At 39.6% G+C, this 125,743-nt stretch overlaps 1 protein-coding gene and 1 long non-coding RNA gene across 6 annotated transcripts; both read right to left on the bottom strand.

Moving 5' to 3' along the window:
- Positions 1–9,072: 9,072 nt before the first annotated feature.
- On the bottom strand, positions 9,073–47,107 carry LOC128509877 (uncharacterized). 2 transcript variants are annotated; one of them, XR_008356081.1, is made up of 4 exons: positions 46,859–47,107; positions 33,584–33,679; positions 14,411–14,473; positions 9,073–9,423 (listed from the first exon to the last, which is right to left on the bottom strand). It is a non-coding gene; the product is annotated as an uncharacterized LOC128509877 (long non-coding RNA). The 2 variants fall into 2 exon arrangements; XR_008356082.1 differs by lacking the exon at positions 14,411–14,473.
- A 12,036-nt stretch (positions 47,108–59,143) lies between these two features.
- Positions 59,144–124,687, bottom strand: mef2cb (myocyte enhancer factor 2cb). Of its 4 annotated transcripts, none has more exons than XM_053480583.1 (11): positions 124,505–124,687; positions 114,632–114,746; positions 94,186–94,395; positions 84,929–85,132; positions 73,620–73,763; positions 71,430–71,598; positions 69,985–70,059; positions 64,452–64,624; positions 63,395–63,524; positions 62,755–62,890; positions 59,144–62,309 (listed from the first exon to the last, which is right to left on the bottom strand). In XM_053480583.1, exons 3-11 carry the CDS (start codon positions 94,237–94,239, stop codon positions 61,955–61,957), a joined length of 1,440 nt encoding a protein of 479 aa, XP_053336558.1. In that variant the 5' UTR covers positions 94,240–94,395; positions 114,632–114,746; positions 124,505–124,687; the 3' UTR covers positions 59,144–61,954. The 4 variants fall into 4 exon arrangements, with proteins under 4 accessions (XP_053336558.1, XP_053336560.1, XP_053336559.1 ...); XM_053480585.1 differs by lacking the exons at positions 114,632–114,746; positions 124,505–124,687 and adding exons at positions 73,383–73,520; positions 112,271–112,706 and having other exon boundaries at positions 70,012–70,059; positions 73,704–73,763; XM_053480584.1 differs by lacking the exons at positions 114,632–114,746; positions 124,505–124,687 and adding an exon at positions 112,271–112,703 and having other exon boundaries at positions 70,012–70,059.
- Between the last annotated feature and the right edge of the window lie 1,056 nt (positions 124,688–125,743).

Genomic DNA, 125,743 nt, shown 5'->3' with positions numbered 1-125,743 from the left:
TGCATTTTCTTTCCTTATGCACCGATGACAATATGTGAAATAACAGGTTTTTTTTTTTTAGCAAAACAAATCAGCAGTGCTGCAAAAATAGGTTTTAACCCTAGATTGATTTTACTTCCTAGTAATGTATACAATCGAATGACCTTGACAGATTTTAGCTCATTTGAGTAGCAGCCACTTTATCATACACAGTGATGGTTTGTGTAATGCCATCAGTGGGGTGTGTTTAGATACGTCAAGGTTGTACTAGTTACTCCTAATCATCTCTTAAATAAGATGTCCAAGTATAGCTCAGACCTTCAAAATATGACTCAATCTCTGTTTAATTAATTCTTTTATATTTATATATTTGTTCATTGTGTGTGTGTGTGTGTGTGTGTGTGTGTGTGTGTGTGTGTGTGTGTGTGCGTGCATGCATTTGTGCGCCTGTACGGAGTTGTACAGCGGAGGGCACTACAGAGGGGCTTTGTGCAAGTGGAGACCTCTAGGGTTCATTCTTCTGAGATGCATAATCTGCAAATCATGGTGTTTTGTAAATACCATCTAAATCCATATAAATAAATATGTAATATTAAAAATGAATAAACGTACAGAACAGCAATATGCTCACATACAATTTTTTTAACAATCTGATGCATATATGCATCCATCCATCCATCCATCCATCCCTCCCTCCATCCATCCATCCATCCATCCATCCATCCATCCATCCGTCCATCCATCATCTATACCACTTGTAGGGTCACTTATAGGGAGGGGTGTAGCCCATCCCGGGGAATTCCTGGCACAAGATACACATGGTACACCCTGGATGGGATGCTAATCCATCTCAGGGCACAAGCTTACACACTCTCACACCTGTCCAATACATATGCCCAATGAATAATTACATTTTGTTCCCTTATGCTAGAAGAAGAAGAAACAGCAAACAGCATACTGGTAATGGACGTCAAAGAGCAGATGTTGTATACTGTTAATAAAACTGTAAAATAATTGACCACAAATAAAAAATATTTCAATCACTAAAAGAACCAATGCTTTTTTTTTTTTTTACCTTAAGTTACAATAAACAATACATTAATAATAAATGTAAATGTATTGACTGCTCTGTTTCACATGTGTTTCAGGTGTACTTGAGTTCTTTAACCTTTGTTAGTAAGAATATAAAAAAAATAATGTATTATTATTATTATTATTATATATTATTAATAATAATATTAAGAGAAATATAAACTATCTGTAACCACTTTTTCATTGGTTATGATACACTGGGCATAAAGTAAGAGACTCCACTACAGATGACACGCCTGTTCGTCCCAGGCCATCACTCATGCTTGCTTACACACTCATTCGAACAGTAACACAAGCTCAAGAGTGAACTGAGGACCCTGGAGCTGTAAGCTGGCAGCAATACAAAAGCAATGGATGGATGGATGGATGGATGGATGGATGGATGGATGGATAGATAGATAGATAGATAGATAGATAGATAGATAGATAGATAGATAGATAGATAGATAGCACATCTGCAAATAAAATATTAGTTTTATATGGAAAACAAAGACGCAGAATGGACATGTACATTAATTTAATTTGATGCATGCATGCACACACACACATACACGCGCATGCACACACTCCAAATATTCTCACACTCCTAGGGTTAATTTGCATCAAAGTTAGCCAGCAGTGCAAAAGACCACTCCCTTGTGGATCATAGAATAAAATGGTCTCATCTGTAATTCCACGGTCTCTTAGCATAGTTTTGTCCCCTGTTCATTCATCCAGGATATTTCATGCTACACAAATGAGAATCATCACTACAGTAAGTTTTTAATAGCAAAGTGGTCCAAATCTGGATACAGAAAGCTGGACATAAAAAAATAAAATAAAATGTAAGTACTTGTGCTTGAAACGTAGCAGTTTCTGTACAGACATATTTTAATGTATCAAACTTAAACTAGTTGGCTAGGCATGTGTTTTCTTGTCTGAAGTTCAAGTTGAAGACCATGACGGGTTCAGGAGGTGATCATCAGAGCCAGACAAGTCAAGCAGGGATAAAGCTGGAGAACAAATGACTGATGGCTCTCTGGGGACCACTGTTCATGTCTGATCCCAGGGTGCTGAGACTCTGGCTAGACTGAACCACTTTTGTCTCTACTCAGTGATCCCCACGACTAGGCTGAATAGCACAACTTGACCCCTTGTCGCCTATAGGGATCGACTGTGTGGGGTGGGCGGGTGTTGGGATTTGTATTAGTGTATGAATCTAGATGGAGATGTTGGTCTCATTTGGTCAACAATTTAAGAACCATAAAAATTTATAAGGACTATGCAATATAAGCAAATGATGTAAATAATTAACTGTAAAACGATAAAGGAAATGAGTCACTCAGTGTCTCGGTGATGATTTGTGCTATTAATTTCAGCTCTTTAGTTGCTGGACCAGCTGAGATTCACCGGTGGCGAGACAGAAGTAGTCTGCCGTCTGGCTTTCTGGACAATGCACCCAGACTAGTCATATACCAGACTCAATAAGCACATTTGAATTCAAGAGGGATTCAAAAAGAATTTGAAAATTAGCCTACATATGTTAGTAGTGTGTGGTTTTATTAGAGCCGGGAAATTGTAAAAGACTTTTACGTGTCCTGCTGTGATAATGGTGCTCTATTTGGAGAAAAAAAATCCAACCAGTTGTACCGTTTAAAGTCAAATGACTTTTCTTATGGCATTTAACAAAAGTAGACAAAGATCCTTTTATTTAATCAAAATTGCAAAGATTTTGTATTTTATTATTAGTAGTGTCACTACTTTTTGTTTCATACAGGCTGAGTGAGACTAAAAACACCTCCAAAAAAAAAAGGGGTTATACAAACTGACAGTCTGTTTCTTAGCCTCTCGACAGCTTTGTTCTGTATAAAACAGTAAAATGGTGCTGGGGTTGATTCTAGGCTATGGATTAATTGAAAGGCAGAAAGCGCTTCACTTGTGTAAACCACTTTGCCCTGAGGCCTGATGGGGAAAAGGAGCTCAGCCCGTGAGATATGACAGCATTAATAGAGGGGTGGAGGAGATGCTCAGTGGCTTTTTATCTCTTTGGATGAAGGCCACCATGCCAAACTCAATAACCCCATCTTCCCAAGGGTCAACATTTTGCCAACTTCTCCACTTTCTTCTTTCGGGTAAAAGGAACACTTTGAAACTGTAATAGAATGCTGCGAAGTAGTGCAATGAGATGTAGTGTAGTTTGGAGCCTATTAATGGAAGGCAAGTATACATGGTGCATGTTAACCTCATTTTATGCAGTGTTATTATAATATTTATTTATTTATTTATTTATTTATTTATTTATTTATTTTGAGAACTTGAACACCTGAATGTTAATTTATATCAATGTAAAGTAAATATAAGTGTACACTACACTGTTTATATACTAAAGCGCTATCACATGAGAGGAAGTGCTGTTGGGCTGAATATCAGCACGGCTGTGAAGCGAGATATCCAGCACAACGGGTCGACCTAGGGTGTGATATTGCTTTTATACAACAGCTCATCATACCACATTTATTATCAACTGTTTATGATTTGTTTGTTTAACCAGTTATTTTGCACACAATCCTACCACTACTGGTGGAGTTTGGCGGTTCACAGTTAGTGAATATAACAGGGGTGAACAGGGATGATTAGAGCTCCTATACAATCGAAAGCTGGAGGTGGTGGACAGTTCTGTAAATCTTGTACGTTTCTCCTTATGTTTCCACTTATCCTGTTTTAGAATATCAGCTACATTAAATTTTTAAGGTTCCAAGGTTGAATACCAAATAGCATCAAATGGAAAGCTAGTGTGCTAGGGTGTACAATCACTTGTTCACACACTAAAATAGTGCTCTTGTTTAGGGCTTGGAGAGAAGTTTGGGATTCAGCTTCGTGGCAGAAGCTTGTTAGCGTTATAGTTTAAAATGACAGAATGTTATATGTTTAGATGTGTGTTATTAGAACACCTATCATTTGGAGTGATACGTATAGTTAAACATGCCAGTATTGTTACAATCCACTATCACCAATTGTTTAAGGCATCTCATCCAATCAGATCACTCGCTCAGAACTAACCTTTGTAATAACCTATTAATAGACAACTATTCCCTGTGTGTCAAGCAACAAGATAACTATAATCAGAAAAATAAGTCAAAGTTTAACCATAAAATCCTACTCAACAAACCTGATGTAAAGACATGTTATAACAGATAGATCAAAAAGTACAGACTAGGCAATTCGGTAGAGTTATAACAGAGTTATATCAGGAAGAACGGGGGCAAATATTACAACTGAGGGGATCGAGAAGCTTTTCAGAGGCTGAGAAAGAGGTTAGAAAAAGTTATAAGGCAGAAGGGGAGCTCTGTTGTTTGTGGATTTTTTTTATTATTATCAAGTTTAGAATGAAAGATGGAAACTTTTGAACTGAAGACCTTTTTGAAGTTTTTTTGATTATTATATCTGAACATGTAATAGTTGACCATTTGTTAGACAAGAAGCTGGTTAAATAATTTTGTGTACAGAAGCACACTGAGAAATCCAACATAAATCACTTACCATCCACTCTCCTAGGAACAGCTATAATCCTGTAACACTCTTCTTAGGAACAGCTGTAACAGTGTAACACTCTCCTAGGAACAGCTATAATCCTGTAACACTCTTCTTAGGAACAGCTGTAACAGTGTAACACTCTCCTAGGAACAGCTGTAATCCTGTAACACTCTTCTAGGAACAGCTGTAACAGTGTAACTCTTTCCTAGGAACAGCTGTAATTCTGTAACACTTCCGTAGGAACAGCTGTAACAGTGTAACACTTTTCTAGGAACAGCTGTAAAAGTGTAACACTTTCCTAGGAACAGCTGTAACAGTGTAACACTTTTCTAGGAACAGCTGTAATTCTGTAACATTTCCGTAGGAACAGCTGTAACAGTGTAACACTTTTCTAGGAACAGCTGTAACAGTGTAACACTTTCCTAGGAACAGCTGTAACAGTGTAACACTTTCCTAGGAACAGCTGTAATCCTGTAGCACTCTTCTTAGGAACAGCTGTAACAGTGTAACACTTTTCTAGGAACAGCTGTAACAGTGTAACACTTTCCTAGGAACAGCTGTAACAGTGTAACACTTTCTTAGGAACAGCTGTAACAGTGTAACACTTTCCTAGGAACAGCTGTAATCCTGTAGCACTCTTCTTAGGAACAGCTGTAACACGTTCCTGCAGTTATCTATTCGGCCAATAATGTAGGCACAGTCCATGACATCATACAGATACTGGTTGATCTCAAAGACTTTGTGAACTGTCTGAAACTGGACAGCTTAGGACTAAAAGGAGACCAAATATTGTCTTTTTTTTTTTGTTCTGATTTTTAACAGCTGGATGAATCTTTGGCCATGACAGCATCAGATCCTGGTTCTTGGTTGAGAAGAATGGAACCTGATGCGGTCTTCTGCTGTTGTAGGCCATCCACCCCAACAATTCAGTGTTTTGTGCTTTTCCTATTATGGTTGTAAATAGTGATTAATTGATGTTATGGCTATTGTCCTTTTACATCTCTAATCATGAAGGCAATACCCCCTAAAATACTGTCATTGCTCATAATCTTTGCTTTGAGATACTGTTGTGTGTAAAAATCCCAGGTGATCAGCAGTTCATGAAATGCACAAACCAGCTTATTTGTCTCCAAGAACTACACCACAGTTTAAATAACTAACTAACTGATCACACTTTTTTCCTGTTCTGATGTTTGGTGTGCAGATTAACTAATGCATGATTTTGTGCATAGTGCTGCTGCCACATGAAAGGTTGGTTTGATATCTGCATGATGTTTTAGGTGTACAGTTAGTACATTAGTGTTAGGAATTAGTGTTCCTAATAAAGTGGCCACTGAAAGTTAAAATGGCCACTGGTACAATGCGCTTAATGGGGCAGAATACTATAGTGAAGAACAGTGTTGGGTGTAAGGTGTTACAAAGTAAGAGTACTTAAATTACGTTTTTGATGTAGCGAGTAATCTAATGCCATTTAAGTACTCATTTATTATTATATTTTTAAAAATATAATCTGTTATTCAGACAATGATGTAATTGTCAGCGCCAAAATTACAGCGCCAAAACTCTCCATGAACCGTACTTACGGCCACCGCAAATTGTGTGATATCATCCTAATATATCCTTTGAAATAAAAAATGATAATAATAAGTCAACCACTGATTGAATGTTGTTACAAGTTTTTGTATATGTTTGTTGGATGATGTTGGCTCTTAAAGTGCAGAGAGCTCAGTGAACCAGAAGCCAATTCTATGAGGCTGTAAAAACTGGCATGTCACAGGCCAGTATAAACACACAAATACATCAAGAGCGTGGTGTGTTTTTTTGCAGCAATAAACACCAATGTTACATATGAGTAAAAACATGAAGGGGTGGGGGGGGCGAACGAGATGACTGGCCTTGTGCTACAGCTTGATGGTTTTCTGCCTCTCTGGAGACTCCCACACTGTGCTGTATCTACACTTCTGAATCAATCACTATCTAGCAAGCTTCAAAGCACAAAAAGACACAGAGGCATGAGATGCACACCAACCCATATATAGGTGTGCAAATGCTCACATGCATCAAATGAAATCTAAAAATCGTCGGATTGCTCCCATGGCAAGAATAAAAAAAAAAACAAGTGGCGAGCAGAAAAACAGATGGAACCATACCCGGCTCCTGTTCACGCTCAGGCACGAGTATGAGGAGCGCGTGTCATATCCACCTCTGCCATGATTCTTCGAGCTGTGCCATGAAACACATCACTGTCAGTCTGAAGGAGAGAACAACCTCAGAGGCCACTGCCACCCATCTGTGGAAAATCACTGTGCTGTGTATATGTATGTGTGTGTATATATACTGTCACTGGGGCCCATCATATTGGCAGATCTGCACTTTGGAGGACATCACCTGGCATGTCTGTGAATCCTGACGAGCAGACAGACACACTGGGAATATGTTACACAGTTCTTTCTCTAAAAGCTCCCTTTATTGTAGGCTGCCTGCCTCTCCACGCACACACACACACACACACACACACACACACACACACACAAATGGTCCCTTCTTCAATGGCATATTCTCGGCTGCTCTAACGCATCCTACTGTTTGTCTGTAGCTGAAGTGAAGAAGCAGATTCTCTTACAGTACAACACGGCTTCATTTCTCTCACATGAAAGTTGGAAAAGTTTGGAATGGAGGTGTTTGGTATCTCAGCGTCCACAGGGAGTGCAGCATACCTTAAAGTCTTTTTTCTCTCTCTCCCTCTTTCACTTTTCTGCCCTCTTTCCCAATAAGAATAAGATAACACAAAGACCTGCTATCTGGAGATAAAAGTGAAATACTGCACTGTGCGTTCCTTTTTTTTTCTGAAAATAAAAAAAGGGAAAGAAAAAAAGAACTACCTCTAGCAGTAGGTAATGCAGTTTAAAAGTTAAATACCTCTCCCAAGCCTTCCAAGGTCACTTACTTTGGCCTTAAAAGCTTTCTCGGTTTCTTTCTTTCTTTCTTTCTTTTTTTTTTCCTTTTTGTGCAAATTCAAGTGTCACCCAAGAACAAAAAAATGATTGGGTCTCTTTGTTTCTTGTTTATTTCAGATCAAGCCTAAGTGAGTCTGTTACTGGGCTTCTCTGGCATCTTGTGGTTTCGCATGCTTTTGGCTCAATTCAATTGTGCTGGGGCTAACCAGCACCGGTTCTGGGAAGATCTGCTCCAGACTTGTGATTCATAACTGAACATGGCACATCAATCATCAGAGATTGACGATAGACATCCCTCGATCCGGCCGCTTAATGTGATTAAGGTACTGCCAGTCATTTCGAAGTTGTCCTTATTTTCATTTACAGGATTGCAGAAAGATTTATCTGTCTAAAGCAACTGGAATCTGAGGTTATTATTTTCATTAAAAGCCAAGTACATTTAGTGTTGGCCAAGCTGTTCTTTTCGAGTATTAAATCAAAGAAAGAAAGGCACAGAGAAGCACACCAACACACACACACACACACACACACACTTGTTCCAGTCACTCACGGTTCATTATCATGCCGCTTACATCTCTTTGTCCCTTTCGGTCATGAGAATGAAGCTGTTCAGTGTTCCAGATTCAGGCAACACCTGGCCGGAGCCTGGTCACATGACTCTGAGGTCAGGCCCAGAGTTCCACACACACAATGGCTGGCTTTGTGCTCAGGTGTACAGCAAGGCTCCCATGTGATACACACTGTGTGACACAGAAGGAGAGGGTAGAATGTCTGATCTGGTCTCGTCCTACCTCAAGACACATGGCTTCGAGTGTCTGAACCTCTCCCTGATGCAATTCTGTGCAAATGGCACACTTACATTACTCCTGAATTGTGAATTTGGACTTTCTCCTTGGCTTAACTTATTCTCATTATGATTTGTCAAAAGTGTCATTTTTGGGAGGGAACAAAAAGTACAGCTAGACAATAAAATTCCATCATGGACTGAAATCCTATTGCTATGTGATATGTCCATGTCAGTCAACTCGTGGCAGCACAATGTGGGTGTCAGAATAAGCCTGGGACATGTTTTATTTCTTTATGTAAATTCTATTTATAAAATCATTATTTTGTGTGATTTATTTGCCTATTGCATAGGCTAGAAGGTAGAGTAAATGTCATATTGCATATATCCACTGTATGCATGGTAATTATCATAACACCACTAACAGGTCGGTCAATCACAAACGACTGCGATGTTATGGAATGAGGTGACCAACAGAGGCGACATTAAGCAAAATGGCAGTGTATAAACATGATATGGACCCTTTTAGCCATGAATGTTACCTCACCAAACCGACAGGAATCCCAGGAGCTAGTAAATTACAGGAATGTAACAATAACTCTAAGTGCAGCGCTCTCTTGGAAAATAATGATTGAGCCATGTCTACCATTTCACTCGACCCAAGAGTGATCTTTTTAATATCCACCGTATTAGAAATTCCATCATCTACAATACAGAAAAACAAATCACACACTGCAGATGTCCTTCTAGAAAAATAAACTATTTATTGTATAAATAAACTTTATAGTGCAAACATATTCAAGCAATTTTGAGAGAAAATATTGGTACAAGGAGAAGGCAGTAAAATCATACACTGCATAGTGAATTCACTTATGAACCACGTTCGAGTCATGTATCTTGTTTCGATCCAGATGCCACTGTGTATTTATTCCAGTTCCAGTATATGGTTTGCACTCCACAAACACATACATGTAATCCAGGAAAACTTTCAAAGAAGACAATCCATCCATCCATCCATCCATCCACACAATGCTGATGATGTGGCCCACAGATTCAGGACATATCTCTTAATCCTCATCATCCTTTGATGCTCTGCACCTAAAGATGAGAAGAGGAAATATTAGTCACAAATAAGCCGTATGTACATCATTAAGCCCTTTGTTCAAAGCTTCCTGCATAGCCAAGTGTCCCCAATTAACTAAAAATGCCCTATAAGGAAAACTGGTGACCATTTAAGTGACAAATATTACAACTTTTAGGGTATTAGAGGGAACACTTGGGGTTACCCTTAAAATACAAGCTTATACATGCTTGTCTAAGCTCAAAATAACATAAATGGTTTTTTAGAGTACTTCCTGAAGTATAACCATAGACGTCCTTCTAGAATTCTTTTTTAGGATGCTAGGTATAACCTTTTTAAGGATATTTGCAACCAATCATATCAAGTCATGCATCATGTCACACACACATTAGTTTAGTGCCAATAAATTAGTATGACCAATAAAAAAACATTAGTATGGCCAATAAATTACAAATATCAAATTTTCAATTTCAGCAAAAACCGATTAATAAATACTGTATTTTCCTTATCCTTCCCAAAGCTGGCTGTTAAGTTTTTTTTTTTAAACCCTGGTGTCAAAATGAGGCTGAGCTTTTCCACTTTCTTACTACACCATGCAATCATCATTTACATATTGCATAACAATATGCATAACTCAAATCACCCAAAATGTTATATAAAGGGACACATTCGAGTTCATGTATGTGTCAAAGTGTAGTTAGTTCTTTCCAATGAGAATGTTACACTGACCCCCTCCAATCCAACACCACCTCAATGTGGCATGTTGAAGAGATGCAAGTATTAAAAGCTGCAGTTGCATGACTTTCTTTTATTTGGAGTCAGAGTGTTAGCCTTCTCCCTCACTAGTTGGCAGGTTGTTTATAAAGGAGGAGAGCTGGCTGGTGGCTGTTCACTGGCAAATGACTGACATACAACAAGGTCTTTCATCTTTTTAAGACAGAATGTGAGCATACTGGAAAAAGGAAAAAAAAATAAACTCTGGTGTTTTAAAAAAAGTTTGTTCATCCCATCATCACTTTAAATGCTTGTACCCATTTACAAATAACCTTAAAGAAGACTGTATTAAACATATTTTAAAAAGAGTGGAAGGACCAAGTACTGCCCTTAAACAAGTCATGGTGTGCACCTTATGAGATTTAAGAACAGAGTAATAATTAGTGTAGTGCATTTATACAAGTCATGGAGTTATTATTTTTTTTTAAACATGCATATAGCTTTCGAACTATATACACTCCAAAGGCTCGAGGCCAATTGCAGTTACAAGTCATCAATGTCAAAGTTGACTTGCAAGTAGAGTCTAAATTATGTGACACTGCTAAATTATGATTGGCTGGAACTCTGGTTGAACTCAGGTAGATAACAACCGCAAGTGACTTTTTTGTTTGTTTGTTTTTTCAAGAATAATTTCAGTAAATCTTATCGGTCAAATAATGCGTAACCTTTCGCAGACTTTGTCTTGTTATTATGACTTTTTCAATAAAAGCTTGCTGATGTCATTTTTTTTCTGCAAATCTCAATTCTACTCCCTTACTTTGTTTAAATGGTTTATTCTCTAAGCCAGGGTCCGGATATATCAAATGTCCCAAAGATCATATTTCTAATGTTTAAAAGCATTCATTTAAAAAAAAAAAAAAAAAGGGAACGATGGAGATTTGTAATATTTACTATTTAAAGTTTTTTTTTACTATTTTTTGTTTTTTTGCTTTACTGTCACTACTAATTTAACACATTGCTTAATGTCTAAAAGAAATAATATAATATAGAAATAATATACTGTACAGTTACTGTAATGTAACAAAAAATTTGCAGGTGCAGTCAAAATGCATAATACCATATCTCATATCATGTTACTTTCACGGCAACCCGATTTTTTATTCATCATTTTGTATATATATGAAACACATACATACATAAATCATGAATCTTAGAACTTAATCATAAGAGATGTATTCAGAAACTTCGCTGCTTTGAGGAATGAAAAAGATCTCAAAGGTCTTAAGATGCCATGTATTCACTGTCAACAAAGAGGGGAACAATAATGGCTGACAGGTGTCCTCCCCATTTCAGGCTGCACTTTTGTTCCACTGCGCCCTGAGTCTTCTCACATGGATTTTCTTACCGTCCCTATAACCTGATAAGACGTTTCCTTTTTTTTTTATGTGCGCAACACTGGTCTGGGAGTGTCTTGCGTTTTAGCTCTGTTAATTCCGATCATCCTGTTTTCACATAAGCGAGAAAGAGAATTGATAGGATTTCACTCCCACCTCCTTCAACAGTCCTCTACAAGAGTATTATTGTATTAGGTTTCCACATAACTACATTGTGCTAAGCAAAATATGCGAGATCAGCAGAGATGTCTGTGGGAACCTACAGAGATGCACATGACATTAGCAAGAAGCTAGCTGTAGTTTTGTTTTCTGAAATAGTTTGGTCTAAACAGACCATTTATCATTTGTGGCCCTGTATTCTGATCTACATAATAACATTCAGAAACATCCACACAAAGCTTAAAATCTGGTTACCAACAATGCTGCTGCCACAGAAGTCACGGAAAGTCCTAAATACTGTAGAGAAGTGAAGTTCTGGCTAAAACTTGTAGAATAAAAAAAAAAAAAAAAACACTAAATAAGATATAAACCTAAGTGCTCTGAGATTATTTGCAAGATATAACTCTTTAAACTTGGCGTCACTTTATAACAGATAAAAGCTTGCATAACGCTTGCTTATCATGAAGTTATATAAAGATGGCTATAGCAATGAATAATTTGGCTACTGCATATACATACTCTATAGTAGTATATATGATATAGTAGTATATGTATGTGTGTGTGTGTTCAAGTCAAACTGGGACATTTGAATGTGCAGAATAAAAAACCTCTAAAGGGGTTAAAGGGGATTATTTCTCTATATAATCCCCTGCTATACTAATGCGCTATACTAATGCACTTATCTCAATACACTTTTCTCTGAGCTTGACGGCTTCTGTCTAATAGGAGGAATTAATGTAAAACTAGTAAATACGCAGAACTGGTCTATTAGTCAGAAATTCTAGACCTTGCAATTATAAGATTCTCATGGACAAATCAGTGTTTTTCAGATACTGAGCCATAAAGTATTTGCTCTCAATAAAATTGCATTAATTTCTTTATTCATTTATTTTTAGGAAGTGCCTCTTCCTGGACAGGGTTATAGTGGATGTGGAACTTGGGAATACACCCTGAATGGTATATTAGTCCACCATTGTGCACCATAAACACACTTAGCCACACTCAGGGGTTGCATGGTATTTAGCGTAACCAATCCAACTACTTGTATGTTTTCAGGAGGTACGAAGGAAACACAGAACCCGGATGAAGCTCACATGAACAGAAGGAGAACCTAAAAAATGTCAGAGCAACCCTTAGAACTGAAAGGGCTTTTGTGGTAAGTCATAACAACACTCCTGATTAGTCATTCACTTAACGTCTTTATCGCTTTATCCTTTATACTGTATCACAAGGGGCCTGGATCCTATCCCAGGATACTTAAGGCATGAGGCAGGGTACACCCTGAATGGGGTGCCAATCCATCGCAGGACACACAGATACACACAATGACATGCTCATTCATACAGGGAATTTGGGAACGCCTGTTAGCCTAATCTTCATATTTTTGGACTGTTGGAGGAAACCGGAGTACCCAGAGGAAACCCACCGAGAACACGCAAACTCCATGCACACGGAACGAGGTGGGAATGGAACCCGGACCCTGGAGGTGCCCCTGATGAAATTCTATGAAGAGTAATGGTCATGTCTTCTCTCATCATTTCATTTCAAATTTTCATTAAAATGTTTAATTTGTTCATATCCATCAAGAGATGTGATTCTCATGAGGTGTTTAATAATAATCCTACACGGAGGAGAAACCGTTTAATCATTTTAGACTTGTTTTTAATAAAACAGACTCGAAGTTTTCTTCTTTTAAACCTGACCTGTTTCCTCCAGTGTAGTGTTCTTTCCACTTCTGCCTCTTGACATGGTTCCAAATCTTAGCCGGTTTAGTGTTTCAACAGATTTTGCAGAAGCAATTTTTCATACACCCAACTACAGCAATGATTACACAATAACAAAAAGTACTCCTGTCTGATGGGATGCTTTAAAATCACCAGCTGCAGTAAAGTTCCTTTGGAGGTAAAGAGAAAAACATCATCTAACAAAGTCTGATTGAACATCAGCATCACTGGGGGGTTCATCATCCTCTCTCTCTGGTGCTGACGCTGCACAAAGCACATAACGAATTCAAGAGTGACCTCTGTCCACATACTGTCCATCACCTTAAAGTGATCCACGCACCCAAACCAAACTGTTGCTAGATGGGATGCCCTCATCCTCAGTAATCAAAGTGCAAACTTCTACTCGGTGCTGAGTGCTTCCATTAAACTAAGTAGTCTTCCACATTTAGCTTACGTGGTAGTTTCTTCACATAGCTGCTAACAAATAGCCAGCATCAGCACAGTGTATGGCCTTCTCTCAACAGGCATATAATGATTTACATTATTCTATAAACTAGGATGTTAATGTGAACCTTATGATGCAAATACTAAAGTGGACCCATTATCAGTTCTCATTCAACCTTTTTAGGTTTTGAAATTGCAACCTAGGGTCAGGAAATAAAAGGTAAGAGTAGGTATAACATACAGTACAAATAGCAGGTTTTATGCAGACATTCAAACAAGGTCACATAATGTTTTTGTAAAACAAAACATTACAGTAATACAGATTGACTAATTGGAAAAAAAAAAGTGGTTCCATCCATCTACAACAGTAGGAAGTCAGTATAGATAAGACAAGAAAGTTGAGCACTGTCATCACACCTCACATTCGAATATGAAATTTGAATATACTTTAAGCACGTCAAGACCACGGAGACTAATTATGTCTCTAACGGCTCTGTGCTAACCCAAAGCGTGACCCTTTCCTTCATTTAACATTACTGTAAAAAGAAAAGGAAAAATCTGATGCTAACCTTGCGACTCAGCACAGTGAGAAACCCTTCTCTTCTCTGACCCCATGTGCCATCTCTTCTCACCTGGAATAAGAATAAACAGGAGCACGTCAGATGAGGGAACCGCAGATGGCTCCATATTGCCGGTTGAATCAGATCAAACCTTCTAATCTTGACCTACTTTTCCTCCCACATATATCCTTTTCGCCAGACTAGATAAACCCATGCTCTCACCACACATTTAACAATATATAAGCAAAGTGCAGTACGGCGTGCATTCTGCATCTCCCCTCACAGCCGAGGTACACTGAAACAGTTTCAGCTATTATAAATCATTTAATGCACAGTCCATTCCGCCTCTAAAGGGGGTACATTAGCCTTTAGACTAAACCCTGCTTAAAAACATGCTCTCCGAGGATCGTTTGTCTGAGTGTGTCATGACCTGTGACCCAATGGCTGATCATCTCCTGAGTTGTGTCACTTTACCTGCTTTCGTATAGATGCAGCTATTAACTGTCGCACATGCCAAACAACAAGAGACCTGGAGCTCCATTTCTATGCAGTGTAATTTTGTATATGATATAACGGCAGGAGTTTTTTTTTTTTTTTTCCTGTTATTACCCAGTTGCTATTTTTGTGGTCAGAAATAAACGTTAAAATGGTTAGAGTAGCGCAACAGGGGCTGTAACGTTCAAAATCTATCATCACTATGATATTTTTAAATCCACTGGGACCCAATTCTAGTGTACATTACTGCCTATGGAGAGCCTGATGCTAAAATGGTATTTTCCTGTCCAATTTTTTTTTATCAACACGCTTTGCTGATGTACACCATTAACGTCACGCCACTTCGATATCAAGAGACGTCTCATCCGAATACAACGGTGCAGAATCATTTTGTTTATGTCAAATGAGAGCAAACAGCTCAGCTGAGGCTACCAAACCTGAATCAGACAGTTGACATGTAATTACACATGGACCATCATTTAATTAATGCAATCTGCTGAATGTCTAACAAACTAATTCAATTCTAATTGCTACCGAGAACAGGCTGATATAGAGCCACTAAACGTGTACACATGTAATAAATGTCTATAAATGCACATTTACTGTACAGGGGGTCTGTCACGTGTACAGTAAACGTGGCTGGTTATTTTAACCCACTACAATATTGCACTGAAATCTACAAGTGGAACCTAATAGTATATTATTATCGAAATGTTACTGAGCTGAGCGTTCGGTTTTTAAAAAAGGCCCGATATGGCATTGTTGACTTGGTTTGGATCACCTAACACATACTGCATGATTTATTCATTCCGGTGACGTGAAAACAACATACATGAATGTATAAAGAATACAGAATTCCAGCATCCTTATGCCTTTGCATTTATGGTATGGTCAGGTACGACTTGCTGCTTTATTTAATAGCCAATTCAGGTCATAAAGACGTTATTTATTCAAAAAAAAATCTAGGGTTTCAGCAACAACCAATGTTTATCATGGCGGAAGACAGGTTATGGTAAATGCGACCACTAACCACAAACCTGTAAAAATAATCTGTATGCTTTTGTTGTTCAGATTAAACACCACAGGTAAAAAAAAAATGTGTGTACAACTCTCCCTGAAAGGAAACAGTCATATAGTCAATGCAGGTTTTCAGTTTGAATGTGATCAGGACATGGGATAATGGAGAGACAGCAGATATGCAACGCGACCCCCGCCCCTGCATTAAATATTTCTCTCTATCTATCTTTCTTTCTTTGCCTGCTCTGCCCTGGGCACCAGAAGTTCGCTATCGCCTTGGCAGGCTGGATCGTTACCATGGAGATCCGGATAAACCTCGACTCCACCACCCTACAAGACGGGTGAGGCCATGCATTTGGGCGCGCGCGCACACACACACACACACACACACACACTCACACACTCACACATACACACAGGAATCCACACAGGTAGTCACACATCCCTGTCTAGTGCCAGAGGCTGCAGTCTTTTATATGTGTGTAAATTAACTCGTGGTTATCTAAAGGAGAAAATTGTCTTTCCTTGTAATAGATTACTCACATAACCAAAGGGGTTAACTAGAAAGCGAAGTGGTCGACTAATATAAAATTTGAAAAACATTTTGGACTCACTTAATTGGCCTGTTTAATTGTTACCATTGTAATTTATTTGTTTGTTTCTCTTTTTTTATGTATTTCCTTTATGTGTGTGTGTGTGTGTGTGTGTGTGTGTGTGTGTGTCTGTGTGTGTTTGCTTGTATCTGGGGACATGTGGAGTTCAGACCACAGTTCATCCAGAAGTGATTCTTTTCATTAGCTATTGTAAATAATTTAACAGTGAGACTCTTCTCGACACAAACAGCACTTGCAGTTACTTACACCATGTAGACCCCCCCCCACACACACACCCCCCGCCTGCCCCACCACACACACACACACACTCACAACCTACAGTATAAGCAATGGCTTCAGCATTAATATTTTCACTTTTACAGAAAAAAAATAATTCATGTCCACGAGATGATTTTATAGTACGACTCAAAAGTGGTCAAATCATTACAATCACATTCATCACCATCACGAACCTCCGGCAGAGAGAAAGAACAAAACACATAGGGTTAATATTCAAGCTTGCGTCTACCCCTCTTTTGTATATCCAAGATGGACGCGTCGTTCTCCGATGCATACGCGAAAAATAATCCTCCATGATTGGAGGGTTGAAGTGTCAATTATTCTTATGCAAATGTGTCCGGTTTCTCACGTTTCCAAAGAAAAAGACCACAGATGGCTACACGGAATTCTCCGCGCGAGCCCACCAGACAAAAAAGAGCTTGCATAATGTGATGCCGCTATTTGCATGTCTGTCGTCCGCCGCAATGAAAAATCAAGCACAGCCGAGAGGGTTAATGTAATCATAAGTGCCTTGGAAACAGACAATATGGATACACTCATTAAAAGGACAGCTAGTTGATAGATATCAATTCTAAAACAGTAAATTAGCAAGCTACAGCCCTTTCTTGACATTTGATTATTTTAAAAAATGTGCCTGAATTTTTTTTTTCTTTTAACAAGCATAAATAATCGTGCATTTGATCTTGAGCAAATCTCCACAACACTTCCACCCTTCAGATAGATCCTACATTAAACATGTGACACAGTTCCTCATGCGTCAGATGACGTGCAGACTACTCAGGCCTAATTACAAATCTGAAGTGCTGGTGTTAATGAAAAAACGAACCTCCCGCACCTGCCAATCAAGCGATTTCATCTTGAGAAAGCAAACACGGGTTTGCCAAAATGAGTGCAAGAAAGCCGAAATTTGAAAGGAAAAGGAAGACAAACGCAGGGAGAGAAAGGCAGGACACGACTGAAAGAACATGAAGCCGCTCTGCCTGTGTGACCCGAACAAGCCGCTAAAATGTGATTCCTGACAGTTCGCTCACACACGCACTAAGAGACAGAAGCCTCTTTGCTTTCACACTAAAAACCATGATTTTGTCTTAGACAAGTCTGCCACCTGACACACCTGCTGTGGAACCTCGAAACTAGGAAGACAAATATGCGGATAAGCTCCAGTAAGTTAGGACGGAAATGGTGGACTGCTAGCTTTCAGTCGCCATAAAGAAAGAGAATGTTAGCATGTCATTAGACTAGCTAAATGTTCGAATGTTTGCTGTTCAAAACAAAATCAATTTAATGCAATTGCAATTCTAACTAGCGAAACATCCAAGATATCATTGGATTTAGAATTGTTTTAGTAAATAAGCTATTGGTTTAACATAAGCTAAACAACTTTGCTTTTTTCTTTTTAGACTTTTTAAAGTAGAAACGTATAACATGGTTAAACACTTCCTAGCATGAAATGCTTGAACACAGGATGGGGATAAATTAGAATGCTGACCTTCCCGGTTAATGTTGTACTGGAAAACCAGGGAAAAGTAAGTGTGTGTGTGTGTGTGTGTGTGTGTTTAGGGTGGTGGGGGGTGCTTTTCTGCTCCAAAAGAGTGGATCAGGAAACCTGCTGTGGCATCCTGTTACATGGCGACAAAAGCGCTCTTTCAAAATGAGTCTCAACATTGCAGCCAGGTCGTCAAGTTCTGTTGATTGTCTCACACAGGGTCAAGAGCGACAGGAGAGAAGGGGATTGTGGAGCTATCTTAGACGATAATGGCAGTCTCCGATTTGAAATGGGTTCACCGTGTTAAGTTTGTTTTGACCCTTCTGGCTCCTAAACTATGGCTGTTTATAGAGTCAGAAGAACTGTCACATCATTTAAACCATATAACCATCTGGATGTAGGATTACATTACCAATTTTGGATTGACTTCCGCACTAATATTATAATTATTACAATAACAGCTGTAACATCCGGTGACGTATTAGAGCAGACTTTAGGATGGTTTCTTGAAAGGAAAGGTTTAAAGTAGATCAGATACAGCAGGATTAAAAAGAAACTGTTGTTACCATTTTACAGCGTATTTGATGACTTTGTGATATAGTGATACATTTAAGCATTCCCCTAAAAAGATCTAACAATCTAACAAACACCACTACTCATCATGGTCCCAATTCGTAATAAATCACACAGCAAGGTTAAGGTTGAGGGCAGGGCTAATATAATTTGTACCTTTTCTTAAGCACTCTGTCTTTGCTCGTTTGAATTAGTACAAATTGCTCATGACATCGGTTTCCTTTACCAGGGGTATTCAACTCAAACTTGTAAAGGTCTGGTTACAAAGGTCTGGATAAGTGACTAGCATGACTGAATGGCTCCAACAGTTACCTTTTAGTACTTAACCATGTCATGAAAGTCTGTGAAATCTTCTCCCTTTCTGAGCTAATGTCTTTAGCCCTGTAACTAGTCTCTGGTCCGATGAGCTGCTTTCAGCTAAAACATTTACATGAATGCGTGTCATTGGATAAACCGTAACAGAGGACCTGCTACAGACGCGGCTGTTTCATGTTTAGAATCGCCGAAATACTTCCAGAACATTTATCGGCTCTGCTATGCATGTAGTATTCACCCAAGGACTCATCTGAAACACTTTGTAAGTGTGGACCACAATCCACAAGTTGGTTCTATTCGCCTATGGATCAATGATTGGGACAGACTCCAAACTGGACTCTTCATCCAAATAAATATAAATGATTAGGTTTGTGACCTATACAAGACTATTCTTTCTTTAAGTTTAGTCCTCACCAGGAATGCTGTATTCAATGTGGCAGATGTACATTATCCAAGCCCTAGAGTTTCCATCGTGGACAAAGCTTACACTCACAGAACTCTGTAACCCAGTGTCTTTTATTTTCACCTACACCCCCAAGCCTGAAAAAAAGTGTGTCTTTATGTTTGTGTGTGTCAAACACATCAAAAACCGTAAGGTGAATCCTTTTGAGCTGGCAGCACGGTTGGCCACAGGATGAATAAACATCCATGTCAGGGGAAACTGATACACTCCCTTTTCATCCAGACGGGCCTCTCGTGGGAAAAACAGCTCGTACACAATGGACAGAGACGGCCTTTTGTTGAGGCTCTCAGAGATGTGGGCTAGCTCTTCTCTCCAGCCTGTGCCATGAACAGACCACTCCCCTAAGCTCACACAGCGACTCAAACACACACACACACACACACACACACACACAGTTTGTTCTTTCAGAACTCATTACAACTTACAAACGTCTGTGTCATTTCTTTGATTATGCTTTGGACATAAAAAAAAAAAAAACAACAGATCAGGAATAGGAAAGTGGAGAAGTGAGAAAGGTTGTGTAGCTTAGCCCATGGTTAAACCACCCTCAGAGGGGGCTTAACACCAGATCTAAATCCTTGAGATAGTGTCCTGCCATGACATCGCTCTAAAAAAAGTCCAGATGCTAGGGCCCACAGCAGGTTAGCCTGGGGGAATTTATGTACTCCTTTGACCAAGATTCAAAGATTTTAGCTTTGGACAGCCAAGGGTTTGGGGGTAAAGGGGGGAGGTGGGGGTAGTTGCTGTTGGGTGGCTTGTTCAGTCTTTCAGTCTTCATTCTGAACTTGAATTTGACATTGATGATTTTCTCGCCTTTATCACAAGAAAATCACACTCGGTCAGCGCCCGAGAGGAAACGCTTTGTCCACAGTTATTTGGGGGAAGATTTGGGCAGTCCAAAAAAAATTCATGTAAATTCCATTTAGAAACAGTCCACATTCAGCTTTTCTGCTACTTTGATTTGTGTCAGCCATTTAAAGCATTCGCACTTAATCAATACACTATTATCTTGTTACTGTTAACATACAGTAGACATCTAAATTGATCTGAACTACTTAAACTTGAAAAAAAGCTTACCGTCTTTTTTTTCTCTTTCTCCCAGGTATTCTCATAGACACTTTCCACTACTTCTCCCTCACCCAATTGTTTGCTTTCAGCTCCAATTTGGGGCACAATAAAGTTGTTATGCATGGCAGGTTTGAAAATGGATGTGGCTCGAGCTGGCTGTGAAGTGAACGTGTTCTCTTGAGCCTGGCTCAGTTACTGAGGTCTGGGTGGAGGGAATCACTCACTGATCTGAGGACAGTCACAGGATGATGTTTAGAACCCTGAACACATCTTTATATGCCAATAGCTCTATGGAAGAGGCGGCTTTTTACATTAATATTACTCATCATAGTGTTTATGCATCCTTGGTTTATATGAATTACAGATGCATTTACAATCATATATATTGCACATCATACCCGACATAAACGTATAAGTAGTTATGGCTTTGTAAGAATACTGCAGGTAGTAATGTTGTATCAGTAACACGTTTTATGAAGGCTATTTGTATGATAAATTCAATAATCACTATCACACTATATATTTATAACATGTTATAATGCATTCATGAGGATTTACACACATTATTGTAATTCTTTATGAAACGCCATTATAGTTTATAGCACTATATATAACATTTATACACTGTTAAAACAGTGTATAACATACTCATAATACACAATGCTTGTAATACGCATATTCATAATACACAATATATGTTTGGTGATACAACATGCATAACTGCTATACAGCGTCATGCATTTTCAGTTCCTACATTGTGCTTCATAACTTATGAATGCATTATAACATGGTATGGCCATATTTATAAATCTTTATAGTTTTAATCTTAGTTATTGTGTTTATATCATATTATACCATATAATTATGCCAGATGATAGAAGTCTTTAAATAACAATAGTGAGGTTTTAAGTGAATAAGTTGAAATGTATTATTACATATATTCTAACAGAGACTGTGGATTAGTGTATATAATATTTTTATGAACATTATTATGCATTATACGGTGATCTGACTTCATGAAATGCTTTACAAATGGTATCTATGTTATTATACATACTCAACATCCAACTAGTTTCGACATTAAATGGTATCATGCATACTATATAATATGCTATAACTGAAAATTTTTGTATGAAATAAACCCACAATAAATAATAAGCAACAGACAACACAAAGTATTTACCCATAAGTAAAGCTTGCATTAACGACTATAGTGCGGTGTTTTTTTTCCCCACAAAGCTTGTTTATTCATGATTGTTGTATATAGTATTTGCTTTGTCAACTGTGCACAACAACAAGCACAGGAGAAAGTGCTTTTGTTGGGTCCTGAAATCGGGTGACCATATGTGCGAGCGTTCTGTATCTTTCTGCTATACAGCCTCACCCAAGGGGGACCACCATAACTTAGTTTGTCTACCATACAAAGTTTCAGCCAAGCTTGGATGGACTCATCAGACGTCTTTTCTTTGAAACCAATGAAGCTCAAAAGACCTCCAACAAAGGAGCTAATCACTGCCTCTTTCCTCTGGCCTAGTCGCGGTTTCTCTTTTCACCAGCTGGGCCTCAGATCATTTCTCACCGCGAGCCGGCCTGTTTAGTGATCTGACATTGCTGTGGTTTTTGTTTTCGTTTCTTTTTTTAAAACTTGACTAGGCTATGGAATGTTTGTAGACATAAAATTGATTTTAATGTTCACCAAGAGCATACAGTACACAGGCTGTTTAGAGATATACTAAAACATGCATGTTAGGTCATGGACATGTCAGGGTAACATCCATCCATCCTCCTACACACATACACAAAGCACTCCAAGATCTGGTGCAGAGAGTGCTGTGCCAAGGTGAGATACCAATTTGCATATGGCAATATATGGGACTGTGTGTTAAGGGCTGGATGTCTGGTGTGTGTGTGTGTGTGTGGTGGGTGTGGGGCTACGGCAGACAATGCAGCCCCAGGCTCCTCTATTCTGGCTTTGACCTTGAACCTCAGCAGCCTCCATTCCCATAGATTCAGACTCTGTGTGTGTTTGAGTGCATGTTCTCTCAGTCTCCGCTTCATTTCTAATCCTACATACAATCATCCAGTGAATAAAAGCACCTAAGAAACAAAGTTGTCCTCTTCTCACAACCACCTACAGAGCCTGATCTCGCTCAGCGCAGACTAAGGTAGCTTAGCTATGACTGCTAATGCTACACAACTGATCTTTGTGCTAAAAATTCTCTACCTGATCAGAAACAGAAAAAGAAAAACAAAATGATTTTTCTGTCTGTACTCAAGTCTCAAAACATGTCTAGACTGGATTTGGTTTGATTTCATATAAATTAAGACACAATAAAAGATACCGGCTGTATGTTTTAATTTTTTAACTGATTTTGCATGAATAAAGTTGCGATTATTTGTTTTTTGTTTTTGATTATTTAATTATTTCAGACTGAAATTTAGCAAAAATTAGCTTCAGCATACAAAGAATAGGCATACATTTTAGGCATACAAATGATTAAACCGAATCGAACTGAGAGCCCGCTTGCGCCTACGTTGTTCATGCGCATAAGTTGCACACACGTCAAGGGGCTGTTCAAAACTTGATTGCGTCAGTGAGTGATATTTGCATCAGTTTTACGCATGTGAGAAAGCAAGGCAAAGAAAATTTACATATTTTTCTTGAGGGATTTTTGCATTTTGTGTAAGATTTAGTGAACACATAGCACCATGGGTCACGAGATTGTTAGCAAGGATGGTAGCAAGAAGAAAAGGGAGCTGCATTCAGTTTCATGCAGCTCCCCGGTGCAAAGAGGAATTCTAAATTAAAGTTACGTAGGCTTAATGAAAGGTTTAATGTCTATTTATTTCAGAATTGAACTTCATGTAAATGTCTATTCTAAATGTTTTGATTGTTTTTATACGCAAAAATGTGATTATAGTATTGAAAACTGGTAATATGGTTAATATTTTTGGGTGGCTGGAACAGATTATCTGCAGTTACTATATATATATATATATCCATATGTATATATACATTATTTCCTATGTAAAAATGCGTTTTGCAATACAAAATTTTGTAGGCCAAGGTACTGTATAATAAAGAAACATAAATCCAACATATATTTCATGATCACATCTTCTTCACATCAACTTATGTAAAACTTAATTTTCAGCACTAGGAGTGGAACAGATCACAAAACTCACAGATCGGTTCAGATTACATTATTTGGTCTCGGGCCAGATTATTTTTTGGATGAGTTAAAATCCAGAGGCAGGAAGGAAACAAATATAGTTTTGCCTTTCATTTATTACTTGCAAAACTTAAAGAACATTTACGCCTTGTTCAGACTGCAGGCAAATCCAATTTGTTTCATAAATCTGATCTTTAGGATTGATTGTTTACACTGTTAATAAAAAATAATCAGATCGGATTTAGCTTCGTTTTGAATTGCAGCCCAAATCTTACACAATGCCACCTATTTGTATTGGTGATTGTGCAGACTGGAACTTCCACGTTGAGTTGCGATTGACGTATGGAGAGTTTAAGCGGGTGGAGCATTTAGACTGAGACACATCTTGAATCTGATTTGAATTTGATTTCGAATAATCTCTGGATGTGGTTCAGATCAGATTTGCAAAAATCTGATTCATTGCGGATTATTTATTCCCGACTAGATAAAAGCAATCTGATTACAATGTAGATATGCCAAAAAATGGGATTGAAGAGTTTTAGTTTCAACAGAGTATAAGGGTATTTTTTGTCCAGCAAGGCTGGTGAGTACAAAAGAGTTTGATCGAACAAAAACACAAATGCCTAAACATACAATTTAAAATGTGGTTCTTTATGTAAAAGCTTTAGCAGCAACCTTATTTCCCCTTTTATCCGTTCCAAACACTCAGCACTCAGCATCACCAGTATACTTTTTTTTTTCTTGAATCATTCTTGAGGGGTTTTTGTGAAAGCCTTGAAATCTATTCAGGAAACCTACATTAAAAATACAAGAAAGTCCGGGTTGTTGGAAGCAAAAAATTATGAAATAAGGTGTGACTTAAGACTTTTGCACAGTTCTATACGTTTTTCCAGTGTTAATGCTATGAATTTTATGTATAAACATTATATTATTTATTAATCACCATAAATGTCAGGTTCAGCATTAAGCCTAACCAAACATCAATTATAATTTTGTAATCTTCTAAGGTTTAACTTTTGAATCCTTTTTTTTATGTCAAGTCTATTAAAGTTTCTATTGAAGGTTAAGGTTAGTGCTAGGTCTGGGATTAAGAATTTTACCAAATCGTGTGTTCTTGTACATTAGGTTTTTATAATATTAACTGCATTTTCATATCTGCTGCAGGGTCTGTGGTATTCCCTCCCTCGTGTGCCGGCTGCACCAGCAAAAAGGCAGCAAGGATTCCTCACAGTGCCCTACATTCAGCTGAGTGATCCAACACACATAGCCTACTGTCACAAATAATCATTAGAGCACCAGACCTCCTCCTCCACTCTCTCCCTCTCTCTTTCTCTATCTTTATCTCTCTCTCACTATATTAAATATTGAATATTCCCAACTTTCAACTGGGTGAGTGTTAAAGCTCCCTGGCATCAAAACGCAGACATACAGAAACATGCATATGTGCTTCTCCTTCTACATTGAACAAGCTGGGCAAGAAAGTGTCTCTATTAGAGTGCCAATTTAGCCTTTCAGCACCTTCTGCCTCATATGATGCCTGGGATCACATCAGAAGCTATTTCTGCTTATTCTTCCCCCATGCCTATACCTGCATCATCTTACATTCTCATTTCCTCTCTTTCCCTCTTTGTCCATCCTTTTGTTCCGCTCCACACAGAGTGCATTCAAGGCACACGCATTTTCTTGCATGTCGGCCAGCTAATGCTTTCTCAGGAGAGTGGAGTGACGCTCGTTCTGCCAGTCACCAATGCAAGTGTCATCAGGTCGACATTAATTACTTGCTTGTGCATAACATTTCGTCACCACAGTGATATGCCATTAAAAGGAAGAGGCCGGCCAAATGAACGGACGCTGACTCTCCGTGCAAATGAGGCACCCATCCAACCCCTGGCACGGATTTGGAAATTGGCTGAGTGCCGTGGCATACACGTCCCTTATTAGAATTTAATAAGGGACCCGATAATGTACCTCTGCATCTCTTTTAAACGCAACAATGGGTTGGAATATGCGCAGAGGTGAACAGGGAGGGGGGGCTGGTACACGAGCGAATCCCATGGCTCGACACAAAACATGAAGACTCAAGAGATTTGCCTGATATATGACAGTGAGGGTGAGCTACCGCTCTTAAAACGAAAGATTTCTTTTTTTTCCTTTTTTTTTACGGAAATAATCGTGCTTCTGTGTAACCCGCGTGCTTGTTGTTTGAAATAAATGTGACTCACACCAGGCTTGTGACGTTTCAGAAGCACACTCGGTGACCAAGTGAAATTATACCTTGGTGTTTGCGAGTCTGTGAGCAGAACGATGAACCAGAGAGGACAAGGTCGTGAGCAAAGCGGAGATAGATACGCGTGAATCTAACAACACCCCAACAAAACCTATAATGAAAACTGAAATGTGAAAACACAATTTCAGTCATGTGTTAAAGAAAAACATTTAAATAAAGAGAAAAAATATATATATTTATATATATTTGTTCTCTTTGTATAGAACACACCATTAGGTTAAATATTGTATTATAACCATGTAATTACTACTTAATTACAATTCAGTCCGTTCCACTGCTATTCCACTTACATAGGACACACACTAGCGTTAACATACGCACACACACATCATGCTGATGGGGCACAATTAGAGGAATTCCAGACAGGAGTCATCAGACGTTGTTTTAGAAGGAGGTGGGGGGGGGGGTGCACTCCTGCCATTTTGGGTACAGACTGTAACCATTATCAAGCCAATTTCCCAAGTGCAGAAAAGCATCCAAAGAACAGAAAAGCCGCCACTAACAGCGTGCAAAAATCTCCAAAGGGGATAGGGGCTAACAATTTCATATGCAATTGTCATTGTCACTCACAGGCTCTATACGTCTGCGGCTTTCATTTCGTCAAAGCAAAGCAAGAGCTATTTCCAGCTGCAATAGTGGGCGGTGGTGATGGTGATGGTGGTGATGGTGGTGGTGATGGTGTGTATATGTGTATGTGTGTGTATGTGTGTGTGTGTGTGGGGGGGGGGGGGGGATTCGGTTGTGTGTGTGTGTGTGTGTGGGGGGGGGATTCGGTTCATCCTCTAAGGCCTCACTTCGGAGTGTTTCCAAGGTTTCCGAGTGCATTCCTGTGCGCTAGCCATTAACAAAATGGCCTCCTGAAATGTCATATATGATTTAACATATCCACGGATAAGGAGCAGACAGTGAGTTTCACAGACGGGGCTGCGGATTTGAAACGAGTTGACAGGCCAGGGAGAGATCTGAGCGCCGCTACAGAAGACTTTCTCTCTACGCAGCCTCATATTTGTTCATGGTGTTTCCCTGCTTTTTTTTTTTTTAGATAAATATACAGACTATAATGCAACCGATGCAATGTTAGGAAATTGTCATTCGAGGCAAGAAATCGAGTATGCATTCATCAATCATTTTGGACACAGCCGAGCACATGGTCATAGAAAGAGAATAACGTGAGCAGAAATAACCTTCTAATCTGTTTTACTGGGATTTCTTACTTCATCCATGATAACGAGCAACAAAGCTTTCTTTCTTTCTTTCGTTTTCTTTCTTTCTCTCTCTCTCTCAACCCCACCCTCTTGTCCTCTTGCAGATAGATTTGATGTGAAGATGCTATGACAGACTTGCACTCTCTCTCCCTCTCTCCCTGCAGCTGGCATGAAGGATGCACTAGAGTTCGTCTATGGTAATGGGATCATGGGAGAGTGGCCTGCCACTGCTTCTCTCTCTCTCTCTCTCTCTTCCTCACTCGCTCCCACACATACACACACACACTCCCACGCATAAATACACCCAAACCCAGGTCCCCCCCTCCACCCCCAGTAACCCCCCACCCCCCACCCCCCCTCAATAAGTGGTGGCAGGACAATGGCACTATTGTCGCCCCCTTGTTTTGGAACCCCAGGCAGAGAACAGTTGCTGTTTACCCAAGCCGTGGCGTCCCTCCGTTCCGGATGTTAATTAATTGGAGGGCTCCTGATTGAGGCTGCTCTGTGCACGCAGCACAAAAACAGGCATTCAGGGCCACGAGGGGAAGGAGCGCTCTCATGGCAAAATGCCGACTTCTCTTTTTACCGCTTCCTCCCTTTTACAAGCCACACGACTCTGCTCTGTCTTCCCTGTCTTCTTGCTCCCGCCATCTCTCTTGTTTTTTGACCCCTTTTAATCTACGTCCTCATCGTGCATGCGAGACTCGCCTGCTCTGATTTGCACACCTGCCAGTCCACACACACACATTGACAGGGCAAACGAAACTGGAAAATGCTTATAGTGTATATTATTATTATTATTATTATTATTATTATTAAAAAATGATAAAATAATAATAATAATAATAATAATAATTATTATTATTATTATTACTATTATTATTATTGTTGTTGTTGTTGTTGTTATTGTTATTATTATTATACACACAACCTGTTCTGGCACAACACCTCAACTACCTTTTTTTTCTTTAATGTGTCACCCGTCCGTATATTAAAAGTCACAAGTCGCCGCTTTATTAGCATCTGCTGCAGATCCAGTTGTGAGTAATTCTAGAATCGCAGCGTTGCTTTCACATACATTTCCACATCACATTAGGGAGAAGTCCGTAGCGGTGCGGATTTGCATGTGCGAATTTCCCACTCCCCACACAGACAGACGCGTCTCTCCCTGGCGCTGCCCACTCGGCTAGTGGCAGTATGCAGAGCAGCTTCATGAATATGCCTAATTAGGTGGGGCTGGTGTAATTTTTTGGGGCTTATGGGATGTGACATTTGTAGGGCAGAGGCATAGATCAGCATAAGCAAGAGTGACAAATACATTATCCCTTTTTCCTCCATAGTATAATGTTCCACAAGAATATGTTTCTGGATACTATCACCTCACACACACACACACACACACACACACACACACACACACACACACACAAACTCACACATTTACTACATATTCACACCCTTTCTGAATGTCCCAAACACACACACACACACACAGACACGCACACACACACACAAGAGCACACTATAATGATAGGGATATAAGAATACAACACCAGAGTTAAACAGAACAAGAAAAAGAAAGCATTTTTTTTTTTACCTTTTTTACATTAAAAAAAAAAAGAAAGAAAAAAAAAACCTTTCGATGTTAAATGGTGTTTTGCAAGCTACATTTATTTTCGTGCTTGGAAATGGTTTGGCATCTCACGGCACTTCAATATGGAAATCAAAATCCCATTTTAGATGGTAAGAGTGTCTCAAAAATGAGTTATTGGAACAAAGAAGAAAAAAAAACAAATAAAAAAGGTCAACACGCATACACACACACACACACACACACACACACACACACACACACACACACCTGGCAAATTGAATAAAAATACCAATCATTCAAAGCATTGAAGGAACCGTGTAGCACTGTTAGGACAAGGAAACCGTATTTATTTGGAGCTGCAGCTGAATAGAAGAACAGCTTTAATGCATTTGTTAATTTAGATATTTCGAAACCAGGTCCAGTCCTTACAATAGACTCTGCATGCATGTGAATAGTAGGAAAAAAGAGAACGTGAGCAGTTATGGGTCAAACTGGAGGAAATGCCAGCACATGGACTTGTACTGTATGTAAACTATAAACTATGCATTGACACACATTTACACACTCACAAGGGTCCAGAAATATATATATATATTTTTTTTAAATTGCACATAATAATAAAGTGATCTGGAGCTTCTGTGGCTGAACCAGTCAAAACACACACACACACACATCAAAAAACCCTTCACACCTTCCCATAGGTCATATGAACACACACTTCCCTGTCACACTCACAGGTATGCACGTACACATATAGTGATATCCATGCATACACACTGGCATGCTCTCCATGCTCCTACCTCCACCTCTATCTACTTCCATTACTTTCCCCTTCCCCCACACTCCACCTCACACACAAGCACCTACACGTATGTACGCTTACACACAAACCTCACACACAAGGCGCATGGCAAGGTGTAGCTCATACCACCCAGGAAATTAACTTGACATTTTATGGAGACCAGAAGAGGGGGAAAATATGGGGCGGTAAAGGGGGGGAAAAAGAAAGAAAGAAAGAAAAATCAGCCGAGGCATAGATAGTATAAAGGATGTAAAGCTACTCCTCAGCTCCGGTGCTACGTTTGCCAGGCTTTGAAGGATCTGCAATGCAGACGAGGCGAGGGTGGCCATGGAAGATGAGCTTTTTTTCAGTTTTTTCGCTGCCCGCCTTCTCCTCGGGAGACGACGTCTGTCGCTCTGTCTGTCTCTTTTTCCCCCTGTCCTTCCCTTTCTCTTTCCCTCTCTCGCCCGGCCTGTCGTCTGCCTTCCCTTGACAAACGTTTCACTTCTATTTTCATATCCAATTCGTCTGGTCCCATTGGCAGGGGGTTCCGCTTGATGTGAGGTTAACAAAATGATAGGAACGGGGAAGGGACAATCTCACCTCGCTCTAAGCTCCCAATTAGAACGATAGAGGCGGCACGCGTGAGGGGAAAGCGCCACTGCTGTCTGGCAGGTGCGATTTATTTCATATATGCATGCGCGTGGCGAAGAGAGATGCGTCTTTGTATTGTCTCCGTCCTCTCCCTCGCCGGGATGGAGACAGTGTGCCGTGAGATCAGGGTCCAAACGCAGCCATGGGTTAGATGCATGAATTAATTTAGCACTTTACCTCTTTACACCCCCCCCCCCCTCATCCTCACTTTTTGTCCTCCCTGTCCCTGTACACACCACACACACACACACACACAGTCTGTGGTTTGATGCTGCTCTATTAGACATGCAGGAATGTTAACATCATTATGCATTATTGTAAGTGTCTGTCTATGCTTTCACACCCCCAGCCCCCTCTCGCACTATATTGTGTCTGAGGTCTGAGAAGAGGCCCAGACATGTGTGTATGTGTGTGTGTGTGTTACAATCATAAATGTACCATTGTCTGCACAAGGACATTATTTTAATCTGATTTTATGTGCTCCTGCGTACGACTCACTGATTTTTGCGAATGCAGAAATATATATTAAAAAAAAAAACGCATAAAAAGCAGAAAACAACAGTTAATCGCTCTCTAAAGGACAACTATTAATATTTCCTCGTGAGTAACGTATTAGCCTATTACTCAAACCGTTATCGTTATCAAATTACAAAATTTTGGATTTTGTAGGTAATGATGAGAAAAGGATTTGTAATATCTATAAATCTTTTTTCTGCACACACTTCCCATCAAACGGACACAGTGACTTCGGAATAGACATACAGAAATAGATTATGGATTTAACAGTTCATTTAAAACGCCCTACATGAATCGAACCCGTGTTTGCATCATACGCAGTTTGAAAAAAAAAAACTTATTCACATTATCTATTCAAAAAATAGCTCACCAAAAACAAAAAAAAAGAGCAAATAGAGACGGCGGTGACCTGTAATGAGGGAAAGCGAGATATTCATTGCTTTGCATTATCTTAGAAGAGACCATTCCAGTTAACAGCGGGGTTGTCCGTATACAGTACAAACGGCTCAGGCAATAATGAATTGAGGGCCTGATGCAAAGCAGGTGAAATTAACATGACCCCTTAAAGCCTTTAAACTTCATCTCCGGTGTAATCGTGGAGAAATATTTAAAAAACACAATCGCCTCGAAATGGCTGCTTTGCGAAGGTAAACACCCCCCTTCTTCTTCTTTTTTATTTTTTTGCTGTGCGTCTTCTCTAGCCAATCTTATCCACTCCTTCCTCTTGCCTCTTGCTGCCAGCGATTTGCATACATTTGCATCCTTTTTTTTTTTTTTTTTTTGCTATGCGCTCCTTAGCCTTTGTTCTCGGCATAAAATAATGATGTGGGTTAAATTCGTGCAGCACGGCACCATTACATCCTGTTCGCTACTTGGATATTTAATGAATGCAATGTTGCTCTATCATCTTTAATTATAGATCTCAACTAGATCACTTTTTTTTTCCGGAAGGAGGAAAATTTGGAAGATGAATAAGGATCAAAAGCTGATTAGCGCAATACGTTTCTTTTTGAAGAAGGTTCTCGAAACAAGAAGGGAGGGGAAATGTGCTATGTGTGAATGTCATGGGGTGTGTAAGACAGCTCTGGGCAGGACTAACGCCGGGCGGAATTATTTACCGAGTATTAGCCGTAAAATCGGGATCGCGTTTTTTTTCGTTTTTTTAACAATCTGACATGACAAATGGATACGTTTTACAAATATAAATTATAGATAATGTTAAAACAATATAATACATTCTGTGTAAAACAAAATGTCAACATTAGATGAACTGAACAGGCGTACTGGAGCTCCAAGTTGTCTGCATGAGCTCATTTTAGCATCTATGCTTAATTACAACCATGCAGTTGAACCTCATTAGCTCATCTGAGCTAATGCTAATCACATCGTAGTGACGGATACCCAGGGAAGACCTTGGTTTATATGGTTTCACAGAATCCTGAATGACGGTAATAGCATGCATGCTAAAACATTAGAGAAACCGAATCAGGAAGCAGCATGCATCAGTTTCCAAACAGGACAGATTTGAACTTATTAGTGTGAACGGCAAATTCAATTAATTAACTAATTCACAGACTGGTGATATATGAAAGAGCAACGACAATTACATAACTATATTTAAAAAAAATAATAAATTCCAGTGATCAATTGCTGCTGATATTCCTAAATAGCTTCTAGTTTAGCACACACTCACAGGGACGGTGCTATGCTTTATATCATGTACTTGAACGAGACCATGACCTTTGATCAAAAATCATTACTGAGCCTCCAGATTACAGGCAGGAGGATGTGTAGTTTTCAAAGCTTGACTGAACTCTACATCCTGTTTTTAATTGGCTTTAAAAGCTCATATCCAACTGGCAGCAACAGTAATTAACATCAAGTATTGCTCGTCTACAGGGCCTGTTTTTTTATTTTTTTATTTTATTATTTAACAGCTTAACTGTAAGCTCCTTAAAAACAAGTGTACGGTTTGACAGATTTTTTTTTTTATAAATAGAATTTAGTCTATTATATTCTATATGAGCAAAGCCTTTTGGACCGTAACAGAATAACACTATAATAGATTTATGCGTAATAATCATTAAAGATATTTTATTTCAAGACAGATAGCATCATGAACATGTTTACAATTTTATTTTAAATTAACATGTACAGTTATTAAAATATCCACAAATAAGAACATTTCTACTAAAACAGTTACTCGGTTTCGAACCAAATGGTCATTTTAAATCTTAAAGATTTTCCATCACTCTGTTTCATTTGTATGTAGTGCATTAATGTAGAGACAGAGTCAAAGCCTTTAGGGATGCTGTTGCTCTCTTCTTATGAAGCACCAGACTGGCTGGGGATAAATAATATTTACTGTGTTAACTGAAGCTTCTGGAGCGATATGCTAATACCGCTGACCATCGAGCAATGATAAAATAGAGCATACTGGTTTTATTTTTAGCTGCAGGCAAGTAGTGCATACACACACATAGACACAAAAACATGCTTGAAAAAAGGAAACGGGGGGAACCCTTCATTTGAGCATGGACAAACAAATCTTATGAGTCCAACTGCCAACGACTACTCATCACTGACCAAATTGTTAGTCTGTTTTTTCCAATTTTGGCTGTCTGTTTTTTTTCTTCTTTTTTTTTCTTTCCCCTAGACTCACCTTATGCTGGATTTTCTTGCAGGATAAAACAGACAGCTCCATTTCGCCTCACTCTCTTCCGCTGGTCAGTTATGGTGGTCATATTCCCACCGGCTCCTGCAGAATATCAAAAAAACAAAACAAAACAAAACAAAAAAACAGATTCATAAATATTTAGTATTTCAACACTACAGGCTAACATTCCTGCTCGTATGTGATGCTTATAGTTTTCACAAGTGATGAAGGGAAAATGAGAAAGGTAAAACATTTCGCGGTTCACCCTGTAGTCTGACACGTATACAGGTCCAAGTTTGAAACTCTGGAACTGAAATAACAATTTCAATTTTAAATGTGCTGTCAGATATAGTCTTGTGGCTACACTACTAAATGTCTCTTTTGTCAGTTGTTTCGTTGGGATCTACTGCTGTGCAGCCAACAACCAAAACGCACGTGCATAAATACACACACACTCTCTGCAGTCCTAACTTCTTATCAACACTTTCCATCATCATTTCTTTGAGATGCACCTGTTGGGTGAGGCGAACCCCGAAACACATACCCACTTCAGTATGATGAGGTTCTGTTCTGAGGAGTTTGAATTAACCACATAAACTTCATCTCAAAATGCACTTCAGCCAAATAGAAACCTTATAATACTAACATCATGAAATGGCAATATAAGAAAATAGTCAATATAAATCAAAGTAGTTCTTCTAGTGCTCTTATAAAGTCAGTGGATATCCAGGCAGATGAGCAAGATTTAGCAGTCAGATTTCTGGAAGTACTTATATTAAAAAAGAAGATAATAAAAAAAAAGGGGAAATAACGAAACGCCATAATATTAATTATCTACCTTTGTTAAAAATGATCAATTTGGACAGCAATTGCTTGATGTGATAGATGAAACTATGTCCATACAGGATAGAGGTGCCAACATTTTTGGCAGCTCGCTATGGCGATACAGGAGACATCTAACAGCAACTGTTTTTTATTTTATTTTTATTTATTTTTACCTAAGGGTATCTTAGGCATTTGGTAGACACCCTTATACGAAGCGATCTTGTTTTTTTGTTTTTTTAATTATTATTATATATCTGAGCAGTTGGGGGTTAAGAGCCGTGCTCAAGGGCCCAACAGGGATAACTTGGTGGTCTTGGGATTTAAACCTGGGACCTTCCGAACCATTGTCCAATGCCTTTGACCTACAGCAATGGTCAGTTTAAAGACATTTCAGTCGGACTTGCATTTGTTTCTGTAAGCAGTTACTTTTGACTTTGATGTATCTTGTTGAACTTTTACCTGTAAATTCATGAGCTTTGATTTTGTGAGAAAACATAACTGTGCTTACTTTAAAAATTCACTCACTCATTCATTATTTATATCGATTATCCTGTACAGGAGGCCTAGAGTCTATATGCCTGGGGACTCATGGCACAAGTTGTGCCTGGACTCACACTCACTCACACATTCTGGGCATTTTGGTTACGCCAATTAGCCCAATCTACATGTCTTTGGACTGTGGGAGGAAACCGAGCCACAATGTTAACCACTACACCATCATATCCTGCAGTGAATACTTTAGTTTCTTAAAATTTATGTTAGGATTTTTTTTTTATAAAAACTTTTGCTTCCCCTCTTCTTGCTACAATTGTCTTGTGAAAAATGACGCCTCTTGCTATAGCAATATTCCATATACATTTATTATGCTCAAGAGATCGTAATGTATTTGTTTATACTGTATATTTTACACCTCTGTGATACCTTTACCTCCCTGAAAGCATGACTGATTTTGCTCTCTTTATGGACGACTGAACAATTTTTGCAAACAATTCTTATTGTAAACACATCCAATTTTACTAATTTCTATCAATTAATATGATTACACACTTGCCAGTTTGTAATAATTTATGCCAGATGAGCAGATAAGATGTATGAAGTATATCTTATCTCATATGAAATACAATGGTTAAAGTTATGTTTAGAGGTACCTTTAAATGATATACCTTTCCTAATGTATAAAATTAAAAAAGTTACTATCTCACCATCTCGCAGTAAGATTTAATACATTACAAGGCAAATTAAAGTCATATTTAAGTTATAAAGTCTAATTAAAGTCTAGGAATTTGATCATCATATGAGATTTTGGTCTTTCTTTCGCAGCTTTGCTTATATTGCTGCAGTTTAAAGCTAGAATACATTGTACATTGCAAATATTTGTCTTGCCAAAACAACACTTAGGGCAACAGTTTATTTTGTACCAAGCTCAAAAGCAGCGCAGGCTTTGTCCAAGTGATGGTGTTCCTCTCCCAAAACATGTCAAAGGAGGAATGACAGCTGTCACGTCTTATTAGGCTACTGCGCTAGGCTATGTGCTGGTTCTCTGGTCAGTGGAGAGTGGCATCATTTCTGAGACAAAGCTGTATGTATGATTCGTAGAGATGTGTTTGAAATTAGATGACATCACAGTTTAAGGCTTAATTACCTGCTAATTACTGCTTAATAGCAACTTAATAAATAAATGAGACAATATATCTCATAGATCCATGAATTTGTTGAGTTGATTGTCAGACTCTGGTGAAACAGCAGACTTTGTGAAATAAATGTTCATATGGTCGAGTTGATGTGAAACAAACAATCCACTTTATTGAACATTATTCATTTATACAAAAAAAAAAACAGTGTGCAATAATGAATTTTTGCCAAAAGACACAAAAAGTAAGATAAAGAGAAGTAGATAAGTTCAATTTAAGTTCAATTGTTCCAAAGTAAATGAATAAATCGTCTCGCCAGCTTCCTACTGTATCCCTAGAAACTGTATTCACGACCACTTCCTCTCTCACCGTATATATTTGCGGTGTCTGTGCCTATAATTACACGATACCAGGCCACAGCCATGACAGATACCTCCAGACTGATAAGGAAGAGCATAGGAAGTGGTAGGAAGTAGCAAAGCAGGTCCATGTGTTTGTCTAGCCTGCAGGATGTGTTTTTCGTCCAAAAGCAGGTTTTTTTTTTCTTCTTCTTCTTTTTTTTTTCACACGGCGTTGGCAGGCTGCGAGTTCACCCTTCCCCCTCTACAGTTCCACAGCCTGGGTGTCTAGAGTTATTGCATTTCTCTGCCAGCACCCCACACTGACAATCAGCAGCTACTGGGCTGTACGAGGGGCGACTGGTCTAGCATGGAACCAGGTATGATTCCCCCACTGACAGCCTGCATCTCTTCTGCTGGGTGAAAAATGACGGTTCTTCCCAGCAAACAAAGCAGAGGAAAAAGCATGCAGTGCATGCGTCATGGGCAAATTCAAGCAAAACAATACGCACGGTGACTATTTTATAGAGACAACCGAATGTGTTGAGGGTTGAGCCGAGTTGATCAGCCACAAATCCATGCAAGAGGAAATGTTTTGCAGAGTGACAATAAAAAAAAATGTTGCACAGGTCATTGATTTTACAATCATATACAGTAAGTAACGACTTTATAAAAAATCTTTACCACAATATCTATCAAGCTCCAACGTGCATGTTGTTCGTGTGGTGAGGAAATAATGCCGCGTTGCAGCCTAAGTGTCTGCCTGGCTCCCCTTTGGCTGCCCTCCATGCCCTGCTGTCTTATTTCAGTGGACTGGAGACTCCCTCATTTCCATTTATTAGCTGCTGACAGGCCTGGCCTAACACATGCAGGAATTTAATTACACTCATCTCATCTCAGCAGTCTTGGGGGGGGGGTGTTCCACACATCAGGTGTGTGTACATGTGTGTGTGTGTGTGTGAGTGAGGGGGAGGGAGTTTCGCAGAACACCCCAGGAGCACATTTTCACACTAATCAACACGATCGAGGCTTCCTGGAGGTGAGACTACGAGATGTAGGTGGAAGGATATTTACATGCACGCCCAGAACTGGAGATTCGAAAAATAATGGGGCATACAGAGGTGTCACAAACACGGAAGATGTTCTTGGGTGATGTATATACACACACACACACAAATGATTGATGGTAGCCAGTGCTATACATAACATCATTACCGATCACCATATGATCAAAAGTCCAGGTTTGTTCAAAGGCAAATTACACCGTATAAGAGCTGTCCAGTCGCTGTAACTACGCCACGCTGCCGCTTCCCCATGGAAGACCTTGTTCTTCCCTGACAATCCCTTCGACGCCAAATTCACAGACCTCCAAAGAAGCCCATTACCATGTGATTGCAGGTGTGAGTGCTGCTAGTAAAAACACAAAAAGAGAAGTAGAAAATGAACCCAATACTTTGTCTGCACTTCCGTGCTTCTATTCACCCATGGCAATTACCTGACCAGGCTACAATAGGGTCCGACCCTGGTCTTTACATCACCGCGCACAGAAGATATGTGCCTACCTTTTTCTTTTTTTTTTTCGTCACCTAACTCGGCATGGAAATGCTCTCAGTGCATGCGCAGCCCTTTTGTTGTATGCCTGCATATATGCCTGCAATTGAATATGAGCCCCTGTGTATGTGTGTGTGTGTGTGCGTGTGCATGTGCCAATTCACGCCTGTGTACGAGTACGATGGGTGTGGGTGCACGGAGGCAAGCATTAGGACTCATTTCCCGCACACTTGCCTCGACAGTGCCATGAGGGCTTACAAAGATGAAAGCGAAATGCAAATGGCGCTGCGGCGATGCCCTGTTTTAAGCAGCCACCTTTGAAATAATTAAGACACTGGAGTGGAGTGGGCCTGCTGAAACAGTGAACAGAAATTTGCAGATTTGGATGAACTACGATGACACTAAGACTTGAATGGATCTGAGAAACCTAGACCGTTAATAAGGATAATTTCAGTCTCTTCCGATCAGTGTTAAAAATGAGCCGAGTATTATCTGACAGTAATTGGCATCTTTCGGAGATATGGTCATGCCTTCAATTATTTATTTTTTTTTATCCAAAGTTAGATTAGTGCTCAGAAGATTTAAATATGAATATAATGGTTTATCAAGGATCTAGCCACAGGCCACGTAGCAAATATATATTCATTTGGAATTTCGGGCGATCATGAGGTGCTATAGATGAATACAGTCTGTGATAACGTGCATTGGGTTCCACCCTGCATTTGTGCAAAGGGCGCGTGTTGTGCATGGATAAGACGCACCGCTGCTTGCCACGAGCCATTCGCATAAAAACTGATAGTAACGGGGGGAGGGGGAGTCGATGCATGCAAATGAGTCGCTCAGCATGCACGGCTTTGGTGATACTGGATAATTTTGTAATTGATGAGCGCACGTTAGCAAGGACGACGCACGAGCCTGTGCCAGCGGACATTTTAGGTCCCTACCCTCTTCCGCGTGCTCGCCACTGCTAAGCCCTTTAAGATGGTGGCACCTTGAAAGAAGGAAGCGCTGTTGCACAGAACCGGCTGCAGACCCAGCACCACCACTTCGTGGGCAAATTCGAAGGGTACAATCTGCCTACCCAACCTCTGCCATCAATTTTTAATCCCCCTCCCACACCCCGCCCGCCCTCCTTCTAATAAGGATATTAAGCATCCAGCTCCAGGGACTGCCGCATATATGCATGAGGTGGTGCTCATCAAATTTGCATAAAGTCGGGATTCTAATGTAAGCGCGGTTCACTGCATGACGTAGCCAGTGTCTGTGACAGATGCGGCATTTAAATTATTTAATTGGAGGGCACGTACGTTTAGGAACAACGGTGACCACTTACAAACGGAGTAAAGTCAATTTATCACGGATTTGATGGCAGATCCAGGGTTTGGATATTCTCTTGTTAATTCTATTCTGTCTCATCTAAATATAGCCCAGATAATTAGGACTGTGGTGAAATCAGGTTCTGAGAAGTGCGAAATAGTATTTGTGTCACCCACATAATTTAATTTCTAGTAGAGGACATTTCTAACAAATTAGAAATTATTTTTAATACTGTTAAACCATTTTTTTAAATAAAGAAATAGATTACATTATCTTCTCTATTTTGCTGTCAGATATATATATATATATATATATATATATATATATATATATATACACACACACACACACTATAAGTGAATAGTTCATTTAATGTATTATTTCAGCTTTTGCATCTGACAGGACTGAGGTTCTCTCAGTGCAATTACAGCTATTTATTTACAGCAGGGAGGCATTTGCATAATTTAAATTCAGCAGAGCATAGCAGAATTGCAATGGACACTCAGCCAGTCACGTCCAGTTTTGCACTTTAAAACCACCTCTAAGAGATGCACACAGCCTTGTTCCTGTACCAAATCGGGGTTTTGTATTACAAAGGAATTCTTAATTGTTTATGATCATACAGCAGAAAATATATACAGTACATACATATATATATATGTTATATATATGTTATATATATATATATATATATATATATATATATATATATATATATATATAGGTAAGTTAGTATAAGGAATGATAGATCTTTGGACTGGTACAATGAAGCACTTAAAATGAGTTAAATCATTCATCAAGGCTTCTACAAGCTTTTCTCACCTGCTCAGTGTTAGAGCTGATTTAAACCTCTTACCAAAGACATCTCTCTCTCTCTTTCTCTCTTTCTTTTAGATCATTTCCATGGTACTTCCAAGGAATGTAATTAATACAAACACTCAGAAGAGCACTGACAAAAGCTCTGCTACCAGATATCAGGTTAGGTTATTGCACAACTGGGCTGCACTGGCTAGACATGGATGTTCTGGTTATTTTTTTTAAGCAATAAAAAGGAATGCAAGAATACAATCCCTGTTTATAAAGAATCTCATAAACCCACAGGACGTCACACGAGTGTACAAGTGTAATGAACAGAGATTTGACTTAATGGAAATTGAGCAACTGGACCACACATCAACACACCTAATTTTGCACATACACGTTTAGAGCGAACACCGCAGATACATATGCAAATGCATACACACATACACACACGGTGATACTCTTTCACATGCACCCTCTGAGCTCACCTCCGGTTGCCAGAGCGACACCAACCAACGTGAAAAGCAAGGTACATGTGACAAGGATTGGCGCATAAAAGGGGCGGGACTACCAACAGCTCCTGGCAGCATTCTGCTCATTTAAATCCTCCACTTACAGCCTCGAACAATCAGCTAGTCAATCTGTCTTCAGTCGCCACCTATATTGAGCTACTATAGACTAATAATAGAAATGTATTATTGCATGAAACCATCTGCTAGAATTATTTGTTATATATTTCTGTCTTATCCTACTAAGTGTGTTCCATTTTTTGTACACTAATCATTGTAAAAAAAATAAAATAAAAAAAATATATATATATATATATAATATATATATAACAAAAAAACATTAGAAATGAATCAAAGCTCATCATTTATCCAGACACTATCATTAAAAGCTAATGATGACATTACAAAATATATAATTATGACTATATCGCCTTATCATATTAATTTTTTTGTTATTAATAAACCTCTTAAAACAAGTCATCTCTAACCTAAACTACACTGCACCTAAATGTACACAAGGTTGTAGGAGAAATAACCCATTTACCATCCAATATTATATAAATGTAAAGTGCAAATTTGCCATTACAGTATATTGGTATTAAAAAGGTCCATGGTGAAGTCATTTTAAAAATATAAATGGATGTGAATATGAGACTTCCTACTATCAAGGGCAGCAGAACAGCCAGACAAGAGGCCTTGGCATTTGAGGGAAGTGGAGTAGTCCAAAATATGAAGATTGCACACCCAATGAATACTTATAAGCTGCCTCGGTCGCCATGGTTATACTATTCAGCCAATCAAAAAGGCAGGATTTTTTTCCTCCGTTCACTGTAAATGTGCGCAACTCTCTCTCTCTCACACACAATCAAGAAAATCTTTCATACAGCGTAGCCTAGCTCATGAACATTTATTACACTTGCAGCTTTGCGCTAAAGTGATCTCGGTAAACCTTATACATTACATGGCCATACATTATGTACACATCAAATGTCCAGCAGAGAATAAAAGGATGTAATCTCTTTTAATTTTGCTCTCTTTTATCCTTTGCGAAAATAATACTGTATGTCAGATATGGGCTGGTAAGGCATAAACCTTAAGAGAAATCCCAGCATGCATTTTTCTAAGAAGCATATCACCGCAGCAGCTATTCTACACCGAGCATATACTGGCTTCCTGGAATACTGATATCCTTGAAAAATGTGACCCATTTCTATCACTCAAAGCATGTGGCACTGCCATAATGAAAGACTCCTTCAAAATATAATTTGCAGAGATTCCAGTCCACTCACCACCTTTTCTGTGGTACATCCCTGCATTAAATCGCAGCGGTGACATTTAGAATAGATTCGAATGACTTTCCAACCCCTGCGCCTACAAGACTCACTTAGAATGGGTGAAATAAAGGGATAGCCAGCAAAGGCTTAAGAAAAAAAAGATATTAAAATAATTTAAACTGATTAACGCAGACAAATATGGGTGCAGAAACAGCAAATGCTGACTGGTACTACCAAAAATTTGTCCTAAATTCTTTTTAATCACTATTAAAACTGAAAAATGTCTGAGCTCGTATACACTGATTTCATCGCAGTAATGAGAGAAACAGGCCACGTTAGCAGCATGAATCTTCATAATTCAAAGTGCAAAAGAGAGTTGTTTGTTGAGCCTCACCTATTCAGCTTGCTTTGAATGCTTGAGACAACATCGATATGTCATGTCTTGACAACAAGGACTCATTCAAAGGGCAAGGCAGCCGTTTCACTCTGCATTGAGTCTAAGTTGGGCTCTGTACCTGAACAGTTCATGGGTTGGATAATAGCAGTCCCACACACACGGTGACACAGGTACTGTGAATGATTTTTTTAAATAAAAGGCTAATTAACAGCACCACCTAAAAAAAATATTAATAATTATTTTATTTATTATTAATATTTTAATTATTATTATTACTACTATTATAAATAATAGTAATAATAAAAATTATAATAAAAAGAAGAAGGTAAGTGTAACACAGTTCAATTGGTGTGTAAGATCAAATTTTGCAAAAATGCTACGTTTGATTTAAAAAATACCCTTTGATCTCTTTATTTGGTTTAGACCCTTTTTGATTTACCCTCGGGGTTTGTCTGGTGCACCAGACTGCATTGAAGCGCCATGTTGTGATGATAATATAAACAATATGGGCGTCATTGCGACTGAAAGGAATTCTGCCAGGTCTCAAGTTCAGCTCCAATGCGAGCACAAAGGACGTGATGTCATCTTTTCAGCGCGCCTGTAGCTTCTTTATTCTGTAGGCTGCGTTGAGGCTTTACTCTGAAGTGCACAATAAAATAGTTTTATAAAGGAGACAGAAGTTTCACTCCAGCGTGCTGCTGATACAGAGGGCCGCACTGTGGCGTGCACCAGCCCAGCGCGCGCTCAGAGCCGTTAGTGCTGCAGCAGCTCGTCTGGTCGGGGGGCCCGCGTGCGCGCGCGCGCGCGCTGCATGGGGACCGCCGCTTTCTAAAGTGATGCAGATGAGTCCGGGTGCACTTGACGTCTTTTCATGACCCTTGTTGCCACCCCTCCCCCCTCCCTCCCCCCTTTTCTTCGAGGCCCCCCCACACACACCCACCCCTAAAGCCCACCAAACGCCGCCGGCTCTGTGTGTCATATTCGTTTCGGCCTGTGGCACCGCCGCTTGCCCCCGAGCGTGGGAATGGGAGCGTCCGCTCGTTCACATCTCCTGTGCACCGTTTTAACGGAATCAATTAAGGAGGAGCGACTCCCCCTCACCACCACCAACACCACCACCACCCAAACTCCTCGCGCTATCCCATGTGCCCACCCCTTTTCATTTTTTCTTTCTTTTTTTTGTCAACTCTGTATATGTCCTAATTATTTCTGTTTGGGATGCCAGCGCCGTTTCCTGGCCAAAAGCGACAGAGCAGAAATACAAATACATGTTTAAAGAAATTAATTTAAAAACAGCGTGACTTTAGCAAAAAAAAAAAAAAGAACATTTTTTTTTCACTTATTGTTACTTACAAAAGTTCATGCAATGTGGGTAAAGAAAGAATTCTTCCCTATTGCATTAATTAAATACAATAAGTAAAAGATCATTAATAATCAAAGTAAATATATAATACAAATATATATTTATATTTCGCCATGTGCGAGTGCATAGAGGGATTTAAAAATATCCTTAACCCCACATAAGTCCCCTACCACTCTCTCTCTCTCTCTCTCTCACTCTCTCTCATTTCACAGTGTATGTAAAACTTTTGAATGTTTGCATCACATCCCACCACATAATTCACACACTTTCTTAAAGCCATCAAGTCTTGCAGCATCCACAGAGGTCGATGAGCATGGAGGCAGTTTTTACTTTCGGTTATCTAGCTTTATGACGGCCAACACACTCATACAGCTAGATAACCAAAGATAACAACTCGCTTCCAGTTGACACTAATCCGTCCTCGTGCTCTTCGCTGGTGCACATCCACTATAGTGAAGTTGTTAAAGCAACTCCTTAATTATCATGTAGTCCCCCGTGGTGTGTCCACAACTACTGGTGCCCGCAAAAGTGCAGCTAAAAATAACGCTTTCCTCAGAAGTACAAAAAGAAAAGAAAAAAAAAAGAAAAGAAAAAAAAGATGCACAAATTATAGCCTGGGCTAGTATGCTGTAATCCCCCGGACTCGTGACATAAACCAATATTAGAGTTGGAGGGCGCGAGCGGTGAGGAAGGTGCAGCCATCCTTGCACAGGCCCTCATTTGCATTGCAATTTTACAAAAGCCTCCTCTGGTCCTATTAGACAGCGCAGGCGGTGATCGCTATCCCGCGGAAGCACTTTACACAAGCAGAAATCCGATTCCTGAGGAAGAGGGAACATATGAATAACACTGCGCTGGTGTCGCCACAAAATATAGAGCTCGTGCTTTTCCTTTTTTTTTTTTTTGCATCATTTTGACGAGGGGTGACGGGCTCCGTGTGCGGAGACGCATTAAACGGAAAAAGAAAAAAAGAAAAGAAAAAAAAAACAAGCTGCCGTAATAAAGCGCGTGGAGGAGAAATTCCGCTGTGTGCCGTCTCACCGCTGCCACCACCGGTCTGAGGAAAGGCAATAGGGCCATCTCAGGGACTAAAGGGGGGGAACGAACTTAAGGGGAGGGGGACAGTCATCCACTAGCATAATCTGGACCAACCACACAAGGTCAAAGGTCTCGGACCAGCGGGAGTGTTAAGGTAATGATGATGTCATTAGAAACGCGGAGTTTGCTATTTGCGTGCGCCGTCGGCACGCGCTATTTTAGCCGCGCTGTGGAAGAGAAGTGACATCGCAGGAGGGGAGAGGAGGGGAGAGAGAGAGAGAGAGAGAGAGAGAGATAGCGACCGAAAACGACGCCTCTCTCCCTGAAGATGGAGATTTCTGAGCACATACTGTAGCTAAAGAAAATGGAGGTACGCAGTGAAGACATGCATGGCCAGTGTTGTAGTTACTGAGTCTGGCCTGGCTGTGTACTGAGACTGTGAGTCGCCTTTATGCAATCTGTGTGACTGTGAGATGCCTTTATTTTCTGTTCCTGTAAGGCAGTCTGTAACCTTTTACTCTGACCATCTCCATTTTCAGAGAGATTCCCAAAGCAGCAGAGACTGCCATTTTCCATGTGTGACAAGCTATTTGGATTCTAACACTACAAATAATCCTCTTCAAAGCATGTTTCATTCTGATATCACAGCTTAGGTGACAGACTTTCATTCCATGCGATGGCAGACAGATAAAAAATGTATTTACTTCGCTTTGCAGGATGCTAAGAATAATGAATAGACTACTAGGCCTATAGATATTTTCCCGACTGTAATTGTGTGTGAGAATGTGGGATTTTTTTTTCCTTTTTTTTTGTAAATATTTTGGGAATCCTTTAGGAAATAAAAAGGAACAAATAATGCAGCATCATAGCTGAAATGTAAAGGGATGGTTTAAATCTAGTCTTTGTGATAATGAGGTTATAAAAAGGTGTGAGAAATAAGGAAGTGGGAAAAAACACTTAAAATATAGCAATAACCAAAAGTGATGGCGTGTGTGTACGTTTGTGCGTATGTTTGTGTGTGTGCAGGTATGATGTGCTGGTGGAGTAAAGATGGGTGGTGTGTATTACGGAGCCACCTAGGAAGTGTGGGAATTCAATAAAGTTTTCACTTGTCTAATTGCATGTGTTTGATTTTTTTTGTCTTCGTTACAGTATACCTCGACAGCTAAACCTTGATTTGAACAATACAGTATCATACAGTAGTACAGTAACTACCTTTTTAGGCTGTTTGTGAAACGGTACCTAGAGACATTAGGATTATTCTTCACTGTGGAACTCAGTGAAGACTCACACACTCACATTGTGTGAATTAATTACACTGTCCAGGAAGTTCATTAAATAAAACAAGACACATAACTCTTCTTGATTTTTTTCCCCACTTTTGATCGTTTGATGACATCAGATAATTTCATTGATGCATGACCGAATTAGCTGACTAAATGACTTGTGGGTTCTAGTTTTTTTTTTTTTTTTCTGAAACAGTAATGCAGGCCTTGCACCTGATATATTCCGTGTGTGGAGTCTCCATCTACTGAAAGGCACTGATATTTTATGAGAAAACTATGAGTTTGCTTTACATGCCTTGATTTGACATCACACATTTGATATATAACTTCTGAGACAAGCACAGCTACTTAAAACACATTTTGGAGTGCCTAATCACTGATGGTACTAATAAAAAAAACATTTGAAATCAAGTAATTTTGTCAGTTATAATTTTGTATATATTTTAAATAAGGAACTGTGTCTGAGCATGAAAAAAATGTTTGACCCACCTGAAAACATAACCCTGAATGCAGCAAGGCAATATATATATATATATATATATATATATATATATATATATATATATATATATATATATGCTGAGTGCAACATCATAATACTGGCCACAAGACTAATTAACTTTGTGTGACCAAAATGGCTAAGCTGATTGTAAAACTGAATACATCGTGTTAGTATGATATTAAAATATGAGATTTTTGGCTTGAACAAATACTCCAAGTCCACTCTTCGGATGGTAAAGCACGACTTTCCATGGACAGTCAAGTTAACTTAAGCTATGATCATATGCATGTCCCTTTAAATACCAAAACTCACATTAATGCTACTTTTTGAGGTAAAACTGCAAAGTTTAACTCAAGTGACGCGACAAAGATGGATTGGAAGTGCGCTTGAGAAACTTTACAAGGAAATGAGTGTAGTCATGTCGGTCTATACGGAAGGACGGTACTCACTTTCGGTCCAAGCGTCTTTCCATGCATGCAGTATCCGTTCCTGGTGCGCAAAACGCCGTCTCACTAACGAGTCCACCCTGTGCGCCTGTGGTTCAAAATTGCCGCTAATACTCTGCTCATTACGCGTGCTTCCCTGCTCCGGTAGTCCACGCGCGCTCGAGACAGCGCGAGAGTGTGTGTGAGAGACTGAGAGACAGCGAGAGATGGGGGAGACAGAGAGGAGGGGTCGAGAAGTTTCCCATAACCTATTTGTCTACAGCACCAAATGGGAAAAAGTGCACTGTTGAGCGGAGAAGGGTTGGCATGGCATGATTTTTTTTTTTTTTTGTGTGTGTGTGTGTGTGTTAGGGTGGGGGAAGATGGGTGGGGGGTGGGTATAGGGGGTGACAGAACCTCTCCGTCTCTGTGAGAGAAAGAAAGGACGTGCTCGGAAATTCAAACAAGTTGGCCAGGTCTTTTGTTGGACTTGAACTGAGGAGCCATTGTTCCCCTTATTGGCGTGGACTGTAGCCCCCCAGTTTCCCAGAGCAGGTTACGCACTGACTGCGCTAATGAATTTGCCTCGAGCTTTTTTTTTTCTGCCCCACACGAGCAGACTGACGGAACGCGCTCACCCTCTCCTCTTTAAACACAGCGAGGACATTATTAGAGCAGGGGAAAAAAGAAAAAAAAAACAGTGCATGGCTTAAAAAAGCTAGAAGTCTAAGTTTAGGCATAAGGCACCAAGAACATACTGTTCACATTTATTCACTAAAAAACACACACACGGGGCCTTGCCACTAATAAGTAAACATTCTTTTCAATAAAAGTGCAGACTGTATTCACTAAACTTCTAATAAGCCAATTTATCAGACCATGCTTTACTACTACAAACACAATTATTATTATTATTATTATTATTATTATTATTATTATTATTAATAATCATCATCATCATTACTATTATTATTTTTATTATTATTATTATTATTATTATCCGATTTGTTTGCATTTTTCCTCATCGCTTGTGCAAGCTTGCAGCACGCCAATTTTAAGTTCAACTATTTTTTTGGTTATTTAAATCAGCCATTTTGTGTTAGAAATTTAGTAATGACGTTACAGCACGTAATTCTGTCCCTCGTTCTAATTCTCCATGATTGCAAGCGGATTCGCGTTTAGATTGAACAACGAGGTCACGTCCAGTGACGTAGACAAGCCGCTCTGCCACGCGCAGCCATATTTAAATACATCAAGGAAATTAGCGCATCAAATATGCAAATCTCCTTTACGTCGCCTTTCTATCTGCGCTCGGAGTAAATTTCTACCCTCGTCGGATCCTAAGACGCTCGGTTTTTTCCATTAGAAGGCGGACAGACGCGAATTGCGTGTTTTTTTGTTTGTTTATTGTTTTAAATATGGCGAGCATCTGCACGGTGGGATCCGGAGCGCGCGCTGAAGGAGCGGAGGAGACTGGCGCCCGCGCGCACTCACACCGCTCGGTGCATCGCTGCAGAAGCTTCCAGCATGCGTGTTATTTTAAATATTGATGCATATGTAAAAGGTATATTTGCATCTCTTTTGCATTCTCGGTTGTTTTATTTATATTTCATTTTATTTTAAACAGCAGCATTTTAAACACGCGCTAGGTCGTATATGTTATTTTTTTCCTTTGTTTTCCTTTATATCCTATTGTCACAGCTAAGAAATGCGATTTCATATAAAGTCTCTGATATGCAACATATAAAATTGCTAATATAGAATTACACTATTCAAATGCATTGTGCACTTAACAATGCATTTGACCGAACAAAAGACCTAAACCCGTTTAGTAAAAATTTGCGTCATTTTGCGTAATCAATTAACACCACATGTTAGTTAAATTATACCATAGAGGCCTGTGTGAGGCAAGACAATATGATGTAAATGTTGAAATTCTAAAAGATCTATGAAAAAAACATATCTATTCAATATATCAAGCAGTTCTATTAGAAGTCAGACTGTCTGCAGACCCAGCATGTAATAGGCTGCTGTAACTGCATAATTATGTCGTATGCAAATGCACTGACTACAGGGTGCACATAGACGACTCAAGTATTTATAGCTCCACCGCACAGGATGGATAATGATTTTGTTTCCTAGCCTCTGATAACAAGAAATCAGTAATCACTCACCAGTCCTTAACTATGGCATTTAACTTCACATGAACAGACACATCATTCTGCATCACACTTACCATTAAAAGCAACGCTTAATCTCCGCTGCCCATTAATAATCTAGGTTTTGCACGCTGGATCTCGAAGCGACACGCATCTCCGGAACTTTGTGGGTTTTTTGGATGTTCAGCTTGTGCACCTTTGCTCCGAGATGTTGCTCAGCTGAGGTGGCACCCAATAGCAGTGGCCAGGCGGGCACACGTAAAGAATTTCATCCCAGGCGGCCCGAGACACGTGCTTGTCCTATATGCACGCGTGTTTGCTAGACTCATGCATATTTTCAGGACAAGCACAGTTGCGTCTCCTTGTTTGTTACGGAGAGAAACTGAACTTGACTTGTAAGCTTAGTTCATGTTCTGACCCTCCGTCCTCCATCTCCGCGCAGTAAGAGGGCCCGAAGTTGTGAAGCGCACGTGAGCGGCGGGGCTACGCCTGCGCGCGACCCTATTATCATGGTGATGCATATTTACAATGCAATTAGAATATAGGAAGGCGCTCGTCCTCCCTAAAAAAAAAAAAAAAAAAAGCGGGAAAAACCTTAGTTAAAACAAAACACGGATGAAAGATATCTTTATTGTTTGTTTTATAATATGCTACGTACAAATTAATATTTTATTCTAACCTTTTGATTCAATTTAATAACTACATTTAGGTAGTTTAGGTTTATGACGTGGACTGTCTCTGCTTTAACACTTGCACACATTCATTTTTAGCCGACAATATTTAAACGACTGATATGAAACTTGAACAATTATCATGAAAAATCTACTGCGAGCGAAAGTCACTTAAATCCATCATGCTTAATCTCAGCTCTGTATCTGATCTATTCAGTCACATTTCATGTTGTTTCTAAATTATATTCATAGATTATGTTCATATGCATGCTTGGAGATTTCGTGTAGATCATGCTTCTCCCATCTGTAAAATTCTTACTATTTCCTTAAATGCAACCACTTTTTTTTTTTCAAACACATAGTACTGTATGCAAACACACAGCTAGATAAAATGTAAAATGATAAAGCCATCTTGTTAATGCAAGTCGTGTTTTAATCAGGAGTTTGCTCCTGATTAAAATCCGGTGTTATATTTCTACTAATTTATCATTATTTTCTTCTCTATTTCCATTTAGTCCGAATAATTGTACGAATCTGTATGAAAAATTATATAGGTATCTAGTTTTACAAAACAGGATAAAAACCAAAAAAACAATTTTTGACCAATTAGCAATGATATAACTATAGTGCTTGATTGTGTTAGTCTTTTGTCGTGGAATGGCAGTGTACTTTTGTTTAGAACTCACGTAGCTGAATAGGAAATTAAAGGTAAATAAAATTAACCTGTTTTGTTCTATTTTACAGGTCTATAAGATTTTGACACCTTATTTAGTTTTTCACACCGAATATTAGCATGTATATTGATAAGCCGTGTGCGTGCATGTGTGCTATGTTTAACATAACGTTTTTCTTTTTTATATATAATTATTATTGTTGGTGTTGTCTGTCAAAAGGTGTCATAACCTTTATTTTTACCAACAGCTTAAGGACACGTTTTAATACTGGTATATTCAGCATATAGGTCTAATTACATGATAAAATGTGTATTTGGTAAAATATTTTTAGGTGACCTTTTTAAATATACATTTTATTAAAAATATGATAGCTTATGAGATCTCTGTGCGTTGGTGTGCACATCGGCACTCTGGTTATCAGGTCAAATGTATGAGCAACAGTAAGACTTAAAAAAAATATCATGCAGTAATGGCAGAACTGGTCATCAACCAAAGCAAGTCGTTTTTAATTTGAACACGTCATAGTTTCAAATTAAGGAAAATGAAATCTGGGTCAAAGGAAAGTTGTGTTGCGTGGCGACACCTAGCGGTTTGTCTATGTAATACATTGCGCCTTGATTTAGCCGACCCAAGAAAAAAAGGAACAGCTTAGTGGTGAAAATTGTGGCAAATATACTTAGGCATTATTATTATTATTATTATTATTATTAACTGTAAAGTACAGATAATTGGTAGGCTATTAGCGGAATTAAACATACAGTTTTAATTCCAGTTTAGTACAGACTTTCTGTACAGAATGAGTTTCCAACCTAAAATCCCCATGGTGACGCATGTGGGCTTTTTGTTAACAGGTAAATTTCCTACCTGAGTAATACTTCTTAATAAGTGTAAAAAATTATGCTTTTCATTTATTCTAATTTTATTTAATCTCGCACAAAAAATATACAACATACAGGTGCAAATATTGTTTCACACTGAACAAACTCAAAAATCATCATCATCATCATCATCGTCATCATCATCGTTTTTTTAAACGTAAAGATGAGCCGAAATATTTATGTTACACATTTCTGCAAAACTGTGCTCCATCTATTATAATACAATGTGGTAAATATTTAATTACAACAGATCACCGGGAAAAAATATCCGCTCTAGTTTATGCAGGGTGAGCATAAAGTCCTTCCCTTAATACTATATGTACAATCATATCTTAAAAACGGTGGCAGATATAAACATAAATGCTGTGGCATTGGATTTAACATTTAATATATCGTATTTAATAAACCAGTATGCTTCTACTGTATATTTGAAATCATTGAAAGCCTGTATGCTCACTATCGAGTGGATTTAATTAGGCTCCACGTATCGCACGTGTCGCTTTTCACGTATTTAGGTCACGTGCCCGTTTGCTAATTCGTTCCTCCGAGCACATTTCCAGCGTGTTATAATGCAGCAGATGAGAACAACGCGTTCATCTTTTCTAAAGCGGCTGTAATTCTTACCATCAACATTCCTCCTCAGCTCAAGCAGACGCAGCAGGCTGATTAACTGATTACCTGATTATGGCAGTCTAATAAAAAATAAACACTGGGGGAAAAATGTGATTGAGATTGAACAGCACTATGCAAAAAAAAAAAAAAAATGCGATGTAATTATCCCATTGCCTTATTTTATTAAATTATTTTCTAATATGCTGCATATATTGTTTTTACCATGTTATGAGCGTGATAAGAAATGACATTTTCAGCTCCACCTTTTATCAGAATACGTAAAACTTCCACTTTAACCAATTTTTAGGGGAAAAAAAAAAGACTTCCAAAAATGTTCATACTTAATTTGTGTGTATTTTTTTCATCTAGCTTTTAAGAATGCGTTTTTATTTATTTATATTTTTTAATACAAAATATGAACGTATCATGAAACCATTCTCACGGCCGGATCAGGATGCTGTCGCGAGCTTGTGATGGCCTTTACCAGGGAACAGGCAAGCACATGGCACACGACACACAACACTGATACCAAACTTCTTAACAAATTCACAAAGCCTGGAAGTGTTGCGGACTAACTGAGAAGCCGGCGTGCTGTTGGCGCCCCTGTGGATGGAGACTTTGGGGGGACTCTGTAAATGTGTGGGAAACATAACTTTCAGAATGTAGGCTGTTGACGCTGCAGTGGACACGCATTAGTCCTCTTAATTCACTTGCTTTGTGAATATTCATTTTAAGCGTTCACTTTGTGCTTCATGATTTATTTTTATTGCCTGATTATAGTGAAATAATTCTGCCATGGAGTTAACTTACACACGGAAATCAACATGTCTTTATCTCTAAAATTATTTAATTATGTATCTTTATTATTATTATTATTATAAATAATTATTATTTTAAATATGTATTTTACATTTACTTATTTAACAGATAGTCCTGGATTTCCTATACAGATATTAGAATTATTTAAAGGTCGTTTCGAGTCATTTTTCTTTTCTCTCATATGACGCATTGCTTTTTTTATGTTTTAAATGTATGCAAAATGTATGTTTTGTATGCATTTCTGTATTTGGTGTAAGCTGCTAAATTCATCAAGTGTTGCTTACTATCTGTAATTTGTCTCTTTCAGTATGACTGTATGAATCTACAACATACCGAATGATTTTTTTTCCCTTTGCTGTAAAATTATTGTTCCGTAAAAAAAACATGAATAAAATTTTAAAAATGCATTTTTTTCGATCTTTGACTGATTATTTATCTCTGACTAATTATTCATCCAGGAACACATTTAATCTTAAATATTATCCTCTTTACATCATGTGTGTTTTAGAATAAAAACTCATCAGAGCAAAATGTAGTCACGCAGATAATACATCGGACATTTATTAGCCAGCGGTGATTTTCTGAAATGCTTTATTATATAAAATAATATAATTTTTATTACAAGTGTTCTGTAAAAACTGTTCTGTTTTCAGTCCAACAACCGGGGGAGTTTGGCTTATTCATTGGTTTAATAGTACAATTCAGTGGAGCTTTTTAAATAAAAATAAATAAATAAACCGATAGATAGATCGATAAATAGACAATCTTTAATTCGACTGTTGGTAAAAATGAGAAACCTTGACCCAAATACTACTAACACCAATACTTTTCATTTTGTACTTTCTTGAGGCCCACTATTACACACCCTCAACAAACAAACAATTAAATGAACAATCAATAATTAATTCGTGGGTTCGTTGGATAACTGGTCTTTTAACTGATAAGCTACTAACCCTTTCGGACAGGAAATGTTTTCCTCGAAGGCTCCACAGAACCTGTAAATGTTTATTTCGATGATTACTTTTTATAAGAGTGTAAATTTGAAGCTAGTAAGCATTAAAATGGTTTTGTATATCAAAAAAAAAACTTGGTAACTTGGTATCAGCCTTACCATTAGGCAGCTTTTAAAAGCTCATCGAATATTCCCATGCAACTTTGGATCAACAGTGCCCTCTAGCGACTAGGGTTAGAATAAGGTTTAAAAGTGTAGAAAAATAACGCAATGCTCCCACCTCGTGGCGATGCGGTGCGTTACACTTTGAACTAAGTATGCAAAAGTTTATTTAAAGTTTGAAGGATGATATTAATTAAGCGTTATTTGTTGAAACATCCACCGTTTGGACATAATAAATGGTTAAAAAATAACAGGTGAACATGTTCACTTGCACAGGTATCTTTGACGATGGTATAGAAATAATTTGGACATCCTGAAGAATACTAAGAGTTTGTGGTTATATTTTTATTATAATTATGATAACGTTTTCGTCATCCAAAGCAAATTAAGGTAAAATGAAATTCATTTTAAAAAGACATAAATAGTCAGAAAAAAAGGCAACTTAATCACTACCCTAAAACAACCACGTGATGAGCAGGCATCCCATGCGCGCGCCTACAAAAACCTGCTCATATACTGCTTACGTGATTATAAACAGGTGCTCCTAATTAGAGTTCCTAAGAACGGCTACTTGGGTCACGTGACGAGTCATGTGCTGAGACACTCCATGTTTGCAAAGGGAATCAAAGAAAACAGAGTGTAATATCAGAAAAGTCAGTCACTCACCCATTAGCTATACCACTTTATCCTGTATACAGAGTTGCTGGGGGCCTTGAGCCTATCCTAGGAGGCACAAGGCGGGGTACACCATGGACGGGATGCCAATATCACAGGGCACACACACTCACATACACACCCCCACATGCTCTTTCATACTAATCGCAATTTGGGAACCCCAATTAGCCTAATCTACATGTTTTTGGACTGTGGGAGGAACTTGGAGTTTCCAAAAACCCCAACCTGGACTTGGGGGTGTCAACAACTAAGCCACCACCTTAGGGGAATTGTGTTTATAAATATTGGATATTTAACTAATTTAAATAGATAGATAGATCTGCAAAAAAGCACGTCATACGAGAACAAAAGTCAAATAAGTTAATAAATGCAATAAATGAATTACTGATGAATAAAGTTTAGCTTAATGGAATCAATTCCCTGGCAATATTGCACTGACAAGCATGCTTTTGTACTAAAGAAGTGATTTGTGCTGCTGGCCAAACCACAGCCATGCTCATATTTACTCCAGCAGCATGCTGTTTGCTTTTATACAGAAGTTAAACAAGTAATTAATATCAAGTAGCTGATATTTCAGGCACAATATGGCCAAATATTTAGTTTATTTTTGCTCCAATAAAGAAAAATGTTTACAAAGAAGCCACAGCTGGAACAAGTTTTCCATGCGGCCGCGCCATTGCACAGAATAAAACCTGTATTAAGTTTAGTTTTGAAGTAACAAAGTATTGATATCGATATTTTATGTAGTAAATGTAGACAAGTTGTGAGATACCCACAATCAAAATGTCCCAGTCCTGATATAATAAATATCAATTATATCTCTTGGGAGGCCACTTCTTAAAAATTCATTCATTTTCATCTTGACCTATGACTTCATAACAGCTGTCATTTCTATAGGAGGAAGTTACTTTGCTAAGAGCCCAAACTTCTTGCAACCCACTCAGACACCCACTCACACACTTTGGGCAAGTTGGAAACACCAACCAATCTACAAAGCATGTCTTCAAACTGTTGGGGGAAACCAGAGCACCTGGTGGAAACCCCCCAAGCATAGGGACAATATGCAAACTCCTGGCGCACAAACCGGAGGCAGGACTCGACCCTGTTGATGCGAGGCAACCACTAAGCCAGTGTGCCATACAAATCAAATTTGTGGTCTGAAATTACTAATAAAATCAAATACCTTTTTGCATAGACAGCACTGTTGAAAAACCCAAATTATTTTGACCAAATACTAGTTGCACTTGTCAAACCTGTAGACCAATTTAGCTAACTGTAGGTTATTTCCCAGTTTCCTTTACTGCTGGATCAATGAAAAGAAAAAGCGAACATGTTGAAAAAGGCAAAAGACAAGGCCAACATAAACTCTAACCTGGAAGATGGCATGGCCATGCTCATTGACTAGCCGAACTTTCTTTCCTTTTTTTCTCCCAGCAGGAAAAGGTGGGGTTGAAGCGCACTGTATTTAAAGTTTCTTTTTGGTTGTTGTTTCAAAGACCTACATTTCTTGAAAAGCCGCTTTTACTAATATATAAATTCCACACCAAGGTCATCATGGTAGTTATCATTACTACTGCAATATTAATAAGACATGGCTGCTTTTGTAACAATCAAATGGAGGAGTGGTATAAACAGAATAACGTCCTTGAGGAGTGTATATTACACTGACTATTTTCATTTCCTTTTAATAATTGCCATCTGTTAACATGGCTTATGCTATAGAGAAAAGTTCACAGAGTATAATACTAAAACTAGTTTCCATTCAGGTTCAGGTTCAGTATGTGATAACAGTATCTCATCATAACCTGTTTTATACTGTATATGTATGAATAAAGTCTTATTTAGAAGAAAAACAAATCAAATTAGTAAAAGTTTGTCATTTAAAAGCACAGAAGCTACTGTGTTCCATAGAATAGACTTACACACACACACACACACACACACACACACACACTAATACAAATTACAAAGTGATAAAAATCACGAATTTCAAAATACAATGTATAAATAGTTTCGTTTGTGTTAAAGTGATTTTTGTATTATTTTGCAAAACACTATAACTCTATCTTTCAATGTTCTATAAGAACTGATGAATCAGCCTGCAGTTGTGTTTGTGGTCATTTAAGCATGCAATTCCTCCTCCTCTCAAGTTTCAGGTTCATTTTAGTAGTTGATGGCAATACTTTATTATAGTAGTCCATTAATCCTGGCGTAACTTCAGTGGCAGTAACAAAGTTTAAATGTCCTTTATCTGTGCATTAACATATTCCAAAAGTCCATTTACTGCATTAACGACAGCCTCTATGTTGCCCAGTCGGTAGTTTTGCTTCACTGATTATGTGACAAAAAGCAGCAATGAACTTGCCTATTTGTGAATTTGTCTGATTTAGCTATAAAATGTCATTGTTTACTGTCACAATTTCAAAAGTTCAAAGCTTCCACAAGAACGATATATCGTGACTCTTAATGTAAGCTTTGTCATAGACAGCTGTGTGCCCGAGGAAAATAAATTGTCTGAAAATGGTGTTTATCACATTTTTAAAGCATAATATACATGTATGTATTTACAGTACCAGTCAAAAGTTTGGATTTATTTTCTATAGGACAATACTCGATGCCCCCGCCCGCCCCCCCCCCCCCCCCCCCGCCCCCCCCAAAAAAAAAACAACAACTATGCATTAACACACATGTCATTAGATAATTAAAAAGCATTAACAACAACCACCACAGTCAGTTGTTATTTTAAGACAGAAAGGTGAGCTGTTCTAGAATAGTTCTTGCAAGAACAGTATTGTCAAGTGCATTTACAAAAACCAATCAAGAACCATGAAGAAACTGGCTCTCATCAAGTCCATCCCAGGAGATGTTTATTCAGAGTTATTAGTCTCAAAAATCACCAATTAACAAACAGCACCTCAGATTAGAGCCATTATAAAGGCTTTACAGAGCATGAGCAGCAGACACATCTTAATATCAACAGTTCAAAGGAGATTATTGTATATTTTGGAATGGAACTTTCCAAAAAAGTTGTGCTATGTAGATAGAAATAAAAATCAAGAAAGACCATGGAATTAGTTGTGTCCAAACTTTTGACTGGTAGTATATATACTGTAAATATTTATATTTATGCTCGTGGTGTGCTGATTCTGTGTAGATGCTTTGCAGTCTGATCCAGGGTTTTAGTAGCTACGAGTTCAGCGTGATGTACCCGTTTTCATTACTGATATATTTGTTGTGGAATGCCTGTGACATGCTCACAGTATGACATAAAAGTCGATGATGACACTACAACAGTATAAATATAGATTGTTGAACTATATAGCCTACAGTATATACAGTAGATACTGTCAGACTAGATATATAAATAAGTCGAATTATATATATATATATATATATTGAGATGAGAGATTTACCGAAATAAAAAATTCTGGATATAAATTGAGATTTAATTTTACATTTCATTGCTTAACTTATTAATTCATAAATAATTTAAACTTTGTTGCATCAAAACCTGATCTAAATGCACAATATTCTAAGGAATGCCTGGACTTGAGCACCTTCCATCATTTAAGCTCTGACTTGACTTAACCAGCCTGGGTCAGACATGTACAGCAGGCATTTTCCCCTGGTCTACCACCAGCATGCCCACACATGTGGCAGTGTGTGTGTGGGCCAATGGTGGGCAACCAGCCGGCGGTGAAGACTCTACTCTTCCCCTGTGTGGTCCCAGACCACGGCGTTAGGTTGAAGTACCACAGCTGCAAAATCCTCCATGATGACTGAACAAATCACACGTTTTCTGCTAGAGTCATACTTTGTATCTTTTCCTTTGCAGTGCATTATGGTGCTCAGGCGGTAAAGAACAACAACTTCTAGAGGAGGCCTGTGGCTTTTCTGCAGCCTTCGATATCCTGCACACTTGAGGAGCGGAGGTAGAACACACTCGCTCCAGGAGCTGATGAGTGAAAATTAGAGGAACACGTGTTAATACGCATGTTTCCTTCGGTCCCAGAGAGACTTCGAGGTTATTTGAGAGATATTAAAAGCAATGGAGCACTGCCAGGAAAAACCGGGAGTGGAATGCAAAGCCACAAAGCGTTCACACAGATCAGCATTTATAGGTAAAGTACACATTCATGGTGCTTGAATATTGTTATTTTGGAGGGCAGGACACTTTTGTACTTATAATGCAAGTTCATATATGATTATAAGTATGGCCTATATAACGTACCAATCTTCAATGATAGTGTGTTTGAACTGTCTGCTAATAAAATAACCTTTTTTCACAAATTGTATTAAGCATATGGAGTTTGTCTTGTATTAATTATAATATTCTTAAATTTTATTGAACATTTATATTATTTACTGCACAGGAGAAATGTTTTTAAAAATCCACTTTCTTTTAGATATTCTTTATACCGCTTATCCATATATATATTTTTTAATGAAATAAAATAAAGAACACTGTCCACTAGTAATTTGAGTTTAAGAATTTTGGTTTTGGTGGTGGTAAAATGTTGAATCTTTAGTCCTGCATGGTATTTCCAACATACGAATCAAGTTAATAAATTGTTTTGCATAGTATCTACATAGTGTTATGAATTTTTTGATTGTGTTGTATTTGAAAATGACTGTAATGAGAGGCAAAACAGACAACACACACACAAACACACACAAAGAAAAAAACCCACACTAGAGCAACAGTGGTAACTAAGAAAGCCAGTAACTTTACTGAGTTCTCTGCAAAATACAAATACCTTTTTGAATCCCAGCAGGAGAAAATGATTTTTTTAATATCCATACATTAATTTTTCACTACATACAGCTGAATCAAGTCCCTTGAGATACAGAGATGTGATCTTTTTTTAATTTAATGACATCTTGTCTTCAAGTGGCGACAAAGTCCAGCTTATGCCGCTGAAAGCCTCTTTCTCCTGGTTTGAAAAAATAAAATAAAATAAAATAAAAAGGAAAAAAAAAGAGACAAACACACTTCTTTTCCACCTTACCAATGTAGGTTTATACAAGCTACATTTGTTACTACTTTTTTTTGTAACTTTTTTGTTATTTGCATTTTTTTTTAATGGAAACAATATTTTAAGAAATAAGAACAGCAAACCAAAAAGGGTGAACCAGGGAGTCATATGTGTACATAATGCGAAATTTTATAGAAGAAAAAATGGCATACTGAGTCACAATACTGTACATTTGTTAGGTTCTCATGATTTTTTTCGTCTTTTTTAAATAAATTTAGTTTTGTTTTTATTGTTTTTTTTTTCACCCCATTTCTCATCATAATTGGTTGTGTAATGGTAATTTGAGGTACTGGGAGGGTGAATATGAGGTACCAGTTTTATTGTAAATTATATAAAGCAAAACAACATATTCAGAAATATGACCTTCTCAAATCCCAAAGAGAATGGAATAGAACAAAGCCAAGATAACACTGCTCCATGTCTTTGGTAGAAAAGATTTTAACAAATGTCCAGTCTCTGATTCATGCGAAATCAAAATGATGACACTGTAGGATCTCATTATGATCAGAGGAAATGGGTTAATGTGATGTGGTAATTGTAATGGGACAAACTAGCAAAAACACACGCGATCAAGGATTCACGACTTATGCCACATCATAAGAATTGACAAGATAACATGATATATCCATTCATCGAGATAAAAAAAAAACATAGCCTTCTCTTTTAAATCTTTCAGTGCAATGTCAATTCAAGTGAAACTATCGATTCCTTGTTCTGAGTTTAAACAGCATCTGCTTTGGTTCACAGACTAAAGGTTTGTCATATCAGAAAGCTTGTGCTTCTTCCTAACCAAAGCACATGTTTGGACAAATATCTTGTGCTCACTGAAAGTTACCTACGAGAATTGCTCGATACTGCTGTAAAAGTTATGTGGACAGGATCTTTATTACTGCAAATGTAATGGGAATTAAACTGTCAGCAAATCTATTTGATAATAAGTGTGCTTACTTTGGGAGCTTACACATTCTTCACCTGAGTGTCATTATACCAATACTACGCAAAGAGCTAGCTGTATTTTTCCCAAACTAGATCGGTCATGACAATTGCTGTTTGTGTAATTTACACTGAATCACTGAATGTTCTGGCTGGGTATCCTTTGAAAGATTCAGTTTGGAGCAAACAGAAAAAAAAGACAAAACAAACATGTGCAACTGTACTTATGTAACCTCACACTGACAAAAAATGTTATGACCATAATTATTATCATATATATTTATATATTAGAAAGCTATACACAAGCATGTTAATTTCACAGATATTTAAAAGAATCTTAATATTATTATTCAATATTATTAGAAATACACATAAAAAAAAACTCTACAAAAAAAAAATTCAGCAAAGCAAGGGTTCTCAGATGTCATGGCTTAGTTTTGAAAAGCCCAAAGTTAATCACTCTTAAACAACTATCATTTTTCATATAGGCAAAGCTTTCAAAACTCATTCTGGTTTATATAAACTACAAAACGCCACAAAATTGCTTTGCATTGTATTCCATTTTATATGAAAATATAAGCAAGAGTATCATACAATTGTTTCTTTTTCTTTTTTTTTTAATACTGAACATTTAAAGCAAGTCCTAGGTTTGTGATTTCATCAGAATAAACTAACATGGCTCTTAATTTAAGGTATGGTCCTTCATCTACTGACTGCCATTTTTCACGAAAAACACTCCCTTTTCTTCAAAAAAGCGCTTGATTCATCCAAGGTTCTAAAATACTCCTTCTCCTTGACTAAAGCCTAAGGGGCTGTACAACTGTACAATCCTTCAAAAAATCTTGCATAAAAGCTTCCATTTGAGATCAATGTCCAATGTCTGGCAACCTTGACCCATTCCCCTTGTCCCCGCCCGCCCTCTATGTACAATACGTTGAACCTGCAACATGACTTTGTCAATCATAACATACATTTAGCGAGGGAACATTCTGCAGAGAGTGGCGAAGAGAACTTAATCTGTACACAAAGTACTGGTAGAGCAACTCAAGTGCTAGCCTGTCGGCGCTGGCCCTCAGCTGAGCTTCTCCCATTGCTGAATGTCGCTGAGGAAAGTTGTAAATACCAATACAAAAAAATTTGAGAGTACCTGACGATTTTTTTGTTACTATGCATATATGTACACCTACACACATGTGTAAATATATATGCATATATGGTTAAGTCTTGAAAGTCAAATCCACACACAGCAAAAGTTATGCATAGTAACCCCACCCGCTAAAACCCTGTCTTAACCCTCTAATGCTAGCCCCTACCACCCTTTCCCACCCTGACACCCATCAATCACGACAACATGTACATTTAACACTCTTTGAAAAAGAAAGCGAGAAACAAGTAAATTGAAGAAAAGCCCTCCTGTCTGTTTACATTGTGTGTGACTTGACAGAGCGTGGAGGGCTACGATTCGTCAGAACAGATCGAGAGAGAACGTGTGAATGTGATGATGGACCGAGGTCAAGTGTGGGGGCTGTTGAGGAGGGGGTGTGGCTTATCATGTTGCCCAACCCTCGGAAAGGCGGACTCGCTTGACAGACGGACTGTCGCGCTCGTCTAGGCCGGGCCGGCCCATACTGAGGGGTGAGTGGAAGTCGGATCGGAGCTCGTCGCGCTCGCTGCCCTCGCTGCTCAGGCTGTCGGCTGGCGAGCGGCCCTGTGGGGGCGGAGCCTGTTGCGGGGGTGGGGCCTGGTGCTGCTGCGGGTGGGAAGGGGGTGGAGCGTAGCCACCGGGCGTGGCGCTGCTGGAGCGGTCTCTAGGAGGAGAAACAGGTTCGGACTTGATGTGCAGGCTTTGGGTAGAGGGCAGGGAGAGATTTGAACCCTGACATAAGTGAGTGCTAGTGCAATTTCTGTGGGAAGGAAAGGAGACGAAGGGGGTGTTACAGAAGATGGCGAGTGCCCCGCGCACTCACATACAAACATACTGACACACAAATCATTGACTATTTATAGTAAAACTGTATATACTACATATTTGATGAAGTCAATAAATGCTACAGTTAATGAATGGTATTATAACAAATCTACAAACAAAAATTTGTAATGTATATTAAACATGATTTGTTATTACAAATCATGGAGGTCTACTACAAACCTAGTGCAATTCCTAACTGTGGCCTTAATGAAATAAAATACAGACATAACATACGAAAGATGTCACTGAGAAATGTGTAAATTAAAGTTAAGTAAAACTTAGTGTTCAAACCTTACTCCAAGTGTTACAACCTTACAAGAAGAATTGCTTTCATGTGCGCATTTGTGTGTGTGTATGTGTGTGTATGCACTAAAGCTCACCCTAGTTGTCCGAGGGCAGAATGCTGCATGTTCTGGAGGTGCTGCTGCTGCCAGCCGCTCATTGAACCCAGGTGCAGGGTGTTGGCACTGCTAAAGCCAGATATAGATGACAAGTCGGCACTGCTTAGAGAATATTCTAGAGCGGAAAACAACAAAAGAACAAAGTTAGACATTTATATCTTCCTAAGTGCTCACATGATTTGAATTGCCAGATGACATTAAAAAAGACACACATATATATATATATATATATATATATATATATATATATATATATATTTTTTTTTTTTTTTTTTTTTCATATATTCTTTTATAGTTCATATTCACAAGATAAGATTAGTGTCAGCGTTGCATTCAAGTGAGTATAATATTATGTGTGTCGATTTGCAAATTATAAATACGGGAAAGTGCACACAGTATGTATAAATACAGCTGCGCCTCCTATAGCTATCCTGTTAAATTAAGCATAGAGCTCTATACTTTAAACTCATCAGGATGATTTCTTTTCAAACTCACAGCTGAAGGGAAAAAGTTATAGAGAAATAAAATGTGTGGAAGATGAGGATAAATTCTGCCTTTATTGTAACTGTAATCTCCCAGAATGCAGGTGATCATAGTGATGAGTACGAGTTCCACGTACCAGTACCGTAGGAGGTGGAGATCGCTGAAGGGTACCCGCCCATGCCCTGGCCTGGTAGAGTGGGTGTTGCCACAGAAACCACGGGGGTGGCCAATGACTGTGCGGACTGTGAGTTGTTTATTCTCTGATTCTGGGGTGGAAAGAAGAAAGAAAAAGAAAAAAAACGTACGTGATTAAAGGCAGGAAATGCTGGCTAGCAAGCAAACTTTGCGGGGAAGAAATGAATCACTTGACACGCAGAACCACCAAACTCTCGCAAACTATCATTTACAACCGCCCGCAGGGCGCCTTGTCGCTATAGTAACCCATACAGTCTCCAAGGCAACAGGATCAGCAACAGCAGGGGGTGGGGCTGTGCTTTTTTTCTTAGAATGATGACTGATGAGGTAAAAAAGCACTCATGTGCCTTGTAGAGAGAAGCTTTAATGGAGTTGAAGCAAAGGTGGAGAGGTCACGCTGATTCAGTGGGCAGTGCAAGGTGAGGAGAGGGTGTGTTTACTTTAAACTACCACTAGGAGTCTCACTTGTTACTCATTGCAGCGCTCAGGTGTTTAGGAAGGGATGTCAAGTGTTGTTTATTAGGCCAAATGCAAACAGACATTATTTATAGGGTTTTCTTTATGTTCGCAAACTATCATATGAGCTAACACTATATACTAATTATCAAATCTGAGTTACATCTAATTGCTATCCATTAAAATATGATAGCTGCTGGAGAAAGACAAATGGCCTTTATGTCTATTAGTCTGTGTCACTGTTTTGAGTAACAGTCCCACTTACCAATAGAAGGTCAACATCCTCAGACTGATGGCAGTAAAGAGGCAGGGGTGATAAATTCAGAATTAGATAAATTCAGAATGAGGCGCTTGGTCAACCTAAATGATGACTAAGGGTCAGAGCTATTGTGCATGATGTGGAAAGCTGAAAAGCTACAGGGGACTTTAGTATTTATTATGAACCTAGAAAGCTATTGACTGCTCATGAGGACAGAAAGAGAATTAGAAATACAGAGAAATAATTTACAGAAGAAGGGTAAAAATACTGAAGAGCTACTTACAATTGAAGGCATGTTGTTCTTGGTTCCTGGTGGGATGAGCACGCGCAGGTCAGGCTTTCGGCTGTTCATGCCCAGGTTCATTGGTGGGGGCGACTTGGCCTGCATGTTCTTGTTCATACCCCCAGAAGACACCAGCAATCCAGGAGAGTTACGGTGGTTTCCATAGCCGTTTCCTTACAAAAAAAGAAACAAGAAACAGAGAGTCATACACACTTGCACGGTGCCAAATATAGCACATCAAGCTTTCATTATAACACAACTTCTAATCAGGCTCCATTTGACTTACTAACCTCCACTAAAATGTGCCATTTTCCAAGTCATCTACAATAAAGCTCACTTTCAGGCATGTCTCGACATATCATTTTATTTCCATATTCCTTTCACCAAGCATGACCGTTAAAGAAACATGTGACCCGTTCCGGGGCACTGCACTGATCATTTTTCACCTGAAATGTGAGCTTTTGATTTCATCATTTCCCCTAGTTTTCACCACCACTAAGCAGTCATTCATGTGCTAAAAGCCCTCACAGAACACACCTTATCCATCAGCGCTCAGCAAAACCACAGGGAATTAGCTATATCTCATCAGACATAACCCGTTTCAGTCTTCCTTTCCTCTGGGTCTCATAATTCGAACACTTGAGAGTAAGGGAAGATTATAGAGATGTGGTTTCATTATGAGTCTTTTAATGCAATTAATTATTGTGAATTTGGATTTTGGTGGAAAAATGGAACATTTTTGAAAAAAAAAACATTTGTGGGAGCTTGTATGTGTGAATAAGAAACTGGTTTGGTAACAAAATCACAGAAATGGATGTTAAAGAATAATCATAACTATTTTTAGGGCTTTAATAAACTTCTATGCTCGTCTTTGAGTACATAAACATTGACTTTTGTTTAAGGGCTCAAACTAAAGCAGGTCAAATGACATCAAGGAGCGGCTCTACACTATTCTACACAAGCACCTCTGATGCCTGCCTTATCCGTATCTGCAGAGCAGTGAACAAATCGCTAGCTAGGACATCTGGGTGAAGCAGATTATGTGTCTGGGCTATGAAAGTTTTATTTGTAATCACTCAGCATACATGTGGACTGCTGATACAGTGGTCAAAAACTATTCATATAAAATTCTAGGGGCAGTGGTGGCTCAGGCGGTTGAGGCTCTGAGTTACTGATCAAATGATCAAGACCCAGCTACTGCATGCAGTGCAGATCCCAAGCGCGGTTTAAAAAAATAGAAGTTTTGTGACCGGAAGGGCATTTAGTCTAAAACATAGATCAAATGATCCAATGTTGCGACCCCTAGGATAAAAAGGATTAAAGCCCAAGGAAAAATCCCCTCAAAAATTATATCAAAGTATAGGATTTACAAAAGTGATGTTCAGGTTTACATTAATATTCTTAGCCAGTTAATTCTGTGGATCAAAATACATCACCTACTGTTACAGCATAATCAAGTAGGCTCCTACACCAGTGAAAACAGGGGTTTTTCAGTTGCCTGGTGGACTAGCAACAAATTTATGATTTGTCCATCCCTGCTGAACATTTTCGGTTCCAAATAAACCCTGTAACCTCACCTCTGAAAGTAAATAGCCTCCAACAGCTATCTTTAGAAAAGATGAGTATGTGTGTGTGCCAGGGAGAGAGAAGGAGATGAAGAAATAGAGAGAGAGAGAGAGAGAGAGAGAGAGAGACAGAGAGAAAGAGAGAAGAGTCTCATTTCTTCCTGCTGTGGTTTTGCGGTAACTAGGCAGGTGGTTGGTGAATGGAGAAAACTTGTTAACCCTTATTTTTTGAGAAATTGTACGGTAAAAATTAAAACGTCGTAAATAGTATATGTGTATATAGATGTGTAAATAACAATAGAATTATGATTGAATTTATGTAACATTCTTTATATGGTCAGAAATCTGATGGGTAGAAGGCAGTCTGTGTCCAGTTACCATAAAGACTGTGGTATGCTTGACAAATTCGATTTGCCATAAATAAAAAAAAAGGTTGACTTAAGCAGCGGATTTTTTTTTTTTTACCAATGAGGGATGACTATGCGTGACTGTCCATAAATGACCTGCAACAGACTTGCAATTCCTAGTTACAGCTAGTCATAACACTAGTAATAGCTATTTCACAACTGCTACACCACCTGTTAGTTCAGCGAGTGTATCAGACCCGTAGGGATACATTACAGTGGGAAAAAGAGACAGAAGTACGGTGTCTTTGTTTCTTTTGATATCCCATTTTCTTTGTGGCTAAAAACATGAAGCGCTTTTCACTTGCTGCCACTTAAAAGAGGGGCAGGAATTATACGTTAGACATAAATGAACTTCCTAATCATACACTGAAGGGGAAAACGAGACACAGATGTTGTCCTCGGCAATTTCTCCGCAGTGATCTTTCTTTAATTTGAAGGCAATGGTTTTTGTTGTTTTGAAATGAAAAGTCTGAAAAGCGCAATTTGTATGATTCGAGGAAAATGAGGGGGGAGAGGCAGGGTTGGGAACCAGGAGCGTGTGTATGTGTGTGCCATTTGCAGTGATGTATTTCCTGCCTCCTTTCATACAGTGAAGTATAGGCTGCAAGCAGCTGGCTCTAGTACTTTTCTGAACACTTGAAGACTCAACAACCACAGATCATTGTTAAGGATTTAGACGGAGAGAAATAGAAGGGACAAAATACATCCTTTTCCCCTTTTCAAAAACAGATGTATTCATCCTAAAACTACCTCCATAATCTTAAATCATTTAGGTAAAATGCGATGTATTGTACGTCAGCCCTGTAAACATACACACTGAGGAAATGTAAGCAGTTGGAAGTTGTGCTGCTCTTCTATGGTAGGGTACACCACAGTTCCTCTCTGTTTCGCCCTGGTTGTCATAGAGACATGCTACATTTCACAATGTGCGAGAGATTAAAATTGAGGCCGTCTATTACACAAAACAATCATATAGCGTTTATGAGGCACTCCAATCACACCACCTGATGAGCGTTGTGAATGTTGTTCTGTCAATGCACACAAGACTTTAAAACTTAAAACCTAAAAAAAAAAAAAACACAGTGGATACCACGTCAATATTAAACCACTAACTAACTAGTAATTCAGTTATAATTCATCAGCTTAATTTGGTGCCATTTGATAGATTCCACGGTCAAACATCAGACCATTCCTGAGGGCCATTTGAAAATCTCAACAGGGCTAAAAATAAAATCTCAAACCCTGTTATAGGACTGCACCAGTTCTGTATCTAAACTCAGAGCGAGAAAATTCTGGGCGAGCTAGAGAACAGTTGGCTATGTATGACCAGTCTCACAGAAATGCAACACGCCATTGACCTTCAAACTGTTCTGTTGCTCTGTGACTGAACGCTAGTCTCTCTCTTTCTCTCTCTCTCTCTCTCTCCCATCTCACTCACAATGGGGAAGTGCTAAAATTACAGCTGGCCAGATACCAGCAGTCCCCTCCACCCTCCCGAAAGACTTGATGTGTACCTTTGATAAAGAGCCTGATGCTATTTCTGGGCGTTCGCAGAAGAGGACTAACTGTTAATGCACACAGACTGAGTTTCCTTGTAAGGGGCTACAGGAGCTGGTGGCCATGATAGCATAGATGATTACACTTTAGACATGTGCTGACTCTTTGTCTTGGTGTAATGGCTATATTGAATTTGTGTTCTGTCTAAATCTATACACCACCCGCCTTGAGGTTTTGAATCGAGGCCCAAGTTAACATTATTTGGCCACAATTGCTAATCAAAGGAAAAGCACCTCATCAGCCATGGGTGACTAGGATCATCGGGATTTGTTCCCAAAAGCTGACGTCTCCCTGAGATGCTCATGAGATGCTCATGAGATGCGATCTGGAGTTTTATTCCACCGTCAAACTGACCTTTCTGACATGCCTAATCTACATGTGACCTACTGAAATAAACGCACATACACACTCCAGTGCACAGAAGTTGTGGTTGTCTGTCAAGGCCACATTTGGCACATTAAGAACAGTATGAATGGAAAATTATCCAGTCATAGTAAACACACTGTATGGCAAAAGCTGAAGCCAGAGACATTGTTCCATTTTCCAAACGAGTTGTGATTAAGACTCTCTCGTGCTATTCATCATTTACTGTAATGCCATTTTAACCGCACAGTGTGTCTCTTCAAATAGACAGCAGGGAGCATTTTTAAACAGCTGGCATGCCATGCTATGAAAAACCTCAGCCATGACTAAGAGAGAATTGGAGTTTAAAAAAATGAATATTCATCCCGTTTGCCTAGTTGTGGCCCATTTATCTAGAAGACACTTGAATAGGACGTCTTTGAGCTCCTCATGACTTCTTCATGGGTCTTGTTTCCAATCGGATGGCCTGTATCGGAGCTACAGTGCGCCCTCTGTTTGGCTTCCCTCGGACACAATGGTTGCATTGGACAGCCGAAGACTTTGAATGCGGATGGTAGAGCCGCTACCATAAGAGGTACTTTTGTATAAGAGGGACAGTGAAGGAGAAAAGACAGACAGAGGGACCTCGGCCTCAACTCTCTCCACTGGCCCTGGGGGCACTGCAGGGCCAGACAAGGTTACCCAGCTGGGCTAAACCGAGCACCATGTCCGTTTCCAAGAAGCTACTGTCCTGATTTTTATATAGAATATAGCCATGCTTCTGTGGTGACCACTGCTGAGCTGTTCAGACAGACATATACACATCCACCCACCCACACACACACACACACACACACACACACACACACATGCACAAACACATATATGCATGCATAAGCTGTCTCTGAAGCAACCACAAGTCAAAGCCCCAGTATGTATCCACATGCACTATAACTTTTTCTTTCAAGTGGATTAGACGCACACACAGACACACACATGAAGCACATACACATTCCAAAAGCTATTTATGGGCAAACACACTCTTCCTAGCACTCCAAACATATGCTAGCAGTTATGCCATACAAGAAATCGAGAACCTGAAGGGGCCTGACCAGGCAAGTGATATGCATGATGTGACATTGTACTTGAATTAGACTTCAGGTCAAACGGAAAAAGAAAATAAAAAACCCTGACATTGATTATGTAATTTAATAAGGATATTGGTATTTATGTAACTTGCCATGAAGAAGACTAACACCTAGGCTCATGGTGCTCGCGTGTAAGACTTAGCCAAACCTCAGAAAACATAATGTTTTTGTTGTGATACCCACCAAACCTCATAGTGTTTTACGATAATTATTTATACAGAAAAAAATGAGTCAAGTAATAAAAACGACTATCATTAACTTGGATTAACATCATTACATTGTAATTACTTTCTATAACATATGACAGACTTCTTTTCTTTCAGGTATGCCAGCTTACTAGATTTTGCTGTTTATTCTACATCTAATCCAACCCGCAAACTGAACATTAACTGCAAATGTTAACGACTGCTAGAAAATCATTAGCACAAGCCTGGCCTTCCTCAAATCTTTTTAGTCTGCTTTAGTTGGAAGAAAATGTGAGTTGTGTGTGAGTAAAAGACAAGAGGGGACATACTGTAGAAGGTGGGGATGCCATCCTTACCAGCACTGGTGCCAGGGCCTGTGGTGAGATCGGCACCCATCAGACCACCTAGGACAGAGGAAAAGCGAGAGGAAACAGGGGGTGGTGTTTCAATAACCATGCACTTAATGCACTTAATCATGCACTTAATGTTCACATCCTACCACAAAAAAACACCTTCCATCAGCTCTATCACATCGTTTATTACATTTCATCTTCAGCCATATCCTAGTATGTGTGCCAAAAAAGGAAAGGTGACTAGAAAGATTCTGTGTAAACGTCTGTGAAGGGAAAAAATAAAAGACGACACTGCCCGTTTTTTTTTTCGTTAAGAGTATGTCTGGGGTGGCTGGGGTGTGTATATGTGTGTGTGAGGGTGGGTGGGTGGGGGGTTAATGTGGCCAGGGAGGCTAGGCCGCTGAATCCAAGAAAAATGACACATTTTTATTTTTAAATCAGCACTGCAGCGGTTGTGGTCAGGCAGAACACGGGGCTGGGCCAAAGCTCATATTTAGCCAGGCGGCTGATTGCATCAGGAGAGCATGACTGCTAATGACAGGGCTGAAGGGGCGAGAGCCTTTGCTTAGCCAGAAATTTAGCGAGAGAACCAGGAGTGGGGCTAGATTCTGGTGTGGACAAGATTAATAATACGTGCACTTAAAAAAATTATTTGTATATCAATGTATTTCGATTAAGAGCAGAATTCCCACTTAAAAAATATATGACTTATATAATAATGGTAAAAGTTGGTATATTTAGGTTAAACTAATAAAATATAATTAAGTACATTACAAACTGAAATTATTTGAGTAAAGAAGACATAACATTAATTGTTAAAAACTACCAGAGTCCAGAATCATGTGCTTTTTTTCTAAATAACTATAAATATTATAATTATTGTGTAGAAAGGAATCAGTGGAAAACTTTAACAGGGTTTAACTTTATCCTAACTTCATTGTAAGTAATTCATTTAAGACTGATACGAAGATGTGTGACAAATTAAAAGGAAAAAAAAAACCCACATTAACGTTTAGGTCATGACAAGTCACCAGTGTAGTGACAACTGTTTTCTTAAAGATATCCCCTCAGTTACCGAGCACTTTAACGATGGTGAACATGCCATCATGCTGTAAGTGCTGAGGATTTAAAATCCTCCAATAGGTGTCTAGTTGTGTTGCGATGTGGTAACTTTAAGTGCCATACTGTAGCTTCTGATTTACATCCTGTTCATCCACACTGAACTACAATTGAGTCAGCTCCACTGCTTTGTGAAGGAGGGATGAGTCAGCCTTGGGATAAGTCACCACTCCCACCAGGATAGAACTTGTTTTGTCAAGTTGATCAGTTAGAATAAGCGCGTACGGTATTGGGGCCAGTTTTCCGTTTAATTTGCCAGGCATCTGTATATACATGTACGTCTGTGTGAGTATGTTCGTTACCTGCACTTGGAGGTCTGTGTGTGACACCAGGGGACATGCTGTTCCTCTGTATGCCGTGATGGGCAAGGGGAACCAGATTATGGTTGCCTAGGGATCCTCCAGGGTGGCCGTAGATCTGGTTGCTCACTGGGATGGACACTGGCATGTCGTAGTTGGAAGGAGGCACAGCCTGAAACATAGGGGAAAGCTAGAGTTAACTACAGTAAACTATGTTAACTATGCAAGAAAGAATAAAAAATAATTCTAAGGAAGGGTAAAGAAAGATGGATAGAAAGCTGTGAAAGAAAGAGAGATCTTATCTGGATCTTTTTTCATTTACAACGTTACTCTATGAGTGGCTTAACCTTGAGAAGAGGAGATGTGTGAGCTCTTTCTCCTCCATGTTGAGTTTCGTAAAGGAGAAAATAGCCCCTAATTGCAGACATGTGTCCTAAGGGTCCGTAAGTGCTCATCTGGGGGAGCATCAGCCGGCAGAAACCAGAGACGGGAGCCATGTCCCACTCTCTCTCTCTCTCTCTCTCTCTCTCGCTCTTTCTCTCTCCCCGTCTTTCTCTCTTACTGTCCGCAAGCCTGAAGCAATCATTTGCTTAGAGCTGGGCAAATATTTTCGTTCTGTGTAGAAGGTCTCCTCTTTCCCTTGTGTGTTAGTTTTTTCCTTTTTTTTTATTATACCTCCGCTCTCTACCTACTCTACGGTGTTCCCTATCATATTTTTCCACATAAATCCCAAACAACTCTTTTCAGGTTTTAATATCATGAATAATCCTTTGTTTTACTACTAAAGTTATCCATGAGTACACTCAGCATCCTATCATTTCTGCACTTTCGAGATCGTGCGGAGTGACTCTTTTTTTTCCTCCCTCTCACTGTCTATCATGGTCTCTGTATCTCGCTACATCTTTTTTTCAGGGTGTTATTTGTGTGGTGCCATCCTTCCTGTTCAAGACGCTCTATAACACAGAGAACGTAGCTGAGCCACTGTGACCGCAAACCAAACCGGGCATTACAATAGCCACCATGCTAGACTCCACCTTACACCACATTCTCATTCTGTGTGTGTGTTTGTCCATATGGGTGAGTGTTTACACTTTTATAGTAATGTAGTATTTAGATTTGGTGAAATGATTAATATAAGACACACAGGAACTGTTTAAGCTGCTTACACGGACATTTAGTCTTTAGATATGCATCATTGCAAATGACAGTAGAAACTACTTTAGAATATTGTAAAATGACTGGGAATGATATTTCCAATAATTTGACACAATATTTCAGAATAACAGCGGCGTATATCCAAGAGTTTTGTGAATAAGGGGTTGACGGTGTTCCTCAGAAGCCCGTCAGTGTTCCTCCCAATTCATCGGAATGCTAGTTCAAAATCGTCATGTCTTCAGAGACTGTTCATGTCATGAGAAAAAAGTTTTCACGTAACAATTCTCTTCAGTGTGTATATACGACTGTGGGAATGCGTGCGGCTGTTTTCTTCATGGAGTTTTTCAGACACATGACCTATTGTGCGCTTTCAGCTAGCATGCTCTGATGACAGGCTGAAAGAAACACATGCACATTTTTCACATGAACCATAACTGGACTGTGTGTAAGGTTAGAAGCATTTTTGACTAAATTGTAATTAAAAGATTTTATTTTGTATTTTTTTTGCATGTGAAGTTTCTCAGCACACATAAAGAAAATTTTGATGAACACTAAGTCAAGACTCATTAACTTGTTTGAGGATGACTGGACTGGTGATGGCAACGAAGCTGCAAATTCAAATCAGCAAAGCATGAATCTGGAACAGTTAGCAGCATGCTAGCTTTAGGCCCTAATGCAGAGCTTCTTCCAAGCCTTTAATTCAAACAACTATTTTTCCTGCGAGAGCGGTTAGCACTTCAGTAGCAAGGTGGCATGGCTGTAAGTTTTCAGCCTGTTCTCCACTGTAGCTGCAGTACTTACAGGGATCTTATGAGTCTTGATCATATGATCAAACTCTTCGTTAATCAGTTTGTATTTCTCTTCTGTGCGTGGAGTGAGAGCGAAAGCAGACTCAAGCTCCGGGCTCTCGCTGCCTTTGTTCTCCTTCTTGCTCAATGCCTGAAGGCCATAGAGAGAGAGAGACAGAAAGAGAGAGAGAGAAAGAGAGAGAAAGAGAGAGGCGGGAGTGAGAGTGGTGTTATGGATGGAGGTACTTACACATAGTCTCTGTCTGCTGATCATTAGGTCTATGTCCTCGTTGATTTTGCGGTACTCTTCCTTAGACTCAGGGCTGTGACCGACTGAATCGTCTGCGTCGGGGTCTGGGCTGTCACAGCCATTTAGGCCCTTCTTTCGCAATGTCTGCAAACACATTGTTTAAATATTTATTATAAACATCAAGGGCGGAAGGAACTTCGTGGCACAAATGTACAGCTGGAGTTTCTTTTTATTATTTTGATGGTTCAGCAATAAATTAATTACTTAAAATCTTGTTTAATTAACTCCAAAAAAATCAAAATGGCATTTGTGTAAAATACGCTTAATAATCTGACACATTTATAAACCTGTACCTATATGTAGTACGTACTGTATGGAATATATATACTTTTATGAAGAGTGAATAAAACATGGTAGATGCATACTGTATAAAGAAAAAAAATATATGATTATAAAAAATATATGAGTATAAGAATTAAATCCTCTCGGATTAATGGACTTCTGGTTGTTCCTGAATAATATATCCACAGCCAGCAGTTTTCCTCTCAGCCACCTGATGGCCACCTTCTAGTAGAAATAACACTCTCCTCACACACTGAATTCAGCCTAAAAACTGCGTGCCTGTACTGTACCCTATTTTGATTGTTCAGCACAAACATAACACAATCCGGCTTTGTTTTATACTCGTTTCCAAAATGACTTCAGCTTTTTGTATACATTGTGTACAGTGTGTCCTCTTGTGATTTAAATCATTCTTAACTGTCACAAAGTAACTCGTATCAGGGGGCTCAAGACGCTTCATCAAAAACGGTGCGAGAGACTATAATAAGGAGACATTAGCGTATATGGGGGCATAGCCACTCGCTAACGATGCGCACATTTAGCGTGCTTACACACACACACACACACTTACACAAACTTACAGCGTCCCTTTCATCTGCCTGTCTACAGCACAAACCCCATAATTAAATTTACTCTGTACTCGCCAAGATTTGATGAAGACTGACAAAGAGAGTGAAATGAGATGAGTTAGGATTCATTTTCTGCCTGAAACACACATATAACAATCCGGTGTTAGAAAAGACTGAAGATATTCTACTTTTAGATGTGTGTTATGTAATGGCAACTTAAAAAAAAAAAAAACTTTCAAAGTGTTTAATTTATACAGTATTAAAAAATTAATAATTAAAAATAATAATAATGTATGTTTAATGTGTACAACAATCAGAACTGTTCTATACTAAAAAATATACATTATGTGTCTGTTTCTTTCTTTCTTTTTTTCTTTACAACCGATTCTAGATATGAACAAGCATGCTTTCATTTATAATTATGTCGCTTTTTGGTGGGTGGTCTTTAAAATGAACTTGACTGAATGCGGTGATATTTAGGTTCGCTGCAGCACTATAGAGTAGTGAGGGACCAAACTGATGGAGGGAATGTAGTGTTGAAGAATTGATGGCAGTGAAGGGTAAAGAGGCAGTGTTGCACTGATGTGAGGTCATGCTGGCATGCGGAGCTTTCATGCAGGGCCTGGCAGTTTAAAAGCCAGCGTGGGGCCGCCATGGGGGCCGACTGCAATGCCACTCATTCCACACATGTGCACCTGTCAGAGCGCCCACACCTGTCACCAGCCCTCACACACACACACACACACACACACATACACACCCATATACACATATACACACACACAGGCTGACTGCAGGGGGGCAGGAGAAGAGCCAATCATGAGTTTGAATCCAAAAGATGGCCATAGATGGTTTGCTGGCTCTTGATTCTTTCTCTCGATCGCTCCATATCTTTCTTTCTCCCCTTCTTTTCTGATCTTTAATGTCCGGAACATGTAGGACATACAATCACAGGTTAAATTAAATGACTACACACTACAAGCTTGATTAAAAAAAAGAAGGAACAAACAACAACAAAAAAAAACCTATTTGACAAATAAATCAATTTCCCAACACACCACTCTCCATCTTTAATGTTTCCAGTTTGAGTGACTAAAAATAAGACGCTACAGAGAACGAACCCCCTTTGTACCTGAAGTGAGTGGAGAAATCATTTCCTAGTCTGACATCTTAATAGCTTCAGTAGATGAAAGCTGCATGATCCACTGTCCAAAACATTATTGATGAGGAGTAATCAATCTAACAAAGCGGAAAATGGCCTTGCGAGGAGAGGAGGGGGGCGAACATGGGTGGAGAGAAGAAAAAGAGACCGAAGGTAAAATAGGAGGATAGAGCTAAAAAAAATTGGGAGACAAAGACGGTGAAAATAAAGCCTTCAGAGGCACACTCCTAATTAAACAGCTTCCTCTCGAAGCTTCGTCTCTACGCTGGCCTACATACACTCATCTTCTCTAACCTTCAGCCCAACACGTGCGCACGCATGTGTGCATGTCTGTCAAACCAAATGCCATACAAGGTTCTGCTGTCTTTACCAAGTGTCGTCCATTCACAAGCTGCTGTTTAATAATCTTACCTAATACCCAAACATCCTTCAGCATTTCAATAGCAAACCTGATGAATAAATCAAACCACTCAAGGATCAGTGCCCTCAGTACCAATGTACCAGACAGCCTCCCATGTGCCCACTTTATACTCTATCTGCCGTGTTAGCCTTCAGTCAGTCACGGCCGACCTTCAGACATGCTGGACTCAGGCCCAGAAATTTGAGGGACTAAAGTCTAGACTGGCACCATGGATTTGGGGTTAGCTGCAAGATCCACACAAAAGGAGCCCTCCATGCCTGGGGTGACTCTGGCAGGCTAGCGGTCTAGAGCTGGAGAGAGGCCCACATTTCAGAACGTGTTTATGAAGGTGAGGAGACGAGCCAGCAACAAAGCAGCTACAGAAATTCAGCCCCTTTCCTTATTGGAAATAGCAGCTGAGCCATGTTGCCATGTTCAGAACAGACAAGAAAAAAAAACAAGCTCATGGCCCTGAAGGCTTCAAAAACCAAATGAAATAAAAGCTCACCAAATAGTAATATATTTTTTTGGTGAAAATTCATAACTGCAGCTTGGATCTCTGGCAAACCAATATACTCAAGAGTCTGGTTCTCTGATAAATTGTGTTCACAGGTCATGTTAAAAAAAAAAGAGAGAGAGAATGTTTTCATACGAAGTTCATATTTCAGCAGTTAGGTGGTTTGCCTTATTCAGCATGTAGTGGACCAGAAAGGCTTTTCCACTCTGCACCGGAGACTCAAGCAGAAAGCCGCCGACTCTGAGACTCTGAGGTGGTCCCATTAGGCCAGCAAAAATGACTTCATGCCACTCAGCAGCCCCGCCTCTGTCGTGTGTGTCTGTGTAGTGGTGTGTGTGTGTGTGTGTGTGTGCGCGCGCTGAGGGTGAGGAGTTCCGTGCACTCTATTACACACCATTTTATGGAGCCTTGCTAAAACTCCATGTGCGGAGGGGATGCTTTTACACACGTATCAACACACACGAACACACAAAGACTCAAAGCACACCCTCTGGCCCACACATTCAGCCGAGCATCCCATGTGCCTGCTATCTGGAGCAAATGAGATCCCCTTTCCGAGAGAACCAGAGAGAGAGGTCGCAGCTTATTGGAAGCAGGTGGTCGGCCAGGAGCAGGGGAAGCCGCTACTTCATTAAGTGCGGTTTGAACATGCTACTACGGGTGGAGAAGACAAGGGGCAGGGACGCCACATGTGTGCATGCGTGAGTCCATCCAACCGCGTCTTATTTCTTTACTAAGAGAAGACGTTACGTTTTCACAATTGTATAAGGCCTTTCCTTATACAATTACCAAAAGTAAAGGGCTTTTTAATTCTCTACAAACACTAGATTGGTTACTTTAACCCCATAAATCCCCCCTCGACGCACACATGAAGCCTCTCCATGCAATGAAATCTAGTATCAAAGAGATGAGCTTAAGACCCATCATCCCAGAGTTGAAGCTATACCGCACTTTAAGGATGTAATTACAGCTGTCTGTGGTTTATATTGGGGGGGGGGGGGGGGGGGGGGCGGGGTGGTCAGGCTCAAGGAAAATCCATGCACACAGATAAATTCTGTCACTGGGCGCTCCTCGGTATGAGCTAATCCAGTACAAAGGCTTACAGTAGAGGACTGTGCAGACAAATGGCACAATAGTGAACCAAACGCACTCTATTCAAGAAAACAGCTGCTACTCATAGAAACATCCATGCACTAAAAATGATTGCAGGAGATAAAATGAGAAACCGTTCAACCGTTTAGGGCTTTTATCATATCTTAAACATAAGGACTGTAACTAAGGCTTATGATTTAAAAGCAATAATTTCCAAAAATCATTAAATATGTTTAAGTCAAAAATTGATTAATCTACAAACCCCACATGATGATGTCACTGCTTCACTACTTTAGAAAGAACAACATTTCTTTCATGTCATTGAAACAAAGCATGCGTCGGTTGTTTTGGGTTTTATGGGCGCAAAAAAGCACCATCTCATGTCCTCTCACTGTGTCTACGTTAACGAGAAGGACAGTGGAGTCTTTCATCGTTTATGACCCGTTCCAAATCCACACAATGGCACCCTAGTCATGGGATAAAGAGGTTCTCAGAGCATGGTCATCTTTCTATTAGCCACGCATCTGACATACTGAGTTTCTTCTGACACACGCACGCAACACCTCCTCAAACCCTATCACCCTTTCCCACAAATACAAACAACATGCTGTGATTCTTTTTTAGCCTGTGGCGAGTTAAGGTTCTCTTTCTCTCCTAAGTGTGAAAACACACACTACACACACACATGCACACACGCACACAGATCAGTTATCAGCTTTTGTCTACTGCATGGCCTCTTATCGTGCAGCTGCATTACAGGAAGGGGCTGAGAGCTTTGAGGAACAATGAGCAGGCACCTGACCTCTCTGGCATGACCTTGTGTTTCCACACCCGGCAGGCCCGAAGGGAGCCCACGGAGCGCTGCTGAATGCCATCTACACCCACAGCCCAAAATAGCAGCTTGGTTTTCCGCCTACACTCGCAGGGAGCATGAAGAGGGCGTGACTCCCATTTTATGTTATTTTGAAATGAAAAAAAAAAATAATAATAATAATAATAAATTTTATCACTGGTATATTACATAAAAATTCTCTGTGTCCGACCCTCTCCACTCTGACTTTACTCGTGCCTTACTTGAGAGAAAACCTTGTTTAAAAAAAAAAAAAAGCCTAATCTATTGTCCCTGTCTTTACTCAAGAACACATGAGCACGAGAAAACATCTCTGCCCTCTTAACAAAATCAAATGTTTCATTTGAATGAGAAAAAACTCAAAAACGAGAAGTGAATAATAAAGAACCTTTATCCTGATGATCAAATGTTTATTGGCACCCTGAGGTCTGGTGGCATGGGAAAAGAGGGGTGGGGGGTGGGGGTTTGAGTCTTGTGCCTTAGCTGGCCAAGGGCAGCAGTTCATCGGGTGCTGAATGAATAGAGGCTTGCTTACTCACCCTGTCTCTCCACGCCTATTCTTCTCCATTCGCTTCGCCAGAGCAGTAAGCCAAGCGCTAAATTTAGCATCATTGGTTGCTATTTTTAGGCCACTACTGGCTTTTTTGAGGCATTTATTAGGGGAAGAACACTAAAAAAACACACAGACTCTCACGCACACACATGGAGGGAATGAGTGGGAGGGAGACAGAAAGAGAGGGAGAAGGAGGAGGAGGAGGAGGAGAAGAAGGAGGAGGAGTAGGAGGGTGGGTGGAAGGGGCTCCCAATTTGGACATCTGAAATGCACTGTTTTTTTTGTTTTTTTTAAGTGTTGCTGCGTGTGCTCAGCAGCTGTTTCCAATCAGATGATGGCTAGGGAAAACAAGAGAAAGAGACATATACACACAGAGAAAGAGAGAAAAAGAAAGAGAGTGAGAGAGAGAGAGTGAGAGAGAGCATGCAAATGCCCCTCATCAGCCACGAGGTACAACAAGTTGTTCTGTTGCTGTTTGTCCAAACAGCTTTAGATGAGGAGAGCTGGGAGGCTTGAAGAGCACAAAGAACCTCCTCAGTCCCTGAATAATCAGCGTTGCTTTGAAGGTTGAAAACAGAGCTGATATGACTTCTATAAAAAAAAAGAAAAAAAAAAAGCAGACTGCGCTTTGTTTCAACTCAGGAGAAAATTTCATCGAGAGAAGTGACAATACGTCAGTAAATAAACTTTGCAACCTTTAAAAATGGACATCAAAACCATTTTACGCTGTTATGTACTAATTACTAAATTAATGTTCAGTTCTTTTAATTATTCCATCTTATTTAAATTTTCTGCTTTTTATAAAATGGGGTCTGTGTGACCTTCAGGGTCTGTGATGTATAGGTATAAGCAGGAGAAGCTAAAATTTAAACATCTAAATGAGAATAAATTAATGGTACATACAGTATCTGCCCTGTTTGTTCTTTAAATTAAACATGTGCTTTAATCATAAAGTGAGATGAAGAAAAGTTAAAGAAACCGAACTCTAGCGGTCCTACAAGCAACACTGTGCTACTTGGGAAGAAGCTGAACAAAGAGTAGCCCTTTAATTGAAAAATAAAAAATACAAATTCTGAGTGACAGAAGTGATTGCTCATATTTCATCTTATCTAATATCCATAAATTGCATGCTATTTACTGTTACACACTTGGCATCTAAACAGGCAAGAAGGACAGGAGAGTTTGTATTTCGCTTAATCGTGATAAGCACAAACACTCAACTTATCTGATCGGAGCTTGAAAGACCATTCGGAGTTTACGTAGTTGTTCGGGTGAGTTATCATATAACAACTCTTTGTAAGTAGAATGAATAGTCCTTCATGTGCAGAACTGCGAGAGAACCGCTCTGGGCGAATGCTCCTTCTGATGTCAGTGCTACAAACAAGTAAAGAAAGAGTGAACGCGACGACTGAGGCAGAGTGCTTTAGCAGGCTGTTGACGTGCAAGCACCCACATGAGCCAAATATCTTTTAATTAAGTCATAACGGCTACTTTGAGGAAAAATTAAACTGAAATCAGTCCAATTAATTAGCGTTTCTTGGCAACATTAAGCATTCTGCAAGACGTTTAATGAACCTGAGTTGACGCTTCTGTGCAGGTTTTTTTTTTTTTCCTCCCTTCCTTACTCCCGCTCTGCTTCAGACAGGAGACAGTGTAAGGGAGGTGAATGCCCTGTTATGCGCTCTCCCACACATCTCACCATACGGAGAACCATACGAGGGAAAAACATCGTGAGGGAGCTTTGCGGAATCTCATTAGCTGAGCAGGTAGTCATTAACAGAATGACCTTTGAAAATAATTACCGACCTCTCTTTTTCTCACACGCTGTTCCCTCAACACCTTTGCTGCCCTGGCTCGTTCTCTCCCATTCAGAAGTTGCAGGTGGAGGATGGTGCTCGCACTAGCCGAGATTAAAAGGTGATGGTTCAGATTAGGTTAATCTAAGAAGGGAAGAAGATTGGCCCAAGATGTCCACTGGCTCCATGTGGATGTGCATGTGAAAGGGTTGATTTGAAGGTTGTTTTGGTATCCCCTTATTTACATACTTATCGCACATCATCGTGCATTAGGAAAAAAATCTCGCAAATACTGCGATGAAGAATATATCTGTAAAATAAAACTTAATATCTTATTTGATCAGATAAAGAGCTAGCCAATTAAACCTCAACCTAGAGTGAAGCCTTGTTAAAAGATGGGAAGACTTTGAAGAGTGTCGCCAATAACTAAGCACTTTGGGTGCGTCTTCGGTATTACTAACTCATCCTGGAAAAGAGCGCAACGACGCGCAGAATTTCCCAACCCTGTCTCGGCTCTTTTCTAATGCGCCTCACATGTCGGGTAGCCTTGCCTGGCTCTCGCCGTTAATAGGAACTCTATCTGTCGGTTTGAGATTTTCATCTGCTGCCAAATAAACCATTTGCTGCGTTCATGCCAGCGCAACATTTGACATCCCACTCCGTCAACTGTGCTGCGCTGCTTTCTTCCTGCTTGTCTGAAACAAGACTAATTTTACCTTATGTAAGCACCTGTAATTTGGTCTTTCTTTGCAACTTCACATGTAATTACCTGGACCTGCCCACCTATTGTCGAGCCTCAGATGTTGCTTTGCAGGAGACTTTTAATGGGTTTTTGTGTAAGAAAAAAAATGTGGCAGTGAAAATAATTTGCCTGAGATGTACCAACACACCAAGAAAGCACAACTATGCTACTGCCATATTCAGTAAGGTTTGACGGTGCTATGAACATTGATTTATTCCGAGCGGCTTTTTCCGAGTTGGAATTTGTTTTATAATTCTCAGTCAAAGTGGATTCTCCATTGGTTTATCACTTTATGTGCATATCTTCCATTGATTGATTATATATATTTATATATTGCAGGAATGCATAAAAAATATGATTTGGTTTCTATTCATTTTGACATAAATTGTTGGCACTGGAGCAACTGATCTTTCTATCTTGCTTTTTAGCTCTTTTTTGGTCATGTTTTTTTCTCTCTTTCTCTCTGTGCTGTATATAGTCTCTTATTGCAGCATGTTGGATTGAGAGGCTAGCCTAGCAGACGTTTGAGTTAAAAGATGAACGGGCATGACCCTGAAGAGCCGAGATAAAAATCAAGCGAATAGTAGATAAAAGAGAAAAAGCGTTCTGATGAGAGCTGGGGTGAGCGAGTAGGGCCTTCAGCCCCTCGCAAACACAGCTAAAGAGGCCGGGCAGAGCCTGCTGCTGCCACTCTCCCAGCGACGCTAATTATCAGCCGAAGACATGCTAATTACATGGAGCTTTATTGCTAATGTAGCAGGCCGCTCTTCGAGACGCCCACACGCTGTGCCCGGCTCCCCTGCCTCTCCTTATCCTCCCACTGCACCCTCCAAGGCATGCTGGGCAAAGACAGGAACAACTACATTTTATCCTTGAGCTTGTTTTTTTATCCCTTATATGAGCCTTTGTGGATTCTTTCATTTATATAAGACAGAATATTTACTTGTGGATATAAATACACAAGGGCGTGGATGTATATGTTTGCTGCAAATGTATGCCTTTCAATGTTTTTCTTTTATTCACACAAAAAGGATATATGCGCTGCGTCTTCAAAACTAGCACCCACCTCCCAGTTCTAACCCTCCTCCCGAAGCCCAGCTGAAGGCTTCAGCCCTATCCTTCCATCTCAACAGTAAGTCTGCTTTGTTCCTCTTGACCTCCTGCTCCCTCATCTCCCCTGGCCGTGATGTAACCTAGCAGCAGCCAAATGGGGGCCCTGTAGGAGCTCGCATGCTCACAAATCCAGTTAGCTTGCTGCCTCGGGCGTACGCCCAATCAATTTTCACTAGCACAAATCTGCCATGGTGGAGAAGGAGCTAGCACTAAACTCCTGTTTTTTCCACAACTGCACTGTTCTTTTTTTCACGCCCCTTTTCCCTTCAGCAAATGTAAGCACATTATCCTCAGGTGCTTTAAATTACGGCTCTTTTTTGAAATGTGCGCTCAAACAACCAGTGTTTGAAATTGTGGCTGTATGTCTCAATATTTCACTGAATCAAAGCTCCCTAAACATTTCAGACAATGCGTAATGACGGCTAATTTGGACCCTGTGCTCTCTGTAATAACAGTTATGAATGACATGACTGCCTGATGTAAACTGAAGTGACCTAAAATGGTACGATCGTTTATTTCTGCGGTGGCTGTTTAACATTTATTGTATTTAAATGTGTTGTAGCTTACGGATGCCTAATGCTACCAGATAGGCTCTTATCTTACCGCTTAATGGATAGTAATGCACTTATGCACTTTGGTTTCAAGGAATTCCAAAGTGAAGCATGACAATTTATAATTCATTCCCTGGCTGAAGTTTAGGTCTAGACAAGATTAAAAGTCTACTATACACATGTCTATAATGCATTAAGGGAGTGTAGCAGTCTGCTGTCTTCACTTGGCAAGCATTTCTGCTGTGTTAGAAATATAAAGCAGCCGATAGGTTTTATCCTGACTCAGGGTGGTATATAAGTTTGCATTCAAGTACGATTCTTCCTAATAATGTGAAATGAAGATCAAAGAATAGAAGTGATAGTAAGTACATTTTCCTTACTGGTCTCTTATAAGTTTCATGCAAGTGTTTACTTAGTGTGTAAAGATATCTCAACGTTATGAATATACAGCATGAAGGAACAAAGACGAGGAAAAAAATCTTAATTTACAGCAATATTGAACAAATGAAAAAAAAAGGTTGTGTATACACAGGATTGTGTGAAATGGAGATGAGAGAGGGGACTGAGGGAAAGTGTGCTGTGACTCTGGAGGGTTTATGCAATATCTCGGAGACAAAGAGAAAGTGAAAAGAAAAAACTGTTAAAAATACAATCTGAATCAATGACAAAGTAAACTATAATTCCTGCTATGAAGAGCTGAATAATTCTCAAGCTTTTATACAAAAAAGCCATAATTTGGAATTTTAAAACCACCTAGTCAGGTGGAAGATTTAGCTTCATTTTTTTACTGATCACAGATAATAACAGACGCTAACAAACTTCAGCTCCACTTCTTATCTACTGTATATGTACATTTCCAGTATTGCGCAGGACCTTTTTTTCCATACTCACCTGAATCAACACACAAGTAAGGTTTAGCTGGCAAGTTAAATCAGAAACAACACGAGATTATAACCATATTTGGATAAAGGCTGGGAAAAAGGGCAAGCTAAGGTGCGACTCTGGCTGACACTTGCACCAAACCTGAGAGGACAAACAGTGTCTTTTCCCATAAATCCTTAAGTGCCTCAGAAGCCCTTGAGTCCTTGGCCACGTCTGTGTGGAAAGCTTGTTGCGCAAGCGATTCACGCTGGGCTTAACATTTGCTACTGGACGTCTGCCTCGTGATTGGCCTCTGTCATGGCTGTTTAGCTCGGACTGAACCCGGCTTTGGTTTCAGGAACAAGGCCAACGCTGGCGCAGCAACCGGCAGACAGCATGTCTCTGAGGCCTGAGACTTATCCAAGGCTTTAGCATGTTTCGATCACTGTTGTGAGACACAAAGTGGCCGGAGACAAGCGGAATACAAGAAGCTTTTGTCATACACAGTGGCTAATGTCTGTTTGCTAAAACAGCAGCAGTGGTCTGGCACTAGAGCATGCCGTCCAGTATGGAGGAAGCTTCACATGCAGATTGGATGGACTGCAAATGGCAGTTAAGTTTATGATTTTGTATTTTATCTCCCCACTGAATATATTAAAACCCACAACATTTATCACTCTCCGCTCATTCATTCCTTTTTAAGTCCGCTTGTACAAGCGGCATGTGATTCAGCTCTAGCTGGTGTACGACAGATTCCTCACCTCCACAATGTCAGAATTGGTCCTGCTCTCATGAGGCTCGTTGTACTCTGTGTACTTCAGTAGCACTTTATCCATGTCGGTGCTGGCGTACTGGAAAAGCTTGTTGGTGCTGTTGAAGATGATGAGGGCAATCTCACAGTCGCATAGCACACTCAGCTCATAGGCTTTCTTCATTAGTCCAAACTTCCTCTTGGTGAATGTCACCTACAATTTGACAAGGAGAGAGAAACAGAGAAAGAGAGAGAGAGAGAGAGAGAGAGAGAGGGAGGGAGAGAGAGAGGTAAGGGAAGAAAAAAAACGTTGAAAAGGCACTACACATAACTGGAAAGGTGTAAGAATATTGTCTTGAATCTCTGTCTTGCTCTGAACAGTACTACTGTTGGAAAATCTATGTTTTCCAGTTTTCTTTTTTGTTCATCCAAAAAGTCTGGGAAAACAGACCCTGGCATAATCAGACTTTTTCCACTCATATATCAAGCAAAGGTTACAGAAAAGAATTTCTCGCAAAAAAATCTGTGTTTACAGAAAAAGTCAGAACCGGTGTGTTATGAGAACATGCATAAGCATTAAAATGTATCCGCTTAACTAATTAATATTGTGTACAGTGTTGTTTAAATTGAGGAACAACTTCAGACAGATCCTGTATTATAACGGTACAGTTGTGCAGAGATAAAGATTCCAACACCAGTCCATTTTAAACACTTCCTATTAAACTGTTTATCTTGAATTTATTAGTTAGGTTTATATTTAAGGCAATGTGGATCTCTGAGAAAGGAAATGGATACAGCTAAAATTTCTAACTGGACAAAAACAAAATTCCACATAGGAAGACAGATTACACACACACACACACACACACGCTAGCGCGCACACACACATCGTCATCTCTCACAGTGCTGACATGTAACTTCTCATAAATGTTCTCGTCTATCAAATTAGTAACGTTAAAAATAAACACCCTTGGACATCCCCCAGCGCGTGTTTCAACATGCTCAGTTGAGAGAAATGCACCTCTACCGAAAACACAATACTGATGACGGATAAAAATCGTTTTGAAAAAATTAGAATAAAGGAAGAAACAAGTCCAGCCTTTGGTCATGATATAAATTTGAGTTTGGCGGCTGCCAAAAATAAAAATAGCCAGAAATTTTCTCATGTGGATGTTTAGAAGGTTTATACACTCACTAGCTCAAAATCATGTAAGTACTACAGTACATAATTAAGAAGGCAAAAAAGAAAATGCTAAAATCTTTTTCCAACATGCACACACACTCACAGACACACACACTCATACACACACAATCTCTCACCCCCACCCCCCTTTGTTCTGCCATGCCACACTTCAAGTTCAAAACAAAAGATTCTTTCAGGTAGCAAAAGAGCGATGACCCCAGGGTTGGCCCAGACTTTCATCTGGCTCACATACGGCTGTGGAATGCCCTCATGAGGACCTGCCTGCCACAGCAGGGACACAAACATGGCCTCCAAGCAAACCACATGTCCGTTATCATCCTGAATGTAAAGTACCATGCCACATTTGGCACAAATTGTATAATAAACAAGCTTGGAATACGGCCCAGATTACAAACACTATTAAACACAATGCCCAGTTCCACACTTTTTAAAAAGGAATGAGCTCTGAAACGCACGTTTGATCTCTGAAACACGTTGCCCTGAGATTGTATAAAATTAAGACGTAGTTACAAAATGTTTTTTAATCGAAGTGGTTCTCAAATGTAGCTGTTCACAGTCTTTCTTCTCATTTTAAACACACTGTTGTTACTATTGACCCTTATGGACCATTTTTTTAAAAAAACTCAGAACTGTTTAATACTTTACTGGGCAACATATAGATTTAAGCTGTAAAATGTATCTTGGAATACCTACAATACAGAACATTCATTGGACTGAAGGACAAGAGCTTTACTCTAAATAAAAATAAAACAATGCCGTTTCCCTAACTGATTACGGTAATGTTATATGGCACTTTCCATTTTTTTCCATTAAATTGTAAGGGTGTAGGTGTACTGAAACTGTCTGGACGTTATGCCTAGGGTGTGCCTCTAAATATAAAACAAACAACTTATGTGTTAAACACGTAACTCATTTTTAAAGATCATATATTAGCATAACGTCGTGACTAGTTAGCTGGATAATTTTAGCTTTGATAATTACCTTACCCACATGACCATGTGTAGTGGAAAAGCTAAGAAATCTTAGTGCCTTAATGTAAAACGTGTCCATTCTTATATATCCTTGTACTTGTACCTATAGAATGACAAACTGCCAGCTTTCCTGTTAATCATTTATAGCTTGCGTCTGTAGAATTTATTTGCATTTATAACATCTTTTTTTTGAAGCACACAAAATAGTATCTTAGCAATCCAGGCCAATATTAGCCAGTTGGCTACTATAACATGTTTATGCTCAAGCCAAACCTTCTAGCTAATTTCAAAAAGAAAACTTTTTAAACAAAAGCTAGCAAACATTGGAGAACATCCCAAGCCTCCCAAGCTTGTTAGTTAACATGCTCAAACCAAAACCAGCTAGATAAAGTTAAAGAATTTTCCACTAAAGATCTAGCTAATCCTGAGAAGAAAAAAAGCCTGGATATGATTCACGTATATAAATAGCTAACAATCTATGATTAACTGAGAGAAGTGGGAAGTCAATCAGTTATTCACATAGAGAGCAGTGTTCGTATGTGGGAATATTAAAAATGGTGGTATTTATTGGTATGATTATCTCAATTTTATTAAAAGGGTCAACACACAGTCAATGTTCCCTAAAAGATTGTAAATCAGTGTTTCTAATTTCAGCCCCAAACCTAAGTAACAAAGCTTTTAACAAAACATTACATTAAGGTGGATCAAGAAAATCGATATCTGTGTTTCTAAACCAGACTGTGCATGTACCCACACACAGTACATACGACACACACACCTGTCGTCTTCTTCACAGGGATGCCATGTGATTGGTGACAGTACTATATGGTGGCAGATACCTGTGGCCTCTCCTACTGACAGCTTCTATAAAATAAAATTACTTCTATGGTTACTTCTACTCGTCTTGTCACCGGCCTGCTGTCATTCCTCTCCGCTGAGCCATAAAAGGAAGTGATTATGTTTTGATTATGTCTCATCAGCGGTATTCATTAGGCAAAGTTTGTAGAACACCATCGATTGTTTTGACAGTTCTGTTTCTATTGAAGAATAGACCATGATGATGAGAGCTTTAAAAGAAAGTTAGTGCCACGGAGCTCACTGAACGTGTGCACTTTCTCCATGATGCTACTGCTGACTCATTTTGGAGAAAGTATAACTCAGGCTTGAGTTTTTGGGGTTTTCTGATATGTCAGGGAACATTTAGTCCACGCGTTAGAAGGCCATGTGTAAAAAAAAAATGTATAGAGAACTGCAAATTGCAAAAAAAAGAGAGAAAAACAGAGTCAGCAAACCATAGGGGACTACACCCAGGCAAAAACAGGACCCTGTGCTAAAACAAGGTTTCATGTTATGTCGATGCTTCCATCACTATGATTTGTCCTCTTTGTTGTGAGTTGGTGATCCACTGGTCTTTTAAAATCAAAACAACTTTGTTGTCTCAGTCAACAACATAATGTGGAACTTGAACCAATAAAGACAGCGTGCTCTGGCCTCAATTGTCTCATGCTTTTGGTCACAATGGAGACAAATTAAATAGCCATTTACGCCGCCACTTTCTGTCAGAAAGAAATCTTGTGTCATAAAATGACCAAGTCACTTTGTAGATCTGTAGTCATCTGAAGGCCTTTTACAATCTATTATATGCTGCGCAAACTTCTCTGCTTAGCTGATGTAATGGGAGTCGCAAGCGCCTATAACATGATTGTCTTCCTTTTCTCCAGTTTTCTGTTCGAGCTGCCCCCACATTGTCATGCCTCAGTCTTCCGGGTGCTCTGAAGCCTTCAGCGAGTGAGTGCGTTAATTGCTGAAAATGGCACTTATGCCACTTATGGCACCTTCTCCAACTACGTAGTTAGTGGGTGAGAACAGTCAAGAGACTGCTGTGCAAAATCAGCTGCAAGAAGGGTTACTGCTAACACTGGCTTGAAGACCTTGGTGTGAAATACAAACATAGGCACGAGCTGGAACACTTGTAATTGGCCATGCGTGATCAATCCCCCCATATTCCCAAATTTAATACACAGAAAAAGCTTCCAGGTTTAAAAGGAGAGACACAAGAGGAATTCTGTGCAACACAATTAACCCTTAAATGCATACCTTAGGCTACTATTGACCTATGACCTCATTTCCCCATAAATCACCCTTTTATTGCAGTTATGTGCTTTAAGTATATAGTTGATAATATAAAGTTACAATATGAAAACTTTTTTAGGTGTTTTTTTAAATAGTTAATTTTGAGCAGCATTCTGTACGTGGTAGCTGTAGTGTATCGTGTTCAATAAGTGACAAAAAAAAATCTAAAAAATATTTTCATTTATAATTTAGCTTTGTCACGTAAACCATATGATGGTTTTTAATGTCTTCATTTGCTGACAACTTAAAGTGTGTATGAAACATCGGTCAGGCGTTTAAGGGTTAACACGGATGCGGATACAAAGAAAAACAAACCAAATGGCTAAACGATTAGAAGAAACAAGGTCGGTAACAGTCTGACTCCCTGGGCCTTCATGCGCGGGGGTTGGAGACACGGGGGCAGGAAGCACATTTCTGTGTATTTCCTCTCATAACAGGAAGTGCCTGACGGCTTCCCCTTCACAATGGCTTCGCTTCTGCTTCCCGCCTCCCGGGCTTGCTGTTTTCCCCAGGGGAGTTCTGCCGGTGGACAGAGGCAGAGAGGACGAGTAGTCATTTGTCACCGTGCCGTCCCCCACCCTCTGTGTCCCTCACGCTAGATCATCCATATACTCCGCGCAGACCCTGGAGACCCATTCTGCTGTAGCGCCCATTTACACGCGTCTTAATTGGAGGTGTGCATGCTTAAGCTTGACAGCGAAGCCTTTAGTATGACTGTGTGTCTTTATTTATGCTGACTTCAACACCATCTCTATACCCTTCTGAATGACCCATATTTTAAGAAAAAGAGACGGTACATGCATATATAAAATAGTGGTGAAGTGTATTAAAGTAGTAAGAGTGAAATTTCCGTAATTTCATTTTAATAATGTAAATTTTAAACTAGGAGGAAATGGGTAAAAAATAAACCAAATAGAAAAATGGTGTGCTAAAAGAGGAAGATACACAATAATAATAAGAAAAGAGGGAATAACAATTAACCCAAGAGGAAGTTCAGAATTTGTGGAGATCCAATTCAAAGAAGACTAATTTGGAGAATTCTTTAAAAAAAAAAGCAGAGAGAAGAGGAAGAAGAAAGAAAGAAGAAGAAGAAGAAGAAGAAGAACTAAGTGCTGTGTATTTTTTGAGGAGACAGACGCAGAGGAAACGATCAGAGGAGCAAGGTGAGAATCGGAGGAAGGTGAGTAGGGGTGACGGGATACCCAGAGGGCCTCATTATTTTCCTGCTGTTAATTTCACTCAAACTGTTTCGCACCTCACCACTGTTGATTGGAGAGATGTCTCTGTTGTCACGAGTGCTGAGATCCGGCTCCAGCTCAATGCCATCAATCCACCATGCAGCGCAGACGAAGAGAAACTGTACTCAGTGTAAAGTTGGAAGTCTAAGCTAAATCTCGGTTACATCATGATCCTTATGGTGTTTAGGAGAACTTGTGTCACTTATAAAGTTACTGTATAAGCACACTATTATATAAATATTAGTTGGCCCCGTCAAAATGTAAATCACTTATTCCCACTTTTTGTCTTGTTTATTGTAGGTAAGATTTTTTTAATCAACTGTGTCTTGAAGATGCCGTGGTTATACCCTAAACGCTAAACAGCTAAAATACAAGCAACACAATGAATTAAGTTGCCAATAAAGTCATGTTCATTTTTTAAATTGAAATACATGATGTAACTTCCCTCGTATTAATCCATATTAACCTCATAAAAAACATCACTTCTGTAGGAATATGCCAAAAAAACGTCGTCTTCTTCATCTTCTTGATGCACAATGGGTCAGCTGCAAACCATTTATCCTTTCTATGACTAATGACATCCCTTATCCTGCCCACTGCCATCAGGGGCCACTTCCTCCCTGGCCTCTGTTGACCTGACCCAAGTTTGTCTCACCACCTGGCCAGATGGATCACAACCCTGAATTAGCCACCCTCCATTAGACCCAATTACAGCCGACTCCGATGCGGCTGCTTCCCGACTGGCAGTGAGGCATCTTGCTCAGAACGATTCCATTTGATTCAGCTGTGAACCAATGTCACCTTCTCATTTACCCTTTTAGAAAACCTCTATAAGAACGAATAGCTGCAGGATCGATCGAGAATTCAGTGAGGGATAGCTGAGCAGCGAGGTAGCATGGTACGTAGCTTGTGCGTTTTAGCACACAGGGAATCTTTTCATGTTGATGCGCCCGGGAAAGTGTTTGAGTGGCCGGAGGGCAAGTCGCCAGGCTTCGCACACTAATGCCCTGTGTGGCTGTCCGGGCAGTCAGTCAACTGGCCATGCTCTGGGGAAGTGTTTTCGCGGGTGGTGGAGGTGGGGGGTCCAAGTGGCCGCCCAGGGCGATGAGGGTCCCGGTGCCTGCAAGCAAGGCAAAGCAGGCAGGGTGGCCAGCTACACACTTGCCACTCAAGTTAGGGGTGAAAGAAAACCAACAACGATGTAAACACAGATCTCTATACATGTTCTTTGAGACTGGAGCTAAAACTTTGCCTATTTTAGCTGAATTTTTTTTCTACTAATTTAACCATTAGGTTTTTCTTTCAGTGATAAAACTGGGGATTTGCTGAGGAACTGGAACATCAAACACTGAATGTGATGGTATTCGCATGAAAGCCTGCAAACATCTTAAGAATGTTGCACCAAAGGTAACACCATTGAAGCGGGCAGCTGTTTATTTTGCTTTGGTATGGAAAGATTTCCTTAAAGGGGAAGTGAAAATATGCAAAGGCCCAGCCACGACTTCAACAAATTGAGAGCAGAGGGGAGGAGAGAGAAAAAAAAAAGGTTGTGAGTCAAAGGTCCTTCATTCTTGTCTTGTGATGTCTGTCTTCATGGTTTCCTTCTATCACACAGAACTCAGTGCTTTGCTACAGTCAGTCAAAGATCTTGATGAGGAAAGACGGCTCTTTTTAAAGACCTTTTATAGGCCACATCTGCACACAACAACTTCGTGCAGATTATTTTTTGACAGTGTAATGATAATACTGCACACTTTTTCTTATCGCTGCTTTAAACTTGTCACTATCACTATAGCTGGTATTATTTTCATCAAAACCATATTTACTGATAAGGTATGAAGCCACTTCCTCTTTTCTAAATAAAATCCTAAAAGTTTCTCAGTTTTTCTTATTGCCTCACTTTGCCCTCTCCTTCTCCCTCTTGAATCTCAAGTCCCGGAAAGCTGGGGCATCGACTCTCATCAGGTGTCCTTCCTGTATCAATCTCTGATCTTGAGGGAGAAAAAGTGAGAGAGTAAGAGAAGGACAGCAAGAGAAAGAAGGAAAGAGAGCAGTGATAACACCAGGACAGGATGCTTTCTGTGCAATATGATAGCCTCCCCCAAAAACATCCTGACCTAGACCATGCATCCTTCTTGCTCTCTTTCCTTTTTCCTTCTCTCTCCTCTTCTATTGTGGCTATTCATCAAAGAAACTACGCCTTTACCCTGGCCATTTCTACTTCACGAGTTTAACTTAACACACCTATAATGAACAGTTACTGAATAAAGAAACAATGCATTGAAAGAGTCTTATCTAAACATGTTTTTCTTTATTAAACTGCAAAAATAATCAAGCAGGTAAACTGGAATTTCTGAACGCAGTCTTCGGATTATTTAAAGATTACTAGAGATGTATTTCTTTTCACAGCAGACAGAAGAAAAAAACAAGAAGAGACTGCTGGTATGATAAGGGCTTTGACTCATTTGTGCGAATCTTTGCTTCTCCGCCTTGTACATGTGAGCCTCTGGTTTCCTCAGGGGGGAGAACTCACTCAACCCACGAGTGCCAAATGACTAATGCCACCGTTCCCCTGCCGTCTGTGCCGCCTGACACACCCATTACTTTCCACTCTCCTCTTCCTCTTCTCTCCCTCACTCTTCCTCTGCCCCTCGTTCCGCCTTCAATAATTGATCAGCTCTTCACAAAGTCCAGACAGCAGTCGTTAACTGGAGTGCGGACCAGTTTCATGCCATTAAAACTGTTGGCTACAAGTCGCAAGAAGAGGTGTTTCTTTTTTTTTTATATACAAAATAAAGTTCACAATGAGTGAAACTAACCCTAGAGTCTCTCTCGAGCTTGCTGCCTTTGACAGATTGCCCTCTGAAGGCACCTTTAAACTCCTATTTCTCTGGCAGCCGCCGAGCATAAACATCAGACGCGCAGAGAAGAGAAGAGCTCATTGATCTTGCTGTAAAACAAGTACCTATGTTACTGGCACCACTATAATCGATACAAGTACAGAATTTGTTAGATATGGTATCTGTCTGTGTTTGCAGCCCTGGCTGGCTGGTGTCTCATGTCCTGGGTGTTTAGGTCATGAAAAGACTCATATTAGTAACCTACTTTTAATCCAAAATAAAATCATTCAGAGGATAAATAGCTAAACCTACAGTAGCCATGACTATATAATTCATCCCCGAACATAATGATTACAGTCATTTCATTGTCTTTGAAGGGTACTTCATTACAGACGAGAAGCTGAGGATATGTGGAAAATTACCAGTCTATAAAAGAAAAAGAAAAAAAAACAATAACTATGAAATGGCCACATGAGCCGCAAGTGTGATGTCATGCTAAAGGCGTATATCTCATTGGCCTCCACCTACAACCTGATCCGTAAAAGGAAAACTACTGGGCCAAGTGGTGCGGCCCCAAAGATCCGCCCACCTCCCAATTTCTCTCTCTGCGTGCCTTAGAGGTTGTTTGTCTGTTTGTTTGTGCTCCCCTCCCTCCCACTCTGTACTCACCCTGCTAAAATAATCTTTCACTGACATTAGCTACAGCGGGTGGCACGTCGGCCACAGGCCATATGAAGGGTGTCGAGAGCCGCTGGTGCTATTTTTAAAGAATCGTTTCAGTATAAAAGTGCGCCACTCCTGAAAGTTGTTGAAATCATCTGAATTAGGCATTATATATATATATATATATATATATAAAAGCATTGACTGGTGCATCTTACCTGTCTGTTGCGCTCGTCCATAATCCGCGTGATCTGAATCTTTTTTCTCCCCATCGTCCCGTTTCTTTCTTCACTCTCTCGTTTCACCAAATAAATCGATGGCCTTGTCTCTCCTTGTTTTGTTTTTTTTGTTGCTTTTGCGTGTTTCTTCAAACCAGGCTTTCTTCTCTGTACTTGCTCCACTCAATTCAAAGATTCCAGCAGCTGTACCTGTGTTAACACAGAGAAAAAAAGAAACAGAGAAACGCTTTATGGCAGATAGTGGAGAAGAAGAAGAAGAAAAAGGCATAATCTCAGCACATGGGATGGCGAATAAAGACAAAAGGATCTGTCAACATTTTTTGTGAGAGAGCTCTGTTTTTCACTGTCGATATCATGCAAATCAGAGGCACTTCGTTGCACTGACTATGAGGGGAGACGGCACTGTCACACTCTCTCGGCAGTCGCGCGGATTTTGACAAGGTTTTATGAGGTGACACGAACTTAACGGCTCTAATCACACACACACAATGTAATATTTATGCCATGCTGAACAGCATGTGAATCTAGTTTTTTTTATTTTTTTTTAAAGGGGAAAAAAATCCTAGTCTTAGAAAATGCTACCTCATGTATTACAAGTTGTAAGACAACTAATTTAAAAAGAAATATATAATCTAATAATAAAATGAACTGACTTTGCATTTGATTCTCCGCTTAAGCACGACAAGTAATAATTCAGGTATTAGTAGATCCTAAAGAGGGGGACCTAATGATAAAAAATGGCTGTTCAGATTTGTTTCACAATACACACTCGATAAGTCTATCTCCAGCATGATCCTGTAATCACTTCACGGCTCATCTCTCCCGCTGAGACCCCCTCGGTTTGAAAGGGCTTTCCGTAAACCGTCTCATCTCTGAGACATATTAAGGCAGCTAGGAAACACAAACAGCTATCTTTTTGTTGTATGTGGATGTGCATACATGTGTGCGTGAGAGTGTGTGCGTGTGTACGCCGAGTGCACCTCCCTGGCGCTGTAAAGTAGGCCAACCCAATTCATCTCAGGGAGGAGCAGCAGAAGTGTTGTTGTGTTTTCTTCTGACAGTAGAGGTGATAACGTCCCTCGTTATGCAAATGAGCATCCCATTATTTAGGCTGGGTGTAATGCAGCGAAGCTGTCAGCAGTGTCGCATTAAAACCTCTCTATCGTTCACCTTCTTCTTGTTTTCTTCTTCTTCTTCTCTCTCGCTCTTTTCCCTTCTTCTTTCCGGCTCTTTCTGAAACACGTTTCCAGGCAGCTGCCAGAACGACTCGGAGACATTGATGTCGCTACGTGTGAAAGATGTGTCACTCTGTCTACACATCTGACTCTCTTCTTCTTTGATAAGCAGATTTCGAAAACTTAAGTATGAAACGTAGGCATGCGCGAACCCTCTACATCTCGCTTGGTGTTAAGACATCGTATCAGAAAGAGCGTTGTAAAGAGGAGAGAGTCTGCGTTGGTAATGTGAACGCCACGATTAAATCGCTGTCTCGGTTTTCTCCATATCATGCCATGTGGCTACGACATAAAATTCCACACAGAGTTATTAGAATTTCTTCTGACCGTCCCAAAACCCATTTGTCAAACACGTGCATTTTGCAAGACAAAGAAAATTTAGTGCTGTTAATAATCAGGCGGTGTTTGTCTTCTGTGGTCTCTATTAACACTGAGCCTCAGTAGTGTTGTGCTTTATTAGCATCTGCACGCCGCTCATCACACTTTGCCAGAGCTGTTAGCAAGAGCGCGTATTAGCACCTGTGTGGCAGAATTAAAGCTAGCATGATGATTGTTTGAAGGACTACTGTTAAACAAGGAGCAAAACAACCCGGAGACAAGCTGGTGATAACGACTGGATTGCTGGGTAAATATTTACAGAGGAAGCTGGCACGAGCCACGCTATCTGGTTCTCAATTGTGTCTGGTGAACAATTAGGCTAAAAACTAAATTCAGAGAGCTTGTTTGCTTTATTTACAGTATGCATGACTCGAAGGAGTGCTCCTGTTAATTAAATAATTTTTGTTCTTCCTGGTTTGTCAGGGTGTTCAGTAAAATTTTTAAGGGGTAGTGAAATAGCAAAACAGTTAATGTTTTAAGCGCACGCACACACACACACACACACACACACACACACCATTATCATCATCATCCTCATTTTAGATTGCCACAGATGAGCGCTATCCAATTTACACTAGAACGATGAACTACTGTGTAGACATGAGCACAGCTGGTAAAACAACTCTGTCAACCACACACACACACACACACACACACACACACACACACACACACACATACACACAGACACTGGGAAGACTGATCTTCCCACACAAGTGTGGCTGCCCTGATGAGAACAAGCAGCATATAGTACGTGGGACTGGGTGTGTAGACAATGTGTGTTTAAAGACTAACAGATAGACAGAGATAGAAAAGGACAGAGAGAGAGAGAGAGAGAGAGAGAGAGAGAGAGACTTTGTTAAGCCAATTTACTAATCCATGGCCAAAGCGTATGAGGAGGAAGAGAAGGAGGAGGAAGACAAGACAGAGCCAAGAGTGAGATCCTTGGCTTAGTGCGAGCGAGGTCACAGTGGATGCCATAGGACAGCGATGAAAGCTTAGTTTGATAATGTCCTTATGTAAGTGTGACTGCAAGGACAGCAGAAACGAGTAAAACATGAAGAGAACATGGAAGAAACCGAGACGATGATAAAAAGAGAGATGAGCCAGGTCTCTCAAGGGAGAAAGAAAGAGAGAGAGAGAGAGAGAGAAGTGGTGCTGCTGACCCTCCCATCTGTTAACTACACCTCTTTTTTTACTGCCACAAATAAGAATGCTGGAGAAGAAGAGAGTGAGAAGGGAATAAAAAAAAACAAAGAAAGACAAAGAGAAAAACGAGTGCCAGTACAGAGATGTAATGAGCTGCTAGGCATTTTAGTTTTTCTTTCTTTCCATTTTCCCCCTCATTCGATGAAAACTGGAGCTAAAAGGGCAACGGGTACGAACAAAAGCAGGCGCAATTCTGGGTCGTTTCATTCCCAAGTGTTCCACTTAGACAGGGAAAAAAAATTACACTCAATTGTATTGTCAAAGTCCTGAAAGAGTGAATATGACTCCTCGTGCTTGCTTATCAGATACTTGGTTAAGTGCATTAGGACGCCATGTCCGCTTAATGAGCTTTTAATGAAACTTCACTGCTGAAACGACGACGACGACGACTGGTGTCGTATCATATTACAATCCTAATGACACCTACAGGTCATATTACAATCCTTGACACCTACAGGTCAAAACCTTTAAATCATGATTATGAAATCTCCAGCGGGACCCTGTGTCAGGCCACGCCGGATACCTTGTTACCCATCTGGGCTCGCACTCTCACCAAAGTCGTCTCGCTCTCTCTCTCTCTCGCCTGCACATCTGCAACGTATTTGGTAATAGCATGTGCGTGAAAAAAGGCAAGTACCCTCTATCCTCACGGGGAAATGTGGTCGCAGAGATTTAAAATAACATATTACAGTGTCATAAGTAAACCTTTTAGGAGGTGTGCGATACGTTAAATAAACCCTCGCACTTTTCAAATAAACTCCCATTTCCTTGAAGAGACGAAAAAAAAACGGCTTCAATGGATCTTCTGAATAATTTGCGTGTTAGGACAATCTCTAGTCAAGTCTCACACTTGGAAGTCTTTTTTTTTCTGTTCCCTCCTCTTCTCGCTTAATCCCTAAAGCACATTTTCTTCCTCCCCTAACTGCGTTTATTTTCTTAGAGCCAATTTTATTTAATGCACTTATTTGCAGACAGGCAGCTGTTTATCAGCGATAGTTAATGGCGCACAGGGAGACAGGCGGGCCGCAGCGAGTGGATCCTGGGAGGCCTATTGTCTCTGTAATGTCATTACATGCACAGACTCTTAAGTGTCGTACTGGCTGTTTGGGAGAGATACGAGCTCTGACGAATGGCTACCATTGCTGTCCATCCAACACGCAACGAGATGAGTGACCTGAACCCGGAGATTTCGTTGGCGGGGCCGGGCTTTATAAACGTGGGCTTTTGAAGCATGACGTTTTACCACCTTCTGAGCTTAGGAAGATTGTATGTGTGGGTCTTAAGCAATGTTAAAATACTGCAATGAAAGATAAATCAAGCACCTGAATTGACTTCGACCCCATTTTATTTAGCGCTCGAGAAAGAGGAACGTGATAATGATTCTAAAACTTTTTACATTTTAAAATTAAACTCTTTATACACCAGTATTTCAGGAATGATCTTACCTTCAAACACAACTGGACAGAGCAACAGGAAACACACAGAGACTCGCACAAACACAGAGTCTAGAGGAAGGATATGACTTCAGCAACCACAGACAATCAAAGGTGTAAAGGTGCTTCCTTTCCTAAACTGTTCCAGAGTGCACAAAATGGGAACCAAAACTCCTGCGCTTCCTTCTCCCAGCCAGAAAAGAAGAGATGAACAGAAAGAAAGAGAGTTGAGGCTGCCGCCACCACCGCTGACCGTAACCAAACGGCCACTTTCTGATGCAAGAGCTGGACGCAAGGGATTGTGGGCCGAGAAGGCAGCAGAGTTGACAAAGTTGACACACGAACCGTCTTAAAAAATAAAATTAAATCACACACTAATGACATCAGAGTTAAGTCTCTGCATTGCACATGACAAACCTGTAGTAAGTCTATACTTTTATGATTTTCACAAATGGTGCAAAAAGTTATATTAAAAAATGTGAGTATGAGGTTTATTAGCGACTGTGTGAAATTATGGATGAGCTGCGGTCCTGCAGAGCGGTATTTGGTGAATAGGTCTTTTCAGTCTCCATGTGAGATTAGGGTATTCGATGGAAAAGAAGAGGTTTCATTTACACCACACAGTCTGCTCTTTCAGGGGCCTTCCACTGCAATGTTCTTTAGCTCCTGTCTCTCTTGCAATCAGCTGTGCATTTTGTTTAATTATTATTATGTGAAACAACATTCCGGACTCCTCATAAAAAAACACCAGACGTTCCAGACTTTCTTATCAAATGAGGAGAAAATTTGACATGTTTATCCACCAATTCCAAAATCTCTAAGGACTTACAGTTAAATGATTTGTTTTTAAATGTCTAGAAACAAAGTGTGATCTTACATTTAAAAAAGTTACTGTAGTTCTCGTTCATGAAATACGGCCTTGCATTGGGAACATGTGACCACACAAAGGAGCAACAGGGTTGGATGGATGAAGGGGCGCTGACAGCACCCTTGTCCCTCACTCAGTCAGTAAACAGTGAGTGTGGCCCAGCATGGGTGAAACAGGCCAGGTGAGAGCCATCTGTCAGTTAGCCATTGCAAAGCCGCCCAAGGACGCCGTGGCTGGATACATGTGTCAGGGATGAGGCAGCTGCTCAGCACTGAGATACAAAGCTTTGTAACCGATAACTGTCCACTTGGATGCAAAATAAAATCCTTCAAAATGTTCCGGTAAGAGCGAAGGAAGTGTTTTAGATAAAATTACTAAATGTGTCTCATAACCACAGCTGTTTAAAATAAGTACGCTGTACGCTGTACTGCATGGACTTGTGGATGAGTTCAACGATACAGCACAAGCATGACACATTAATGTAAAAACTGAATTTGAAATTTGTAAAAAATGGTAAGAAAGTCAATGAGGACCTGCTCAAGAAGGAAAAATGCTGAACTTGCAATTAATTTTTTTTGGTTTTTTTTTTTTTTTTTTACAGGAAAATAGTGATGCATGTGTGATTTGCCTAAAGAACCACAACCAGGCATTTGAGTTTTTCTCCTCACACATCTGCAAGAGCAGAGCTGTGTTTATCAGCAAATGTCTAACCACTACCACGTCATGCACAGTGGCTCCAGATCCAGGTGCAGCCACAGCTCTGCTGGAGGCTTGCACAATAAAATAATAAGAAAAAAAAAGATAGGACATCACGAGTTCACTTTTGATCAGCCAGAAAAGTTGCATGAAACAAAAGCTGTGAATAGTGAATAGAAAAGACAGGAATAAATACAATGTTAGCTTGGTGAGTAATCTTGCCCCTACAATAACACGGCCCTGAGCTGTGTCACTTGGAAAAGACGAGGCCTGGTAACATCAGCAAATTATGATATCACCCAAGGATGAGAGCATCTTATGATGTTCGCCTTGTTGCCAGGTCGGAGGGGCATCGAGGGGTTGAGGCATGTCTCCAGGCTTAGATGATCCTCTGATTATTTCATCGCACTTTTTTTGTCAGCCACTTCCTCCTTGGCCCCCTCACCACCTCAGCATTCTAATCAGACTAATTAAAAGCTTTGTTCATTTGGAGCTCTCCGATGACAATTTGTTTCACCCTACCCTACAGCAGTCCTGTGAAAAAGAGAATTAAATTTGATCTTCTGACAGCAATTATTAAACGCTCCCTCCTGGCTTCAATTAAGCCCAGAGGCTAACGTGGCTCAGAGACTCAGAGAGCGGGTGCCAAAGTACCTCCTTCTCACTTCTGCCTCTTCTTTTCCTCTTTTTCTCTCCCATTTATATATTTCTATATTTTTTTTTCATGGGGCAAATATGTACAGTAAGCCACTGAGGCACTTGATATTGAAGTGTTTTACAAAAAAAAATTTTTTTCTTTTTCTTCCCTCTGATGCCTGGCCAAGAACTCAGAGAGAGGAAGAAAAGGGAAGTTAAGCAACCTTCTCTTTTATCCTGATCAATCAGCATGTTCAGTGATTGCACAGTTCTTTTTTTTCCTATTGAGTAATTCACTAAAGATGGTAAAAGTGCCTTTTTCCAGAAGTTTTGGTTTAGTTGCAGTATATCTATAGCGAACAAACAAAACCTGGAATAAATCTGCCAATAATACACATGTACATTCCTGGGTGCTAAATTTTTTTTCCATGTAATTAGTATATTAAATGCATAATCTAGTATAATTGTACAAGTTACTAAGTAACTAAGCAACTGTAACTGTAACAACTGCTCCTTTATCTGTTCACGTTTGCCTCCGTAAAACAAATTATGTGACTTTAAGAACTTTTACAGCAGGTTCTGATGGGGAAATATTTCAAAATCAGTGTACAAAAATGTACCCCCAGGGCCAAAATATACAAGCACAAATTCATCATAGAGTCACAGGTCATTGTTACGTCAGACGTTACATGTTTCATCCCAGACTTTTTGTCTGAAAAAGGTTAAAAGAGAAACCATTCTCTTTTAGGCATGGCTCTTCGACAAGGATGTCCTTCATAACTTGGACTTTTTATTTTTCCTTATCGTTCTCTCTTGCTTTCCTCAGTCCCTAAGCGCTGTACAAAAATGAAGTAACCTAGATCGAGGAGAGGCTGTAAACTCTCCTTGTGTAAAAAGCTATACAGTCATCCCTCCGCCTCCTGTTTTCCGCCATGATGTCACAGTTGTTTCAGCATTACCACAAGCTGATTGGGCTGATTGTCGAGAGCACTGCTGCACTGTTGATCTCTCGCATCATTTAACTCTGATTTTTACAGTTGGGGTTTGTCTAAACAAGCAACATGGCTGCCATTTTTCTTTGTCTCCCCCTTACATTCTTGCTCTACCCCTCAACTGGTCTACGTGAGGTTACTTCTCTATATGTAATTTCCTGTCTATTAGTAATGAGGAAAGTAAAACCCATATCCTCTTTATGCTGTCATACTCATTATTCATCACTTGGCCAAGTCAGATCATAACACTATTTTTAAACCATAAAAACACCTAAAACTCAAAGAACTCCTCTCAACTTTCTAAGAATGGCATCGATACTTCCAGACCCGTGGCGTAAAGTGTGAAGGAAGGAATATGGCATCCCCCGGGGCCAACCCAATCCCTAGTCTTTCATTATGGGACCAGCAAACCCTCCTCCCTTCTCCCCCTCTCCACTCCATGGCGTGTTTGTAGTGGTGAAAGAAGTCGGCAAACGCCGCAAACGCCGGGCGCGCTCCGTTCTGGCAACAACTCGGCCCGACCTCATCAAAGCGAGCCCTCGTAATTTGTCACAGAAAGCAACCAATTAAAATGCGTTAGGGGAAAAGGAAGGCCTATAAGCGGGGTGGGGGGTGGGACAGTGAAAGGGTGGTGGGGTAAATGGGCAAAAAGATAGCGTCTGATTAAAGAGTCCACACAGCTGTGGCGAATCAACCAGACCAAAAAAAAAAAAAAAAGCAAACGCTCAAGAGAGGAGCAAACACTGGTTGGATTTGATGCGCTGTGTTGATATTTAACACTTCAGAATGAGACTGGAGAGCGGGTTAAGCATTTTAAATTGACTTACGCCCATATCCTACAAACACACAGACCCTCAGAGTGAGTTTCAAATCTCCAGATTACTAACACATCAGCCCTCATATTTTTGCATACAGCAAATGATGCATGACCTGACTGATATTGAAAAATCTGTATGGTTTATTGTATGTTTTTTTTTCTCCTTCTGGTAACATCTGTAAGTGAACTCAACATCGTTACCGTAAAAAATTCTACACTTTACCTTCTTAACTGGCCTTTTACAATAGGCTTCTCCTGTGTGAAGAAAAAAAAGAAACTTCCGTGACATATTTTATATCACTTTTCCTCTCAAAGCATCATTCTGCCTTTTTTTCTGTAGGAGACGCTTGTGAACTATGATGTGTATTGTGTACGTATTTTTTCCTTGTTGTCGGATACGGTGGCGGGCCTGCGCACATTTGCATAGCCTCCTTTGCAGTGTTCTCATGTCTCGCAGCTGTGGCAGGCGTGTTTTTTTTTTTTTTTTTCCTTTCTGTTTTCTTGCATGAGATCACAAAATGGTGACAAGGAAAGTTTGGGTTTTTAGCCTGTCTGATGCTCTGTGCTGATTAGCGTTGCCTTGTGCTTCTTGTTCATTTTCTCCGTAATGGCACCGTGAAAAAAAGGCATAAAGCACGGCAGCAAGGCAGATTTCAAAAACTGTTGAAATGAAGAAAGAAAAAGAGGGCTACTACATCTTTATTTGGGGGAGGGTATCAAAAATAATGACCCTTCTAATTACTGTTATTCTGACGCTAATCGCTAGCTCTCACTGAATACCATGTGTTTCTTGATCCGGCTGATAACAAGAGGAGAGAAAACAAGGAGAGGCAAGTGCCTACAGTCAGTGGTGTATAAATCAAGTGTGTATGTATGTGTGTTTTGGACTCCGCTCCAGAAGCTTATCCCCTCCATCTTTGCTACTTTTTAGTTTTTAGTTTTTTTTTTAGTTTTTTTTGGCTTGCTTTGGGAAAGTGCAGGCTGCGTAGAAGGGGGAGGGAAGCTGGTTCACAAGGCCTCAGCCACTCAGCGCAGAGACATGCACCAATTCCCTCTGCACCCTCTCCAGCTGCACCGTTCACATAACCTCGCCTGTCCCCTTCGGCTAATGATAGCAGAACCCGTCTCTCCCTCCTCTTCCTCTCCCTCCTTCCCTCCATCATCCTTACTCGCACCCACAGTCTTTTCCACTCCCTTACACCACTGCTGGGCACACATCCCTCATTCCCTCTTCTGTGAACTTTGCTTTCCCTTTTTGTTGACATGAGTGTGTTTTCCGAGCTATTGGCCCTCCTTTTTTTTTTGTCTTTCTCCACCCTGAGAAAAGTCCTGAGGTCGTTTGACTCCGGGATGGACTGAGAATGCAAGAGAGACTACTCACTTGGCGAAACCCCCCTCCTGACTGATCGTCATCCCTTGCTCGCACAGATAACTCCATTTTTTCTGTCGTCGTTGTTTCCTCCAACATATCCCTGACTCTGCTTCAGTGTGCCTCAGTCTGCTCCTGGCTGCAGCGCTTGGGCCAGCGCTCCTGCTGCGCATTATCCCAAATAAACAACTCATTACACATGTAGTTAACCGAGGGGGCTATTGCAACAGCGGAAGCTAATCCGTGCTAACATTTGTGGAGGATGGAGATGCAGGGGGTTGTGTGTGTGAGTGTGTGTGTGTGTGTGTATGTGTGTATATGTGTGTGAGGGTGGTTATTTAGCATAGAGAAGAAAGAAGAGGGCAATTGAAATAAATCAAATCCACATCCCACTGGAAATTAACAATTGTTCTTCCTTTTCTATTGCACTCACTGTCTCTCTTGCACGCGCTCTGCTGTGTAGGGTAATCCCTAAGGATTTCACATTGCTCTTGTTTTCTGAACAATCTGAGAAATGGGTCATCAACATGCTGCATGGCAGCGTTCTGCTAAAAAAAATAATAATAAATGAAAATAAGGCACTTTCCTTGCTTGGTAAGAAAAATCATGTGCATTCTGAAAGTGGCCAGATTAATTAACGCACAAAGGCGCAGACAGTGAGATGGATGGATGAGAGAGGAGGTGGGAGGATTAAAAGACTGCCTAGTTACTACCTAGGCTTGACGAGGACACTTGATTTAAATTTCTGAAGAAGTCAGTGAGCCTAGGCCTGAGAGCATGGAGAGGAAATACCTAAATCAGGATGCTTGTTTCGGTGCAGTTTTTCGTTCCCTCAAAAGCAGAGGCGTGGCCTGAAACAAAACACCAAACACTGTGTGTATTTAGTCAGACGTATTTATTTCAAAGGTGACAGGAAGTGGGCACGGGCCCGTCGTCCACTCTGTATCTCTCTGTATCATTCGGGTTGTCAGTGTCTCTGTCTCTGCCCTTCGAGCTCATCATGATTCACTGGCCTAAAGAATGTCCCTGGAGGAGACACGGACAGAGTGTGCGAATCTGTAAGGATCGTTTCAAAGTGACCTGCAATCTCGCTACGTTGTTAAGTCCAATTCTGAACGTTTCCCACATGCTAGACTACTGAAGAAGATAAAAAATAATAATAATAATAATGCTCTCACAAAGCTGTTTACACCCAGTACATGTCAACAGCATTTTATTTTTCCGCCAAACAGATATTAATATTAAGCCACACCCTGAAATGTCTTCGGAGTAAAAACACAAAGTTTACATCATATTCTATCATAGTGTTTTCCTGGGGTGGGGTGGGCTTGAAGACGCTTACACGGTACTCTGCGCGTATAGTTTAATCTTTGGTTGTACTGAGGCTTGCCACCAAGTTGCAAAACACGCAATGCGCCAACAAAGCCATGCCAAATTGTAAGAACCGTATGTTTAATCAGCTTTATAATATTTTATTCATGAGCTTGTTGCCTTCACGCTCTCCACAGCTGGCTGAAAACTCTTTAAGAAGTTTGCAGTGTTCTACATATACACATGATCCCCACAATGCGTTCGCAAAAAAGCATAACGTGATGTAATTTCTTGCAATAACAGCAGCATATTGTCATATCAACCCACACCTAGTGTATAGGTGGTGGGTGAGCAACTTAGCAAGCGGATTTCAGTCCGCAGAGTTTATGAAGAAATGGAAATAAATATTTCTTGTATATAAATAAATTATGCATATGTTGTGGACATGAAACTGATTGCATCTATGCGAGCTTGCCTTTATTAACACCTCTTTTAAAACATGCAGCGGTGGTTTATGTGGTTGGGAAAAATTGTAGCATGTATATATAAAATGAGCAAGACCAAATGAAGAGCATGAGAAACAGGAAGAGAGGGAGAGAAAAAGACAGAGAGAGAGAGAGAGAGGGAGAAAAAGAGAGAGAGCGAGAGAGAGACACGGCTGCTGGATGTCAGCGGAACTGCTAAGGTAGCCAGAGTCTCGGCATGTATCCCCTCACTTCCTCTGCTATTTTTAAACCGATTCGCAGCTCTGGTCCAAAAATAATACAGCGACCATTTTTAACTCAACAATACTGCGAGCTCACACAGGTAGCCACCGGCGCGCACACGGGACGAGCCGAGCGTGGGCGAACACGAGGGGAGGAAAGTCAATCGCACGGCTGAGATATTTCTGTCGGGAAGGCACTGTTTAGGAAGCACGGGCCGCGGGCGAGCTAGTAGGCTTAATACCGTGCCCGTGCTACCTGCACTCTGACACTGGTGCTCCCTGATTGTCAGGGTTGAACACACACGCATCACAAACATACACACACGGTTATAACCACACAAGGTTATTTGTTTTTCCACTGGGGCCTACAGGAGCAGCTGCAGGTGAACGCAACCACCCCCGCAAGTCCACTCATTCAGAAAGAAGCAAGGTCCCTCTCACTTTCGCATCTCTCTCTCTCAGTCTTTCTCCTTCTCTCCTTCCTTCTTTTTGTATTTTTTTATCTTTCTTTGCTCTAATCATTCTCTTCTCTTTACTGCTCTCCCAGCAAACCTTGAAGTTTCAAATGAAGTGCTCCTCTCATTCATTATGCATACAACTCTGCGCTGTACATTTCCTCTCTCTTTCTCTCTCCCCCCTTCTTTCCTTCTCTCCTTTTTCCAGACAGTGCATCTGTAATAAAATTAATGACATCATTGGCTGCACTTTGGAGGAACTACTGGAAGAAAAGTCATACATCAAAGTACACTGCAGACAAGAAAAGAAAGAAAGAAAAAAGAAAGAACAAACGAAAGAATCTCACAGAGACATTTTTATTAAGCTTAATTTGCCCACTCTATTTTCAAACTTGTTCAAGGCATTCAAAGTGTTTGTCGTAAACAATTGTTGAAAACAATGATTTTAAAAGACAGAGTGCAAGTCACCGCTGATCGATTTAAATCCACACTCTGAAAGGCCTGCTCTCTTTCTCAGCAATTTTATAAATGCAAAAAAGTCTAAAAGTATAATGGAAACTCAGATGTTTGTTACATAAGGATTGGGGAGACATTTCACAATACATGATATATAGCAAAAGATATTTATTTTGCTAAATAAGCGCCAACATTAGTGTGGGGATTTAAATAAAACGAATCTAAGGAAATTTTTATTTAACTATGACGGAAGTAAATGAAAAGTAAGGAAAAAGGAATTTAAACATCTAATCAGTTACTTGTTACCTTAACAATGGACAGTTTTACATCAGTCCAGACCATAACCACTTCTCAGAAAAGTCATTTATGACAATTCTAAAGCGGCTGTGTTGCTCGTGAGATTTTCTCTCAAACAACTCGAGAAGTCAAACAATTTAAATGATTTTAAAAAACTCTATTAATCAGCTAAAGTATGAATTAAAGTTTCTCTCTCTCTCTCTGCAGATTTAAGGCTACATCAGCCTGAAGGAAAGAGCCAGAAGCAAACGCAGAAGCAGAAGCAGGCTGATTTGATGGGCCGCGAGGTGACAGCCTGTTGAAGGGCCCTGTACAGCAGCCACCCCAAACACAAAGGCATGAAGTGTCATAACGCCAGCCCCTCACACGCCTCTCCGCTTTCTCTCTCCCTCCTTCCTTTTCTTTCTCACTCCCTTCTTCTGCCCCACTCACAGAGCACGTCCACTGCTGCGCATCTTTTTCTCTTGCCACTCCAGCCCCCTGCTTCGATGACAGGGTGTCGCTGATAAAGCTGCAGATAGAAGTATATACAGGTGTGTGCTGCGAAAACACACGAAAGCCTGAACTAATGCAGTGCATGCGCTGTCTAAAACCCACCCAGAAACTGAACAAAAACTTTACCCTTTAACTCTCTACACTTAAACTGGAAAGGTGATTCACGTTTGCCGTGTTTCGTCCCAGTAGAGTTACTCAGTAAACTGACTACAGTACGTGATAAAATAACTGCGTCACGACCTCCTTTAAAAAAAAAAAAAAGGAGACTCAAGGGCCTCCACCTTCCGAGCCCATTGTGGAGACAGGATCTACTAAAAATATCCTCCGCGCTGGTCTGACGGCGGCTTTTCAAATGGATGCTGCTCCTGGCCGAAACACAGAAGGCCCTCTGTCCCCCTCCTTCACTCCCACCAGAGGATGTTACAGAGTGACAGGGCTATGCTGCCCCCACTGACAAAGATAAATTACATTCACTGGAAAATATTTCAGCATCCCCCCTCTAATACCCCTCCATACACACTTCCTTCTGCATATCTTTTTTTTTTTCATATTTTTCAGCATTTCTTGGGCATTAGCCAGCACAGCGACAGTTCTGTGACATGCTACTGCTTTGCCTAGAGTCTCTCTTGCAGAAAGGTGCACTTGACACATACACTACGCTGAATACGTAAAAAAGAAGGTGTGGCAGTACCACGAGGGTTTCGCCAAGTGTCCAGGATAACCACAAAGGCAGGATCTCAGGGAGCTGGTTTAAGCGTATATCTGAGATGTCATCAGCCTTTAAGTTTCATTTCTTTAATAGGGTCAGCTACCAAAAATAAAATATCAACAAACAGACACGGCCTCAAATGGGAGTCTGGCGCCTTTAATTATTGGATGCTCACATTGGCAGTAAGCACATATGCGTTAGAAAAGAGGAAGAAAAAAAGTAAATATTATCTTCTTCAAGGCTTCTTCTTGATCCAATATTTAAACAAATTCTTATCTCTGTGTTTCTCTCTTATCTGCTCCCATTCTTCTCTCCTCTCTCATAACTTTGCATAAACAGGACATTCGGACATCACTGGTAATATCAAATAGTCGTGAGGAAGGCCAGGAGTTTTGAGTTTTCAGACCACCCAGTGCCATGCATGCGCGTGTTCACAGAAGGCCCAGGAGCAAACAGGAGGTTCCTTCAGTACTTTACAGTGCTACTTCGAACGAAACTTCGGCCGAGCTCTTAGTGCAGCGAGATTCAGGGCTCGATGTGGGTCGCATGGATGAGAAAACTGGAGTCATGCTGTCTTCATAACCACGTACACATTCACTCACACATCAATACGCACCGCCTTCTCTATCACACAGCCTCTTTCAAGTAGGCTCTGTCGTCTTTCACAGCTCTCCTCTGTCTGCGCGTACAAAAACACAGACAAAAATGTACCAAACTCCTGCACAGTCGTGCCGCCCACCCCACCTCCCTGCACACACCTCACAGGACTCCACCCAAGTGCATGCACACACACACACACACAAACACACACACACGCGCGCATGGACACAGCAATGCTCTATAGCAGGAGAATGACCCTGTAACACATGCCAGAATGTCACACATAAGCACTTCTCAGATCTATGCTATGCAGAAAGATTCTGAGTTATGTTTTACAATGTAAGCAGACATCAGAGGCTGTTTAATTCCACTGTGATCTTGCAGACATCCCTTACGAACAAACCTCATTCTCTTTTCCCTGTTACACTGAAAGAACACATTAGCAGTGATTGCCAGGCATCACTGTTAATTCCAAGATAAAGGCAAGCGGAGTGACGAAAGTCACCAGGACAAGATTATGTAGTTTGTAATTACAGGTCTCAAGCATGCTTCTTAAAATTAAATAATAAGACAATACTTCAAAATAAAAAAAAAGATAAAAAAACATTTTTTAATTTACACAAATCTTACAAACAGCTCCAGTAAATAAACTTTAATAATAAATTAAAACTTTTTTTTTTCTTGGACTGACTTAATCACCTGTTTGCTCTGGAAACTTATAGCAACTTATGCGTTTGCCTCCAAGCTTAAGCCTTAAAAATAAACATTCGCTAACCTCGAAGGCAAAGATCATAGAGTGATGGCAAGGCACTCGAGATAAATTCTGCTCAATCGACAGTGAAAATCGTTCGGGTTTAACAAATACATTTCACTCACATGTGCCACCATGAAGTACTTTATAAGAAGGCTCCCCTTTGTGCAAAAGATAAATATGCAGTCAAAAAAACTGCAAGACACACTGATTTCCTTACCTCTGGGCAAGAAAAGTGCAATTACTTCTAATTACTAATTACCACTAGATCTTGCCAATCTGAAATCGCAAATGGAAACATTTTTGTAAACTCTTCATGCCCTTGACAAACATTTATGGACTATTCCTAAACTAAACTCTGAAGCATAATAACGTGAGCTATTAAATAGTTTGATTCTGGGAATGTTAAATTTAAATGGAAAGCGTTTAAAGATGAACAGGAATGCCTGTATGATACTCTCTTGCTAATTAGACATCCAAGCACAATTACAATTGTTTAAAAGATGATCAGTATATTAAAACAGGGCTACTGCGAAAGTCCAAAGAGTAGAATCCCTAGCAGGTGTTACACTGTTACCGTATTGTGCGACAGATATATACTGTGTGCCCCTTGCCCCTGACAATCGGTTTAGGTCCTCTAGCCAATCCTAGTGACACGTGTGGACCTAATCCCGCTCTTTGGGAGAACTAACTGTAAGGCCATGTTGTCACTGTTGGTTTTGTGAATCGACACTGGCAAAATCCCTAGTGATTTCCCGGAGACGACAGGTCTGAGGAGGACCTCTGTGTGTGTGTGTGTGTGTGTGTGTGTGTGTGCGCGTGTGCGTGTGTGTAAAAGAGAGAAAGAGAAAGAGAGAGAGAGCAAGAGAAAGAGAGAGAGAGAAGCTTTTTGTATATCTTAATGTTAACATGTGAGTGTGTTCACCTTCCTCCTGGGCAGATTAGCCAAACACTAATTCCCAAGAGAACAACAGGTGAGACAAACATGCATGTAGAGACACCCACACACACACACACACACACACACACACACACACACAGGCAAAGCATACACGCAAAGCACAGCTTCACTGACTGGACTTAGTTTGTGAGCATACGGGTTCACACAGTGTGTCTGAGGTCACATATTTTATATATATATATATATATATATATATATATATATAAATCATCATCTTATCCAGGCAGTGTGTTTACAGCCAAACCTTAAACCTTGCCGCCTAAATTTTCAATATAGATACGGTACGATGCTCAAAAGTACTCTCAATCATCTGACTTCATAACCCGGATCACACATTACTAATAAACCTTCTTTAATTATTCTGTCAAACTGTGATATTTTGTGGTAACCTGTTTAAGTAAAGCGTCAAAGGCAATAAGAGAAATCAAACTCAACACACATGCACCGGAATATTATCACGGGCAATATTTATATTCGACTTTAATAACACATTTTATGAACTTTACTGTTTGCAGTTAAAATTTTTAGCCAAATTATATCCTCAGCTTATTATGCGTTTACATCTTTCTAACTTTCTCTGTGACTTTTAGACATGTAAAGGTTAATATACGGAACATTGCTATTGTAATAATTAGAGCATTAACTAAAACATACTGTCATAACTATGACATACACGGTGTTTAAAATAAATATGTGCTTATTCGGCCTTAACTGCACTTTTAACACTATATTTTCATATAAGCAGCTTTGTTTAAATTAATAAAAGATAATTAAATCATGATGTTAATATTCAATTCAAATTAATTACAAAATAAATAAATAACAAAAATATATGGAACTGTTAACTCATTTTAATGACAAAAATAACCTTGTAGACAAGCCTTTTTAAATAATTTGTGTTCAATAAAAAATGATAAAACTTGGAAACATATAATCAATGTATTTATTTATCTCTTAAAAAAAGACTAAATGTAGTAGTACAGTAATAATAAGCACCTATTTTCATAGCCTGGTTCAAGACTTTCAGTCCAAATGTAAAAAAAACTAATCTGAGGTACAAACTTTTTTTTTCGCGTTTTCATATGACAGAAATTGTGTGTGTGTATATATATATATATATATATATATATATATATATATATATATATAACAGGTGTAGGGTTTTACCATGAATAAGTTAAAAAGGAGAAGATGTGAGCAAAGCAGTGCAACACCGGTGTCTGCTGTGACCCCGTTCATCTCTTCCCGTTATATTCGTAATAATAAGGCCATTAAAGGCGCTGCTCTACATTTAAAAATCATTTATTTTATATTAATCCTCGGCTCTGAAGATATAATTCCTGTTTCCTCTTGGTGTTTTAAGCGTTCAGGTACTTCTATCTGTCAGGGTCAGACCTCTTACAGATTTTTAAGCTAAGTTTTCTCCAGAAAAATAGGCGAAGTGTCTACTGTATTTTGTGCTAAAAATGCTAATTTAGCGGCGCGTGAGGGCTGCGATGTAACGGTTGACGCTCGAGAACCTAACAACTTTTATTTGGAAATGGCACGCGCGCGAGTCTACTCAGCTCCTGGATAACTCTAACACTAAAACACACAATCACAGGTTACAGTGACAAGACACACAAATTGTAACTCATAAGAAGTACAGACGCAAATAGTGTTATTGTCGTTGTCATGTGACGTTACTTACTTCATTCTGTATGAAATGTAGCCGGTGGAGCGTCCGTCCTTCCCGCCGGAGTGACAGAACGCGGAAAGGCGTCTTGGGAAACCGGGGTGGACTTGGGACCTTCGCTTAGCTTTTTTTGTTGTTTTTTGTTTTTTTGTTTTTTAAATCCACCACGGATTTGGAAGAAACTCAAAAGACAAAACAAAAAAACAAAACAAAAAACAAAGAAGAGGAACACAAACAACACGCCACGCGGGCAAGAGTGTCGCTTTGTGTGAACCGAAAACGGCAGCGGGAGTGTCGCGTGAAGCTGGTGTATATGTGTGTGTTTAAGTGTGTATGTGTGTGTCTCTCTCGCGCCGTTCGCGTCTACCGGTAGAGGCTGCAGCTGAAGGATGTTCAGCTCTGCTCCGCTCGTGCACTTCTCTCCCCCTCAGTCAGCGGCGCGTGCCTCTCCCTCGCCCTCTCCGCGCCACGACAACTAATCGGGTTTACTCATGAAGTGGGGGCGGGCTCACATCACATCACATCACTCCCGTGTTTTAATGAACGCAAAAAAAAAACAAAACTTCCTAATAACGCATTATTATCTCCATCCGTCTACCTATCTATGCCTCATACCTGGTGAAGAGTGTGATGCATGCTCCGGACACCTTTTAATACATTGCTGATGGCCTGAAGTTTTATACACAAGTGTACACTTTCACAAATAAAGATCCTAAAATGCACTGTTACTTGGTGAATCTTGTGCACCTCTATAATATAAGTTATAATAAAAGATCAATTCCTGGCCCTTAAGGACATTAAGGGTCCTGTCCTGTGTGAGTGGTTTGTAAGAATGTCTTTTGTTTACAGAGTGTTCTGTGTGAGTGCTCATTAAGATTATGTTATGTTTGCACTCATGTGGTATCTGTCATTAGGGTTGTGTAGCCTATAACTCTGTCACTGTTGTGTTTATGTCCAGCACTGTAGTTTAGTGTTTTTGTGAGTGTACTGTAAGTATGCACTTTAAACCCCAAAACTAATTCCTTGTATGATCAGGCATTCAGGTAGCTAACTCTAATTTTGAGCCTGGTTCTCATTAAAGGTACACCTTGCCAGGTATAAATTAAACACTAAAAAAGTATAACACAGGATGAGAGTGTGAGTAAAAAAGTAAAAAATAATACAATGATTACTCAATGATTACACATACTTAATGTGCCATGCGTGTGTGCGTCTGTGTGCCTTATCTCTGACCTGGGAAAGCTACTGCTGTGTACATTTCAAACTCATATAAAGACCATGACTGTTGCTTTGAGTATATGTGTATGGTATTCACCTAATTGCTTATCTTTATTAACACATAAGGGCCCAGGAATAATTTGCACAATGAACCGCAGGGTGTCTTTCATTTCAGGAGAGGACAAAAGACAGATAAAAGGGCATGCATATGGCGCATGCATACTTTATAAAAGAAATAATTAGTACTAAATTACACAACACAAGTCCTAGGGTTTCATTAACACATTATAATAATAATAATAATAATTATTATTATTATTATTATTATTATTATTATTATTATTACACGCCGTAGACACAATCCTTTCCTAGAGGTGTTGAAACATTTTTAATGACTGTTTCCAGGTTTTTATCTCCATCCCCCAGCTCATCTTTTAACAGGTTTCCTTTATCTCCTTTGATTACAGCTGACACAGATACTAAACATGAACGACCATGCTGAGATTCAAAAACATTTACTGGGTTAATATGCAAAAGACAAGTCAAGCTGAGGTTAATTAATATCCTGGAATATTTCATACATGACCACAGACTTAGTTTTACTAAGATTGTATAATAACACTGAGAGGATGATGAGAGAACAGAAACCATGATTGTAGTAGTTCTTTCAGTTCCTCCTCAGATCCCGAAAACAATGATGTGTGTTTCTATATTTCTTCACAGAAATATTGCATTGCTACATCCAGCTTCTATGTTTCTAGTGTAATTCAGTGACAGACAAGCTAGAGTCAGAGGTAAAACATCAAACAGGTTAATGAATTAAACAAGGCAGGTAATCTGCCTGACAGACTGCAACCGGACCTGCTGATATCAATTTACACGGGATCCCACCTCTGGGTCGCAACTCCTACTGAGCTTGAGAAACCTTTCCTCTTGTTCTTTAGGCGTGCAAATCAATAGGTTGTGGTTTTAGCAGCTACTGAGCTGCTTTAAACCTCACAATCCCTCCACACGATCTGCCAGGCTTATAATGTACACCTAAAGTGTTAATGCTAATTAAATTTCTGTCAGTTTCATGGGTTGTAAAGCACAGGCGGTGATATAAGGCAGTTATTAGTTGACTTTCCTGTGAATTTGGAAACTTTATGTCTCACCCACCACATTCGTAGTTCCTTCAGCTCAATCACTCACTCCTCCAGATCGTCACGCATGCAGCCGCCCTAGAAACGCCTTTTGGATTTCAGCGTGCACTCGCGCTTGTCTTGGTTGGCATCTGGCAGAGAAGGAAACAGGAGAAAGAGCCAAACAAATTATTCTGTAGTAGGGTTCAGGTTGCTCAGTAAAGAAAATGCTGAGGTGTCTTGTGCATACAGTAGGTATGAGGTGAGAAGGACCTAGATGAAATCAATGTGAGAAGAATATCTGTGCTTGAAATGCTCAGATTGGATTTTCCTTAACAATTCCTTGGACGCATAACATTCTCTGTCAGTAAAGCGATGGCCATATTGTTTATGATCTCTTCATCTAGTTGTATAACCGAAGCCTTGGGATCTGCATAGTTAAACTCCTAACAGGATCAGGTTTATCATCCTTAGGTATTTCTTTGTGTTAACTATGTGTTAGCGATCCTACACCAGAGCCTTGATTCCTAAGAGACCTCCTCTTTTTCTTTCATTTTAAACTGTCATAATTGTAACAGAAAACAATATTAAGGTCACATTGCAGAGTATAACAATCTTTAGTTTGTATCTTGATCACAAGCACATGTCTGTAAGGTAGCTTAAAAATGTCTTAGGATCATGTCACGGTCAAACTTCTTCTGCCTCTACTGTACTTGTAAATAAATCGGATAATATTTAATTATGATCAGGTCTATGGATTTCTGTGCACCCTACTCATTTAACAGGATTTGATAAATTGGTGAACAAAAATTTATGAACCCTGGTTTAAAAATATATAATGTATAAAAATAAGACCAAACAAAAGCCAGTCGTGTCATGCTTGTATGTTTAGACTATTTGTAGTATCAGAGTGAATAATCTAGTTAAATATTGAAATTGGCTTAGTTGATAGACTGAAATACACTTATGAATTCTTCACCACATACGATGTCTCATATGCTATTACCATACTGTATATGCATTTTGATACAAATATACTCACCCTACACACAGATGCATTTGCTTAATATGATGTGAGGTTTTAGTTGTCCAGAAAATAATAATATTTAAAAGCATCCCATAATTTTCTTAAGCCTGTATTTTTAAATATTTAATTTTTTTTTTTTTTTTTATCTTGCCACTGGAAACCACTGGAGGTGTTATTGTGTCATTGTGTTGCTCTTCAGCTGGCCAGTCATTATACATAATGCACATATTATTAACAGCACATTGCTAAATAGGTTTTGTTGGAGGAAGAAAGAAGAACAAGGCTCCTATTTCCTTAGAACGTGATAAACATCAGTGTATTCCTCTCAGCAAACAGAAATCATCAAGCGTGTGTTTGTACTGTGTGTATGTGCATGTGTATAATCTGCTCATGTGAAAAGCAATCTGGCTGTCAAAGCTGATAATGTTGTCAAGCGCTCAAATCAGAGTCTTCACACTGAGCAGTGCAGCACTGGAGAGACAACAGCAAGATTACACACATCTCTCTCTCTCTCTCTCTCTCTCTCTCTGTTTCTCTCTCCTTTTCCCCTCCCCACTTGTTTTTATATCATCCACAGACTGGTGACAAATTAGAGGAAAACCAACATCGGTTGTCTTATTAAGGTGTCAAGTTGTAAAAGTTTCTGGATCTCTATTGGATCTCTAGTCTTCCAAAAGTATTTATATCCATTAAATACTTCTGAACCATCCGTGTGATGGGTGGAGGCATCCTGGAAGAGACCACTCCCACCAGGATAGAAATGTTTCTTTGCAGGATAAACGTGATCAGTTAATACTTGTGTAGTAATATGCAGTAATTCTTTTTCTAAGAGTACAAACCATGCCTGCAAAATGTCTCACTGTTTTCTTTAATATTTAATTAGTTAGAAGTTAATAAGATAGATAATCATTTTAAAAATCAAGGAAGATAGATAAATAGATTAATGATGTACACATGCTTTGTTTTTTTCTTCCTCATATAGGTGAAATTCATAATAATGCTATGACTCTAGAAGTAGACCAAAATAGCTTTCCCATCTGTGCACTTGTAAATACTTAAGGCTGTCAGAGTTTGCGCAATTAATATCAAACTCATTTTCTTTGTTGAAAATGTAATTGTACAGCTTTAAAATTATGCACAGGCAGGCAGGCACCTGACTTACTAATATACCCTTTGATTGTAATAATAAAAAAGATTATTGACCAATATAGGCAAGGGAGGGAAAAAGTTCATTATGACTTGTTTACGATTTATTAAAAAATAGTGCTTTATTATTTTTGCAATGTTTTGTGCATTACTGCAATTTTAATGCATCTCAACAACAACAGCAACAATGCTACCTCATTACTAATAAACTATTTTGGAACAGTCTAAAATCAACCTTTTTTTTTTTAAAAGCACTTCATTGTCAAAAGTGCAAAACATACTGTTTTAAACATTAAAGTTAGTTTTTTTTTTTTTTTTGTGCTGCCCATATCACTGTGTGGTTGACTCGTAGAATAAATGTAGTAATTAGCATGTTCTGTTGGGCAAACCACACATCCATCAATACCAGTCCTTTGATTCATTATAGATGAACTATGAGCTTTGCAACACCAGCTACACCTTTGTTCAGGTTGTCGTCCTTGTTTCATGCTCTGCAAAAAAAAAAAAAAGTCTTGTGGTGTTCTAGTTAACTGAACAATGGTGAAGTCTTTATCTCCCTTGTCAGTACACCTGTGCATTGTCCCACTCACCCCAAGACCCTGCCACTATACAGCTAGACCCAATGATGAAAATACTTTTCAAATTTCAGAAACTTTTCATCTTGTTATAAACCTAGGATTTCTAAATGGTGTTTTTTTTTTCTTTCTTTTGGGAGTTGCTAAATAAGTTAAAGGAGTTTGAAAGTGGGCTTAATACACTCCTTAGCCAGCGGGGGCAGTCTAGAGCTCTCCGAGTCTGTCCATCAAGTCAACACCTTAGAATGGAAATAGTTTAACTGATGTCATTCAATAAGGTTTTTATTTTCTTACGCTACAAATAACACTTAATATGCTTTAACAACTCTGAATACGATATGATACAAATTCATAAATAAATGCATAGAAATATTTTTTTTTACATTTCTTGCTAGTTATCAAAATCATGACTTAAGATAATTAACCTGACTTTTTTCATTTTTTCACTTTTTTCACAAGTACTGAAAGGCAAAAATATAGCTGCAACTTTGACTTAAAGCTAATTTTCTGAAAGACCAAAAGAGGGTTGTGTTTCCCACACAAATTTCATGAACAGAGCCATGAATACAAAAATTAGGAGTCAACAAAGTAAAGAATAACTGCAATTTTTCTGGTTTATAATCAGGTACTATAGCTGCATTTAGGAAATATCATACATAAACTTTAATGTTTTATGGGAATATACATTTTGTGTAATTGGCTTTGAAATCCAATTTGTAACTTGCAGCAGCCAGAAGCAGCTGGATAAAGTCTCTTTATTCACCCCTTTCCAAGTCTAATATTCGAAATCCATGGTCAGGTCAGAACACATCATCATCATTGGAGGCAAATTCATAAAAACTTGAATACTAGGTGACTTGGAAAACATGGAGCATGACTTGCATTAAAATGACCGCCAGCAAGATCACTGGTTTATAATAAGGGCTTGTTGTACTGTATATTAATATGGTATCATTTATACATAATAACGGCTTGTACGGCAAGCTCTCCACAAACTCCACAAGTGGATTAAAGTGGATAAAAACGTTCCTATAAAGACATTTTATGAAAAGCGTCATTTTATGAAAAGCGTCTCTATTGTCAGCATTTTGTAACCATGCTATATTCTTTTCTTTTTTTTTTCTGTTTTCTAAAAGAGGAATGTCTACAGGACAGAGAGCTTTTTCTTTTCTCAGTCACATAAAAAGATGAATTTATTTTGTCTTTCAAGAGAGGAAACAAGAGATACTAGTAAGGTGATCTGTGTTTAGACCTGCTACAGGGTAGAGATAAATGTTTCTCGAACATTAAATGTAAATTTACGACATGTCATGCTTTAATACGAGAGGGTCGTTCAAGTCAAACCAGGACTTAAAAATTTAAGTGTAAAACTGACTGACATATACAGAAGATTTCAAACACAGTATGATAATGAGACTCTTAGCCGCAGAGAAAAAAACCCTAATCCTTGAATGGATAGATAACCTGTGGAAGAAACACATCTGTCTGTGGGAAATGTACACAAAAACACCACTTGCATATTACAGAAACTTAGCTGTGTATTAATGCCACATCCCTATACAATCCTGACCTTGCTCCATGCGATTTCCATGTTTGGGCCATTACAGAAGGTCCTGGAAGGCCATCATTTCAGACTTAAAGCAAGCAGTCCAATCATGTCTCTGGCCTACTGGGAAAACTTTCTACTGTATCTTGATGGTATCCAAGCACTAGCAAAATGTTGGCATAAGTGCATTAGTGTAGTTAGGTAATATAATGAGAAATAAAGTAGTAATAGGAGTTTTTACTTTCATAACTCTGTACATAACTGTGTATTATTCTGTGCAGTCAAAAATCCCAGTTTGACTTGAACACTCCAGTAAATAAAAATTTTAGGTGTTTGCAAATTGCTGTGCTTTATGAGGATCAAAACATATGTTGATCTTCTTATAATAGCATGTATCATCATGTTTTACAGATCATTTTAAGAATCTGGAGCATTGCATTCAAATTACCTTTTAAAAGGCTTGTAAAAGTATCAAGAAGGGTTTTATGGGGCAGTGCTACACAAGCCCTTATTTGGTGTTAAATAAGAGCATCTTTGAATTAATTAAACATGAGCTAAATATTCCTGGTACTGTGTGCGAGCCTGATTGGGTTAAAGAAGTTGACATTTAGATAAATGATTTATGTAAGTAGATTTTTCCAACTAGTAGGATCTTAGATCCAATTTTTCCATTTCGCCAGCCATTCTAGCCAACAGTGGTTTGTGGCAATAAAGTTATGGTTTGATCCTTTTGATAAACAAAGGACAAGCAGCACTCTGGTGAATTCATTAATAGTATAAAGTCACATTGTGATCACTGTATCACCAGATCATTCAGGGTACCACACTTTAAATCTGCGCTTGTCCTTCACTTGGCAGAGCATGGACGGGCCACATGACAACACTGTCCTTTGAGAGCTGCCAGCTTGATTTGCTGCTGCTGTCACTACACAGCTAACATACACATATGGAAACTCTTGAAGACATCCAAGTCAAACTTTGCATTTAAAACTTCCATAAATCTGCTCAAATATATTTTGACCTACAGCGATTCTTACTCCAATTGAGAATGATGTTGAATTTGTATGTTGAACACATATCATGGATGATGTGTCTTAATTAATATATTAACATGTACTGTACTTCGAGTTCACCTTAACTTTGGTCCAGATGGTAAGTTAGTGTGCATCTATTTCCAGCTTATCTCTGAAGTGCAAAAGCAGGTCATGAAGACTTCAGTGTTTGTGGAGACTAAAAGTCTGGGTTCATCAGGCAAATATGTCTGAAGTCCTCTTAGTTAGACAGTGTCTCCATTTCATCCCGAAATTGCCGCGGATCCTGTGGCTGTTCCATTCATAGCTATTCGTCTGCATTATTTGGATATTTTGTGTTTTGTATCACATACTTATTTGTTTATGGTTGCTATCCATCTTTAGTATTTTATGAAAATACATCAACCTGCTAGCTAACGTAATGTTATCAGTATAGGATAATCTTTAACTTAAAGGACTTTGATGTAGGCAGTGCTTTATCAACCCTTAGTTTTAGCCTAGTATTTGTAATAATTATCTTAAATCATATTTCTATTTCTATTTTTATTTTTAGTTCTATTTTTTTCCTAGCACATTTCTATTTTTATTTTTAGTTCTATTTTTCCTAGTTTAATTTCATTTTTTATTTAATTTCTATCGTATTTCTTTTATTCATATTTATTTCTTATTTGTAAACTTTAATTCTCTTCTAGGGTCAATGGCAGCCGTATAATGCATTTCACTACATTTCGTACTGTGTATGTTTGTGTATGTGACAAATAAAATTTGAATTTGAATTTAAATTTGAAATGCAGCTAAAATGTATGACCCCCCCCCCCCCCCACACACACACAAAAAATGTCCAAAATCTTACAATTATGGAACTTTTGGCTATTACAGTAAAAAAAAAGGAAAAAAGTCTTGTTAACAGTAATATTCCTTTGCCGTATTTGCCCTTAAGCACCACACTCTGAAAAAATCCAACACTGCCAGACATACAAATGCTCGCAAGGAAAGTTTCTACAACTTCCTGAGTTCCTCTCCTTCTTTTTAGTGTAGTACGGTGGTTTTCTTTGTATATTTTATCCTGAGACTCAAAGTTCCCCTTGTCCGCCGATTGCTTCACATGAAAAAAAAAGTGGGGAAAAAAAACGCTTCTAATGATTTTTCCTCTTTTGAACGGTTGGAAAGTCATAAGCTAGGTGAAATCTGCACAATTGTTATATTGTTTTACTACTTCTTTTTTTTTCTTTTCATAATGGTGGCACTAAAAAAGATGCCAACATGCCACATTTTTCTGTCTCTAGACTTCAAGGGCCAACTGGTGTTTCCTGAGGTTGTGCAATGGCCTGACAGATGTTGTGTATTACGGACATGCAGTGGAAAAACCTACATATCTTGGCAAATAAACTAAACTGGCCATACATTACTTGCTGGAGCAGACAGTATATATATGGTACGTGTGCTATAAAATTAGACCACAGTAAGGTAAATGGACTGCTTCAAATAAATCATACAAGCTGCTTTGAGGATTTTAATAATTCGCCATTTATTGTTGTCTGACATTTGAATGAAAGCTATAATACATTTAAACATCTGTAACACCACCCTTTTATTTGCTTTTACTTCTATTTTACTTTTTTCATATTCGACCCCCCCCCCATGTCTTTTTTGCTCTCCCTGTCTGCCTCTTATTCTGCTTTTTCTGTGTTTCTTTTTCTTCCTTTCTTTGGCTGGCCACAGAAGCACAGCAGCGAAATACAGTATATAAGGGGCTATTGTGCTGCTTTAACCCAACTGCTCCCGACACCCTTCAGGTGGTAAAGAAAACTCTCCCCCTCTACTGAATAATTCAGTCTATGGTGAAGAGTCAGTCTCATGTAGCTCCTCTCACCTTGAGCCTTGATTCCTGCTTGGCTGAGACACTACAGCCTTAAGGTCCTATGACCCCTGAGACGGGAACATATGTACTACAGGGAGTCCCATGGCACTGGATATTATAACACAACCCCTCACAGCATGTAACGCACGCCTAACGTTCGTTAATAGGCATGCTCAGAATGCGCACGGCCGTTCACTGACTTTACGATGACAGTTTGTGTATTTGTTCTAATGACTCAGGTACTTTTTTAATTCACTCGTAAAGATTTGCTTTGGATTTCCTTACTAAACCCTGCCAGGGCCAATAATTTGCTGTTCAAATAAATTGGAGTTGTGTTTGCGGTGAGATCCACTCACCCTTGATTAACGATAAGAATCTAAAGCCATCTGGGACCATTTGCTGCTAGGAAAACTCAACTTTCCTCCCACACAGGCGATATGGAGGTTCTCTCATAGTAAACGTAGATGGATAGGAACTCTCCATGACACGGCAGTCAGACAAGCTCTCGTGCAGGGCAGATTGACAGAACCAGGCGCCGTCTAAACCACTTTGTGGCATCAGAATCACCCTTGACTCATTCTTATTCAAACAAGATCAGACATCAAGCAGGCAAGAGAGATTAGCCTGAGATCAAAAGGTGGGGAAGTTTCATGTTTTGCGAGTGCATGGTGAAGATGCGCAGGGAAGCAAAGAAGAAAGAAAGAAAAAAACAGGGGAATTTGGATACAACCCTGTTATTGAATATTAAATTAAATCTATGCAAAAAAAAAACATAGAGAGTCCAACAGAATGGGGCACGATCTGATAGTCTGACAATGCCATGGTCTGTATGAAGTTTTCCATGTTTTCCTCTGGTATGTGTGTTTCTTCCGGGTTCTCTGGTTTCCTTCCACCTACAGTATTAAAGTATCCTGGTGACCTTATAAAGCCCCAGGTGTGAATGAGTGTGTGAGGTACCTCAAGGTAAGGATAGGCTCAGGATCTACCATGACCCTAGCCAGCAATGATGAATGAATGAATTAATACCTAGAGACAAAAGAATTACAGTAACATGGCTGTCATCGCAGTCATACTTCAATACTATGTAAGAAAGTTCATTTTTACTTCTTTTTCATCCCCATGACTGTTTCCATGTGTTTGATATGTCATAGTTAAGTAGAAAATTGTGTTAAACATGAAATACTTACTTGACAGACTATAATATGGGCCGTGTAACTTAAGAAGGTGGCATCTGGATCTGCAAAAGGCAACATGGTCACTACTGCAAAAGCCACATGCCGACTAGGATTAATATAAATAGACGGGGGGGTTCCTTACTGTTTCAACAACAGGGTTTCATGATTAATGGGTGTATTTAGTCAAACAGGACAGGTTTTACTTTCGAGTTTTAAACAGGGCTACTGTTCTACTATCATGGTCACCTGTTTGTATAATCAGTAGTTAATACTAGAACCAAAATTGTTCTGTAAAAACACCTGGATCATTCTCAGTCGCTGAAAATCATCAATCAATCTAAGCCTGAAAAAGGTAAGCACCTACACACAAACATGAACAGTATTCCTACACCGCTACTATTGAGACGCCAGATAGTGACTCAAAGGGCCAAGAGAAGATCGACGGCAAAGAGCGCACCTTTTTAGCTGTAAGAAAACAACAGCGCTCTTCCCCAGCCGCCGTTCCGATGAAAGATTTGTGTGACGGAGGGGGAAGCTTTCAAATGAGGAGCAGGGGAGCTTTTGTAAACTGGGTCATAGTTGCCTTGCCTCTGTCTCCTAGGGGAAGCGACACGGCACTGCCTGAACACCCAGGAAGAAGGGATTAGATGACAGAGATCTTGTCAGTGGTACGTCTTCCAAAAATGCTGCATCACAAATATAATTCCGTGAATGTAAATCAATCTTGAGTATGTTCATGGGGGTGAAGAGTAAGTTAATATTAATTAAGTCTTTTTTTTCATTTGATTTACATAATTATGTATTGTAATCACATTTTTTACAAGGTTATACAGTATACTTTTGGTGTGGGGGGGGTAAATTTAATACTAAAGATCAAAAGGACTATTTAATCATTTCACATGAAATGAAATCAAGTGCTTTTTTTCTCCATGTGGCAAACATTCATAACATTTCACTTATTTGCAAAAAAAGAAAGAAACCTTATTTTTAGGCTTATATTTTATATTTCCATAACACCTTCTAATGTTCCCATGTCAATATAAAACCTCGGCAGCAAGCGTACAGTTTAATATATTTTTCAGTGTTAGTTTGGGATTCATATCATCGAACTTTCTGTACTATAAAATCTAAACGCAGTATCCCGCAGTCAGTGAGGCTGCTATAACACTAATTGACTCTAGGGTATTAAAAAATGAGAATTCCCCCAAGTTACACATTTTCAAGATTGTAAAATTAAAAAATGTAGTCTCTTCACAGATATATGCTTAGATAATCAGGGATCCTTTTGTGAATATCTCACAAATTTAGTTTTAATTCTAGATCCTAAAACATGATAGATACAACAAATGTAGGCTGTAGTGCCCATAATGAGTCCATTTTATTATACTTTTATCTTGTTTCTGTTTTTTTTATCTTATGTCTCATTAGACATCCATACTAGACTAATATAATGAAAACTTTAAGTAACGTACCCTAATGCATGGAGACAATTTCTTAACTCAACTTAAGTGGAAGGAGGAAGGGGAAATTTGGGGGGAGAAAAACTCACCCGTGTCGCTTTCGTGCTTTTCCAGGAAGTCACACCCTCCAGTTCCTGCTGAGGGCCAGGTTAATCAAACATTAACTAGACTACACAATATTTTAACAAAAAAAGAAATGTCCTGCATTAATTAAGCCAGACCAGCTGGCTTTGAACGGTAACCACCCGATTTGGGTTGTCTCCCCTGATCCTTTTTCGCCTCTGAACAGGGTGTCATACACACACTTCGACATGAAGACCATACCCCCACCCTCCAGCCCGCAAAAACACACACCCTGTGCCAAAAAAAGCGACCTGTAAGATTTGGGGTCTAGAGACACAAGCAGTTGGCATTGCCCATTCTCCACCTGTTCATGCCACTCCAAGCCAGAGGGTATATTTAGTACTTTAGAGGTATCAGTATCACCCAGACCTTTGTCACTGGTGGAATTCATGCCCAGGATTACTGCTCACCCCTACCCCACTTTGAGTAAAAGCATGCCAGAAAGAAACAAATCCACATTCTGTGAAATCCACTAACTGGGATATGTATATGGTTCATCCTTAACATTCAGCTAGGTTGATAGAAGGCATTAGTCCAATTAAATTAAAACGTGTTACCGTATAGCGAGTTATTTTTGTTCGTTTTAGGTATGCCAACCCTCCGACCACAACTATCCAATGTCACATTGATCGGTTGTCATTTATTTACCCTTGAAAATGCATGCTTTAGCACTGTTTCCTATCATCGCCTTCATACGCACTTTCCGAAGGAATATTCATTAGAGTCCAGCTTTCCCAGAAATAGCAGAACCGCGCGGAATTCGCCTTTCCCGCATCAAACAAGAATTCCCACTGGGTCCGGGAAATCCCATTCTCTTCGGACCATCCTATTTGTATCGACCCTGTAATAGTATTTACAGGGTCCAAGGGATTTCAACCCATTGGTGGTTTTGTTTTAGTATGACGGAATCATTGTTGTTATAGGTGGCTAATGTTACGTGAGTGTAATGGGGATGTAATTGCTGTGAAACGCAGGACAAAAAGCCATGAAAATGCACAGTTACTGTATAACAGTGGGGACGTGCAGCTCGGAGCTGTGACAGGATTGTAGGTGGTATGCTCGAAGATAAGCGGGCGAGATCATAGCTATATTAGTCGTGAAAATCTTTATCACTTAAAATCTTCTTTTTTTTTATACAAGAGGAAAATGAAGGCATCGTCGGCATAATGTATGTCTCTTTATCCTAAATGTCTTTTTGTCCTTCT

Source organism: Clarias gariepinus, chromosome 21, assembly GCF_024256425.1.
Source record: "Clarias gariepinus isolate MV-2021 ecotype Netherlands chromosome 21, CGAR_prim_01v2, whole genome shotgun sequence".
Lineage (NCBI taxonomy): Eukaryota > Metazoa > Chordata > Actinopteri > Siluriformes > Clariidae > Clarias > Clarias gariepinus.
The sequence above is the reverse complement of the archived record's forward strand: the minus strand, read 5'-3'. Positions and strand labels throughout refer to the sequence as shown.

Excerpts from the sequence above, each read along its gene's own strand:
- mef2cb (XM_053480585.1), bottom strand. The coding sequence starts at position 94,239 with ATGGGGAGAAAAAAGATTCAGATCACGCGGATTATGGACGAGCGCAAC. Across the intron at positions 73,521-73,703 it reads ACCCCGACGCAGACGATTCA|GCATTGAGCAAGAAGGAGAA; the intron begins GTCGGTCACAGC and ends TATGGCCTTCAG. Across the intron at positions 71,599-73,382 it reads TCAAGACTCATAAGATCCCT|GCTGTGCCTCCTTCCAACTA; the intron begins GTAAGTACTGCA and ends CCTATGTTTCAG.